Genomic DNA, 134891 nt, shown 5'->3' on the forward strand with positions numbered 1-134891 from the left:
ACCTATAAGTGAATATAATAAGATCTAATTAAAATTAGATCATATTTATAATGATGTCACTGTAATTTTATTTTTGTTTTTAAATATTTTTATTTTAAAAGAAAATGTTGAAAGCAAGTTTTTTTTTCATTTTTAAATTTTGGCTAAATTTTAAAAATAATTGTTTAAAAAAATATTTTATAAAACTCAACCAAACATATTTTTTTCTATTTCATTTAAAACATAAAATAAGTAAATAGACTTTAGTTTTACTTTTAAAAAAATAATGGTTAATATTTTTGTTATTTATTATCATCATTATTATTTTGTTAATTTATGAATTATTTGATGTGATTTTATTCAAAGAAAAACTTATGAATTAATTTTAATTGAAAAAATTGATTAATTAAATCAAACTAAACTTATGAATCATGATCATATACATTCGAAGAGTAATTAATGTCACATAAGACTTAATAATAATGACACGCTAATGCTAATAGCATAATTTTGACCGACAGATAATATATAACTCTCAAGTATTTATGATATTGCAATTAATTGCTTTGAGCATATGTTCAATGAATGAAGGTAGTCGACCAAAACAATAGCCTTGCTAGAAATTAACTCCTAAGGAGCCTACAATTTTAATTCTTAGAACATTCAATGAAACTTCACAGTTAGTTATTGACCAAAATCATTCTGCCAAATTTTAGATGCCTACATTAATTAAGTCAACGTATCAAAGTAGAATTTAGTTTTGACGTATCCAAATTAACCTGAAATAAGTTTAGTACTCCTTTCAATTTTTTATAAGAATTTTTTTAACTAAATTATAAATATTAAAAAAATATTACATGTAGTAAATATATTAATTTTTGAAAAAAAAACAATATTTCAAGTTTATTTTTAATTAAAATTATTTTTTATATTATATTAATTATTAAAAATTAAAATTATTCAATAATAATGAATAAATGTGTAAAAAGGAATAAATGTGTAGAAACTTTACTCAACACTAACATTGATGCATCTGTCTACCTTAACTTTTAAAACATTTTATTTTACTATTATTTTAAAATTAATACAAACAATAAATTAATATGTATTTATTTATTATTTTTAAATTAAAATAAATATGCGGAAAAAATATTTTAATTTGTTTTTAATCAACGAAACAAAATTTATTTTTACATCACATAGAAAAAACACGTGTAACTTTTAAGAACATGCGTGAATCAATTCAAGTTCTTTAACACCTGTTTTTTGTACTTCTATTTATCATGTTCTTTGTCCTATCTTTCTTTCTTTTTTTTTTATCTTTTTTTCACCCATTTTAATTTTCACACTCCATTTAGGGTGCATGGATCAAATCCTTTGTAAATTGGTAGACACATTGATATTTTTTACTAATACAAAACCGTATTAGAAGATGATCAGTGGGCATGAAGAGGACGTCTAAGACCATAGCTATAAGGGATTTGTTCCTAGTGATCAGATCCAAATGAAAAGGCCCAAAGGCAGTAAAGAAGAAGGCCAGATGCCCGAAGGATCTAGTTTGAATGATTAGTAGAGTTTTAAGGGGACTCTGGAAGTGTTATTACACTCAAAAAGTATGCATAGTCATGCTAGAGAAAGGAAAGTGGAAAATGCATTTGACTAAGTTTGCATTAAGAATCATTGAAAATAAGCGGGAGCATGCTTTAACATATATATGCCTGAACATGTCCAAATCTTGGAGATAACTGGTTCCACCTAATACGAATGTCAATGTCTGAAAATAAGCATCAACATGTTTAACATACATAAGAATCATTCTTACTTCTTTAGTGCAAATGAACACAATGGAAGAGAGTGAGATCATGTTAGTAGTAAAACTTACTCTTGTTGCAAAGATAGGGTACTAGAATATTAGAAGTTGAGGAATCAAGCTCTGAACTTCACCAATTCTCTAATGGTGTTTGTAATGACAGTATGCAAAAACTTTTAATCTTTTATGAATTCATCAAATAAATCAAAGGCAGAGGAAGGAGTTACTACCTACACCCCGTCAAAACTTCATTTCAAAACCTGTGCATAGTTTGGACAAAAAAAAAAAAAAAACAAAACCTGGACATAGTTTTTCTTATGGACCAAGGAAAAAATGTGTTACATGTCAAATTTAAAGTGACGCTACATGTCTCGACCAAATAAATAATGTGACTCTACATGTTGACCAAAAAAAGGTGGTGCTAGTTGTTTTTTTAAGTTAACTGAAATTTGATATTACAGATTTTCAATAATATCACGATTCCAAGAAAAAGTTGACACTTTCTTTTATCTTAATCAAGCTAGGTGCGCGTTTATTTTTTTGTCTATAGGCCAGATATATGCGGAAACATTCACGTCATGGTTACACTAATAATTGGAGGGCATTTAGTCCCAACTTCCAACCGAAAGTTATACCTGCCATTTTAACGGTACACAATTCAGTTTATGGTTACATGTACAATATGATAAGTAATTAAAATGTTGGGCTGCTTCACTGTTTCCGACTAGGACTGTTATGCACGCTTTCTTTTCTTTTTTAGAATATCAAATTTTAGGATAAGGAACTGATAACTCTTGGGTACTTGTGATGGTAAGCTTAATCAACGCTTGCATTACAAGTACAGCATATAGATAGGAATAAAAATAATCTTCAATGGTAATTTTGTTGAGAAATTATAAAAACTAGTAAATATCTACAATAATAGTACACTGAAATTACATTTTGTTGGTTCCTCTCAATGCTTGGAACTTAGTAAGGCTAGTTAGATATGGATTGCGTCACGACTGTTTTTATCATAGTTTAACTTTCTTATTAACTTTTAAAATTATTTGTTGACCTATTTATTTATCATATGTTCTATGAAAAGTTTTACCTCACTCAAACTCAAAAGCCTACTTTGCAACAATGACATTTAACTAAACTAAAATTTCACACCTGCAATCACCATATAGGTTAATAAGCATACTTAATATACTCTCATTAAAAAGAAAAACTATGTACTTCCATGCCTGTGTAGAAACTGTCTTCGTAAACAGGCATGCCCCAACACTTTTGCACTGCCTCTTTGATTAGTCTATGTAAACATTTGATCAGACCCTGCGCTGAAACATCCGTTACCATATTACTGTCAGTAAAAAAACATTGATTTGGATTCTAAAACTTGTTATTCCACGAGTCTTCACAAAAAGTAATTAGATTTTGTATTGTATAGATCGCAGAAGGATTAAGATGCATAGCATTACCACAATAGTTTTACACGAGTGCATCTCTTGCAGGTCACATTGAGTATGCATAAATGATTAATACACAAGCACTTCAATCTGGTCATAGCCAACATAAGATAAAATTGCCCAAATATGGCCAACAATAACAATTTTCCTCTTTCCTGAAATCCAAATATATTATAGCAAAGCACATAACCAATACAAACTATGGACCCATTCTTCAGCTATCTCATGCCAGTGTCATACTGCTTGAGCACATCATGATTCTCAGATCAATACTGCAATACACCCTGCAAAGATATCAAAAATCAGTGTGAACGATGTGATAACTACTTCCTGCATGTTCAAGGATAGGATACATATATCACTTACTTTGGCACAGTTACTTCCAACTGCCTTACTCCGGTGCGAGTGGCCAGGGTGGAACTCATCCTCAACAAGCCGAGTAAAGGACGGTCCAGAATTCAATGGACAAGTGATGGTAGATGTGGCATCAGCCTCTTTGTTTGCAATGTGTGGGTTCTCAGTCAATGAAAAACCAAAGAGTCTGCAGCTACTTTTACACGAGGAAACCAACTCTTGGCTGCTTCTCAGTGCTGATACTGACTCATGTAACCGTGAACCAGCCAACTGATTATGAACATTTAACATACCAAAAGAATTTGTGCCTTCCTGTGCTCGCCTTGGGAAAATAGTATCCCCAGGTGGGGAAGATGCAAATGTTCTACCTTTCACTTCTGGTGTGTATGAACCTTGGTACCTTTCTTGATTGCGTTTTTTGTTATAATCGCAGTTTGAAATTGGGTTAACTGCTTGCTGGAACATCAACACAGATGAGGGAGATGACACCTGTCCAGTTGTAACAGATGCATGCAAATGTGAAGCATTATCATGCACCTGGGCAGACCATCCATTTCTAGAGCTAAGCAATTGATAACCATCAAAAAGTCCAAAACGACCATTTCCATGAGCCTCCTCAATTGACAAAGCTCTGCCATATGGTTGGCTTGGAAGAATTTCTTGACCTTGCAAGACCTTTTGGAATCGCAAAGATTCACTAAAGCCTATGCCATTGCAGGAAAAATCAGATGTCACATGCGGCATTCTGACATTATTTCCTGTAGCAGGAATCCCAGAACTGTTTGAACCAGGATAGCACCTCCCTAACTCATATAACCTGGGACTCTGAGCATTAACACAATCAAATGGAGTATTAACACCCAAAATTTCTTGACCTTGCAAGACCTTCCGGAACCTTAATGATTCCCCAAAGCCTGATGTTCCAATCCCATCTGTACGGAGTAACAAATTATCAACATTATTGCATGGAGAGATATAGGTCAACATTTCTCTTGTTGCAATTAACATATTGTGACTTACTGGAAGCAGGAAATTCCAGCTTTGCTGAAGTCAATCCAATCCTGGTCCTCTTCAAACCAGCTGCCATCAAGTTACTGCAAGTGGAAGCAGAACCAGAAGGCTCAATTTCCCACGGAGAAACCCTATTATGCCTAGCTGCTTCTATGTCATCCCACCTTACCTGGAGAAAAAGGAAAAGAACATATCAGCAATACAGTAATGACATACTGGAACCACTGCATTGACTATGAATGAATGCACTCAATCCTTTAAAGCCGGCAAACATGTTGACATGCATAACCAAGGTATGCTTGAAACTTCAGCAGAAATAACAATCTTCAGAATGATGATAATCACTGACTGCCAATATAGAAAAGGGCTTGTAGCTAGCAGCTAACTCTTTAATTTATTGATTGCACGAGTAACTAGCTTAATCTACTGTATGTGAGATAGGATTCTGAATAACTTAAAACGAAGTTATTACATTAGCAGCTGGCAGGAGTAAAGTACTGAACCTCCCCAAAGTTACTACTCAGTTTAGAAAGACAAGTCAACTTTGACTGAAAAAGATTCCTATCAAACTTGTGCACTAATCTTTCATTTAGTATACACTGTTTTCTACCACTAAGCAACACACACTAATCTACAAGTACAAAATAGTCAAATTACACATCAATGAAATTTTACACAAAAAATTATGAATAATGTCTGAAAAAATAATGTGCAGAAAACTATGATTTACCCTGAAAAAACAATGATAACAGTCAAGCAGCCAGCCTGAATTATATATTGCACAACAAAGGGGAATGGATTACAGCTCAATAGGCCCGAGTTATTTAAACAAACCTATGATATTATATATTTTCTTTCCCCCAAATTTTTCTATGATTGGAAACACGGATGCTCGAAAGCAGATCCACGTAAGTTCTATATCTTATAGTGTTGATAGGCCCAATTCATTCATGGAATTTTTATTGAATTATTGAAGCTACCTAAATTTAAACTGAAGGAAAACCTTAAAAAAAACATGATGTGTAAAATGTCGATCAATAGAAAAGATAGGATCAAATAAAAACAGATGGAACAATAAAAGGTCTTGGTATTTGTATACAGATTCTTCAGAAAAATGAAAATAAAAACAAGACATTTGTCCATAGCAAAAATTTGATATTAATTGATTTAAAATGAGGAACAAGCGGGCCTTTCAAGTAGTATGTGTCCCATCTACATATCCAGTTTAATATCCGAAACCAGTAAAGCACAAGAATGTAGAAGTGTGGAATTAATATAGTCTAGAAAATCATGAACTGCAAATGCCAGGATGAGCATAGACTATATCTTTCATAATGAGGTGAGAAGTCAACATAATCGTTACAATATCAAGCCTTACAGCTCCCACACAATTTCATGCACAAGAACAGTAAAAATATTAAAGAAAATGTTTGAAGGAACCACTGTTGACATACCAGTAGGCATCTCCATTTTGATCCCGGCCATCTAACAGGATCAACATCACTAATTCCAGCAATTAGTCCAGTGAATCTGCTCAACAGAAGTTTGACCATGACCAGTTATTGATAGGCTATCAATATGTAGCAAAGAACAAGTATGACAATTGACAAACCTTCTCTCTGAAGCATCTTCAGTTTCAAAACGCATCCTGAACCTCATTCCAGCTGAATAAGAACAATCAAGGCTCTTTAAGAATCTTTGGACAGGTATGATGAAATCTGAGGAACTGACCCTACAAATGAACAGTGAGCTATATAAGACTACAATAGTATACCAAGGTCAGTCCCAAATAAAACAAAATGGAAATAAGGAAAAAAAAGAAAAAAAAAACCAAAGCAGTGATATAAAAAAAATGACATCCATAAAGGAGATCTTCCAGCACAAAACCTTTCAGTGTATGGAACTGGTCAACTGTTACTAGCTTAACTGCTCTTTTTGTCTGAATATATTCTTATTAAAACATAGAAAGCATGCGATGGAAATTTTAAAATAAAATATTCAATAACTAATGGGACAAATCTAGGAACTTTAATACATCTTGTCTTCTTCTAATAAACCAAATCTCCATTCTAGCACCATAATAAAGAAAAGGAGCCTATGTGAAATGGGAAATTGTGCATTAGATATTATAATGAAACAACTTTAAGAATTCTCATCCCCATCTTATGCAAAATACAGACATAAAGCACTATACAGAATTCCATAGAAAGTAACAGATTAATATATTTCCTTCACTAACTCCACTACTCCAAGGGATTGCACAAGTGAATAAAGAGAAAAATACCTTGGATTATAGCAAACACTAAATGCACATCTTGTAGATAAAGCATTAACAACATCCATGAGATTTGCAGGATTCAATTGCTGACCAGAGGGAGCTCCAAAGGAACCAGCACTTTTCAATTGGGCTGCTCTACGTATCCCTAATCTCAGTTCTCCATCATCACCCCTGATTTAAGTTATAAATGTTAGTTGTAGGTCAGAATACTAGTTCACATGTGATAGGAGGAATTGTGGTCATGATACCTAAGAAACAGCACAGCATCTCCAGACACAAGCTTCTTCTTGTTCACAAATGCACTCCACCCAGTGGTGAGCAAATGCCTCCGTGGTTGCCCTGCTTAGGCAAATATACAAAATAAAACCTCCAAGCAGTCAACTGGCAGTTAAATAGAATACTAACAAGTGACATACCCCTGTATATATGTCGAAACCTCCACTCTAATCCATGCAAATCCTTTGCCACAAGCTCTTGTGAAGGTCTCTGTTGACTATAATCCTAAAAATAACAGCAATCCTTTAAATTTAAATGGTTACCATTGACATATTCGAACACATTCCGAAGAATTCAACATCAGGACATGAGCAAAATTTTTGAAATCAGGCATGGTCACCACACAACAAAACATTTACAATACCAAATTGTATTTGACATCAAAATAGGTTAAATCAAATAAAAACAGTCTGTGAAACAAGTGAACACAGTCTCATTGCCAAGAGCATTCAATGCATCACATAATTCATAATTACCAGGGGAGGAAAGCAATCTTCAGCTGCACGACGTGGCACCGAGAATCCACCATGAGTGCTAGTGTCTGAAGCTGTGAGAGTCTTGCAGAACATATGGGGTGTTGTTGACTTTACAATAGTTTCAGTGTCCTCTTCCCCATCAGCATCAATTTCCCCTTCCCGCAAACTTTGCTCAACTTGCTATAATCAAATGCCAAGTCCAACCAAAATGAAAATTACAATCAGTTAAGAAAGACACACAATCTATTTAACACCCCCTTTCCCTTTCCTTTTCATTCCTATAATTAAAAAAACAATAAGAGGTTGTTGTATGCTTCTACTTTTCCCACGTAATATCATGGACATAGACAGGGAAACCAAAGTAAGATCAATGTCATAGATAAGTCTCACCTCACTTTCAGGAACCAGTATGACTTGGCAATACACTTCATCGCTCCCTTCCTCTGCCTGTCCAGAAAAAGCACAACCATAATTTCATGAAAAATTCAAAACACCACCCAATAGTTCCCTTCACACGTGACTCATCCGAAAAAACCACAAGCAGAAACAGAAAGGTGTGCTCATCCATTCATAAATTGTAAAACTTGAGAAGGAATCGTCGATTTTCTCAGAAGGGGACAGGAACAAAAACCCAGATAAAAAAACCGCAGAAAGATATAAAATTTGTGAAAAAGAGAAAAAGAAAAATCATTAACCGACAAATTGCAGACAACATTGGTTTTGTTTAGTCGGGGAAAGGGAAAAAGGGTAGAACCAAAGCACTTACATGGAGCTTGACATCAAGAACACGACAGAACACATGGGGTGGAATATTATAGGCAGTGACCGGAATATCCTGAACTTGCTCAAAGTGTCCCTGTGGCAAGTACACAACAACGCTTCCTTTCTTCGGAAGAGAGATCAAAGGCCCTGCACAGGCGTGCCACAGTTCCAAACACACAGAAGGAGGAGAAGGAACAACCACGGTTGAAACAGAAGTGCTTATCCCCGAGTGAGAAGAAGAAGAAGAGGAAGAAGAAGAAGCAGAAGATGGAGTTTCATCGTCCTCAGTGGTGTTGAGATCGATCAACCCCATAGGAACAAAGCTCTGGTCGCAATGTTAACGAATCTAACAAGAGCGTGGGAAGAAGAAGTTTGAGAGAGGAAGAAGGGGAAGATTTCAATGAGTGATTTCATGCCTGCAGCATTTTCAGAGAGCGTGATGTGTTGTTGAGTAACTTTGGCATTGCTAAAAGAGGCTGTGACCCAATACTCCAAAAAGAAAGAGACCCTCTCTCTCTCTCTCTCTCTGAGTTATCACTCTCTCTGCTAATTTGTTTCTTTTTTGGGTTTCTTTTCTTTTACTTTATATATTGACTGGGAAGGGAAGAGTAGAGTCATGATGAGTGAATGGAATGGGTATGTATTTTGGGGTATCATCAAATCAAGCTTTCATTGAGATTTAAGTTGGGGTCACATAAAAATGGGTTTTTAATTTTTATCCCATTTTCTTTACTCATCTATTTTCCCTTTTCAAAAAACGTATATATTATTTTTTGGGCCCTTTTTCCTCGACTGCAAGCTGAAGCTGCAGCAGTGCTGCAGTTGCTGCAATGCTGAGACTATTGGGTGTGATGTGTGGCAGAGGAAAGAGAAAGAAAAGAAAGGTACAAGGCTACAAGAACAAAGACTGTAGTAGTGGTAGTGCCTCACTTTGTGAGGTTATTTGTTGGTTAAAGACCAATAAAATATCACAAACTGAATAAAAGGTATTTAAGACTGTACGGTATCCCTGTATTTCCGGGCGGATGTCTATTCTGTCCCCTTCTACTTCACCAAATCTCACACCTATCCCTCTCCCCTTATTCACCACAAAAATTTAATTAGCTCATCCTCATCCTTATACCTCACTTCCCATTTCACTTGGTGCACATTTTCTTTCTTTACCCTATCATTCTTTCTCCACACACAATCTCCAACCATTTTAGTATATATACTGTTACAGGTACGGATTCAAAGAGCCCAAAACACTAGTATTGCACTTTCTTTTGCATTATGATATGGTGCCCCAAATTTATAAATGAAACCATGATAATCTATTGTATGATTGATAAAAATAATAACGTTCAGATACCCTGGGTGTATAATCTTTTCAATTTTACTTCGTGCTGAACCTGAATCATGCATATGTGGTGTACCTTATTATTATTATTATTATTGCTCTTATTTGGCAGGCTTTGGTGGTTAATGTTGACAATTAACCAAAAAACCTTGGACAAGTTAGAGACAAACGGGTTTTGATATAGAAAGTTGCATAATGTTTTTAAGCATTCATCTTTTCGCTTTAGAAACGGCCAATTGCCTTGCCTGCCCAAGTTTTGACTTTGCCATTAGGGTCCTATCATCATTATTAGCTGTTTTCTTAGACAAAAAGTAATGACAAATCCAGATCACCCTCGCTAACCAATTATGCAACTGGTAAATTAATGAATAGCTTTATGCTTTATAGCCTATATCATAAAGTCTCGAGGCCACTCTTTACAAATTTGGAGTTATTCGTTGCTTTTAATATAACACGTTAGTTTAATCATTGATGTCCATACTTCCACCTTCGCTCATGCCTGCGAACAAAAATTCTTTACGTTTCTTAACTAAGCTACCTGAATAATTAAGAAGACATAGCAGAGTTTTTTGTCTAATAATTATCTGCATGGTTTTTCTTTTCTGAAAAAAGTTATAGTGAGAATATATTGCTCAGGTCATGCATATGTTTATTAAAGGATTGTCTAAAAGATATTTGTTCAGAGAATTTTTTACACAAATTATATATTGATCAAGAAAGATTTCGAAACTCGTATCCAAGAGGACTTCAACTACACACGTACACATTTTTATCAGCATTGTATAATTGGCAAGGAATGTCTCCGTTATATACAAAAGAGAGAGATGCAATAAAATAATATATAAAAAAGGGTAGAGATGATTACAAATATCTACTACATATCACCTTAAAGTCCTTGTTGGAATACACGGATAGCAAACATTTATTTAAATATTATGCCTTATTTTAGTGAGACACCTGAGATCCTTAGATTTTCAATGGATTGTCATCGCATCGCATGAAATCTTACTTTGGAAAGTTATTGATGGTGAACAATTAACATACATTGTTTAGGCCTTTAAAAAATATATTTACATGTGTGTTATTTGACTTATACAAAATGAAATTTATGTTACTTAATTTGAGTGACAATTTTCTAGGACTAAATTCATAAATAAACATATACTGCATGAGTTTTTAATGCTATTCATATTTTAAGAATAAATTGTATTTTTATAATTTTTTTAAAACACAAGTATCGTTTTTTGATATTTGAGATGATAAAATTTAGTTATTCATATTATTGATTTTTAAAACCTAATATAATATTATACAGAATGTAAAGTTATATGTGGCAAAAAAAAATTAAAAATTTATACAATTCAATACATTAATGGTATTAAATGCTAAAATTTTATATGAATATTTACTGTATATAAATTATTGTTGGTGTAATGTTGTAGAAATTAAACAAATTATTATATTATAAAGTGACATTGTTTTAGTTTTAAAAAGAAAATTAAGTTTAATTTAATTATTTCAACGTAGAAAGTACATAAATTTTAGTAGATGCATTAACTCAAGAAGTGTATATCATTTAGAACAAGGAATTCACTTTAAATAATAAAAGAACATATTACAGTAACTGTTGATTATAAGTTAATAATTAAGATTTAAAAACTTAATAGCATACCATATATACGCATGCAAATTTTATTTAATCATTAATACGTTAATTGACAATTACAAGTCCCACCCTCTAATTTTTAAAGTTGATATTTCATTTTGAAAGAATCAAATATTATTTAACTCATTCTGTTCAACCTAATATTGCAAATCAAGCTATAATAACAGAAGTATAATCGATGTTAATAAATTACTGGCCCAACAAACTTGCATATTTTAACAAAAAATTAGTTTTTTTAATCTTTAAAATGAGATTATTTTTAAACATAAAATTTATTTTATAATTGTGTATCTTTCTTATTTAAATTAAAATTTAAGAATGGCTATTAAAAAGAATAAAAAAGTAAATAAAAATCATAATTTAATGGTTAATGTAAAAGTTACATAACTTAATAAAAAATAAAAAAATATTTTTATCTTTGAAAAAATAAATAAACTTAGTATAGAAAAATTTAAAGAGTGCCACTTTATCCCATAGGACGTATCATCACAACAGCCATTCCACAGCACAAAAGCAATACAATTGACTAACTGCGTCCAAATTCGCAAATGTGCAGTTTTACTTTCGCTGAGGTGTGGTTTCAACAGGAAAGACGGAAAGGGTCACATATCACACCCCAAATATGAAAACACTAGTTTTTCTTTTTCAATGTTATATTAATTCTATTATGTCTTTATTCCTTCACTTTACTACTAAACAAAATTATTAGTAAGCATAGTAACGGTAGCATGCTCTCATTTCTCCTTTCCACATGTATCCACAATTACTAAGTTAGAGCAAATAAGGAAAATATTTTATTAATTATGTATATTTAAATTATGATACTACTTGTTATCTTTTTATGATTTTAGTGAAAAAATTATTTGAATTAGATTACAGTGATAAGAAATAATGATAGAATATAAAATAAACCTTATAAAAAATGACGCATAATATTAATTGTTAAATATAGAAATATAAAGTTGTAAAAATGGGAATGACAGAGAGGTAAAAAGAAAAAGAAAGATGATTGGTAGAATCCCGAGGGGAGATGAGAGGGGCAAAAGTGGAAAAAGAGTAGTGCATGGACAAAAGCGTTGAGTTGCAGTGGCAGTAATGAAAAGGGCGAGGTCTTTATCAGAAACCATCAATTGCGAAGAACCCAAAACCCAACCACAGGCACAGTAGAATAGAGGCAGAGGTCTACTTACCCTCCTACTTTCGGACATTTTGGGTTACCCCTCACTGCCTTGCCGGTTAAAACCTCTTTCTCTCCCTTTTATCCTATTCTGGAAAGGGAATAACCCCTCTTCTCCACGCTCCTTCCTTTCTTTCCTATTTGCCAAATAATCCACTCCCAATTTCTCTTCACTAAAACACCCACTTTCTATTCAGTCATCCCCACAAATTACCCATTCTTATTTATGTAACTTATTTTTATCACCTCCATATATAAGGTTTGGGACATCCACAAAATATATAGCAATCATTACTGTTATGAATAATGGTCGCGTCATAAATTCTTTTCCTTCTACGCATCATACACAACTCAAAATCACAAATCCTTCTAAGAAGCTGTGGATATTTATTTTAACATTTTTAATTAATCAGTTTATAATTATCAATATAAAATTAATTGTCATAATAATTTTATGTATAAAAAAACACAATGAAAAGTGGTTTCTTGTTCAAATATTATAACTGCAGTTACAGAGCAAAGAAATTAATGGCCTGGATTCCACCCTTCACGCTCATTGCAGTCATGGCAAAATCTATTAAATCTACCTGCGATAAATTACGTGTTCTAACCAAACAAAGTGTTAGTGTAACGTTGGCAAATCGTAAAATCACTCCTAATCATTTGAGAAATCTGCACATGGTTTCATGTTATACTTTAAGTAGACTTACGTGCTTATTTCAATGTAAAATAAAAATTATTGATCATCAATTTAAAAATAATCATGTTCATAAAATTTATAGATTTGAAACAATAATATCTTTTTATTTTAAAGAGATCAAAATTCATATTAATGATGAATTTTAAATCAAAATATTAAAAAAAATCCAAACTTTAGAGTAATATAAATATAATGTTAAAATTGATTCATGTTTAGTAAGTTTGTACCATTTTAACAGAAGAATACATAGAGACTAATTTAAATTTTGACAATTAATTGGGAAACATAAAGTTTAAGGTAGAGAAATCTAAGTTTAAACGAGTTTGGTAAATTTTTTCTAGATAAAATAGAAATCCACACATATATAGGCATGACAAATGGTATACATCTTGATGGTACGAATATGTATTAATTCACCGGCGCCAACCAGTTTGACGTGTGGGGTATGTTAGTGGATGGCGGTCATTTATGAGAACAATCGTTTTTCTAATTAAATGAATAATTATTGTTAATTTTTACACAATCAAATATAATTCCCAGGTATATTTATGCGTCGGTATCAGTTTTTCTTAAACATTTTAAATTATTTTCTATAAGAAACGAAAACAAAATAATGACAAACCTAACACATCTTGTTTTGGGTGAGAAAAGGATAGCAATTGTTTATTAAAACGCTTCTTTTTTTTATTATTACTGCAATTGAGTGATATTCGAGTTCAGATTCCTTAATTACAAAATATGCGATATTTAAAATAAAAACATAATTATTAATATATTTTTTTACTCTCACGCAAAAAATATATTTCCCTCAATGAATACATCTTTTATGTATAGGGGTACATGTAAAACTATTGTATGTTGATTTCCTAAACATATGTAAATGGGAAAATGCTTGGTTTTCATTTTTTAATATTCATATTCATGTAAGATGATGTGATTAAAATATAAGTATGAAAAAATATTTATAAGGAAACGATAAAAATTTTATAAATATAAAAAGGCTACGTGTACTTAAAATTAGTAATTCACATCAAAAGAGAAAACCAAAAAGGGATTAGTCACATATGTCTAAGCAGGTACGCATGATTATTTGTACCCAAAGAAAAGCACGACGATTATAATTTGGGATAGGGTACTTTTCTCCACGTTGTTTATGTCATACTGTAGATAGTCTGAAGTCCAATGAGTTGGCGATTTTTTTTATTTAAATATTTTCTTTGACATATAAAATGTTGAAAAGAAAGGGAACAGAGGAATTATTTTGGGTTATAAATAAAGATTCATTTGAAACATCAACATCAACGTCAACCAATGGATTCCATTATTGAAGAAATTATTTAAGAAAACAGTTCCCTACTAACCATTAAGTGGTTGGGTCATTTGTTCATTTTCCCAATATGACATAAGAAAATAATTTGAGAGAGTTTCACAAAAATATTGGGCAAAGGTTGACAATGGATGAATAGAAAATTGTCCTTGGTGATGAATGTATAAATGGCGTTTGATGAGGTAGCATGTGGTGATAACAGTGAAGGGATTCCAAATAGCAGCTAATCATAATAACACTTTCAGGGTGACCTTAAGCAAAGTGACATACATGATCCAAATGCAAACACCCTCCTCTCCCCACCCCCCTTGGCCCACCATCAATGCAAGGCTGCAAGCTGCATGACATTACAATACATCACCCAACCCCACCCCACACAACCCTTTCTCCTTCTATCCTTCCCAACCACTCTCACCATAATATGCATCTTCCAAAAACTCCTTCCCTTTCTTATCTTACCCAAACAGGCCTCATCAGAAACCCAGGCCCACCACCTGCCAGGGCCCACCATGGGTATGGGAAGCGCGTCCACATCACGCGCATGATACTGAATTGTGATATGAAAGCGTTGTTATGATGGGCGAGGGGCAGAGAGTTTAGAAAGAGCGAGGTTCTGTAGTTGCAGAGGGGGGTAGAAACCCTCGACTTTTACGCGGGTGCTGTCTCTCTTTTCTCTCTCTCTCTCTCTCACCCTTTCATCGTACTTTAGTCATGTCTTCCGTCTCATCTACACGCGCCCCGACGTAACACTCATCTCGTCCACGTGTCGTTCTCTCGGGGCGTGCTTGCCGGCGAGGCTATATTCGTCATTTAAATCGAGTGGGGCCCGGTGAAGGGTTGCCAAAAGGAACTAGACCGGTCTTTGTCTCAATCAGAAGCTGTCGACTACCGTCAAGTGGGTTTTGAATCCGACGGTCAAGATTCGTCCAAACTCAATTAAAGCCTCGTAGACCCACCCACTCTTTCTCTCTGTATGGGAACGTGATACCTGGAACGTAGAGACCCAAAAAGGGTGGATTTACTCTGCTACGTCACACTGCATCCTCTGCTCCATACTGCTCCACCTTTGTGCTCTTTTATCTACCAAAATATTATTAAATTTATATTAACGCCATCAAGTCATAAAGAGCTTCTAATTAAATTGCCATTTGTTAGATTCAATATATACGATTAAACGGTGGTTGAAACTTGAAATGGGGAAAAATAGAATGAAGTGCGTTGCAATGCAAAGCCCCAGCTAGGGGTCTACACTTTTAGGTGGGACTTCTTATTCGTCAGAGGAATCAGAAGTAAACAAGATTTTTCTTTTACACCATAATTTTATGTTAACAATTACAATATGTTTGTTGTTCGTTATATAAATTTTATTCGTTTAATTTTCGCATCTTACCTTTTCTTGAACTGGACAAACAAGATTTAAAAAAGGCAAATCTTCCTCGACAAATTTTATGAGTAATGTTATTATCATGTCATATTCTTATAACTATATTTAGCGTGTTGAAATTATTATAAATATTTAATATTACAGCTTTACTCATTTTAGACTCCTTAATTAATGTATTATGCAGTGTTACTCATACGCAGTCAACAAATTTCTACCTTTCTTATTTTATTTTCACTCAAGATACTATGACAAAATATAAATGTATAATAACATTTGATTTGTTTTTTCTGTAAGGATTAAATTCATTTAATTAAAAATGTCGACTTCTATACTGTAAATTGAAGTTTTAAACGTTGACCATGAAGATGTTTTCTATTTAATTTTTTACGATGGATGGTTTGATTATTAATTAACATTAAAAAATTATAAATTGCTTTCAACTAAAGTAGATAAATTAAGTAAGTTTAATCAAGTTATTCAAACTTGCCTCTAAAAATATAGGATTTTGATTTAAAATTATAAGTTAGATTAAATTGGAGTCTTTCATCATTATTTACTAAAATTTGATGCAGGTTAAACTTGCAAGAACTCTAAAAAAAATTTAAATAATTAGACTTTATTAGATTTCGGCATTGTTTTTGTAAGGAGTTACTTTTTGCACTTTTTTTCTCAAAAATACCTTTTGTAATAATAAACAGATGCTTTTAAATAAGTTTTTAAAATTACCTTTTTAATGTTTTTGAAAAATATTTTTCGGAATTATTAATTATTTTCTAAAATAATTTTTCAAGATTAGCATAAATTTTTAAAATTAAATTTTTACACTTTTTTCCTTCCAATTTTTACACTTTGAAAAGTTAATTTTAGAAGTGTAAAATCTTAATCATGAAAATTTATTTTTTTAAAATTGTTGATAATTATAGAAATGATTTTTTAAAGTATAAAAACTTAATTTCAGAAATAAAAATTTTGAAAGCGTAAAATTGTAATTTCAAATAATATTTTTAAAAGTATAAAATTCTAATTTCTGAATGTTACTTTTTGAAGAAACAAAATTTATAAATTAATTTTATTTTGAATATGTAAAATCTTAATTTTTAAACAATGCCAACATTGATGTTAATTTTAACAAAAATACTATTTTCTACAATAAATTAAATATTACATAACACGTTTAAAATAATTAACATACTTAGAAAGTATAATCTCAAACAATTAAGAAATTACTGAAAATACACTGATGATATATATCTTTATATTATTATCAAATTAAAATTATTATATATTTAAATATTAATTTCGAAACTATCTATTTAAAAATTACATCTATCATAATTTTTAATTAATTGATACTATTTTTTTACATGTGTATATTAAAATTAAACTCAATGTCTACCGTGGAGCTGCTAATGAAAGCAAGCGAGGATAAAATTGATGAGATTCGGTGGGAAAAAAAATTCAGCCTACATCAGTACGACGTCAAATAAAAAAAAGAATTATTGGTTTATGAATAAACGTGTAATGCTTTTCTTAAAACAAATATTTATTTTAATTCATAAAGTTATAAATGTAGATTAATTTTATAAAAGAGTTATTTTAATCATCAATGTTTTAAAATTTACTGATTTTTATTAAACTTTATATTAAAAATAAAATAAATATTGTTTTATAAAAATTAAAATTAAAGTAAAATTTTTATAAAGTTAAATGTTAAAATTATTAATATTTATATTATTTATTTATGGATACACACTGAATATAAGGTATTGTGTATAACTGACTTTGGACAACAAAAATGACATAAATAAGTATTTGCGAAGTTGCAAACAGAAATATTAATGTAGATAACATTGGTAAGAACAACTCTTTGAAACAAGATTAGAATACAAGTTGATGCTGTTAGTTAAGTGTGGATTTTGTGAACATAGAAATGGGTTTAGCATAATAAATATTTGTTAACACTTAAATTGAGTTGTGAAGAGGAAAGTTAATAAATAAGATGGATAATTTATTATGTGATGTGGCTAAAATTCTTTGTTTTGGGGTTCTCCCTGGAATCTGAAATTTTCTCCGGATTGGTTTATGGTGCTGGTCCCTCTCCCTGTGGCACTTGTATTCTTATGTTGTTAAATTTTTCTGAGAAACAGAATATGTCGTTTTCAAAGGGACTGCTCTTTCTTTTGCAGTCATAAGAATTTTAATTATTAATTTATGTTTATGGAACTTGAGTAGTCTACGTCACACGCATGTCTCAATTGGGGCTATGATATTAGCCTGGGTCTCTTCTTTAGAAGCTATGGACCAGCAAATTATTAACTTGCAAAAAAACCAAGTACGTGATGTATAAATATATTTTTTAAATCCACTAAACATCTTGCTATACATGTTATCATTATTTTTAAAAAGGAAAATGGTATACATGTTTAAGCATCTGAAATATCATGTTAAACATGAAGAAAATGGCTGGCGAAAACTGAAGGCCTACTTTATCAAAATTATTCTAAAATGGTAACGATTCCTTTCTGGGGTGGTGTGTGTGTGTGTGTGTGTGTGTGTGAGAGAGAGAGAGAGAGAGAGAGAGAGAGAGAGAGCACTCTAGTCAACAAAAATGAATGCACTGAGATATTGTTTTTGGTCTACAATGCAGTGGGATTCAAACTTAATTCCAACCCTTTAGTTAGCCTGTTGCTTGCAAAAGTGGGTCATATCAGTGGTCCAGTTAGCCTGAACTGGCTGAAACTTGAACTGCAAAATTTATAAACAAGGATCATTAATAACTGAAGGCCTGTCAGATAGGGAGCAGGCCCATAATGACTAGGTAGGCAAGGCCTCAATTGGGTATTGGGTTTAGATGGAATTCTAAAGATCAATTATGGGTGTTTTACAGAAAAAAAATAAAAAAAACCTGTGCAAAAAACACATAATAAAAAAATAATATTTTTTTATTAAAATTATAGTATTTCTAAGTGTCAATACATTAAATATATAAATTCTTATGATGTATTCTTTTGCACAAGTTAAAAAAAATACATACTCAATAATGGGATATAAAACGACTGTTTTACCCCAGTTGGCAAATAAGCTGGACCTTTTAATTCGCATGTCCGAATTTTGTTCAAATGAAGGGTTATAATTTTTCTTTTAAAAATAAATGAATCTGACTAATGACTAATGGTTTAATGATAAATGTCTCGAGTTCAAGTTTTATAAATAAAACAATAAGTCCTAGGAATATTTATCCTTTTAAATAGATTTATCCAATTTGACTCACGTTACATGTTACACCATTTAGTTTTCTCCTTAAAAGATTTAATTTATTGCTAAATTTGTTATTTTTTTTTGTCCTTTTGTGTCATTATTTTATTTCTTTTACAAATATGAATATGAAGTTATTTTAAATTTTTAAGAGATTATTTTGACAATAAATTTATTGAAAAGTTGATGTAACGATGTCTTTATTTTTATATTTTTGACAAATAACGATGTCTTATGTATTTGATAAACCAATTTTATCGTAATATTTTTAGAAAAGTAATATAATAATGCATATAACTTTACAGGACTTACCAAACATGTTTGAAGCATTGAATCTCAAATATGGAATTGAAAAGAAAGCTTATACGATTTGCATATTTGTTTATGATTTTAATCTTCTTATCCAATTCCGTGTAAGCAAGGACGAGAGTGACACTTATACTTGTGCCGCAAGTAATTAGCCATAAAATTGACAATAATTTTAGATCCAGCTGTCACGCTATTGTCATTCACAATTACAAATAAATAAAGAGCTTTACTTGTAAGAAAAATAATCCTTGTTATTCAACGGTATAATTATATTTACTTGAAAAAAATAAACAAGTGTTTGCTTATGTAAGTTTAAATCGAATTCTTAAGGTTTTATGTATAGGTCCTTGAGTAGCAATCTACTTCCACCTTTAGCAACTCATTTTGATACAACCTACCTACTACGCATTGACACACTCATTCATGCACTGCAAGGTCTAACATATATAATCCCATTAGAATCTTATAGGTTCTCCAATATTTTTAAAACGTGATTTAAAACTCTTCTTTTTTGGATTTGATGTAGTAGAATTGTACAATTCTCAACTTTTTTATTTCTTCCTTTTACCAAGATAGTTTAATCTTATGCCTCATTATAAACCAATGCCTGTTCCTTGTTGCAGCTTAGCTATTCCTTCATACGTTATAGTTTCTCTTTCCCATCTGAAACTGGCCTCCCTGAGATCCATTAGAATGCAATGGCCTTGAATTAGAGTCAAGATATTGGAGGATCATCACCATAGCAACTGAGCAAATGAACATGGGTATTGGCCCAAAAAACCAAAGCAACAAGTTAAGAGCAAAATAGAGAGCTCGAAGGCCAAGTGACCAAAAATCACCACCCCTTATGACTGCTATTTCCACACTACTCAATGGGATAAAACTATCTGGGGTGCTTATCAAATAGTTTGCATGAACTAAGTGCCTTGCTGCTTGAACAAAGCATGAGAAAGCAAGGAGGAAGCATGTCAGTAGGCAAATATACTTTATAGAAATGGTGGTTGGCCTAGTGTCACCATAGATCAATTGACTCTGGAAGAAAATGTTGGAACTATTGGCAATCCAAGCTCCAATAAGAGAACAAAGAGTCAAGGACACTGAGGCCAAAAATGTAGCAGCAGTGGTGTTCGATTGAATCACAGACAGAGCTGTGCCAACATCCCTTTTGTCAACCTGGTTAAAAACAAGCAAAATAATTAAAGGGGTTTTGATTTTTCAATCAAAGATTATGTTAATCTCAGTGTTGAGTTTAAGTACTCAAAAACAACGAATTTCTATTGAAAAAAAGGTGCTTAAATTCAGTCTTAAAGAAGTTAACATTTTTCCTTGAATCAAATAGAAGAATGGATGAGGATTACTTGCCTGCATAATTCTTTCAACCCAAATTCTTTTGTCGTTGTTCTCAAATCCCATGACCGTAGTGTGTGGCTGATTGATATATTTGTAAAGCAAAACGAGGTGATAAGCAAACATGACCAGCAACCCAGAAGGGACCAAAATCAGATCCAGGTATTCCTTATGGAACTTCATGTTTATGTTGTTCCTTGCTACGAGTCCTAATTAAGGAGTAGTGGAGAATTGGAGTTTTATCAGTCTTAAGTTATAAACAAATGAAGTTAGTGGAATTCCACGGTCATCTTTCGGATTAGCATTTAATTTTCTTTAAGGATATCATTGACCTTTGGTAATTTGACAATCAATTGCAACTTGCTATATTTCCCACCATATGTCCCTACTTTATTTGGAGACATTGGAATTATTGATTTGTACAGCTAGAACACTACAGAGAGGAACAGAGAACATGGCTTATGGAGGACAAAAGGCGTTGCCGCGAAGGAACAGGTTTTGTATTCTAAAATCGAATCTTCATGGGATAAATCATTGATATGCTCAAGGAAACCTGAATTGGAGGCAACGCGTAATCTTTTATCAAATATATTGTAAACTATAACAAAAATTTATATGTAATCAAATTTTATTAAAAAAATTAACATATTAATAATATTATATATCATATTTTTTTAAAAAAAATATTTATTGATATGTTATTATATTTTTTTAAATTCACCATTAAAAAATCTACATATCTTTACTAGTATAATATATATATATATATATATATATATATTAAATATTAACTTCATTAGTTTTTAGAATTATACGATAATCTTTAATATCGATATAAAAATTTTGTTTCACTTAAACTAACTAAAGATGGAATGAAAATAAAAATAAAAATAAAATCTATATATATATATATATATATTTAAATATATAGTGTTAAGTTTTTAATATTTATAGTATTTAATAATTTGTTTTAAATTAAAAAATTCACTTATTTATCTTTTGAATTAAATATTCTCATCAAATAAATAGATTTTATAAAATTTTATACAAAATAGAATTATTAGGTAATTCATTATATTGCTTTATTTTAATAGATACTATATTTTTAAAATATAAATAAATATCAAAATTTATATAACCTCTCTAAATTTATTTAAATTATGTGAAATTTAATATATGTAATTATAAAAATAATAAGATTATTTAATGATTAAATTAATCAATTTTATATTTTAAAAAAAATATTAAATAATATAAATATCTAAGTTTCACCCTAGTATTAATATGTCATAATACATACAATAATATACCTTCACTAAAATAAATCTATATTTAATATTTTTGTTAGTTGTATCTGGTTCCTTTGCATAACTCTGGCACCGATACAAGGTTGTTGGAGTGTTGAGAATAGGGAAGCGTATGATTAGCAGGAGCACTAAAAAGAAACTTGCAAAATTAAAAAAGAAAATGATAATTAGTGTCTTTACAACACTAGTTAAAAATAAAATATATTTTATTAAAGGCATAAAAATATTTTTATACTTTAAAAGTAATGGTTTAGTAGTTTACCACACTCAACAAATAAAAAGATATTACCATACTTAAAATGTTTAAGTTAAAGTTTTGATACTTTTCAAATGTAGTATTTTAACTTTTGTAAGTTATTAGGAGAATAAATAATCTTTAATTTTTAATTCTTTATGACTAAATCTTGAATTTAATCTTTAAAGTGAACTATTTTAATTTTTAAAAATTTAAAATCTTTACATCAATTTATAATTTTTATTTCTATCAATCACTTTAATCCTTTGAATCAATCAAATATCCTTAACATTCCATAACAATTAAAGTGACATATTACATTAATATATAACAAAAAATTGATATTTTTTTTAGCTTCTTTCACTCACTCCACATCACCCTTTCACCAACCTCATCGTCTCTAATGATAATGACACCACCAAGTCTTCTTCTACTTTGATCTCCAACTTTATAACCTACCCATCTTCTCTTATTTCACTTTCTTTTTTGTTATTTCTTCTTCTTCTTTTTTTATCACACACTATTATTATGATTAACATTCTACTTTGATATATCCATCACACTTTTATCATCATTTTAAACACTCTTTTACATGACTTTGCCAAAGAACTTAGCCACATTGATCTTTAAATGACTACTCTTATAGTTTCTAGTCTTTCTACTTCTAACTCATTGAAAATCACCACCTTGTTCGGATTTTGAAAATGGAAAGGGAAAAGAGAAAACCTTAGAATGAGAAAGAGAAAGAGACTAACAAGGTTGTGGTCACAAAAGAGTTTATTAGCATTGAGTTGGTCGAAAGAAGAAGAAGATGATGATAAATGACAATAGTAATTTTTGACAAGCTAATTTCTAATAATATTAGTGTTAAAAAAGAACAAGAAGAAGATGGATTGATAAATAAAAACTTTTAATAATCTTAAGAGGGATTAATTTTACAATATTGTTATGGTTGTTTTTAATGATAGTAGTTTCTAATATTAGTAGATACAATGATGGTTGTCGATGGTAGTTTCTGACAATGGTAGTGTTAAGGATGAATGAATGAAAAGAAAGATGAGTAGATAAAATGTGTTAAGAAGATATTAAAATGTCTTACGCTAATAATTTTAAGGACTAAAATATAATAAAAATATATATATCACACTATATAAAACATTATTTTTAGACAATTAATCATACATTTCACTTAATGTAACATGTTAACATTATGGTATTCTTTGTTCATGGTGTATGACTCAAAAAATTAAAATGATTAATTGGAGACAAAAGTTAAGGATTAACTTTGAAATTTTAAAATTTCAAATACTAAAATATTTGATATTAATCGTCTGAAAAATTAAATTAAGGATTTAATAAATTCTTAGTAAAATAAAATAATTTGTCATTTTTTATGAATTATTTTGTTTAGAATATTGAATGAGTGAAGAAAATAGATTGGATCTTCAAAGTTATATTGATCTTTATTTAATTTTAAATTAATAAAAAATTAAAAAGTAGATTTCAACATAATTTTTGAACTTGAAATAAAAGTAAATAGAAGAGTTCATTGTACTACCTTCACTTATATATATATAAAAATAGCTATATATATATATATATATATTAGATATAAGAAACAAATATTTTGTTTTTGAGATTGATACCCTCGTCAAAATTTAAACATAAATTAATGCAATACTAGGGTGCTAATCTAGGTCGCCATCGCATTAACATTGGATATAAATCATACATCGAACATGTTGTGAATATTAAACAAACAAAAAGAGGGGTAGTTTCAATTTTAATTCACTCAAATAGAAAATTAATTTGTAAGATTCAATTAACAAAATATGTTAACACTTAGCTTGTCCATATTAATTCTATCACAAATCCTCTTAGAATTTAATACTTCAATCTCCCTACAAATTAGATTAATTAAACAAGCGTCAATCAACCTTAAAGTTCCTTGCAAAATTAAGCAAATTACATGAACTTCAATCCCTAATCCTTAGGATTAAGTAACCTTAAAATTAAACCTAGAATTAGGCAAACCAAGTTTTGAACCCTTTGTTAAAAAACAAAATAAAGTTTAATTAAGCAACACCCTCTATTTAATCCTTAACTTAGTTTTAAGAGATTGGGGAAGAAGAAATTTATGAAAGGAATTCTTATTAACATTAAACCCAGGATTTCAAGAATTCATATGAACTTCATTAGAGATTAACAGCAAGATTTAGCCCTCGATAAGCATGGGTTTCATCATTACAAAGTTGAGAATCAATAAAAATCAGTGAAACTAAAGTAAAAATCAAGAGAAAGTAAGAGGAAGTAAAAATTAAACCCTAATATGAAATCTTGGCTATAAAGGCAGTGTTTGATTATTATCCCTGGACACTAGAGATAGAGACACTGAGACAATAAGGACAGAGACACTAGTGTCTTTTTTTTGTTTTTACAAGTTTACCCTTTGTGTCTCTGGAGCTGAGATACTAGTGTCCCCCCCTTTTTTAGGAAGTACACTAGTGTCTTTCAAATTTGTGTCTCCTGTGTCTTTCATGTCTCTGTCTCTCTAACGAGACACTAGCTAAACATGATACGCGTACCTCCGTGTCTCAGTGTCTCTGTCCTGCAACCAAACGCTGCCTAAGATTTGACCTAAACTTTGCAAAATGTGTCCCAAAATAAAAAAAGTACTAAATTGGTAAAAAGATTCCTACCTTACAAGTAAAAATCCTATTTATAGTGAAGTTAACGCCTCCCAAAGTAGTTACTATCATTGCTAATAGTGTTTATGCGCAGCTCCATGAAGATTTCCCTTTTTGTACTGTTCACTTTCACTAAATTAAACGTAGCGTGCATAATTACTATGGCTAGTAATAGTGAACTCGCACAGCTTCTAAATTTTGGCATGTGTGCGCGTGTTTACTATAAGTGTTGAAAGTAAACATGCACACCCTTCGTACACTGGGGGCTCTTTGTCGTGTTCACTATCATCAACGATAGTGAACATGCACAAGTCTGCACCTCTCTTCTGACTCTGTAGTAATTACTTTTACTTTTGAAAGTAGTACTGTAGTCTGTCCCTTGGAATTAACTTGTTGTAGTGATTACTTTTGGCACTGAAAGTAGTTACTTTCACTCCAATTCTTCCCAAAAGCTTAATATCTACAAAATTTGTCTAGATATTCCTACATAATTGTTCAAGAGCGTAAAATTGCAAGAAATATTTACAAAAATCAATGTAAATTGAACAAAAATTAAGAAAGTTATGATAATTAACACAAATGAGATTTTTATACTATTTACAATTTTTAAGTTCATTTTTTTTTCTATTAAAAATCTATAAAAAAAAGTAGGCAAAATATTAACAAAATATGGATTAATCAGAGATATATTGATTATTAATTTTTTTTATACATTTATTTATTATAAGTTTTATATTATTGAGATAATCATCTTTTGTCTATAAAAATAAATACATTATTTCTTAATATATAATATACTAATTTAACCATTTAATATTATAAAATAAATGTAAGACATAATTATTTTTCTTAATTTTTAATGAATTAAATATTTATTTATTATAAATATAATCTATCTCAATCATCAAATATTTATTGATTGTTAGTGCTATTAATATTTTATTAAATACAATAAATGAAAAATAAATGTGTGATAACTTATTTCAAGTATTAGTCTTTTAAAAGATATAGCTAAATACCTTAAATAATCTCTGAATCATGAGGATGAAATTTTTTTAACCTGATGATATTATACATGATTTCACATAATAATTGAGAAAATACAGGATATAGATCTTCTCTTGTTTTGGTACGAATTGAGCGGTCCAGTTAAACAAAAGCAATAAATTTTTCCTACACTTCCGTTGTTATCCTTTCTTTTCTTGCTTTACCTCGATTCAACTTTTGTACTAAACTAGTAATGGAAGAGATTAAACAAATACAAATAGTTGTATCTTTACCATAAATCGGAGTTAAAGATAGTTTTAACAGACCATATAATATGAGGGAAAAGGAAACATAGTTAAAGAAAATCTGACGAGTTGACTGGAGGGAGAAGCGAAGTTGGCGGTCTAAGGAGAAACTAAGTTCGAGAAAATGGAAGAAAAAAAATCTCATAAAGAGAAAGAATTCTCCTAAAAGAGGAGAAGGGACAATTTAAACACGTGCATCTTCTAAACAATTTACTGTGTCACTCAAACAAAATAAATTGGATTTTTGTAAGTAAACGAAGCCCAATAAAGAAAGAATCGGTAGGATTCTTTATAAAAAAATTTATTAAAAGATACCATTTATAATTTAAAAAGTTTGCTATTATTTTTTTTACGTGAAATAATCGTTACTGATAATTTTATATTAATAAATAATAAAATTAATAATTTAATTAAAAAAGAGGTTAATATTTTTTATAATATTAAAAAAATAACAACTATTAATCTAAAAAAATATAAAATATTTTCTTCAATTTACTGGTATATAGCCATCACTTCAAAAGAATTATAATACAGTGGACTTTTTTCATCTTATTTATAAGTTGATTATATTTTTTATTCAGGTGCTATTAATCCAGTGGAGCATGTTACTATCCTCTCAGATCACCTAATATTATTCGGATACTCTTGAATTCACCGAAAGTCCGAAAGAGATAGCTCAGTTTGTTTTTATTTAGGTAAGTCAAGTTTTGAATTGACGTGGGGTGCCAGTCATATGATAACGTTTGGTCAATTGTTTTTGCCACTAGGTGCTAAATAAAAGCCGTTGAGACTGTGAAGTCAAAAAAATACAGCTCTGCCATAAATTTTTTTTTTTTTATACAAATGATAAACAATTACACACCATAAGAACTGTACAATCTTCAAGAGAGTTTTTGGCATAAAGATCAGGCGACTCTAGTACATAATTTTATTATCCTTTATAGAAAGCAACATAATAGCAATGCATAAATTACTGCATCTGCTCCTGAGAAGGGAGATTATTTATCGAGAGCAATTCAATTCAAGGATAAACTTCAATCAGTGACCTCATACCAAAGATGGGTGTTACCTTGTAATGACTGAATCCAGCTTCCAAGAAGAGTTTCTCCCATTCTTTTTCTTCTCTCTCTCTTCCACTCACCAGAACCATCATTAACACATCAAAAAACAGCTTTGCTTCTGTCAGTTCATGCTTTTCATTCTTCTCACCGATCACTATGTCTATGATAATCACTTTCCCTTCCTTACCCTTGCTTGAAATAGCTTCTCTGCATTTCTTCAGTACCTTAACGCAGTCTTCATCACTATAAGCATGCAACACCAACTGCCACATACACAATTAATCAATTTAAAGCTACCCTCTTACTTTAATTTTCAGAAATCACCACTAAAAAAGTATTACAAATTAACTATATGTCCAGGCTATGCTATATACAATTAAGATAAGAAAGCTTTAAAATATGTGACACAGTTTTTGCAAAGGTGAATAATTTGCATACCTTGAGAAGAATGGCATCTGCTGAAGGAATAGACTGAAACATGTCACCTCCAACAAACTTCAAATAGCTGCTATCTGACAAATTTTCAACCACATGTGGAAGATCTAGCACAGTCCAATGCAAATTAGGAAAGGACTCAGAAACTATCCTACCTACACCTCCTTTCCCACCTCCAACATCAACCAATGAATTCAATCCCTCAAAGACAGATTTGCAATCTTTGATCACCAAATTGATCATCCCAGAATCACTAATCATTGCTTCATTGAAGAGGCTATTAAACTCTTGGTTTTGGCTCAAGTAGTCCCAGTAACCAGTGCCAAATGCAGTGTGAAAGGGTGTGTGCTCATCTCTGTGAAACCACTCAGCCAAGAATTCTGATGAGTGAACGAGAGCAGGATGAAACATTGCCCGAACAAAAGGAGACAAGGTTGGAACATTCTCTTTGACGAGAAGCTTAGAGGAAGGTGTGAGATCATACACCGCTTCTTCTTTGGCATCTTTTATAACCTTGGTTGTAGCAAAGAAGCCAGCATGCACCAGCAAACGCATAAGCCTGTGCACATGACCAGATTTAGTAGGGTGAATCTTAAGTGCCAAGACCAGCTCAGGTATAGTAATGGGTTGGCCATGTTTGTAGATTATGTCTGGTATTCCCAAATGAACTGCACTTTTGAGGCACATGGCACCAATGTAACTATAAGTATAGTTATATACATGGGCCTGAGCCTGAAACAACTCTTCAGCTCCCTTCACTTGGTTGATATCCATCTTTTGCAAAGTCCTGTGATTCTGATCAATTGTCTTGCTTCTTATGACAAACAAATCCTCAACAGAAATCTAAGATCACACAATCAGTAGATCTGTTGCTTTTTTATCATTTCTTATCCATGTGAGGTTTTTCCTTGTATTGTACATTTGACCCGCAACCTTTATCTTCTTGTCTTGAGTATTTGACTACTGACTTAGGAAAGAGTACAAAGAGAGTCACTTTCTTAGTTTCGTTTGCAGTTATATTATATTGTTAATTGCTATGCATTCTATGACTGAAATAAAAGGCCAGAATCAGTTGAACTGTTGCACTTTCATTACTTTTATCCATGTGAGATTTTCCCTTATATTGTACAATCGACCGGCGACTTTTTTTTTTTTTTTATCTAGAGATTTGATTTATGACTTTTTCTATGAATTAACAAAAGTCACTTTCTTCTCGCACAAAAACTTTATTAATAACAAGTATAATACTCTTTTTAATTTTTTTATAAAAAATAAAAAATTAAATCATTATATTAAAGAAAATAATTAATTTTATTATATTTTTCATAAATAAAAATTTTATTTTAAAAATATTCATGATATTAAATGGTATAATTATTAATTTATATATTTAATGATACTAATAAAAGAATGGTATAAAAAATTTAACAATTAATACATCTTGAATCTATCATTTGTTTCTTATAATAGGGATACAAAAAAAATACTCCATTTTATTTCTTATAAAAAGGATCATAGGGAGTAACTCCTAATGTCGTCCAATAAAATTAGTTCTGATAATTTTTTATCAATACGTGAAATTAATTTGGTCTTAATAATTAATAACTTTGGAATCAAGTTGATGTTAAAAAGAATATCGTTTGAATACTAAATCAATATAATTCTCTTTATAAAATAAAATTAAAGTTCTGAAAAGTATTTTGTTTAGCAAAATGACTTTTATAAGAATAATTAGTTTTCTTTAAGAAGAAGTTACTCCCTTTTGCAATGCTGCTGACAAGTGAGAAGCATTTCTAATCTCTAGCATCCCAACTGAGCCAGAAACACGTGGCCTTTTCTTGCTCATTTTTTTGAAAAAAAATATTTTTATTTTGAAATAATTAATGCATAGTCGTTCAAAATAATGTTACTAACTAGTGTTGTCAAAAAGAGTCAAAGCCCTGAGACTAACGCTACTCAACTCTAAAATAATTTATTAAATTCTGTTTTAATATTAGTTAAAATAATTTAATTTAACCCTAATTTATTTAGCCCCATAATATAGGGTTAGGGTAGGGTTACCCATGAGTTGACCCTGACCCAAGAAATACTTCTAAATTTTGTTGAGCAAACCCTAATCCCAATTTTTTACCATTCTCAATTATTTACAAAATTACACGTTCTTTGCCTCTATACGGTTCCTTCTTCTCTCGTTGGAGTTGTTTCTTCAACTTTTGATTTGGTTTCTTCAGCTTTCGATACAATCACTCATCGTCGTCTTCATCAAGGTTCTCTACTTAAGTATCCTACACTTCTATTTTATCTCAATCAGAATTCAATATTTTCTCTCTTGAATTTAGTTTTGAATTCAATTGCAGAAACTGTTCCACATTCATATTAGCCACATTCAGTATCAGTATCTCAATTGTTTGTTTGTTCCCCAGTAGTAGTAGATCTCTGACCTTACGATCTTTATTGAGAATGTTACTTTGTTAGTTGAAAAATGTTTTAGAAAATAGTTATATTTTTACTCTCACTATTTGCTCAAAAGTGTAGCGGTACATGATACAATTGTACGTTTTATGTCTTTCTGAATGCTATTAATGAAAAAGTTAGTATGGTGTTAATTGAATACTCAAATCAACATAATTTGTTTGTCATTAGCTGGGATTACAAAAATACTACTTTTCTTCAGTGCTGCTGGATTTCTCTGTTTCTACCTAGTGAAGCTTATGGCTTGACATAAACATGCTATTCAACTACATAGCTTCCTTACATCAACCTGCGCTGTGCATATTTGGTTATGATCTTCTATACTAATATGTTTCAGTCTTTTGCTTTTTGGTTGACATCAAATGATTGTTTAAATTTTTGTTGGATTTCTCTATTTTCCTCCCATCCATGCTTTTGTGGTTTTGACAATCAAGAAATATTTACTGCAAACGTGACTTATTAGTCCAGAGCTTCCTAAAATTACCGTGGTGTGATGTTTTTTATTATAAGAGTTGGTTTTTATTTGAATATGATGTGGATTGATGCAAATTTTCACTTGGCTTAGTATTTGTATTTTATATGTGTTTGCATATGCTATCTATCTTCTTTACTAAAAAAAAAAAATGCACTGTTGGGTCCAGAGTTGGTTCAGTAGGGTTAGTTGATCTCTGGTGGAAGTGGAATATGAGTAATGAATGGTTGCCAAATTGTTTTAAGTTATATGTTTTCTTCTGCCTTCTATCCCTGTCTCATAGGAGAAAAATTGACATTGCAGTTTTTTGTGTCAATTTGCAAGTTGTAGTCAAATGGCACTTGCTGACTGGAATTAACTTTTGAGGGTCTTAATTATTCTAATATTTTGATAATTTAAATTTATAAGTGGTAGCTTAGCACCGTTTTTTTAGGTGCCATAAGTTTAAGAATGAAAATTGTAAATTTTTGAATTACAAAATATACAATCTGTTAGTGTCTCAAATTTACTGGCTTTGAGGTAGTCAAATTGTCATCTATTCATCACTCTTTGCTCAAGTTTTAATATGTTAGTACATATTTTTTAAATTAAATTCAGTATACCATTCTCCAGTAAAACAATATGATATGCGCGTATATTTTCTATTATTTCATCTTTCTTTTCAAAATTTTCTCATCGAAGTATAAATAATAATGTTTATGCCATATTTTTTTCATAGTTGTTGTAACTTTAAATTATTTAGTTATTCAATGATGAGTGTTCAGATTTGTATTTTTTCTTTGAATGAATGATATGAAAAAGTTATTAATTGTAAACTATAGTTTATTGATGCGGGAACTAATTTGACAAAAAATAAGAGATTTATTTCGAAGAAATATATTGTTGTTTAATTTGTGAAATATACATTAATTATAATACTGTGGTAAATTTTAACAACAAAACTGAGAATATACAAAAGAGATATACATGATATACGACACTTGAAGGGTAGTTGGGCAAAAGATTTCTACTTCCTGTCAATTAATATAAATAAATTGACGCAAGTGTGTTTAATAATTAAGTTAAAAACTTATAATTATTAAAAAAATTTGGCTCTTAAAACCCTAACCCTAACCCTGGCCCAATGAGCTTTTTAGTTTATAGGGTTTTTGATTTATTGAGTTTTTTTGACAGCTCTACTGTCCATAACATAAATTCAACATAAATTCTTTTTTCCACCTTAATATACACTAAAATTTATCCACCAAAATATACATACATACACTAAAATATACTTATAAATCAAAAATTAAAAGTGTACACTAAAATTTATCCTAATTCTTTGATTAAACAAAAAAAGACCCGTTAAACTTAAACGATCCTATCAAATCTTGATTTTCTTTTCTTTTCTTTTCCAAGTCTTTCTCGGCAACCAAACACGTGGGAACACTGCCAACCTGTCATTTCATGCATCAGTGCTAGGTTTACACCATCACACACTGTTTTCCTCTTGCCGATTTGGGAATTTTTGGCTGAAACAATTTCTATTTTGCAGTTGCGCACAAGTTTTCTCCTCTGAACTCCAATATTCTTTTGTACCTCAGTTGCCTTGTGAGACCTCTCTTCTTAATCTACTTCTACTTCTAGGTTTTCCTTAAGTTCTAACGCTATTATCTTTAGAATTTTTAAGTTATTTTTTATTTTTTATTTTTATACTTGCTGCAATTTCATTCCAAATGTGTGTGATGCATTTCACTGGGACTGTCAAAGTTGATGTGGTTTTGACATTATGCTCTCTAGTCTCTACCCTTAAGATAATGAGTAACAGTGTGTGTATTCTACAAACAGGTACTTCCACTGATGTTGCGGCTTAGTAGTTCGCGCTTTACTATATTCCATTACTTGTTTTAAGTAGTGTTTAGTTGGGTAAGCTAGAATTTCAACTTAGGTGAAAACTTAGAACACCTGAGAAAAATTGGCAATGACTATCGGTTTAGAAGGATGGAAGAACTTTGAGTTAGAATTATTAAAATCAATCTAATCCAATAAAGTTCACGTTTGCAAGTCTAAGCTGAATTGACGGATTCATTTATTTAACATCAAGATTGTTCTTGTCATTGCTTATTTTGTTTTCTAAGCGTGTTATACTCTACACTTAATTCTTTGCTAGTTTGCTAACAAACCTTTTTTCAGAGTACTATTGTGCATTCTAGCTTCTATACTTTGCTTAAATTACAAAATTTGTTAGCAGCTTTTTATCACGCAATATCATCTATGTATATAATATTCATAAAGTTGGTGCTGAGTGATTGATGAAAGTATGAACATTTTAATGTGGAAACATGTAAGATAAGAAAATGAGTTTCAATTCTTATCTTTACGTTGATTTATACCTTATGTGTGAGTTCTTCGATTTCCCCTCAATATGAATGGGAGGTTTGGTTATTGGGATCAATAACCTAGTATAACTTGACCCCGATGGATTGTTGGTGATTATTTATATAATAATAGTATGAACTATATTGCTCTTCCTTTTAACATTATTATTAATCTTTTATTGGTCTGGATATAGATATATTTTATTGGTGTGCATAAAACTAGTGTTTGGCCTCGTTGGCTTGTCATTTGCCATCTTTGATTTTCATGAATTTGATTGACAGCTAGCTTACAAAGTTTGTCAAAGATATAGAGATGACAACAGCAACTCCCACAACAATTTCAGATTAACTACTCTGTATGTCTATTCTCACGTTTTTTAATCTGTATCGCACAGCACATTAGTTGGTTTTGACTGGCACAGATTAAGATAATTGAAGGAATAATACAGTAATACCTTCTTTGATAATTGAAGGAATAATACGTTTGAAAATTTGTTTTTTGACCAAACTCAATGATGTCGTGTGATCCATGTAGCCAACTTCATTCAGTGGGATAAGGTTTGGTTGTTGTTGTTGTTGTTGTACCCTTTTCGAAGCAGCCTATTCTGATTTCTGATTTCTGATTCCTTTGGTTTTGGGAGTTGGGAGCTTTATGGGAAAAAAAAATTAAAGGAAATTTATTGATGAAGTGAACAATGTACACTGATTTGAACTTTGATACTCAGAACTATGATAAATAGAACTACTAAATCACACCAGAATGAGGTGTGCTATGGGCATCGATTGACCTATTAGTTGCTATGAAAAAATGGATTTTTCAAAAAAAATTATTAAGTTTATCTATACAACTTTAACTAAAGCCACTAGAACTTAGCTTAGTAGTGAGGCGTTTGGATAATTTGCATAAAACCTTATTCAAACCTTAATGCTACCATGTAAGTTGTTCCAGAAAAAGAGAGGGGGGTTGCTAATGGTTTCTTCTTTCTCTCTTTACTCTTCTTAATCATATTTGAATTATTTTTCTCATTTATGTTTCTGGTGTTCTTCTGATATGATCAGCCACCGTAGGCTAGTTTCCTTTCTCTTTATATCAATTTGTAAAGTTGGGAAAATGATTTAGATAGTAAAATCAATGATAATATTTATAGAGATATTGAAAATATAAATTGCTATACAGCATGAAAGAATTGTTAGTAGTAGTGGGCGAAGTTCCACTATGGCAACCCTGTAGCGTCGCGGTTTAGTGTCGCTGCTGTCGTGCCACGAATAGCAGCTGGAAATTGCAGTTGTAGCAGCCGCTATGCTGTTCTCCTTAAAAATTCCGAATCTGCCCTTTGTTTTTTTAACATTTGGGGCTTTTAAAGGGGGAAATATTGGGATTTCAGCCTCCCTTTATTTTCTGAATCTTCTCCCTCCCTCTCGCAGACCCTAGCCCCTCAACTCACCTTTCAACTCTCTCCTCTCATTTCTCCTTTCATTTCTTCTCATTTCTCTTTGTTTTTTCTATTTCTTTCTCTGTTTTGATTCTCCTACTTTGTTTTGTTTCAAATTTCAAAGCTTCAAGTAGAAGCAATGACTGCTCCTGCACCTTTTGCTTTTTGTTATTTATTTCCTTCTCTAATTTGAGTTTTTCTTTTTTGTTTTGTTCCAAATTTGTATATTAATTTTATATTTTTCAGCATGTATGTAAGTTTATGTATATTATTATCTCTAGTAATTTAATATTTATTTTTTTTATTTTTTTTCCTTAATTTTTTGGACGATTCCTTAGATTTAAATTATCCGCAACATTAGCTGGTTGTTTAGTATTTTGAAAATTCGTTTCTTAGGTTAAAGCCCCTCATATAGATCGGTGCCGTTACTGGTCCATGGAACGCAGCGCAGAGCAAGCTTTGAAACTCTAATCGGAGGCGTACCCAACTTCCTGAAGTTGAAAACCCACTAATTAGTGAGTAAAGATTAACGCTTGCTCAGCTCAAATACCTTCTGGTTTGTTTCAGCCTTATTTCATTCTTATCTTTTCTAGTTTCTGAATGTCAATGAGCATGTGATTTTTTTTTTTTGTGACTTATGTTCGCTTTTTCTTCTTCTGCTCTAAGTTTATATAGATTATAGTTATGTTAAGAAAAGAAAAAAAATAAAAAACAAGGGATTTTGGTGCTGAAAACACACTTCACCCTATCATTAGGACAGCAACAGTGTTAGAGTTTGGCCATAGTATAACAAAGAAATTTTCTACATTCATTGATGCTAACCTAGGTTATTCAGGGATCAGAGTGTCAAGTTTTCATCATTTTGTTTTACTTTCATAAGTTTTATGCTCAAATTTTCTGTTTGAGTTTTGGGGCTGAATGGAATGCATAAGTGTTTGTGGTTAATGTTTTCATGACTTTAGACTTGAATGCTATACTTCCACAACACGTCATTAGTTTCTCACTTTTTCGGTTATCAGATAATTGTTCTTTTTGGCTGAGTAACTGAGTTGAAGACTTCTAAGATGTTGGCCTGTGATTCTGCAAAAAGGTTGTCATTTAATAAAACAATTAGTAATGGCGATCTGGTTATTGTTTATGAAAGACATGACAACATGAAGGCTGTAACAGTGTCTGAGGGTTCAGTCCTGCAGAATCGTTTTGGCGTTTTTAAACATTCAGATTGGATAGGAAAGCCTTTTGGGTCTAAAGTATTCAGCAGTAAGGGGGGGTTTGTGTACTTGTTAGCTCCCACACCAGAATTATGGACTCTAGTGTTAAGCCACAGGACTCAGATTCTCTATATTGCAGATATTAGCTTTGTTATCATGTACTTGGAGATTGTTCCTGGGTGTTTGGTCCTTGAATCTGGAACTGGAAGTGGATCTTTGACTACTTCACTTGCAAGGGCAGTTGCTCCTACAGGACACGTCTATACTTTTGATTTCCATGAACAAAGGGCTGCATCAGCTAGGTAACAAACAAGGAAAATGATATTGTGATTTTCTCTTTAGAATTTGTTTTTGTATATTTGTATTGTATGTAGCATTCATCTGTATGTTGTGGTTTACTTTTGTGGCTTTAATTTCCACTCTCATCCTATCATGTATTGTCGAATCATTGAAAGAAATTTGACTATCACAACCTGTCCCCTGGAAGTCCAACTCTTTAAATGATGTGCTAACATACAATTAGATAATATAAAAAATTTTACATTGGCCATGGACCAAATTTAAACTCTTGTTTTATTAATTTTGCTTTGTGGCCTTGTTCTTACTAAATTGTGAGCAAGATATTTGGGTGATCCGATGCTCTGTTATTCAAAATGTCTATGCCTCTCAAAACAATGCTGTTTTCTTGGATCATGCAAGGATTTCACTCAACAGGATCTGGGAAATAAAAAAGATCTAGAAACCAGTTGATAAATACACTGTACTGTACTCTTTGTTTGTTTATTTAATTATTTTATTTTCACTAGGTTATGTATAACGTTGAATCATATCTTCGCGTAATATTTCTTCTTTGTAGGGATGATTTTGAGAGGACAGGTTTAAGCAACTTACTTAGTGTGGGAGTTAGGGACATTCTGGGTGAAGGATTTCCGGATGAATTTATGGGCAAGGCTGACTCAGTATTTTTGGATCTACCTCAACCTTGGCTCGCAATTCCTTCAGCTGCAAAAATGCTAAAACAAGATGGCACATTATGCTCTTTCTCTCCTTGCATTGAACAAGTTCAACGATCATGTGAAACACTTCGAACCTGCTACACAGGTAGTTATTGTGCTTTACTTCTTTCTGTCATCTATATTCTCTGATTTTCATTATATTTCTGTGCCTTTTCTTTCTCTTTCACGTTATACACGCAAATTTTATTAGACTGACAGAATCTGCATTTAAATTTTTGGCAATGTAAAAGATATAAGGACATTTGAGATACTCTTGCGCACATATGAAGTTCAGGAAGGGAAAATGGAAAGATTACAAGGCGACGGCAATGGTTGTAATGCTTCTCTTCCTAGCAAGAGGAAGCAATGTTCGGATGGAAGCTATGTGCTTAGCAGCCCTATTTCTTCTGTCATGGCCAGACCTTGTAGTGAAGCTCGAGGTCACACAGGCTATTTAACATTTGCAAGACTTAAATGCGCCTCATGAAGAGGGCTATCATGTCCATTTTTTGTAGTAGAGAAATGCCTTTACGTTTTTGTTTCATGTGTGGTGCGAGAAATTGCTTTTATTCGTTATAATCAAAGGTTTTGAAAGAAAATTTTGGGATAACATGTGTGTTTGGCTTCAAATATGCTTTCACTTTATACCTTGTGGTTCAACCTTCCAACTTGACTCAAGGCTTATCCCTTTGCAGACTAGTGATCATTAATAAATATTGTGCTAATATTGTGCTTCATATTATTTACAAATATTCAGAGTAACTAAGTTTACTTAATAGAAGTGCTTTGCTTCAACGAAGAGGCAAGAGGTCTTATTATTTGACATTGCCAATCTTTAAACGTAACCTTTCAATTTGGACTAATGTAAATTTAGGACACCCTTTAAGGAATCCAGTGATATCAAATAGTGGTTATTGTCCTGTTATAACGTTTTTGCGGAGTGGAATTTGGGCTTGCCACTGCAAAAAAGCTATTGCTTTGTGGTTTTGCCATTTTTGAAATTACATACGCTATTTATGTAGCAGAAAGCGTAAATAAAACAGAAATAACAAATTACAGAAGATTTTGTTTTTATTTTTTTTGTTTAATAAGAGGTCTGAATAGTCATATCTTACTCCACGTGACTGCTGTTAAATATATATTTTTTTTTTACTCATCACTTCTCACTTGCTTCAGAAGATAAACAATGTTTCATTCTTTTACGATTTTACCTACTCTGTTTTTTGAAAGAAAAACAAAGCAATGTTACAGTTCATTTAGTTTTTCTTGTCTGTCTCTTATCTTTTTTAATACAAAAATAGAGTATAACAGTGCTATCTATTTCACACCCTTGTGCAGTGTTCTTCCTCCAACAATCAGTTGGAGCAACCAATATATATATATTTATTTATTTTTAAATATTAACTTCATTAGTTTTTAGAATTATATGATAATTTTAAAATTGTTTTAATATCGGTATAAAAACTTTGTTTCACTCAAACTAACTAAAGATGGAATAAAAATAAAATATATATGTATATATTTAAATATATAGTGTTAAGTTTTTAATATTTATATTATTTAATAATCTGTTTTAAATTACAAAATTCACTTATTTATCTTTTGAATTAAATATTCTCATCAAATAAATAGATTTTATAAAATTTTATACAAAATAGAATTATTAGGTAATTCATTATGTTCCTTTATTTTAATAGATACTATATTTTTAAATATAAATAAATATGAAAATTTATTAACCTCTCTAAATTTATTTAAATTATGTGAAATTTAATATATGTAATTATAAAAATAATATAAGATTATTCAATGATTAAATTAATCAATTTTATATTTTAAAAAAATTATTAAATAATATAAATATCTAAAATTCACCCTAGTATTAACATGTCATAATACATACAATAATACATCTTCACTAAAATAAATCTATATTTAATATTTTCGTTAGTTGTATCTAGTTCCTTTGCACAACTTTGGCACTGATACAAGGATACAAGGTTGTTGGAGTGTCAAAGAATAGGGAAGCGCATGATTAGCAGGAGCATGAAAGAGAAACTTGCAAAATTAAAAAAGAAAATGATAATTAGTGTCTTTACAACACTGGTTAAAATAAAATATATTTTATTAAAGGCATAAAAATATTTTTATACTTTAAAAATAATGGTTTAGTAGTTTACCACACTCAACAAATAAAAAGATATTACCATACTTAAAATGTTTAAGTTAAAGTTTTGATAATTTTCAGATGTAGTATTTTAACTTTTGTAAGTTATTAGGAGAATAAATAATCTTTAATTTTTAATTCTTTGTGACTAAATCTTGAATTTAATCTTTAAAGTGAACTATTTTAAGTTTTAAAAATTTAAAATCTTTACCTCAATTTATAATTTTTATTTCTATCAATCACTTTAATCCTTTGAATCAATCAAATATCCTTAACATTCCATAACAATTAAAGTGACATATTACATTAATATATAACAAAAAATTGATATTTTTTTAGCTTCTTCCACTCACTCTACATCACCCTTTTACCAACCTCATCGTCTCCGATAATAATGACATCACCAAGTCTTCTTCTACTTTGATCTCCAACTTTATAACCTACCCATCTTCTCTTATTTCACTTTCTCTTTTGTTATTTCTTCTTCTTTTTTATCACACCCTATTATTATAATTAACATTCTACTTTGATATATCAATCACACTTTTATCATTATTTTAAACACTCTTTTACATGACTTTGCCAAAGAACTTAGCCACATTGATCCTTAAATGACTACTCTTATAGTTTCTAGTCTTTCTACTTCTAACTCGTTGAAAATTACCACCTTGTTGGGATTTTGAAAATGGAAAGGGAAAAGAGAAAACCTTAGAATGAGAAAGAGAAAGAGACTAACAAGGTTGTGGTCACAAAATAGTTTATTAGCATTGAGTTGGTCGAAAGAAGAAGAAGAAGATGATGATAAACGACAATAGTAATTTTTGACAAGCTAATTTCTAATAATATTAGTATTAAAAAAGAACAAGAAGAAGATGGATTGATAAATAAAAACTTTTAATAATCTTAAGAGGGATTAATTTTACAATGTTGTTATGGTTGTTTTTAATGATAGTAGTTTCTAATATTAGTAGATACAGATGATGGTTGTCGATGGTAGTTTCTAACAATGGTAGTGTTAAGGATGAATGAATGAAAAGAAAGATGAGTAGATAAAATGTATTAAGAAGATATTAAAATGTCTTACGCTAATAATTTTAGGGACTAAAATATAATAATAATAATATATATATATATATATATCACACTATATAAAATATTTTTTTTACACAATTAATTATACATTTCACTTAATGTAACATGTTAACATTATGGTATTCTGTGTTCATGGTGTATGACTCAAAAAATTAAAATGATTAATTGGAGACAAAAGTTAAGGATTAACTTTGAAATTTTAAAATTTCAAATACTAAAATATTTGATATTAATCGTCTGAAAAATTAAATTAAGGATTTAATAAATTCTTAGTAAAATAAAATAATTTGACACTTTTTATGAATTATTTTGTTTAAAATATTGAATGAGTGAAGAAAATAGATTGGATCTTCAAAGTTATATTGATCTTTATTTTAATTTTAAATTAATAGAAAATTAAAAAGTAGATTTCAACATAATTTTTGAACTTGAAATAAAAGTAAATAGAAGAGTTCATTGTACTACTTTCGCTTATATATATAAAAAATAGCTATATATATATTAAATATAAGAAACAAATATTTTGTTTTTGAGATTGATGATAAAAAAAATTGTCGCTAACTCCCATCAAAATTTAAACACAAATTAATGCAATACTAGGGTGCTGATCTAGGTTGTCATCTCATTAACATTGGATATAAATCATACATCGAACATGTTGTGAATATTAAACAAACAAAAAGAGGGGAGAGTTTCAATTTAATTCACTCAAATAGAAAATTAATTTATAAGATTCAATTAACAAAATGTGTTAACCCTTAGCTTGTCCATATTAATTCTATCATAAATCCTCTTAGAATTTAATACTTCAATCTCCCTATGAATTGGGTTAATTGAATATATCATTTGTTTCTTATAATAAGGACAAAAAAAATGCTCTATCTTGTTTCTTATAAAAATGACCGGAGGGAGTAACTCCTAATGTCGTCTAATAAGATTAGTTCTGATAATTTTTTATCAATGCGTGAAATTAATTTGGTCTTAATAATTAATAACTTTAGAATCAAAATGATGTTAAAAAAAATATCGATTGAATACTGAATCAATATAATTCTCTTTATAAAACAAAATTAAAGTTCAGAAAAGTATTTTGTTTAGCAAAATGACTTTTATAAGAATAATTAGTTTTCTTTAAGAAACAGTTACTCCCCTTTGCAATTCTGCTGACAAGTGAGAAGCATTTCTAGTCTCTAGCATCTCAACTGTGCCAGAAACGTGGCCTTTCCTTGCTTTTTTTTTTAAAAAATATTTTTATTTTGAAATAATTAATGCATAGTCGTTCAAAATAATGTTACTAACTAGTAAGAAAGATTTGCTACGGGTTGATTGAGTGACCAATGCAAACTGAACAACAACTAAGCCAATTTATGGTTATAGCTTCATGTTACCGAGCCTCAAATGGCACAGACCAGAAACAGTGGAAATGGCACTTTATTTTATAAAATCCAATAAAGGAAGGTTGAGTTATTAATGTATAATGTTAATGACAAAGGGAAGTTTTCACTCACAACTTAGGCCTAGGCCAACACGAATGATATTTGATATTCTTTCTAGAGTCAAATCAGCTCAACTCAGGCAAATTTAACACCACTAAGGTTATGTCCAAAATATGAGGAATTGAACCAAAACATTCCTCTGGTTAACCAACTACACTGCCGACATTCTTCCACTAACCTCAAGTGAAAAAATGAATGAAATTGAGTAAGTGGCAATTCATAATTACCTGTAGATCGTAGTTCAAGAAATCCATCTCCCTTTAACCTTAACACCTCGAATGTGGGAAAATTAAGGCCAAATCGGAGGGTGTTTCATCTCGCATCGTTTTCCAACAGAGGATACTTAAAAGATTTCAAGCTTTAGAAGAGAGGTAGGACACTTAAAGACACTTTTGTGCTGCAATGATTTAGTCTTTGTAACCTTGAGAACATCAAAATTCTTCAGAAAGTAAGCCCCTGCCTGAAGATCAAATTTTTGCTTCAAATTGTCATCATTGTAGTCAACTGAGGTAAAGTGGTTTTTCCAATCCCACCCATGCCCACAATAGCGATCACAAATATGTTACCATCATTCTTATCATCATCCAACGACACTTTGAGTGTGGTCTCTTTGTCTTTATCTCTACCATATATATTGGATCCTTCCTCAGGAGATGTTGACAAACTTCTCCATGGTAAGTTCTCCCTTGCAATCTCTTATGGCCAAGAATATCTTTCCGTTTGAAAATAGATTCTAGTATTCATCACATTTTAGAATATAGGATGATCATCATAAAATGTTATGCTCACAATTCAAAGAAATGGATTCCGATGATTCCATACCATCTTGAAAGTATGACAGAACTTATACCGCTCTTAGTACTTGATGTAGCATATATATCTTCAAGAAAAATCCCAAGACGCAGATTTGCAATACATTGGAGATCATTGGCATTGCCAAGGTAATTGAAATTTATAAATTGAAAAAGCTGTTCTTTTGGAGATTTGGAGGTTTATCTGCATGATACGCACACACTTGAACCCTTGCATGGACACAGGATGATACAGTAAGCATATAATGGTTTGCGTAGAACACAAGTGAATGCAGATGAATATCAGCATACGATTATACTCACAGGATATGCCTCCATTACAAAGTTTAGGAATGAGATCAATACAGACATTACATATCAAATTCAGGATAGTAACATCTACTTAAAAAATTGTAAACAGCATCAAATATCATTGTATTTTTAGACTACGGAATCCCATTTAAAAATTCTCAAATAATTCAGTAATTCATTTTAAAAATCATCTAATAAATTAAAGTAAAACAATTTCATCAAACAAGTCGATAATAATTTCTAATTATATCTCAAGGTAATATTTAACTTTTAATACATTTGAATTCACGTTTAAATAGACATATATTTGTGTTTATTTTAATATTATTAATTATAACTTTCGAATTGAATCTTTGTTTATATAATTCATATTCAAATAAATTCATATTTATTTAAATATTATTATATATAACTTTTAAATTAAATCCTTAAAATTTTCAAATAAACACGTAAGTAAATTGAAGGCATTTTAACAAAGTTTATCCTTGAATTCACAAACAACATTAGGTTATTAAATTTTGTGATTAAGGTTTATCATGGCAATAAGATAAGCAGAATGCAATAAAGTAAAACACGATTTGTAAGTTTAAAACCTCAACTATAAAAATTTTAAAACATAAAGACTTATGTAAAATAGTTAAAGGACTAAGATAATTAATTTAAATAGCCTTTGAAAAACAGAGTAAGATATTAATTTAATTTCCCATGAAAAACGAAAAAATAGAGTGGGGATCTTGCGGGAAGAGAAACAAAAGGAGAGCCGTCGAAGGAGATGTATAATGGGAAGTGAATAAAGAGTAATACGAAGTGGGAACAACCAACGCAACGTTGACTATTTGGCTTCGCTGCTTCCTAATACGATGAAATTAAAAATGCAATATTATTGTTTCGGGCATTGACTCCAATGGTGGTTCGTCCCTATTCTTCTTCCGCAAGAAAACCAACAACTCAATCAATATTATAGTATTGAATTTGATTTGATCAATTGAGAAGATGGTGCTTCCGCTGTTGAAGCTTGGAACATTGGCGGTCAAAACCCTTAGCAAACCCGTTGCCTCAAGGCTGAAGAAGCAAGCTGCTATTCACCCAAGGTTCCGCCAACTCATCATCGACATGGCTCAGGTCAGCTCCTCTTCTTTTCCCCCAATCCAATCAAACTATCCATTTCTCTTTTTCATTTCATTTCATTTCATTTCATTTCACAGGCCAATCATCAACTCACCACGAAGATGCAACGCCGCATCTACGGTCACGCAACCGACGTCGAAATTCGCCCCTTGAATGAAGAGAAAGCAGTTCAGGCTGCTGTTGATCTCATTGGAGAACTCTTCGTCTTCTCCGTAATTTTCTCATCGACTCAATCTCCCATTTCCTAAACTGTTCGCTATTCGCTTTTGTTTTTACTTTAGTTCTTTCGTTGCCTTTGTTATAAATCTAGAATGTTCGATATTGATTCTGAATGTGCAGTTTAATTGCGGTTGGTTACTGAGATATCTTCTTTTACTAATGCTTTTTTATGCTTACGAGTTGCCATTACTAGCCTCCTGGAGTTTACCTAAACTCTAGAGTTTCTTTCACAATAGATACTGTGATACTAAGTTTGGGTGATTTCAAGTTGAGAACCCCAAATCTGTTGAACACAGGACGTAATGCACTAAATGTATATGCTGAAGGAATGTGTTATTGAATTCAAAGTCACATGTTGGTTTTATAGTCTTTCAAATAAAGTAATAACCACGTCCATGATTTATATGCTCGATAACGTGGGTGGTTAGATAAAATGATCTAACCTTTATCTGCATATCTTAAGAAATAGGATTACAACTGAACAACTATTTGACTGAATTGAAACAGAAAAAGCAACAATTCTATTTCCTAACAGCCAACATTCCCTCCCTTAAACTATATGCTATAGCATTTAGTTTAGTTCTGAAGCTTTAATCATGCCTAGCATGCTACAAAGCCTTAAGAATTACTCCAATTTGAGAGGCTTGGTCATTATGTCTGCAACTTGAATATGTGAATTGCAGTAGCTCAGCCTGACAACTCCATCCTTCACCAAGTCTCTCAAAAAATGAAATCTTATGTCAATATGTTTGCTTTTCCCATGAAACACTAGATTCTTGGATAATTGTTTGGTTGAGTTGTTGTCACACAGAATCAAGGTGTTCTTCTGCTCTTTAATGCCAAGCTTTTCCAACACCTTTTTAAGCCAAATACATTGACAAGCACAAAACGCTGCTGCTATTTACTCAGCCTCGGTAGTAAACAATGTCACTATAGGCTGTTTCTTTGAAGATCACGAAACTGCTCTAGAACCAAGTAAAAACACGAAGCCGGAAGTGCTTCTTCAATCGTTTAAATCTCCAGCAAAATCGCTGTCAGAGTATGCCATAATATCTATACTTCCACCTTTCTTATACAAAATGTCCAGTTCAGTTGTTTCTTTCAAGTACCATAATATTCGTTTTGCTGCAAGCCAATGAGACTCAATAGGACAAGACATGAATCTGCTAATTAAACTTACTCCATACATTATATCAGGGCGAGTTGCAATTAGATACATTAGGCTGCCAACTACTTGCTTGAACGTGGTTGAATCAACTTTTGTTCCTCCATCATCTTTTGACAGTTTTGTGCCTGGAACAATAGAATTTTTTACTGCATTACTATTCTTCATGCCAAACTTTGTTAGAACCTCACAAGCATATTTTCTTTGACATATAAAAATTCCATTTGAACTCTGCATAACTTCTATTCCAAGAAAATACTTCATCCTTCCTAAATCGCACATATCAAACTCTGACATCATTGAACTTTTAAACTCATCACACATGCTCCAATCATTTCCAGTATATATCAAGTCATCAACATAAAGGTTTACAATTAATATTTTACCTCCCTCCTTTGACTTTGTAAACAATATATATTCACAAAAACACCTTTCAAAGCCTTTATGAACAAAGTAAGCCTCTATGCTGTACCATGCTCTCGGTGCTTGTCTATTTAACACCGTACAATGTCTTTCTTAATTTGTAAACTCTATCTTCTTTACCATTATTCACAAAACCAATGGGCTGCTGCACATAAATATCTTTTTTGAGTTCACTGTGAAGAAAAACACTCTTCACATCTAATTGAAAAACATTTCAACTATGTTGAGCTGCCATAACAAGTATGATGCAAATGGTATCAAGTCTGGCCATAAGAGCAAACACCTTTGTGTAATCGACTCCATATTATTGAGTATATTCTTTTGCCACTAATTTTGCTTTGAACTTATCTATTTCTCCATTCTCGTTAAGTTTGATCTTGAAGATCTACTTAACTTCAATGGGCTTCACTCCACTTGGTAAGTCAGTCAACTCCCAAGTCTTGTTTTATCCTATTGATTCCATCTCTTTCATCATTGCGTCCCTCCATTTTTTGCTCTTAGCAGCCTCCTCAAATGAAATTGAATCATCCTCAGTTACCAACATTATTGCATTCAAACCATCTTCATCTGAGAAGCTTTCTTCACTTTCGTAATCAGTCATCCAAATTGATTGTCTTCTATTTCTTCTAACCCTCCCTTCAACTGGGACCTCATGAACATTATTACGTGATTCATTAGGATGAGCACCAGGACTCATGGAGTTGACAACACCATTATTTTCTTCTTCTTCTCCCTGCTCCTCAGTTTCACTCTCATATTCCTCATCTTCTCCCCAATCTAAAATATCCAGCTTGCATTCTTCTTTTTTCTCCCAATTCCAACTCTTTTGTTCTTCAAACACTACACCTTTGCTAATAATGACTTTCTTGAAGATTGGATTAAGCAATCGATGGGCCTTTAATTCATCGCTCACTCCTAGTAGGACACACTTCTTGCTTTTGTCATCTAACTTGCTTCTTTGTTGATCCTGTATATGAGCATGAGCTTTGCATCCAAAGACTCGAAAATACTCCACTATCGGTTTGAAAACGCTCCATGCTTCTTTGGGAGTTTTATTTTGCATAACTACTGTAGGACACATGTTGAGAACATGCACACACCATCTTGCGGCTTCAGGCTAAAACACCTTGGGAACCTATTTCTCAACCAACATAGACCATACCATATTCATTATCATTCTGTTTTTCTTCTTAGTGACTCCGTTTTGCTGAGGAGTATAAGTTGCAGTTAACTGTCTACTATGTCTTGAGTCCTACAAAATTCTCCAAACTCATTTGATGTGAATTCACTACTTTTGTCTGTCCTTAAACAAGTAATACATGCACTCGTTTCTTTTTTAACACAGACTTTGAAACTTTTAAACATAGAAAATGCTTCCAACTTTTCATTTAAGAAGTAAATCCAAGTTTTACGAGAAAAGTCATCAATAAAATTTAGGATATACCTCTTGTTACTGTTTTAAGTTGGTTTGATAGGTTTACATATGTCTGCATGTACAAGTTGAAGCTTGTTTGATGCTTTTCACAAACCTTTTTTCAGCATGGAGCTTCAATGTCGTTTTCCTACTAAGTAGCATGTACATAGATCCTTTGGGTTCATGATAGAGGGCAGTCCATTCACCATCTTCTTAGAAGAAAGTGTCCTCAAGCCATTTTAGCTTAAATGACCAAATCAATAATGCCAAAGATGAGATTCATTGCATAACTCCATCTGAAAACATGTAGGATTTTTCGGTACCATAGTATCTATTAAGAAAAACAGTCTATTTTCACTCATTTCAGTCTCCATAATTTGCCCTCTTCCGGGATGATAAATTTTACACTTCCTATTCTGAATCAAAATAGCTAGGCCTTTTTCTTGAAGTTGTTCTATACTTAATAGATTGTTCTTGAGTTCAGGAACGTAATAAATATTTGAAATTACGTGTGTAACTCCATTAACATTCAAGCGAACATTGTCTTTCCCCATTCCAAACATTCTAGTATTATTGCCAAGCTTTAAAGTGTCTAAAGCTTTCACCTATCTCTAAAAACCAGTTCCTGTCTCCACTCATATGGTTGCTGCACCTTGAGTCAAGAAACCATTCATCTTCCTTCTTGCCTTGTTTGAGATCAACATAGGCCATTAGCAAGAGCTTATCTTCTTCCTTTACTTCATCCTCCACCTCAGCATAGTTTACCTTTTTTTGCCAATTAGGACGTTCGTATTGAGAATGTCCAAACTTGTGACACTTAAAATACAATTGTCTTCCTCTACCTCGACCACATATAGAAAAGCCTCTCCCTCTTCCTCCTCTATCGTCATTAGTAATTTGTAGTACATGTTCTTTTCCTTCATGGCAGTTCATTCTTTGCTCATGAATAAGAAAACTTCTCTGCAACTCATCAATTGTCATGGTCTCTAAATTGTTGGATTTCTTAATTGAGCACACGATATAATTAAATTTAGAAATCATGGACCTCAAGATTTTTGTAATGATGACATTCTCACACATACTCTCACCACACGCCTTTATACTTTTAATAATTTTTAAAGTACGAACAAAATAAGAATTAATCATCTCTCCTTCATTCATCCTTAGAACTTCAAAATCTTTGCACAAGACTTACAATTGTGCTCTCTTCACTCTTGTAGAACCTTGAAATTTCTGCTTCATTGAATCCCAAATGTTTTTGGATGTGTCATCATTAAGGATTGTGTCCAAGATTTCACGATCAATAGCTTGATAAAGATAATTTATCTTCAAGTCTTTCAACTTCTACTCCATTAGTTTAAGTTCTGTCTTTGAAGATGCTGCTCCATTTGGTACTACTGAGATTCCATTCTCTACAAGATTCCAATACTCTTTGGAACGAAGAAAGTTTTCCATTAATTTTGCCCAATGATCATAATGACCATCAAATTTCGGGATGGTGGGTTGCACATACTTGCTATTACTACTTTTTGCCATTTTTTTTTTCACTCTTTGAAAGAAATCTGCGGTTTCTTTTTCACACACTCACAACTGTTTCTCTCACACTCAATTAAATTAAGGATTAGGCCCCTAGGAGCAAGCCCCTGTGAAGGAGCTCTGATACCATTTGTTGAACACAGGACGTAATGCACTATATGTATATGCTGAAGGAATGTGTTATTGAATTCAAAGTCACATGTTGGCTTTATAGACATACAAATAAAGTAATAATCACATCCACAATTTATATGCTCGATAACGTAGGCGGTTAGATAAAATGATCTAACCTTTATGTGCATATCCCTAAGAAATAGGATTACAACTGAACAACTATTTGACTGAATTGAAACAAAAAAAATAACAACATAAAAGCAACAATTATATTTCCTAACAGCCAACAAAATCATGCTAATGCTATGCAGAAAAGCTAATTGACGCAACTGGTTAAGTTTCAATGAAGTCGTACTTTATTGTCCGTTGCTGGATCTGATTGAGTTGAATGTGTTGGATATGAACATATATTTTTAGAAAAATAATGTCAATAAGTGGACGAACTAATGGTAGAGAATTGCAGAAAATTGAAGTTATCTTGCTAAACGTATTGTATATGCAGAAGGATTGTAGGAAATATTCAAAGAGAACACAATGAAGACAAATAGGGAGATATATAGGAACAGCAAATTGATGATTCAAGTATTTCTTTATAGTAAATTGAGTGTTAATTTTTACAAAAATGAAATAACAAAATCCTAAACTAAGGGCAAGATAAATTGCTTATGAGTTGTGATCTTTGAAGCTAAGGGTTTTCATCTTAGTTTAAATAAGATCTCTGGAGATTTCACAAATTACAAGAGCAGTATTTTCTAGTAATAAGTGAGACCACCACGTCCCCATCACGACAAAACAGAAAAAGAGACCCTACTGTGAATTCTTTAACTCCCAGACATGGGACGTTAGACATAAGTCATTTTTACATGTTTATACCAACATAATTTGTGCATATACTCACTTGCTTTGTTTGTAATTTTGTTTCCTTCTGTGCCTATTTGCTATATTCATAGGTCGCAGGAGTTCTCTTGATCTTTGAGGTACAAAGAAGTGCTAGATCTGAAGCAAGAAAGGAGGAGCTACGAAAGCAAGAGCTTGAGGTAATTTCAAAATAATCTTCTGGTACATGTGTATCCGACATTACATTTTACCTTGGATGTCAAATTTCTCAACTCTTCTTTCTCTTTCAATTTAAGTTGTTTATTTCTTTCAGTCCTTGTTTTCAAATTTTATTTAATCTTGTGTTTATATGTTTTTTCCTCCTAATGTTAGTTACATGCTTCCTAAGTTCCTATGCTAAAGATGTTACATGTATCATCTGCTCCCATTTTCTGATACAAAGGATGTTATACCAATACCATGTCATGTTGTAATATTTTGCTTAATCATGGTAAATAGGTTCATGATTTTTTTAGAGCAAATCGAAATTAATTTTGCTTACTGTTATTAGAGGGTTATTGCCACTTTATACTGAAGATTTTTAAAACATCTGGCAGCTCATGTAGTCTCCTGTTTTTTATTTTTTCAACTTCTAAAAATTAATCTTTCATATAAATAAATTACAAAGTGCTTCAAGTTCAAACCTAACTTATAGATTTACTTGTATGACCTGGGTAGAAGCAGCTGAAGTGTTTCCCCAGTGTTGCTTTTTGGATTAAAAGTTAATTTCTAGAGCAACTGAGCACATGTTGTGATAGGTTATGAATTATGATGCATAAAGCTTCATATTTGAAGATATCATGATACGTGATCACTAACTTTTCAGCTTTTAATATATTCAATCCATATGGTTCTCAGATGATGCCATTAATTCCCAATTACATTATTGTTGCAATATACTCTTTATTATTGGTTAATATTTATTAGAAATCACAAAAATCATGTAAGTCTTATTTCTAATTTAATAATTCTCACTCATACTTTTGTAGTTTTCAATAAATTTTAATAAATGAAAGTGAGTTCCCATTACTTCTATATTTTAAAAAGGATTAAACTTAGGTACAATTCCTTAGGTGGTGGTGATGTTGTTTACTAATCAAAATTAAAGTCTTACCTCGATAATGTGTGATAACATTAAATGCAAACCTTTTATAAAAATAAACAACTAATTTTAATTGGTAAGCAGCACTAACAACGCTCTAAAGAATAACATAAATTTTGTCCTTTTAAAAATTCTATTTGGGATGATTAAATTGACAGTCATACTGAATTTGAGAATGAAATCATAAATCTATAAATGACGTGCTCCAGACCTCTAAGCTGTAATAGGACATTGTCAAGGCTTTTGTGAACGTGCTTTGTGTTGAAGCGGATATTGTTGCAAGTCTGAATTGTTTAAATTTGGATATATTTTAGGCCAGGTAGTTTATTTTAGCAGTATGAACTGGGGTTTTGTAGAATACTACTACTGTTAAAGGAAAAGTGGTTTATTTTAATAGTTCATGGCAATTTGTCCTCCTTCTTGCTCTAGAATATAAGACCACCCTAAACAGCTCTGTATATTCACTTTCATAGGTTCCCTCAATTCAGGCTAACTGAGAAAAGTTATTGAATAGTCATGGTTTCATAATTTAATGTTCTCGTAAGAATTTGCATTATTCTTTAGGCTATGAAACAGAAAAATGAGAACTTGGCAGAAGAAGTAGAGCTTCTTAAGCATAGACTTCAAGAATTGGAACAGCTGGCCAGGGGACGAGGACTGACTGGCATTCTAAACTTCAGACATGGTAATACAGAAATTGGAAAGACAGAGAAAACTTCTTGACCCGATGAAGAGTATAATTATTTGTCACATTTTTTTCATTCGTCTTTGGGATGGATGTAATTCTGGCTCAATTTCTGATTCATTTGAGGCTCTGTTCAAGAACAACATATTTTTTACAACATTCATTGGCTTTTTAGTTTCAGATTTGAAATTCTCTTTTTGTATTGAGGATAACTAGCAGATTGAAATTTTTATTCTATTGCCCAAAATAAGTTACAGAGATTGTATAATTCATAGCGACAGAGATGTGACACCATCAGTTGGGTAGAAAATGCAGCAAATGTATCATTTAGAAGAACATTTATTTTTCATGTATTCACTTCCTCTCTTTTTCAGCATGAATAACACAGTCGTTGATTTCTTGGATTTATCTGCGTTGCAGAATAGCAAGGACCGCATGTCCTTGTTCATTTAAGCGTGGGTATAGAATCTGTTGAAGGCAAATTTGTGTTTGTGATGATGGTACCATTTAGTTGCTAAAAAAGTGAAACCATTTATGTGAATATGAAGTTTGGTGACAAGGTCTCCATCGCATTTGATCCTCAATTGATTGCAAACACAACCACTCACCCCACTACCCTCTTCTACGTTTCCTTTCAGGAAATAGGGGTTATGGACAGGACATGTGGATGGTCTGAATGATAAATCATTGGATGCAGGTGGACATGATATCCATAAACAGCCTTCTGTAAAGCTCTTCCATTAAGAGAAGCATCAAAACAGGAATATGTTGGACGGTAGTGGAAGTAGCCTTTATTCCTTCCTTACCCTGATCATCTTTCACCTATTCACCCAATAGAATATTTTTCATTTTAATTTGTAATATCTGGTAAGAAAAGAGGAATCGCCACCCTTTTTTTTGGGGTTTATTTTCTTGTATGTATTATATTATTTCTTCAATTTTTCTTCTCCCTTTTTGAGCAGTGATGTCATTGAGTTACGAACAAATAATTGTCAAAAATTATTTTGTAAAACCAATGGGAAAATTGAGCAAAGAAGAAAAGAAAAACACAGAAAATATGAGTATGTTAGATTGTATTTTTTAAAAAAGTTCTATCTTTTTAAAATAAAAAAAATACATACTCTGAATAACCTTCATTTTTTTTTTCCGTTTATTCTCTTGAATGGGTTCTATTATTTCTTTGATTTCTCTTCTCCCTTTCTGAGAAGAGATTTCATTGAGCCACTAATAAATAGTTGCCAAAAAATATATCGTGAAACCAATGGTGAAATTAAGCGAAGAAAAGGAAAGTGTGCACTCATACAGGAGATAGAGCGAGGGAGTTTATTCCCCTTTCATATCTCAAAAGTAAATCCACTTTGAAGAAGCATGAATCTATTGTCTTCCAATTGTTTAGTAACAACAACTACGCCTCAATCGGTGTCCATGTAATTTTTTTAAAAAAAATAAACTGTTTATGGACACACATTATTATTATTATTATTATTAAATTCGCTTTATTGTGAAGAAGAAGTCATCAATAAACCTTCAACTTGGCAATGGCAACACTCATTTGAAGACCCCTGTTTTTGTAATCTATGCGATCTCTTCCATCTATATTGGGGGTAGTTATGAGACAACGACATCCTATATCCCGAGAAGAAAATGCTTCTTTGATTTAGACAATTATTTCTTCAATTTTACAATACACATTGTATTTTATGTAAATTTTATATCTCTTTTCCTTTGTTTTATTTTGTTTTAACTTTGGGTGATAATTGATTGTGTATTACTTTTTAATAAAATTGAAATGTATGTAATATAATACTTGTAACGATAATGGTGAACATATGATCCAAATCACTGTCAAGCCTAAATTAATTGCTACAAATGAAGTTATAAAATATACACCATAAATCGTATGCAAATAATATTATTATAACAGTAGAAGATGTTATTATGATTCTCTCCATATTAATATAACGTAAAATGACTCCAAATTACAAAGTACTACTGCTACTAACTACTACTAATAATAATAATAATAGATGATGATAAAGGAGGTTATGACCGTTATTTCGGGTAAGACAGTGGGTATATTTAATTTTGATTTATCCAGCAACATATATTCTTCAATCTCCACTTAACTGCAAATGTAATGTCCCTATGCTTTCTTCTTTTGATTGTCCCCTTTCACACCCAATCAATGATCTCCTCAGTGGAGAAAGAAGGGGAGGGAAACAGAGCAGAGGGGAAAAAAAAACACTTTCTCTCTCTTCTCCCTTTCCATCTCTTTATATGGGTTTCCCTCCTTGATGGAAAATTGAAGAGAGAGAGAGAGAGAGAGAATTGAACCCTCTGTTTGTAATAGAAATTTTGGAATATTAGGTGAGCGTTTATGACTTTGGTTGGTTTTTCGTTCAGTGTATTAGTTGTGTCCCTTTGAGCTAAAATTGTGTTTTGCTTTCAAAAGTTGGAGATTGTTTTAATGATGCTTTCTTCAATGCTTTTGATTGGCTGCAGTTAATTTTTTTTCTTGTTTCATTTTGTTAAAGTTGTTTCTAAATAATTTGATTATTTTAATCCTTAGTTACGTTTTTCGTTTTCATCAGAAAATAGGCTCCTGCTCCTGCTTCTGCCCTCCTTTTTTTAAGTTAATTAATTGAAAGCGGAGTGAATCTTTTACAATTATCGGACTTTATTCTGTGATGGGGATAATGGAATCTTGGTTTTAGAATTTCTGGACTTTTGGGGTGGGGATGGGGGGTGAGCTGGAATATGCTTCTGTTCTGATCAATGACAAATTGACAATGATCATGATAAACTTATTTGGAAGTTGTTTGCATCTTTTGGGTTTCCTCTCTTTTCGGAGATTTTTATTTGTGGTGATCTTGTAGGCAGGATTTGAAGTTTCGTGATGAAGAAAATTTCCAAGAGCAGCTGCAAGTCAGCATCACACAGGCTCTTCAAGGACAAGGCAAGGAACCGTGTTGATGATTTGCAGGTGATGTTATTGGATCTGCAGTTTGCCAGGAAGGAAAGCCGTACAGTTGATGCTGCACTTCTTGAGGAGCAAGTCCATCAGATGCTTCGCGAATGGAAGGCCGAGCTCAATGAGCCATCTCCTGCTTCTTCTTTGCAGCAAGTAAGCTCATGTAGTAAATCTCCTTGAGTGTAACTTGTTGATTTAATTGTCATGAGTGCTTGTAACCTCACTCTTCTTTTCCAATTGTGGATTTGTGATGGACAAATGTCGACTTGAATGGTGATATTTCTGGTTGGAAAGGAATTATTTGCGTTCTCATATTTTTGGGTGACTATAGGGAGGCAGTCTTGGATCATTCTCGACGGATATCTGTAGGCTATTGCAGCTATGTGAGGAGGAAGATGATGCCACTAGTTCATTAGTTGCACCTAAGCCTGAACCTAATGATCAGACTCTGCAGGCTGGGGCTAAGGTGATATTCCAAGATGAGTTCCTTTTTTTACCTTTTTGGGGATTATTCATCTTTTTTGTGCCTTTTCCATTTTTCCTTTTTGTGTGGCATTAGCTGTCTCTGAAAGTATTGATTTTGAAGCTTCTGTATTTTTGTTGGGTTCCTAATTTCAATTCATATGTAGAATAATGGAGACTTCAGAATGATTGATATCTTGAATGCATAATGCAAAAGAACATAACCTGATATATTGTCTTTCACGTGGTAGCCTTTTTCAATATATTTTTTTAATCTTCAATTTTCAAATGACAGAACAGTTTGGCTTTGATGGTTTAGTGACTTAAGTTCTCCATGAGAGTTAATACCAAATTTCTCCGCAGGAACTCGAAGCGCAATTTTTGTTCTTAGGATTATAATTTCAATCATTATTTCAGTGCCGGTCATGTATTTTGGATATCACCTGTGTAATTGTAATGGAGTTCTTTGTTTTACTGTAAATCAGGGCCAACATCAACAGGATTTCCTATTACTTAATGAATGCAAACACTCCATTGTAGGAGTTCCCAATGTGGCAGCAAACAACTTGGATGGGCCTGCTTTCGAAAAGTTTCATCAATTTGATTTGAATAAGGACTTCAATCACAGCTTTTATGCTGGATTTAATGGTACAGGTTTTTGTGAGGAAGGTGTGGTTCCTCATATATATAGCTACCTGCCAAGTGTCTGCCCTCCTCCTTCTGCTTTCTTAGGCCCAAAATGTTCACTTTGGGACTGTCCAAGGCCTGTTCAAGGGTTGAACTGGTGTCAAGACTATTGCAGTAGCTTTCATGCTGCTCTAGCTTTAAGGGAGGGACCACCAGGCATGGCCCCAGTTCTACGACCTGGGGGAATTGGACTGAAGGATAATTTACTTTTTGCTGCACTTGGTGCAAAGGCACAAGGAAAAGTTGTGGGCATTCCAGAATGTGAGGGAGCAGCAACTACAAAATCTCCATGGAATGCACCTGGTAATGTAAATTTGATGCCTCTTTATCTGTAAAAGTTATATTTTATACTAGTATCAATTATAAAGATTGAGAATATTGTTCTTCCTGTGTAATTAAATAATTTCTTATTTGATTGCAGAGCTCTTTGATCTTTCAGTTCTTGAGGGTGAGACTATTAGGGAGTGGCTTTTCTTTGATAAGCCGCGAAGAGCATTTGAGAGTGGAAACAGAAAGCAGAGGTCATTGCCGGATTATAGTGGGCGTGGATGGCATGAATCTAGAAAGCAAGTGATGAATGAGTTTGGAGGGCTGAAGAGATCCTATTATATGGACCCGCAACCTCTGAACCATTTTGAGTGGCACCTATATGAGTATGAAATTAGCAAGTGTGATGCATGTGCCTTATATCGGTTGGAACTGAAGCTTGTTGATGGGAAGAAGAACTCCAAGGCAAAGATAACAGGTGATTCAGTTGCTGATCTGCAGAAGCAGATGGGAAGGCTTTCTGCCGAGTTTCAGTCTGATAACAAACGATCTATCAAAGCCAGAGCCAAACATAATGCCAATGGCATAGGTGGTGGTTATTCAGCTTCAAACAAAGTGACTCTACTAAATGCACCATATGAATACGGCTTAACTGCACCATATGACTATCTTGTGGAGAACACAAGCGACTATTATGTGATTTGATTGATCTTGAAGTGATGTACAAGATGCTGCATTCAAGTTGCAAGTACTGGAATACGAATTTTGTCCTCCTCCTTCCTCTGATTTGTCTTTTCACTTTTTCTCCTTAGGAACAAGAAGACAAGGTAATTTTTTTCCCTTGTCGAGGCATTGTCAATAGCTCATTCTCACAGGAGTGCTGCATTAGAGGCGGCTGGTTAAGAGTTGTAACTTCCGAAGTACACCAACCCACAAAAAAATACCGTATACCCTTTGTTATCAGCATTTGGGTGAGTGCAAGAATCTAGTGAGCATTATCAAAATTGAACTATTACTGAGGCACAAATTTGCTGTAACTAAAGCTCGACTCTATTTTCCAAATAATGCTAGATACAGTCTGCAGGACAGACTACTTAAGGTACATAATATTGGTTGTGTAATAAATGTTTCAGACCTTTTATGAGCAATTCATCGGTATCCAAGACATCTGACTAATTTGAAGTTAGGAACAACCACTTACGGGCATCAAAGATCTACCTTGTGTTATCAAGTAAACAGTGAATTTATAATTGGATAGATTGTCGCGTTATTTAAGTTTTATAATTATTTTGTGGTTCATCAAGTATAAACGCCTTTGATTCACTTGCGATCTTTCCTTTGCGGACGATCATGGCCAGTATTTTGTCCTTCAGTAGATAATTCAATAGCCCCTGAAAATACTGCCAGACTACTAGATAAGTAAGACTAATTTCTTTAGAATAAATGTTTATGCACAATATTTCCATTATTCCAGTACCTATTTCTTTGGTGTTATTTCCTTATTTAATAACTTCATTTGTTTTATTTTATAAAAAAATTAAATTAAGAACAAAATAATATGGAAATAATCCAAGAGTACTACAAGAATTACTTCTGCGTATTACCAGTACAAAAATTACCGAAATATTTCAAGTAATTTATTTTGAAAATATACAATTCTATAGGTTAAAATTTATTTAGATATTTAATTTTTAAAAATTTAAGAATTTTAATAGACTAACATAAAAAATATATAAATTCTAATAAGAGACTAAAAATTTAGAATTACTTTTTTTATTTATTGTATATTTCATTCATATTTTTATTAAATTATTATCAATTTATTAATTTAAATTTCATAATTTTGTCAGATAGAATGATAATTTTATTTTTTCTAAGAATTTAAATATTTTAATTACTATATCCAAATAAAAATATTCGAATTGAAAGAAATTTAACTATTCGATCCAAACATTTTTTTAAAAATGCTAAAAATTTAAATATAATTTGAACTTTTAAATTTTTTTAATTATCTTCCCACTTCAGCGTGTTGAAAAAATGCTTACTAATTTAAAGTTAACATTGTTCCTCTTCTCTTGTAAAATGTCTCATAATTTGTAGAGACAATAGTTTCCCCCCATTGGAGTAAAAGGGGATATTAAACAGAAAAAGTTGAGTAGAGAAACAACGTCAACTGAACGTGAATTATAGGCCAAGCCATCAAGCTTCATGTCAACCCCTTTGGCCCAAGTCACTTCCAAGGGAAGTAGAAAGACGCAAGAGCCTTACGTATGCAACCAGTAAATATTCTGCATTAGTTTTATAGTATCATCATAGAATATTACATACCAGCTTCTCATCAAGGTAGCTTCATCCAAATAGCACAATTATTCTCGTATTCTTGCACAAGCTAATACAAACTTGGCTATTACTAGATATTCTTATAGTTGCGCCAGTGCTCACATCAGGAACTAACATAATTACATACAGGTTGAAGATATAAAGTTGGCCAGTTACTCCATCCACTACCATAAGAACAGGAATCTGAGCATCACTGCTAAGCACCATCATCTTCCAGGTTGTTCACCCGCTCACATTCATCAATCCACTCGCTGTATCTGCATAGTTGGAAACAATCCCCTTATGTCATGAATAGGAGAGAAACAGAAAGAAAGATGGAGAATGTTTCCAACATATTGATTTAACTTACATGTCAATTGGCTCTGATAAAGCTGCAAACACAAGTGTAAAAAATAATTATTAGCTACATTTGCAGTGTATATGCACTTAGAAGATATATGAAATTGTCAATATCTTGACTTTTCAGATAACTTCAACAGAAAAAGCAATACACTTCTATTTCAAACTGAGTATAAACAGGGAAAAAAACACTTTATGTTCTTTGAATAGTCGCAAAGAAGAAAGGGAGAGGCGAAGAGAAATCTATTCCTGACTTGATGTTCTGCCAAACACCACAAAAATGATAACACGTCACATTTTCAAAAAGTCATGGGACGAGGTTTGCAAAGCTAGGTAGCACTGGCGCATCCTAGTAACTTCATTTTGGTAAAAAAAGATCATCGAAAGCAAGTATGAAGGGAACATCATCAATATTAAGTTGCTTCTTATAATGATCCACGAAATATGTCATTCTTATCTATTTCTCCTTTCCATACCCAGTGCCAGCTAGAGAGGACCAATTGGAATTATCTGCTTCACTAAGAATCAATGCCATAATAAATGACAAACACAGCCCATTGAAATAAACCTGTGATGGTAGTGCTAAAGCTCTCTTGGCATATCCCGCAAGAAGCTTCCCCTATCAAGTTCTTCATGTCACTGTCAAAATAACCCAAAAATGAGATTCAAACCCAGTAATAACCATCTCTAACATGTAAAACAGAAGGTTTCCAACTGATTATACATGCCTCAATGCCTTTGAATATACACACACACACACACACACATATAGACATACCCCTTACAAGTAATTAATAAGTGCTTACATGCGGCATTCAACACTGGTGCCATGATTACAGAAAGGGCAGCTAAAGACAGTATCAAGCTTATCCATCCGTTTCTTAGGAGGAGGCTTTGTTTTCGCCTTCCTTTTTCCCATAGCTAAAACCCTGCTTTCAATATAAAATTAAAACATGCAAAACAATTCAGGGATATGTAAACTTCTCCACATTCCACAAATTGAAAATACAGATACGGTTTATCATAAAATCATCCCAAGTTCCATAAAACAATTAAACTTCTCCAGCAATTCCCTCAAGCAAGTAATTTGCAGTCCCTTTTCATCCATCAATTCTTAGCAACACTAGTGGCTTCCATATTCTGTTTTAATGAAAAATAAATACGAAACATAAAGAATAAAATTATGTGCGTTTTTTTTTTTTTTTTGGTTAGTATTTTTTGTTAACAAATAATTTGAAGGAAAAATATTAGATGTATAATCAATCGCGTCGACAAGGGAAAAGGCTATGAAACAACATTAATCTTTCAACAATTCTCTCAATCTGCTGCATCAGTGCCCTGAAAACTTACGAAGAAAACAGCGGATGAACAGTTTATACCGAATTTTCAATAATTTTCGTCACGGGTTGAAAGAAAACGAAGAACGAAGTTACGCCCTTAATGTATTTCGCTCACGAATTTTCTCGGCAGCCAAACGGGAAAAAGGAAAATTGGAAATCAAATCATACACTAAACGACCCCGAAAAAAAAGAGAAAGGAACAAGGAAAGACGTACCCTGATCGAAGAACAGCGAACCCTAGAGAGAGAGAGAGAGCGCGCAAAAGCTGAGAAAGGGAGAATACACCTAATTTATCCTTACCTACTTTTTCTTTACCTTTATAAAGATTTGTATTTTGACTGGAATAAAAAAACAAGGTTTGGGGAAAAAATGCCGAGAATTAAAAAATTCATGCTAATGTCAATAAAAAAAACAAATCAAATATAAGGGCACAAGTCTTGTTTTAAGTCTTTAAAAATATATTTTTATCTATTATTAATTTTGTTTTTAAAAAATTAAAAAATAATGATTATCCAATAAATATTATTAATCTATTAAGAATATTTATAATAGCTTTTTCAGGAAATTACACCTTAAGAAAGTCAAAAGATAAATTTTAAATAAAAATAAAAATAATTTTAATTAATTTACCAGTTTCTCATCTTAAAATTTGCTTTTAGCATATGTCATAATGGAAAACATACTTATTTCTTCAACCAAGTACCTGTTTTATTTATGAATTTAATTTAAATTATATTAATAAATATATTTTTTTTATACTGTTACTTAATAATAGATTGCTATATTAATGATTTGTTTATTTTTATAATAATTAGTATTAAAATTATATTTACTATATTTTTAATTAATTGATAATATAAAAATTTTGATTCTGATGATATACTAAAATTAAACTCTTTATTTGTATATAATGTTTCTTAATTTTTTTATATTATATTAATTTTTTATTCACACTTCTCTTTTTGTTATATAAAAAATCAGGTATAAACAGAATGAATAAACATAATTGCGAACCTCATAGAGTAAACAAGAATTTTAGTGAATAATTTGTTTTATTATCTTATTTTTTAAATTACTTTAAATACATATTTGGTTGAATTCATTTAAAATTATAATATTTTTTTCTCTTTTTAAAACGCTTTTAAAAATAAGTAATTAACTATTTTAAAAATAAATGATTTAAAACATTATATAAATTAGTCCATGTCCTTTTAAAAGCACTCCTATCTGATGCTTTAATAATTAAATACTTGTTTAGATTAATGTTGGATAATAGTGACTCAACGTCATATACAAACAGAATAATAATAATAAATGAATATGCTTTACAAAATATTTTTTTCAATTTTAAATATAAATAAATTTAAATGAAGATATGATGGTTGAAAATTGTTTGGGATAAGAAAAAATTTCTAAATTAAAAAATCATTTTGAAGGAAACTACAGTTCAACAAGTTTTGGGAGTCAAGAAGGAGTCAAAGATAAGCCTGAACATAAGAGAATATTGGAAGATTATCTAAGATCTTTAGTTTCAATTAAAAGGGACACATTTCGAGCTATTTTAGGAAATTTTTTCACATTGTTGATTTTTCTCTAAACTGCTTGAAAGACAAGAAAATATTCTAAGACCACAAAACTAAAGGCTTTTTTCGAGGAGTTTTGAGGAGTTTTCAAGTCACGGACACCCAAAACTACTCAAAAAATAGAACTGGCAAGAAAATAGTCTAAGTCCACAAAACTGATGGCTTTTCGAGGAGTTCTCAAGTTCCTGACACCCAAAACTACTCGAAAAATAGGACTAACAGGAAAATATTCTAAGTTCACAAAAATTGATGGCTTTTCGAGGAGTTTTTGAGGAGTTTTCAAGTCCCTGACACTCAAAACTGCTCGAAACACAGGAAGTGATCAGAAAATATTCTAAGTCCACAAACCTAGCTGAGCTCCAAATTTCCTCCAGAATTGCTCGAAAAATAAGAAGTGGTCAGAAAATATTCTAAGTCCACAAACCTGGTCGAGCTCCAGAGTCCCTCCAGAATTGCTCGAAAAACAGAAATGAGCAAAGAAAATGTTCTAAGTCCACAAGACCAAGACAGGCTCTCAAAACTCCAGAATGGCTCGAAAAAAGAAGTCAAGAAGAAATTATTCTAAGGCCATAATATTAAAAGAGTCTCATAGGTTTCTCTCAGAAATACTCGAAAGATAGGAGTCTTGAAAAATCCAAAAGCAGTTACCAATAGTTATCAATATTCATCACTACGCAAATAAGATCATGGGCGATAGCAGTTACGAAAGAAGCCCCAACGAACAGTACGATCACAAGCAATCGTGGATAGTGAGTATCAACAGTTGAAGGCAGTTACTAAGAAGTGTCCGCAAAAGGAAGAAAACGGTGGTGATCTTCATGTCTATAAATACTCAAAAGCACCATTTCACAAGGGACGACTTTTGGCACCCTGACACCGCACCTAAACTCTCTGAGACGCTGAAACCCTGTACCGCGACAAACACCAGCTACAAGGAGACATAACGGTTGTTGCTGTTCATTGCTAGAAGTCGTACGTTTACATTCACGTACCTTTACATTCTTGCATTTACATTTCCACATTTTAATTCCAGCTTGATGCTTATTTCAATTATTGCAATTCAGTTCCTATTTAGCGCTTTTCTGTAAAGAACATCTACATTTGATTCAATTCTGCCTATTTATTATTCAATATTCTTGCTTAATACTCTTTTACGCCGTTAATTTGAGCATCACGTTAACAACACACTTAAAAGAACCCAAAGATGACCTAAATCCAGTCCCCAGATTGATTTTTGGATTATTTGTTTACAATTGTCATTTTTCACCGTAAACAAAAATATAAATAATTTTTTTTAATTTTATACTATTTAATAAAATTATCTTTAAATTTTTATTTAATTCAAATTTTATTTTTAATAATAATTTTAATTTTTAAAATATGAGTTAATACTTTTATACAAAATTTAATAGAAAGAGAATTCTCTTAAAAATTAGTTCTCAAAATATAATTTTCTTTCATTATAATACTTGATTTTTTTTTTTTTTTAATTTTCACGGTCTCACTTTGACATTTGTTATATAAACATAAATTATCAATTATTTACATTTAATGTTAGTAAAAATATTAATTCATCTTTAAATGATTATAAATGACATATACGAGAATATAGTTTATTTTTATATGTAAAATTAAAAATATTAAGTAAAATTAAATATTTTTTAATTATCATAATTTAATTATTTATATTTATATTTTAAGACTAAAAAATAATTATTTACTGTTAGTAATTTTACTCACTTTTGTCAAAGAGAGTTAGATTTTATAAATAGCTTAAAAAGTAGTTTTTTTTTTTTTTTGAAGTATAAGAAATATACTTGTTGCTTTTCTACAGTATCAGTTAAGACTTGAGAAAGATTAACGTTATTATATTTGACTTGTTTCATTGTTTATATTTTTGTTCAATTTTAGTTTTTTAATTTTTAATTGAGAAGTTTTAATTTTTTTAAATTATGATCACTTTACTAAGTAACCATCTAATTAGTAATGGTGTTTGTTGATATATACTATAATAATTCTACTGAATTGTATTTTCAATCTTTCAATTTTTATGTTTGTTTAATTTTTAGTTTTTTCTTTCTAGCAAAACAAAAATTTGTGGTTAAACAAAAAAAATTATTGAAACCCTTAATAATTAATAGTAGAAGTGAAATATAATTTTTTTTAGAGGGTTGTTGAAAATGGTGAGGAGACAACCTTCTATTTTGAAACTTGTCTTAGGTTTAAACCAAAATGGATTCTTTGTTATGCTTTTTGTTATAAATTTTCAACACTAATGCACTTTACGTGTAATATCATTGGATCCATCATATGCATCATCTTTTATCACTTAGAAGGTGAAATTGAAACAGATATTCAATTCAAAGCTCAAGCCTACAATGACAACTACAAAATTATAGAGCTTAAAAAGAGTAAACTCTTAAATTAATCTCTTATTTATTAAGAGTTGTGTATATGAATCTATTACTTATTTAAATTGCTCTATTAGTTCCTCATATATTAGTTTGTCATGCAGTACTTGAAAAATATTAACTTTTTCCGTTAAGTAATACATAAATGTTAAAACAACATTGTTTCACATCTCTTTCACTTTTTCTCTCTTCTCACCTCTTTAGAGTCTCATTGTTTGTGACAGTATGTGTCCTAAAGCTATCACCTTTCTTTCTCTCTTTCCCTCTCCTCAAGGCTATATTCACGGTGATTTCGCCTTGAAAGCTCCCATTACCTCTCTTTCTTTCCCTCTCCTTGGAGCCACATTGTTCACAATAGTTTGTGCCTCCAAAGTTGCCACCGTCTCTTCTTCTCACAATCACACTATTTATGGTGGTTCGCCTCAACTTTCTCTCGCTCTTCCTTTCTCTCTCTTCTCTTTGGAGGCATACCAATATAACCCAACAATTAGCTCCAACACCATTATGTTTTTAAGGATTTGCAAAAATGTGTTTGTCATTGTTGGGATTTGAGAGTTTTGTGTTTGCATTTAGGGCATTATTTATATTGTTTGAATGTGCATTATTTCTTGTGGCATGGAGTGAGGTAATAATATGAACATGATACGTGAATGAAGAATAAGAGTATGTGTTTAAGAGGGAGAGGAGACAAAGAAATATTGTAGTTGAGAAGAGGGAACATCAGAGATGAGAGCAATAATAATGATGCAAAATTTGTTAAATTAATTCCTTACATTTTGTAAAATAATATTGTTTTAGTATCTACATGTCACTTAACTAAATGATAGATTGATATAAGAGAGACTGATAAAATAATTTAAATAAGTAATAAATTAATATATATAACTACTACTATTTAAAAGATTAATTTAAAATTTATTCGAGCTTAAAATAGTGGAATGCATCCACTTATCAAAGTTTTGCAAAAAAAAAAATATTTTAGCTCAATGCAATAAATTATTTATAATGTAAATTTTTTTAAAGAGTTATCCAATAATTTTGAGTCTATTAATAATCATTGTTTTGAAAAAAAGAGACTAAAATTGAATATACACAAAATTAAAAGACTAAAAGTGAAATTAAGCAAAATTGTTATAATATAAATTAATAAACACCATTAACAATTAGATAATATATTAACAAAAGAATCATATTAAAAAAAAATGATTAAAATTGCACTAAATTTGAATAAACATACAAGTAAGAAGACTACAAAAATAAATAAATTATTTAACTTCCTAATAAAAATTATCAAATATAAAAATTAGTTTAATATTAAAAAGGGTTTATCTTTCACGCAAATTCTATTCTATTGTATAAAAATCTTAATAATGTTTTTTTGTTGTTATTCAGGTTAAAAAAATGATTTATTAGGGGACATTTTGTTTGGGCCAACAGCATAATGAGATCCAGTTTTGAAGAGGTGGCCCATTACACCATGGAAGTGATAATAACACCTGAAAGAGCAGAGACAGAACTTACCTGTGTCTTCCACCGACGGCAATGGCTGTTGCAGGAAGCAGCACCTCACTGTTGAGTCCTCTCCTTGCCATTCGCCCCAACGCAAAATTCTCACCAACCCTTCACCTCACCAGCTCCAAAAATTCCATCTTTGTCCTCTCATGTTCTTCTCCAAAGACCATTCCCGTCACAGAACAACAAGTACTCCAAGCCATTGCTCAGTCAGACGGAAAAACCCTCCCATGCGTTAGAACCTTCGAGAATGACTTGTGTCAGCTCACCCTCGTCGGCGCAGTCGATTTCTACCAAGCTTTAACAGCGGCGGCCGCTGACGGCGGCCAAGTTGCCACCGACCACATCGACGCCGGCATGGATGCCATGGTCGTGGAAACCGTTTTTCCTGCTCCTTCCAGCGACCATGGAACTGTCTCCACTCGACTGGTTTGTTCAATTTCATCATCTTCTTATTTTTCAATTCGTTACATGAAATTGAAAATGAAACATGGTGTACGCTTATTTGAGCAATAATGTGCTTATAGGTTACTTTACTTAATTTTGTATCTTGAAATATAAAGAAAAGGGAGTGCATTAGGGATGAAGCGTGGTATATGCATATTTAAGGTGCTTTGTGTTGTGCGCATGTATGGTTTTGGATCATCCCAAAAGTGCAGGCCGCAATTGTAGGATACGTTTGAAAGCATGATTTTTCCAAATGTTTTGGTGTGGATTTATATATGTTGTGCTTGGTAGAAACTTATAGCAATGCAACTTGAGGGTGAAATTTCAAAGTTTGTTGTTTTGACAGTTCTTACCTGCTAGGAAAGTTAAAGAAAAAGTTGCTAAGCTCAGGAAGTCATTCTCTCGAGATGTGTTTTCGAGCACTACATCTAAGAATGTACTTGCTATGACATTTAGGCAAGTAGTTTTGCAGCAAGTTTGGAACTTTGATCTGATTGTGTTTCAGCCAGGGGAGGAACGGAAGATGGATGATCTTGAGGAACCGAGAGAGGTTTGTTACATTTTTTTTTTATCCGTTTGAAGTTTTTTCGAGTTTTTATATCTCCATTCTCTAATACTTTTGTAAATTGTAATGTTATATTATAATGTCTGTCCTGCAGGTGGGCCTGATACTGATGCATTTGGTTCTTTTTATGCGTTTCATATAAGCAGGTTCCTGCATCTTTTACTCTCAGCTCATCCGATGAATATCTTATCTCCGTGCTTGCAGAAGCTGTTTGTGTCTCTGCACTTCAAAGCACTCAAAGACAATTTCTTGACAAAACACAAGGTGGTAATAGAAGCGGTTTTTTTCACTGGTTTCAAAAGCCTGAAAGGGTACATTCAAAAGATTCTGCAGTCATCTTATCTAAATTATTTGAAGATGAGATAGTTGAAAATGCTAGGAGTCTATTGGATAACTATAATTTAATGAAGGATGGTTTCAAGCCTGTGAAAATAAAATCAGAACATCATTGGTGGAAGCCATCATGTTATGAGAAGTTAGAGAAAATTGGTGGTTCAGATTTCAGTGCTTGGACAAGTGAATATGTACCTACATATCGGTTAGAGATTGACACCAAGATAATGGGAGATGCTAAAATTGAGGGCTGGAAAAAGTCTGCGGAGAATAGGTGGGAAGTTCTTTTGACCCACTCTCAAATGGTACTTTAACTTTTCCTTCTGCATTGGCCTTTATATTTTTAATGCTAATTTTTATTTTCATTTATTGAGAGTTATGGCTCAACTATTTAAAGTAAGATTAGAAATGGATTTTATCTTTTGTACTTAGTTTTATTAAAAAGAGAAGGAAAGAAGATAGTATTAGTAAGACCTTGGGCTTATTATTCTTGTTTATGAGTTGTGGGTAGCCTCCTCGCTTTCTCACTTCAAGTTGTTAGATAGCCAAATGATACTCTGCCTTAACCATCTAAGAGTTGACAGTTAGTTACAATTGTTGGTGATTAAATGGACTGAATGGGGTCAAAGCAATCCTTCAAATTTATTTCATCGAAACCCTTAAACATATGTATAACTTCATCTGAGTTTTCACTTTAGATTTAAAACCGGTTTTAACAATTTATTTGGAAGAGAAAAAGCACAGTTAAACAAACTAAAATTTACAAAGGGTCACAATTCACATTAAATATTACAGAAAAAATAAGAGTGAAGGGGAGGCAAAGCAAGAATAGAAAAACAGAAACATGGATAGTTATTTGAACTTTGTATTTCTGAAAGAGTTATGATATTCTTAAATATATAAGAAATCTGAAAAGTTCCAGAAAACTTTCTAAACTGATTGAGCCCTTTCCTTAGGGATAATGTCTACATTCTGCCTGGCAAGTTCAGATATGGTGGTCTTACTTTAATACTTAGTTGTTGTGCCGCTTATTTTGATTTACTTATTGCATGTGTACCTATGCTGTAGAAGTAAACTGAAGTTATATGATCAGTGTTAACTGTTTCATACTGTCATTGATATCATGTATACAATAGAAGTTGATCCAGTTATAAGTTTAACAAAATTGCAGGTTGGCTTGGCAGAGACACTAGATATGTACTATGTCGATCCTTATTCACTACCTGATAAGCAATTATCCTGTGGTGTGGCTGCCAAGTTTTCCAATGTGTCGAATCAAAAGGTAATCAAATGTCTGTTGTTTTTTTTTCCCTTAAAATCCACAAAACTTAGCATCTACAAACAAGACGCGATTTTTCATGGTTTGATAAATTCCATGGGGAATTATCCTTTGGTGTGGCTGCCAAACTTGCCAAAGTGTCCAATAAAAAGGTAATCGGAGGTCTTTTGTCTGTTCTTTAAATCTCTATTAATGTTAGGATTTAAAAGACATGATCTTATGTGGGAACAGTCTTTCAGGTCCAAGTGTTAGAGGAAGATGAAACTACATGATAATCCTTTTCTGTATAAAAAGTTTGTCTTAGAATAATATCCTTGTTGTTCAATATCATGGTGAAAAAACATGTAGGATCTTTTGAATGTGAACAGGAGAATCAAAGCCCAATTTCACTGTTTTCCTGTTTCAGTTTATCTTTTTTTTTTAAAAAAAAAAAAATACCAACCTAAACTTTATTTTGAAGCTTCCATTGTTGTGGACCAAAAATGGGGAAAACTAATTTCTGTTTTACAGGAACAACAGTGTAGAAACTTACCTAGTTGCTGATGCTGAGATAAATGCCAAAGATATGGTTTTCTGTACTCATACTATTACGAAACACCCATGAGGGAAATGAAAGAAGAAATGACTTTCATTGATTTGAATGGGAAAAAAAAAAAAAAACAGAAAATAGGACAGAGAGATTTCCCTCAAGTATTTCCCTTTCACAAAAGGTTTTTACTCTAGACTTATCCATTCTCTAGAAACATTTCTAATCTAGAATTATCTTATTTAATGTCTACTATAAAATAATCTATGTTCTAGAACCATCCTTGTAATACTATAAATACTTCATTGTACTCTTTATTTTAGCATCAAGTTGAATAAGCAAATTCTCATTCTCTACTAAGAGTTTCAAGCTCTAGTTCTCTCTTGTTCTATTTGAGAGTTCTAAGCACTACTTGGTCACTTTCCCTTATTGGTTTCTGAGCCACTCTCTTGGATCAATCCTTTTTTGAGAAGATCCTCTACTTGACGTTGTACTTCAGCATGTTCATGTGGACTCATCCTATAAGCAGGTTTGTTTGGGATAACAGCTCCTGGGATGAAGTCGATGGCATGCTGGATGTCCCTTATAGGTGGTAAACCAAGAGAAATTTCTTCAGGTACCACATCTGAGTATTCTGCAAGGAGCTTTTCTATTTCTTGTGGAATAGGTGTTCCAATGTTTTGTTCGACCATGAGTAATAAGCTTGTTGATTGAGATTCTTCTCGCGTCATCTTAAGCTGTGGTTTAGAGATTAGGGATACGAGTAGTTTGACTTTGCGTGAGGTTGGGTTGACTTCTTCTGGACCCAATGGAGTCAACCTGATTCTCACTCCATCTTTGACGAATGAGTAGGTATTCTTAAATCTATCATACACAATCTTCTGATCGTATTGCCATGGACGTCCCAATAAAAGGTGACAAGCATCCATGGGAAGGAAGTCACACCAAACTTTATCTTGATATTTTTTTTCGATTGAGAAAGCAACTAGGCAACATTGACTAACCTTGACTTCATTACCCTTATTCAGCCATTGTAGCTTGTAGGGATGTGGATGATCATCAGTAGGGAGCTTCAATTTCTCCACCATGTAGCTAGACATAACGTTTTCACAACTTCCACTATCAATGATGATATCACAAATTTTACCCTGAGTGGTGCATCGAGTATGGAATATATTGTCTCATCCATGGTTCTTCTCTAACGGCTGCTGTGTGAAGACTGTGTCTAACCACTAAGGCTTTTCCATGATCTGCTGGGGTCAACTCTTCATCAAACACTGGAAGACTGTTGAAATCATTTTGGTAGAATTTAGGTTCTTCTTCAGATGCTTCGTAGGCCTCTCCTTCAATGATAGTGACAACTCTTCGATTGGGACAGTCGGAAGCAATGTGCCCATAACCCTGGCATTTGAAGCATTTGGGCGATTTGGATTAGGTTGGTTGTTTGGAGCTAGTGTCTTTAACAGAGTTGGAAAGGGTTTTGTTTGGAGCTGTAGGTTGCGATGGTTGAGCTTTGCGAGGGGTAAAAGGGCTTCGTGAGGATGATGGTTGGAAAATTGATCTTTTAGAGAGTTGCTTTTCGACTCGAATAGCTAACTTGATGACATCATTTAGGGTCCAATACTGTTGTAGTTGGATAAGTTGAGAAATTTCAGGATTTAGCCCTCTAATAAATCTAGCAATTGTTTGTTCTTCCTTCTCTTGTATATCGCATTTCATCATTAACAATTCAAATTCTCTAGTATACTCCTCTACTGTCGTAGAATCCTGGCATAAATTATGGAGCTTAATAAAATTATCTTGATAGTAGTGGTCAGGAGAAACTTACGTGTGAGTTTTTTTTTCATTTTCTTCCATGTCTTTATCTTGCTTTGGCTTTCCCGCTCACGTTTCCTTTTTATATTTTCCCATCAAATAGATGCATGCTTTTTCAGTTTAACAGCGACAATCTTGACTTTTTGTTCATCCGGAATATTTTTTAATTCGAACACACGCTCTACTATTTGTAACCAATCCACAAATTCATCTGGCTGTAGTCTCCCCTCAAATTCAAGAATGTCTATCTTGATGTTGTTGAAGTAGCCTTGAGTACTCTTTTTTCGTAAATGACTGGTGTTAGATGAAGAGTCACTTTTTTCAGAATCATTTTCTAAATTGAAATTCCTTTGACGATTGAGTAGAGCTTGTTGTTCCTCCACAATTTCTTGTAGTTCTTGAATTTGTCGGCGTAACTCCTCTATCTCGATCTCTTGAGCATTCCTTCTGTTTTGGCGTCTCGATGGCATTTTGTTGTATGGGTGGGAATAAAATTATGAAAAGGTTTGAGCCAATAGCGGTGCAACAATGTTGAATGCGTGGTGCTCACGCAACTGATGATGTCACTATCTTCAACCTCTCTCGGGCACGTCTACGGTGTTGGCTTGTTAAGAGATGACCAAGAGTGTAGGAAGCTAGGAACCTGGCTCTTGATATCAAATGGCTCAGAAAATAGTAAGGAAAAGTGACCAAGTAGTACTTAAAACTCTCAAATAGGACAAGATAGAACTAGAGCTTGAAACTCTTAGTAGAGAATGAGAATTTGCTTATTCAACTTGATGTTAAAATGAGGAGTACAATGGGGTATTTATAGTATTACAAGGATGATTTTAGAACATAGATTATTTTATAGTAGATATTAAATAAGATAATTTTAGATTAGAGATGTTTCTAGAGAATGGATAAGTCTAAAGTAAGGATATTTCTAGACTAGAAATATTTTTAGATATTAGGCCATATGGTTAGGGATATTTCTAGATATTGAACCATATGGTTAGAGATGTTTCTAGATATTGGGCCATATTGTTAGGGATATTTCTAGATATTGGGCCACCTTTCCCCTTAATCTCTCCTTATTTATTTAACACCATCCCCCAACTAAGTAACTAACTGTTTTTCTTTTTCCCCTGTCCTACTTCGTAACACACAAACAAGAAAACAAGAACAGTTTTCTTTGAATTTTTTTTATTAGTTGTATTTTATCCACACTAATTGGTTTTTTAATATGACTGTTGAATTGAGTACATTATTTAACTAATTTTTATATTTTGTAGGGAAATTCTTTATCAAAATTGTTGTCAGTCACCCTTGCAAGTGGTTTATTTCTTGTAGCAATTAGTGCCCTAGGTCAATTTTGTTTGCCTCGTTTATGCAAGGAAAGGAAAGACCCTGTCGAACATAGATATCTACCATCATCTGAAGTCAATGTTGCGATGCATGACTTTTTTGATGCAACAAAGGTATGCAGTCTATCCTTTTTTCTCTATTATTTAATGTAATTATATTGAATATTATTCTCTACAAAGGACACTACAAATGACAGTTTATAAAAAAGGATGACACAATGCACAAGGTTCTCACCTATATATACGTGCGCATGCATAAAACCATACTTGAGACAATGAAGACACTGTATGGAAAAGGCTTTTCATGTGAAATGGATTGATCTCTCTTTAAGTTATAATTTATAAAGTTGAAAAGCTGCTGAATTTTGCCACTGGCTTGAGTGCCATTGTCATTTTAGTTTAAACTGTTTGCTGTTCTATGTTGTAACCCTGACTCTGCAGTGCAAAGATTATTGGTCATGTTTGGTACTTGCTTTATTAATGAGCTCCTCCTGGCATATTTGTACTGTTGGTTTAATGGTTTACAGTGTCTTATACTTCTTTCTGAGAAGTCCTTGTTTGGATCTTTTACATTGATAGTTGGACGAGTTTTGCATGTTAGCTATTTCTAAAGTAAAGAATGCTTTTGGCTGGTCGGATGAAATTAAGTTCGAAGATGGTATTGGTGTCTGGGTTGGAGAATTGCCTGCTTACTTGAGAGGTGAAGGTGTTGATACTCTTTCTACTTCAGATAATATAGATGCAGATGCAAAAGTGTCCATACAGGACATTGCTAGTTACCAGGTACTCCAGATTTTTTGTAATTAGAATGCTTAATCTTTGGCTTGCTTGCTTTTTTGTTGTGAATTTAAGACATGATTAGTCAATAGGATTCTAATTTCATTATCTACACATGGAGGAAAAATTGTGTTGTGCCTCGAGTTTGGTTTGTAATATTCAACCTAGTCTGGATATTTACAATTTTGTCAGAATTCTTATTACTGCAATTGTTAATGTAATGGCCCTTGCAATTGTTTGATATTCAGGTGGTTTTCTCTAGTGAGGGGAAGATAGTTGGTTTTCAACCTTTGAGTCGAGTGGCTGTAAATCATTGGGCTGCTAATCCTCTAGCAAGGGAACTGTATGGAGGGAAAAAGCTTTCACCTGGTAGGTTCTTATTGCTATTGATAGTTTATGTTTTAGCACAACCTGTTGTTCGAGTTGCTCAGCGTTCTCTTGGATTTTCTCAAGCAGGTATCATTGATCCAGGTCTCAAGGTGTCCCTACCAAAAAAGGTTATCGTTGTAGAGTTGTTGATGTCAATAAATCCAGATGCCTATTTTGCTTTAGCCAGGCCATTCCGGTGATCCTTTTCTTGCGGGTGTGTGTAAGGTTAGAATAGAAAGCTTGTGAGGCCCTACTATATTGGGTTGACTAACTAATGGTGATATAGATTTAAGGTTATATTCCCCCAAGTGAAAATTTTCAGGCAACAGAAGCTATGCCTTGAGTTTTTATCAGTTTTTCTAAAATAGGCATCCTTAAATGTTTTTGCATCTTGTGTTTCTGAAAACAAAGTAGTGCATAACCCTTTCCCGATACGATTTTACTTGGAAACATCATCAATGTTTGATAGAAAAGAAATGGTGATATTAAACTGAAAGTATTATATTTTGCTTTATAGATAGATAGTATTAAACTTCGTCATAACATTATCCATTCAGAGCGCAACTAAGACATCTTTTGAGCTGTGCTAGCCAAAGAAGGTGCTACTTGGAGTTTCTACTTTTAATCAGATTGCACTTGCGTCAGTTAAATTATATTTTCACCAAAGGAATGTGTAAATAGCCACTGTTCTGGTTTAATGGTGATAATTTGTGCTTTTGGGATTTTACTTTTTGACTAGACGGAAATGAGAGGAGAGTAAATAAGATCACTAATAGAACTACTTCAATGTCATGAACTACTTTCGTTCTTTAGTTTATTTTTCTTTTTTTGGGATTTGAAGCTTAAGCAATTTTATTTTGTTTATTTTTCATTGATATTTTATAAATTCAATGAGGATTAATTAAATTTTTTATTCCCTATAAATATAACATATTTTGTTATAAGATTTTATATTTTTTTATTTTAAGATTTAAATTTTGAAATGTTAAAAAGTTAGGATTTAATTCAATTTAGTGTTTTTACGTGATATGTTAATATTATTTAATTTTATAATATTTTATTATTTAAAATTAATATTTACAAATAAGTTTATGAATATAATTTTAATATTTGTAAAGAATTCTTTTTCCTTTTCTTTTCATGTTATCTTGCCTCCACCCTCAAACCATTTTTTTCCTTTCTTTTCTTGCAACTCTTCTTTATACAATTACTATGTAGATTATAAATTTCTAATTTTCTTTTAACATTCCAACATTTTTAATAATGTGCTACTTATCACCTACTACCATTATCTTTTGCAATTATTTAAATACCAAATACCAAAACAAAGACATACATGTATGTTGATGACATGCAATTCAAGAAGGAAAAAGAGAATGATATTTTTGGAATTATTAAAAATGTATTTTAAGATTTATTTATAAATGTTAATTTTAAATAATAAAATATTATAAAATTAAATAATATGATATGTCACATGAAATGTTAATTTTTTGTCAGTCAGATTAATATTTAAAGAAAGAGAGTCGATAATAAAGATTAAATTCTAACTTTTTAATATTTTAAAGATTAAAGTATAACAAAAAAAAAATCTTTTTTTTTGTTTCTCATTTAAATTTAATCTGAATCTAACACAGGTCGCTCACCTGAATATAGTGGGTGAATATATCATTGAAATTTTTTTTGTATACACAAGGACTTAAACCTAAAACTTTACTTAAACGATATTGAGTCGCTTGCTATTCGGATCAACATTTGTTGGTCATAACAAAAAAAATTTTAAGAGTTTATCGCAAAATGTATATTTGTAGAAATGAAAAAATAATTAAGTCATTCAATAAATAATTATTTTTTAATAAGTTTGCCTTTAATAATTAATCCATGTTTAAATGAAAAATCCGTTTTTATTTTTATTTTTTTAATGTTTATTAAAGGATAAGCAATAAGAAATTAATAAACAGTAATTTTTTTATAATTATATCATTTAAGATTTTTGTGATTTTTAATATAAATTTATTATATGTAGGTTTTTATTATGTCTTGAGACACATTTGGAATATAATTTCTTTTTAAAATACTTATTTATCAATCTAGCTCATTAATTAATATAATAAATGAAGAATATAATACAAAATTAAGTAATATTTTTGATACAAAAATTAAATTATTATTATTTTAATTGTTGTACGAAAGTTTAAAAATAGAACAAAAAGAGGGAGTAGAGCTTTTGGAACTGAGGCGCACCAGTTCATATGTTTGTAGGTGATTGTACAACTTGCAAGGGAGCTTATATTTTTCGAATACGGTCGAAGAATTAGATGTACAGGCTACCATCGTAATCTTCTACATCGTATTTGATTCGTTCTCCTTTTACTTTTCTTGTTAGTTTGATATCATGATTATTGCTATCCCATGACTGCTTAAAAAAACAAATATGCCAGATGGAACGGAAAACAAAATATAATTAAACAACTCCTAGCAGAATGGATAGAGAGGCACGCGAGATATAACCCATGAATTTCATGACTTTCCAAACCGTTGGCATTGTTTAGAATGACAAAGGGCATGAAGCAAGATTTTCATCTCATTGTAGCTATGCTTCAATTTCAAAGAATTACTAATGCAATGCACACCCTTTGGGCTCTTTCCCAGTTAACTATATCACATTCTGGTGATTTGAGATCGTTTGCATAACCTTAATTCCATTTTATCAACCATGGATGCCAACACCTATCATGTTGCAATGTATCCATGGTTTGCCTTGGGTCATCTTACCTCATACCTACACATCTCCAACAAACTTGCAGAACGTGGCCACAAAATTTCCTTTCTCATGCCTAGAAATACTATACCAAAATTGAGTCATTTCAATCACCATCCAAATCTCATCTACTTCATTCCAATCACTGTACCACATGTCAATGGTCTCCCTCTCGGCTCTGAAACGACTGCAGACCTCCCTTTCTCACTGCATTCCCTTCTCATGACTGCAATGGACCTCACTGAACCTGTCATTGAAGTTTCTCTAAGAGATCTCAGACCCCATATGGTCTTCTTTGATTTCACATATTGGTTACCTGCAATGGCGTGCAGGTTAGGAATTAAGGCTTTGCATTACTGCACAATAAGTCCTGCCACTGTGGGGTATCTGATAAGCCCAGAAAGAAAACTCCATGAAAAGTCATTAACAGAAGCTGATCTGACAAACCCTCCACCAAGCTTTCCACCATCAGCCATCAGGCTACAACCTCATGAAGCAAGAGAGTTAGCCACTGCCACTGTAAAGGATTATGGCAAAGGCATTTCATTTATGGAGCGTCAATTGATCTCTTTCACCCGCTGTGATGCTATCATTTTCAAAACTTGCCGAGAAATGGAAGGCCCTTATTGTGATTATCTTGAAAGTCAAATGAGAAAGCAAGTGCTTTTGGCAGGACCAGTTTTGCCAGACACACCAACCTCGATTTTAGAAGAAAAATGGGTGACTTGGCTAGGGAGTTTCAAACCCAAAACAGTGATTTTCTGTGCCTTTGGAAGCGAATGCAATTTAAAGAGTAATCAATTCATGGAACTGTTATTGGGTTTTGAACTTACAGGAATGCCTTTTCTAGCTGCCTTGAAACCCCCAATTGAAGCTGAAACAATGAATTCAGCTTTGCCTGAAGGATTTAGTGAGAGAACAAAGGGAAGAGGGGTGGTTCATGGAGATTGGGTTCAGCAGCAATTGATCTTGAGCCACCCATCGGTGGGTTGTTTTGTCACTCATTGTGGATCTGGGTCATTAACAGAGGCGATGATAAATGAGTGTCAGTTGGTACTGCTGCCCCACGCAGGAGATCAGTTCATTAATGCAAGAATAATGAGCGGAGACTTGAAAGTCGGAGCAGAGGTTGAGAAAAGTGAAAATGGACTATTTAACAGAAAAGCTGTGTGCAAGGTAGTGAGAGACGTAATGGACAACGATAGTGAAGTAGGTCAAATGGTGAGAAACAATCATGCCAAATGGAGGGAGTTCTTGTTCAGTAAGGGTTTGGAGAACTCTTATGTGGATGATTTGGTTCAGAAGCTGCATGGTCTGCTCAAGTCTTGATTCAGAATGAATAAGAAGTTTTGAGTGACAAGGTAAATAAGAAGTATTAAGTATAACAAGAGAATAAGTATTGATGATAATGTGTTTTCTTTTTTGGGTGTATATGTTGAATTTGACTGGATAGTAGACATCCTGCTGCTGGAAAGCTAATCCAGTGCTATAAATGACACAAATTTTATACTTTTCTCACATCTCAATTATGGGATATAATAGTGTTTCCAAGTAAAACAAACAGCTGTATAAGCGTTGTAGTATAATTATGTTCTTGAACTTCTAAAACATATGAACAGACAATAGTGCCGAAGACACAGAGCCAATCACACACAAAAACATACGAACAAGTTCAAAGGGCATATTCATGGTGGCACCCGTTTCAGACAAAATTTATGCTACTGGACCAAACAATCACTCCATATGATTATTCAATTAAAAGTAATAATTTGATCCTTCAATGTCAGTGTGTCCTTGTCCCCAACATCAATTTTTCTCTCTGTAACATCCAAAAGTGCCAACAAAGAACCCCAACTTGAACTTGCATTGAGAAAACCCACAAGCAAATTTAAACTGCTAAAGACGTCACTTACTATGAATTGGATAAGGAAACATTTCTGCATTTTAACTAGATATATGTTGAATTCTACAAAAAAAATAACCTGCTTCAGAGTATCATTGATTCCCTTGTTATTTTCCACCAAGCTGCATGAAATACAAAACCAAAGTTCCCTCTAGTCGTTGGATAAGTCATTTTTCATTGCCGCTTTGATTTTCTAGCCCGAAACGACGTCTGAACTTGGCAATCTGTCCTAAACTCTCAGCCATTTGACGCTTAGCCCGGAAGTGGTAAACTTTCCCAACAGGGTGTATCTTTGTCATCATCACATGCATCAACCTACCCGTTTGAGTAACATAAGATATCCATTGCTTCTGTGGATGCACTCCTTTCTTCATCTCCTCCCAATTTGTAACCTTATCACCAATACACACGTTTTATCAAACACTTGGTAGGCTAGGCCATGCTACGAAAATTAAATTTCATTTCAGAATTAAAACAAACAGCAAAAGAAAACGGACAAAACAAATTTCTGCGTGAGGAAGATGAAGTCTAAAAGTTTGCAAATTTTTGCAACAAGTTAAAAATAATAATAATAATAATAATAATAATAATAATAATGCAAGATTTTCCCCCTTTTCAACTCCAATTACAATTAAACTAAAAAACTGAGCTTTCAAATCAAATTGCAACAGTCTGTGCACGATTAAAAGAAAAAGATTCCTGCACTTACTGGAACCAAAGAAATTGAATTCAATTCCTGAGCTACGATGCTCGTCGGCCTTGAGACCTTAACCCGAGAGAAAACACGAAGTCTTAGGTTTTGGAGGCCAATACTAAAGTACTGGGCTGCCAATTTGGGCCTATCGAGCCCACTTGAATTAGCCCAAAAAGATAAGAAAAGATGACAAAAAATAAATACAAATAATATACGAGAAAAAAAATTGAAAAGTAAAATATTCATCATAATTTGTGTGGAGTTTAACTAGGGTTTTTGGAATTTGGAATAAAGTGAAAGAAAGTGCATCTTCTTTTGTTGTTGTCAAACTTTAATATCAGAAATTAGCAGAAGGAAGGAGAATTTTATTCGAACATTGTAGCGTAGCGTAGGTGTAATCGACGATACGATGGGAAGAGGAAAATTCAAGAGCAAGCCCACCGGTCGCCGCCAATTCTCCACCCCGGAAGACCTACGTAAGCCTCTCTTCTCATTATCCACAAAAGTTTCTGTTTTTTTCCCTTTGAACTTCAATTGCTACCCCTTTTTCTTTGTGGTATTGTTTTTTGGCTCTCACTCAACCTAAATTCAATATACTATGTTGGAATTTTTTATTTTAGCTAAATGGGATAATTAGGTTATATTTGAATGTAATTGTTGAAGTTATAGAATGGAATGAAGTTTTAATATGAGAATGAAATTTGTTGGGATTGTTAGATCTGGAGAGTGGCTGCTTGGGAATTCTCTAAATATCTGTTCTTATTCAAATTACTGGTTATATATTGAAAGTAGTTGTTTGATTTGTGGCTTTTTGTTTTATTCTTTTCTCTGAAGCTTTAAACTGAGCTATAGTTGTAATTGACACGAGTCGGGACCTTAGATGTACAGGAAAAATTGTATATCTTTATGGTAGAAACTTGAAAGGGAAAGGTAGCCAAACCATCAAATATAAGTGCTAATGGAGAACATAAGTGTCTCTTTAACTTGCTGAGTTTGTCACTTTACTGTCTGTGGTTTTAGGGAGTTTCTATTTGGTTACCCATAAGGAGGAAATTGTCTAGGGTATGGTAAAGATCAAAGAGGAGAACCTAAACAGCCTGTTTTTAGGGTACAATTGATATTTCTATTGAGAGTTGTTAACACTACATTTCTAAAAAGTATAAATAGATATCAGGGAGAAATGGCTTGGATTGTAGACGTGGAACCAGTAAATCAGACATGGACTCTGCCTGTTATTTTAAAAAGTTCTAGAAAGTGTCAGTGGATCTGACAATTTTTACACCTGTTAGAAGGTTTAACAAAGGAAATGGGTGGAAGAGCTCATGTAATACCTGCATTTGTTCAAATAGTTCAATGCCAGATGTCTTTCCTTTCTAGTATCTTTTTGGGTAGAGTTAGTGATGCACATATTGGGCAATCAAATACAGATTATTTTGTTGCAAGTTGCGACTTCTACCTACAATAGGTCTGGTCCAGTATTGTATTATTTTGTGGAGGGACAACTTAAATTATAGCTTTAATCCCTCTATTTTTAAACTTAGCTGAAGTAAAAGTTCTCGTTGATGCCTACTGATAAGTGATAACTAAAATGTTTCTTTTGACTGTTGCAGTTGCTGGAACCTCTAACCGTCCTCGAACTTTTAAACAGGTTTTCTTCTGGATCCTTATCTCTTCCTTTTCTGCTCCTCTCTCACAAGAGCACACACACATGTGATCATTTACACACAGAATAGTTTTTGTTTATTCATTTTTATATGTACATGATGTATTTATTTGTTTTCCATTTTCTATATATCTCTTACCTTGTTTTACATGATCATTCTCTTCACCACCTTATTAGAAAGAAGCTGAGCATGAAGAGGAGGAACCTGAGGAAGCATCTGGGGATGAATCTGGAGAAGAATCTGAAGAAGAATCTACAGTTAGTATCTCACAGTAATTACTAATGTAGATGGATTCCTTTTTTTTAAAGGATTTGTCTGTTTATGTGTCTTTCCCCTCAATATGAAATTTACTGTTTTTGTATCTATGATTACACAGAAGAAAAAAGGAACTCAAGGGATTATTGAGATTGAAAATCCTAACATGGTAAAGCCAAAGAGCTTGAAAGCTAGAGATGTGGATGTGAGTTTAACTTTCCGTTGTTGGTCCTCACGTAGAGACATCTTTATCGTAGGTTGGAAGAATAATGCTTTTTTCTTGTGAATGCAGGTTGGAAAAACAACAGAACTTTCAAGGCGTGAAAGGTTGGCTATTTTTCATTTGTTTGTTGATTAAAAGAGAAGGGGGGGGGGTAAGGTTGTAAAATCTAATACAATAATACCCTATCTAACACCAGAAAAGAGGGGAGGGGTTACACAAATTGTGGCATTATGACATGGTTTGTAGGATCCTACCTAAAATAATATTACTGAATTATATTTAATGTTGTATATGTATTAATTGATAAAATAGATACGAACAATAACCTATAAACAGAGAAGTTCAGAGATACGGTGAATGAACAGAGCACAGATACGCTCAAACTGAGAACTCAACTCTGAAAAAACGAAGAGAACTGTTCTGGTGAAGTCTTGCACAAACAGAAAAGAGAACACAGAGAGGTGGGTACAAAATGAAGTAAAAAAAGATAGGAGAGAACTAGAGAAGCCTTTGATGCTGTTGTGTGAAGAAGAGAAATTTTTTTTGCAAACAAACTCACAAAGATGTGTTTTTCTCTCTGGGTTGCACAACCCAATCTGTGCAGAAGATGTGTTTTTCCCCTTCAATACTACAGTCCCACCACTCCACTACCCTGCCTGTAATAGAACCTGAAGGGAGTGAAAACTTGTAGGATCATAAAACCCTAGGGCTACCAGTGTAACTTGGGTTTTTAACAACAATTGGGGGTTGGGGGGGGGGGGGGTTGTTAATGATGCACTTATTGATAAAGGGAAGCAGAACATATTCTTGTGACTAATACTTTTGAGTTCTATAATAGGGGAATGTTGAAAGTGAAGCTTTTGAACCATGTTTCTTAATATCTTCAAAATTTTCCCTCCTGTTTGTAGAGAGGAGCTAGAGAAACAGAGAGCCCATGAGCGCTATATGAGGCTGCAGGAGCAAGGAAAAACTGAACAAGCAAGGAAAGATTTAGGTACCAGTAGCTCTTTCAATAGTGTCTCTAATTATGTGCTTTTGCCTTTTTGGACATCTTTTTCTTTTTTCTGCCTTACTTTTGATATTGTTATTGCGTGTGTAAACTTTTGATTGATATGATTAGTACTAAGCTGTATGATTTGAGAAATGTTCTGTTATGAAGGGTTTTCATTCACGATGATTAATGTTTAGTTCCTCTGTCTTGCAGAACGTTTAGCTCTTATACGTCAACAAAGGGCAGAAGCTGCTAAGAAGCGAGAAGAAGAGAAAGCTGGTAAGCTTTCAACACTGTTTGTTCGCTAACTCTATTTGGATATCCAAATGCTTGAAACTAATGGTTTAACCTGTTTCAGCCAAAGAGCAGAAGAAGGCCGAAGCACGCAAGTGAATTTCCTGGAGAATGTCAAGTCACCTATTTTACTCCAATTAGTAGGAGGAATATGTGCTCTTACTACACTTCAACATTGTGTCCATTAAGCTTTATAATATGGTTACTACGGTATTACCACACCAAGTTGGTAACATGTAATGCAATTATTTTCGCATTCTATGGTTAAAAATCTTGATTATTGGTAATAGTTTTTGCTTCTTTCAGGTTTTTTATTATGGTATTTTACGACCTTTTTCTTATCCAAGACTTGATCCGGTCGGGCCATGCATTTCTTTTAAGTGCCAAATTTTAGAAAATTACGTTATCGCCGCTGGGCAAACAACATCATCATCATTATTATTATTTAAGAAGTTGATTTCAGTTCCCCAAAATCAACTTTTCCTTTCCCACTTGATTTGTTGAAAAAAACAATTTCTTTCATCGACTGGTCTTATAGTTCGTGTATAAAGCAATTTTAGTCGTTGATAAACTTTTGGAAAGTGTGACATATTGAAACCATGTAAACGAACAGGCCCTTGGTTCGATGTTCCAAGGGATGATATGAGGGTAAGTTTTGATTCAATGTTCTCATGACAATCCAATCAAGCGATGATATGAGCATGATCTTTTCAACTAATGACAAAGTAAATGAGCATAATCTGGAGTCCAATATAACTACCATTTACTTTTAAACATTACATTTTTTGAAGCTTTAAATTGTTTATATTTATTTTGGTTTCACTTTATCTATTTAGAAGTTCATTTTTTTAACAGGAGTTAATATCTTTTCAGTTATTTTGAGAAAATATCCATTTTAGTCGTTATATAAATATTTCTTATTTTACCCTATAATTTTATATAAATTTACTTTAATTAATGACTTTACAAAACAATTTCTATTTTAGTCCTTTTTTATGCAAAACGATAATAAAAAGTGCAGTAAAAAAAATCTAAAATAAGTTATTTTAAAAAATTTAAAGCTAAATGAAATATTTATAAAATGAAATGCTAAAATTATCGATGCATATAAGTTGAGAGAACAAAATAGCATGAGCTCAAAATTCAATTCACTGTCATAGACTTCAAGTGTGCCTAAGCCATATCCTTTGCCATTCAATTAAATATTTGTATTCATACGGTCAAGAAACTACCATTTGTTGGAGGCACACATGCCACTAAAAAAGTGGTGATATTACTATAAATGCGTTGTTATAGGCATACGTTAGGAAAATGATAAAAAACAAAAAAGTGAAACGAAAGTTGGCTTGGCCGGCAAAAGTACAAGGCCGGCAGGAGTATGATGTTTATATCACCCATTGGTGAAAAGATTGAAAATTAAATTTTATTTTATTTATATAATAATTGTTAGCAATATATTTTTTGATACATTCTTTATAACACACTCTTTATTTTTAGTTAAAATTTATTAAAAATTACAAAAAAAATATTTGAGTCTCAATTTTTTTATTTTAAATAAATGTTAATGAATAATAAAGAGTGTATTTATATAGTACATATCTAACTATGTCATGATGGACTATTAATTAATAAAAATATCATTCATTATTTAATAAACTTTATTTCTAAGATCAAAGTTTAGGAGTGTTATCTAAGCACTTGATGCTATTTGGCACCTTTAGATGAAATTGTTGCATTAGAATTATGTTAATTTGGCACTAAATCATATGCACAATCATTTGTAACTGAATCTAAATAAAATTTGTATATTTTTTTTCATACTCAACTCTTTCACCCTCTCTCCTTCTATCACCACTTATATATGATCTGCTTTTTCCGTTTCTATCATCTCTAGTCCCCTCTTCCCTCATATCCAATCCCTTTCTTTTCAAGTGCACAAAATTCATTTAAACTAATTTTTGCGTAAATTTTTTTTTGTTATTTTCTCCATTTTCACTCAAGTGAGTCTATTTTTTCTTTAACAAAAACAGACTTGAACATTTAATTTCCATCACAACAACAAAAGATTTATATTGCTATTAAATATATACGTTGTTCTTGTAGTGATAACTAAGAATTAACAAACAAATTTAACTAAAGATATTAATTAAAATGTGTAGCACGATATAATTAACAGTAAAAAAAATATTTAGCCTTAATTTTAATTAAAATGTTTCATAAACTTCATTTGTTTTAAATTAAAAATAAATATATTTTTATTTTTTCATTTAAGAGAGTCAAATTATAATGACCAAGAGTAGTATTTTGTGAGTATAGTAAACGTAATTTGATCTGCATAGCACAGCAGTATTGAGCTTGCAGCAAGGATAATAAGCGGCAGCACGTTTTTTCTTTCTTAGTACACTTTTATTAAATTTAAAAATGTGGATGACTGAAGAGTTCTGATTATTCTTCATGGGATTAGTGTTAAGTCAACATCTGTTTGACAAATGTTGCAACCTCACCGGTATTTGTCCAACCACTCTTATCCGAAGCCTTTTGTGTTTTAATTGAGGTTATAAACTTTGAATTGATTAAAATTAAATAATTTTAATTTTTTATTAAACAGTATATTTAAAATTTAATATAGTTTATTAAGATTTTAAATTAAAGTCAAATTACATTAGAAAATAAAATAAAATAAATAGTATTAATTAAATTAAATTAAATTAATACAGAACAAAATATATTATTTAATGAGTACAAAAATTCTTAGAATATTCTTATTTGATATATGAGACTTAAATTTATAATATATAAACAAGTCAGAGTGCATTATCTTGAGAATGACATAATATTTTTATCAACTTTTTCTTAAAAAATTGACAAATTTTCATTCTTTCTCAAATTTTATTTTTTAAAAATTTTGTCATATTCATATATATATATATATATATATATATATGTGTGTGTCTAAATATTTTCTCTTCTTATTTATATTTTAAAATTTATTTTTATATAAAATATTAATTCATTGTACAAAACACTTGTAAGCATCGATGAAAAATTAGATAAATCATCTTGTTTATTTGATTTATTTTTATACTTGCTATTGTGATAAAGTTAAAAGGTTGTCTTATATTCTCTTTAAATTGAAAGTTATAATTATTTAAATATTTTAAAAATTAAAAATATTTATATATATATATATATATATATATATATTTTAAAACGAATCACTAATCTTCACATTTATTATACATATTTAATATAATATTAACAATTAAGATTATTTCACATAAAAAGAAAATAAAATATTTTTTTAAAGACACTTTAAAAATTATCTTTTCTTTTAAATAGTCTAAACAACTAAATAAGATGACGGAACAAAAAATTAGTCACAAATGATTAGAACATGTGCCAATGACAAAAATCACTGAATGGGTTTTTTAAAAATTTATCTTTAATTTTTTTAATAAAAAATATTTAATTTCTTACCATCTATCTATCTATATTATTAAATAAATATATTAAACTGTTACTAACGTTGACTTAAATAAAATAGTGAGGGATGAATTTTCATTCCAATGTTGTGTAAAATTAATATAATATTTAGATTAAATTTTAAAATATTATTAACATTTAATTTTTTTTTATAAAAATTCACTTAAAAATTATTATTTATTAATTGATGGGTAATAACTATAAGTAAATATTTTTCTTAAAAAGTATCTTGCTTTACTTATTTCTCTCTTCTATAGAATAGATTCTTCATCTTTTTAAAAATAAATCTCTTATTTTATAATATTATTTTTCCTAAAAGATTATACTATAATTACTTTAATCCCCATATATATATCATGTCAACCAAATTGTGATTAATTTAATTACTAACAAATTTTTTCTTTTAACATTTGTTTGCTTGACAAAAAAATTATGTGGTACTAAAGTATTGATTGACTCGTGCGACCTATGGTACGTAGAAATCAATACTTTACTTAACCCAATTTTTCTTTCACTCATATTTCATGATTGAATACAAAAAGTCAATTGACAAAAAATGAAATAACATACAAAATAAAAAAGAAAAAAAATGCTAGCCTCTCAAAATTTAGGAGATGATTATCTTAAAAATATTTGTGTAATGACACAATAAATTTATTTTTTATATTTAATTTATTATTAAACTTTAATAATATCATAAACTATCTTTCTCATAAATTAGATGAAAATATATAAATGTTCATAAATATAATTTAATTATTAAAATTTAAAATATAGATTGAATATAACTGCTAAGGAGAACTCTTATTTTGAGACTATGAGATAAAATAAGTAAAAATATTGCAACAGATTCTTCTATGGTTACATGATAAGTATCATGTAGTCCTTATCTCAAAACAAATTTATTTAGTAAAACGTAATTGATTATAACAACTTTTATCAATCTCATGGTATACCTCAAAAGTCTATTTTTAGAGTGTATTTATCACTTTATTTCATGTAGCACTTTTCTCTTAATATAATATAGTTTTTAGATAAATATGTAACAAATGTAAAGAAGGAGAAAGAAAGAAGAAGACTTAAAATATGAATAAGAAGAACAAAAGGAAGAGAAATAGAGAAAAATTACTTTTATTAATAATCAATGAAAAATGAAGAGTAAGAGAATAGAGAATATAAGAAAGGAAAGAAAAGAAGTGATATTAATAATCATGTAAAAGTGAAGTTGAAAAAAGAAAAAAAATATAGAAAAAACAGGAAGAAAGATGCATAGGAAAAAGAAATAATAAAAAAATAAAGAGAGAAAAAAAAACATGAGAAAGAAAGTATTTGAAAAAGAACCATAAACCTGCAAGATGAGAAACTACGAAATAAGTGAAAATGTATTATGAATTATGATATTAAGAATTCAAATTGTTAAGGTATAAGTTAGAAATTGAAGTTAACTAAATTTAGTTAATATAAAATTTCATCAAATTAGTTTATATGATTATAATTTTAATTTTAAATATACATCTAAACATGATAATTAAAATTCTGAAATTCAATTTTAATTTCAATTTCTAATTCTACATACTAAAGGGAGATTAAGGAATTTGATCAAGAATTGCTCAATTCATGGCTCAAATAAGAAAGCAGGAGCGTATAGCATATTTCCTCTTGAGATGTTGACCGCAATGCGGGGCATGATTGCACGCTTTTTGCTTTGATAACAAATAATTTCCTTAAATATAAACAAATAAAATTTTAATTTGTTTAACATTTTTTATTTTCTTAACTTAATATTTTTGAAATATTCCAAAAAGATAAACATTTTCATGATGAGAATTCTTTATTTAATATTTGTATTCTAAACTGTTGCTATTCTCTCTCTCTCTCTCTCTCTCTCTCTCTCTCTCTATATATATATATATATATATATATAAAATAAAATATAAACAGCTCGTTTGTCTTATATTTCATTTACAGCAAACATGAAAATATTACTTACTAACAACTTCTATTCGAAGTTGAAATTTTTCTTTCACAAAACGTGTATTAGGATGCGAGGATGATAGAAAAAAATAGTGCCAGATCAATTTTAAAGAACAATTGTTAAGACACTAATTAAAGAATTGAAAAACATGGAGGGTAATGCTTCAGACTGACTCAAAAAATTTTGTCTATCAAATTAAAATATAATTAATTACATTTGTACTCGTGGTCGATTGTGAATCTGTGATTCGGATTTGAATAAGCAATAACATAAGTTTTATGTTAAATTACTTAATCCTTATGTTTGACTAAAATAGATTTATTCGAAATGAAATAATTTCTATAAAAATAATTATAGGATATATAAGTCAAAAAAATTATAAAACATTGTGGAATAAATCAAACTCTTAAATCAATATCATTAAAAAAAATAATAAATCAATGATTAGGACTATATCTATTAGGTTTGAGAGTTCCAAATCTTATTTAGTACAATCTAGAATTCTTTATTCAGCTTTCTTGTAAATTCAATGAAGATATCAATTCTACAAAAGCTACTTATTCTCCAGTGGGCTATTATAATTTAGATAATCTTTTCAAGAAATCCAAGGAAGGAAGTAAAGGAAAACGAGAGAAAAAAAAATCTATGAATATACTTTCACTTTCAATACTTATAAAATAAGTTAAATTAAACACATATATAGACTATTAATATTAAATATTAATTTTTTAATAATAAAATGTCTCTAAAAGTGTTTAAGAATCATAAGTCACAGTAAACAATTAGCAAAAAAAGTTATATATAATTAAATTTATATTTTTTTTTTATAATTTTATGAAATAATTTTTAAAAATAAACAAATAATGTTCCCAAAAGAATCTCTCCAAACATGTTGAAAGAGTTTGGGTCTTAATAATTATTAGTAGGTTGGACCATCTCCGTTTGGGCAACAATTTTTGAACAAGAATTGGTAACCAGTATTAAACAGAAGGCCACTTGCATTAGGGTTCACATAACCATAGCTTTCTTTTTCTAATTACTCTGTCTCTCTCCATAGGTAGCCAATAAGCAAAGTTGAGAAAGTCAGCGTTCCCACTTTCTGCCGTGAAGTACCAACTCTCTAGTTAGTGGGAAATTTTTTGATAAGTTTTATTATAATCAAAATAATATAATTAAATTATCCATAACATGCGATATAAACATTGTTAATTTATCATATTTATTATTCATGAAGAGCAACAAAGGTGTCAAGTTATCAAACTCAATTTGAGGTTTAATTCTTTGGAGAAGGTAAAATAAAAGTTTCTAATTCTAATAAAAGACAAGTCTAAATATATCGGAGAAAAAAATCTAAAATTAAAACTAAAACTCTATATTTTGACATATTTAATCAGTCCAGCTCAATTTGTTTGCTCTAAAGAACGAAAATATATATTTTTCCATGAATAGAAAGTAAAAAAAATATATCAGTATGGATTTTTTTGGGTGAATTTTCAGGAAATTTAGACCACTAAAATATTACCCCTTTTATGTCCACAATGTTTTTCCGGTTAACAAAAACAAGAACAGGAGCAGAAATAATTCTAAAATACGTGGTTCAATGAATTTTACTATCATCTCAATAATCAACTAAGAAGTAGGTATGAAAAATAGTTTTTATGAGGTTTTCCAGGAATTTTCGAAGTTTGACATCTCTGCACTTTTTACAAATCGTAAAAAGAAAACATTATTTTTGTTTTTCATAAAACAAAGAGCTATGTTTCATTGTTAAAATTTGTTTCCTTATATTTGTCTGCTACAAAATACATGTCTCCCGTCATCTACTTTGGTTGCCCCTCCAACTTGCTCAAATACAAAGATCTAAAGCTGCTTATAGCCTGTCCAAAGAACTATGCAATTATCTAAGCATTCAATCTCTTCTAAAAATGTTTATTCTCTGCTTTCCGGGTGCATAGTCCGATTTGATTATAATATCTTAGGTTGAAATCATGGTGAATAATAATAATAATAATGATAATAATAATATTTATTAATATAATTATTATTATCATCGTTATGGACGGCAAGGAGGGTGGTGAATTGTCTTATAGTAAGAGGCATTTAATTTTCATGTTGTCATGGAACAAAAAGCCGAAGGGGAGTTTATAGATGAAGCAAGACCCTATTCAGATGGCAATTTACAAACAATATGTGATAATGTAATTTATTTTCCCATTTCAAAAATGAGAGTCGATGAAGTGCCTCATGTTCATTAACCCTCTCCTTCACATTCTCAATAATTTTACCAAGTATAAACTACCTCGAGTTTTTATTTATTTTTAATGTTTAAATGATGCTAATGAAAGAGGGAAAATAAACCGTTGTTTAGGTGGCTGTTAATTCCAACACTCCATGTTTTCTTGAATGTTTCTACTTTTGATTATGTGGTTGAAAATGAAAGACTCTATCAAAAGCCCTTAAGACATCGGTGTTGTTTTGTGGCATTTCTTGTGGAAATATATTAAGAAAGTGATTACAGTTAGTGGCCACCTCGTGACAATATTTTATTTCAACTTCAAATTTAATTTTTGGGATCATCAAATACCATCCGAACAGTTGAAAATTGCATGGTTAGTCATTGACTAAGTAAAAGGTATTAGTTAACTACCTTGAGGACGCGCTAAGTCTACCACTCTTGATTCAGTTTTGTCAAAACACCGAGCCTTTGTTTTGTCATTAAAAGATGATGGACTATTGCTCCGCTTTGATTCTTTGGTGATCATTGCTTCCATGTGAAAAGTTTCCATGTTTTATTTCTGAGCCAACATCACAAGTTATTTTGAATAATGAACCAACGACATAAAATGATTCTTCTGCTGCTGTTTCTTTTTCAATTTCTTCTTGTAGCAGCTCAGACAGACAGTAGAGACTGTAAGTTCAATTCAACTTTTGTGATTTTTTGCTCTTTGTTTGCTGTTCGATGTACGTCAATACTAGATTTACGATAGGTTTTTGATACCATCTTATATTTGGACTTGGACCTAACTTAATCTCAAAAGCTAGATCATAAGGAAAGGATTGCATTAGCTTTTGTAAGCCTTACTTTGGTCATCTCATTAGTCATTAGAGTTTATTATTAAGGCTTCTCATTTATGCAACTCATGATATAAGTATTATTTTAGTTTCTTGGAGGGAAACAAGTTACAAGCAGCTAGGATTTGTTTCTGTATCTCTTAGCTGTTTTTCTGTTCTATATCTCAACATAATGAAAGTGAAAATCCGTGTTTATGGATGTAAATTAGGAAAGTGCTTGTGGCTGGAACTAAGGAAGATATATTCTGCCATCAAGATCATAAAACATGATTTTGTTTGCTTTTATAAATTTGAGTTCGTATAATGGAAGCTCCTTTGGTGCTAATAAGGTTCATTAGGCAGTGCTTAAGAGTGAGATGATGAAAATTGTATCAGTTGTTGCCTAGTTTAATTTGTTTTCAGTCTAGTAAATTGGCTTCGATGTCAAATATAGGAAGTTTGGCAAAGCTGAATTAATTACTTACCTTGTCTGTTAGAATGAAATATAAAAAGTGGTTGACATATAAAGCATTTTTTCATGTAATTTGAGGTTTAGAGTTGAATGCAATCACTCTTAGAGAAGGTGGATCAGTGAACACTGAGAATTTGTTTTTTATTTAAATTGTATTACTACAGATGCTGGCCTAACATCTCTCACGCAATCCTGGACTAACAAACCAGCAAGTTGGGTGGGAACAGATCCTTGCGGCAGTAGTTGGGATGGGATTCGTTGCACCAATTCAAGAATTACACAATTGTTAGTGCTTGGTTTCTTAGGCTCTTCAATTAAAATAGATATGAAAGATTATTTCGTACTTTCTATTGTTTTTTCTTCTTCTAGAAGTAAATATGAAAGAACTGTTACTACGTAATTTCAGGAAATTACCAGGCTTGAATTTGGGGGGCCAGCTTTCTTCGGCAATCCAGTCTTTGACTGAACTAGACACTGTGTACGTGTAGTTCTCTGCTTTCTTCTAACCCTCAGATGCGTGCATGTTTCTAAACTTGTGATTATGATCTTATTATTCTAAATTATTTAAGAGTGATAGATACCGTGTTATTTACTTATTTTAGAAGCGTCTTGTCCTGGTTTCATACTCCTATGTTAAGCTATGAATTTTGGTATATGAAAGTTTCCAAATCATTTCCCCTTAACCGAATCTATCAACAAAATCACCACCCAAGAAGGGCATTTTATTTTGACTAGGTTTGTGGATGCAATGCTTAATTGCAACTAAATAACATCCTGTTTTTGTTCATATAGGGATCTTTCTTACAACACGGGCTTGACAGGAACAATTCCACAAGAAATTGGGAATTTGAAAAAGCTAAAATCCCTGTAAGGATGACAGTTTATTTAGTAATAAATGATTTGAATACAAACTGAATTTCTTTGATTGAATTGGTGTTATAGAATATTTTTTCACTTTTACCTTTTACTTTCACTTACAAAATATAGTATTCTTTTTTATCCATTCCTTTTCAACTGCTTTTCAGAGCATTGGTTGGTTGTGGTTTCAATGGTCCTATTCCAGATTCAATTGGATCTTTAAAGCAGCTAAACTTTCTGTAAGTAATCCATCATAACAATTCTGCTACTTCATTTATGAAAATGTGTGCACACATAAAAATGATTAGTCCAAGTTATTCCGATGAACAAAAGGATGATCAATGATGCTTCATGTGAAAGTATGAATCATCTTTTGTTAGGTTGCACCCTTAATTTTGTGTCTTAAAATCATCCAACTCAATCCCTAATCTCAATCTTTCTTTTTTGTACTAACACATGGTAAATCGCGTTGCTTTTCATGCAGAGCACTGAATTCTAATAAGTTCAGTGGAAATATACCACGCGCTTTTGGCAATCTGTCAAATATTAATTGGCTTGATCTTGCTGAAAACCAACTTGAAGGGCCTATTCCTGTATCTGATAACCAAGGACGACTAGGACTTGACCTGCTCCTTAATGCCCAACACTTGTATGTCAAATCTCATTGTCAATTTTCCCTTGAAATTATTACACTAACGTCACTGGATATTTTCCAATTCACTGAATGACCTAAGATTTTGCCCACTGCTTACAGCCATATGGGGACCAATAAGCTCTCTGGTCAAATACCAGCAAAACTTTTTAACTCCAATATGAAACTGGAACATGCGTAAGTCTTGTTATCTCTTGTAGTACTTATTTCTGTGGAAAGGCTTTGAACATGTTACACACCCGGTCAAAGAGAGTATGATTTTTTCAAATGCATACTATAATTTCACTCTTAAGATGCGTTAATCCCTCTTCTATTTTCTTTTTGCCAGGCTTTTTGATGACAATCAACTAGAGGGTAGTATTCCTAGCACCATTACTCTTGTGAGCACATTGGAGGTGGTGTAAGTATATTTTCGCCAGTGTCAAGTGACTTTATTCACACAATTATGCTTTCTCTGAATTTCTTTGGACTTAATTAGTATTGAATATTTTTTTCTTGATCACAGGCGCTTTGATAGGAACAAGTTAAGTGGGGCAGTGCCTTCTAATTTCAGCACACTTGGGAAACTTAGTGAGCTGTAAGAAAAATAGAGAATCACGCACTGTTAAGATTCATATTTATGTATAAAAATTGTCTCTCTTTCCCTAAAGAATCAATTTTGCTGAGAGAAGGCACTGACTTTATTTTTGCAGCTATTTAGCTCACAATAACCTGAATGGCTCTCTGCCGGATCTTAGTGGAATGAATAGTCTCACCTATGTGTAAGTGGTAAAATAGTGATACTCTATTTTATTAATTGCAAGTAATGTTTAGATTATGTAAAAATTTTAACGGTTTTTCTAGCCTTGACATCATTGCCCATAATAAGAAATGCTTATAGCAATATCTTCTCTCTAGACAACATGCAAAACACGCGCATTCATGTATAATAGAATAGTTTTAATTCTGCATTTTTTTTATGGAAAACTATCTGCAGGGATCTGAGCAACAATAGTTTCAGTTCTTCTACTATTCCTTCATGGGTTTCAAGTCTGCCAGTGCTGACAACAGCGTATGTTGTTTCTTCCTCCCCACATTACCTGTTTCTAGTTCTCTCTTTCACTATTTTCGTCGCCTCTAAGCATGTTCTATTTCTGTTTGATGATCCTTTATGCTACCGTACCTAACGAGAACTTCGTGTAATAAGGATACGAGAAAGAATATATACTATCTAGTATATAACAAGAGTTGTAAGAACTAGACCAGATAAAAAATGTTTGATATAATTATATCTTGTGAATTGTAACCAGATCAACAGTGAGACTACTTTAAACTAGTAAAACTTGGCAGTTCATCCACTTGAATTCCATTAATTTTTGTTAATAAAAAACTCAATAATAATTTTTATGCGGGTGGTAGACCTTCAGATATAAACAAAATATACTTGTCGCGTTTGATTTTTCTGTTATATCAGATTTCGCTAAAACATGCTTAGTTTTGGGGAAAATTTTTGGTTGTCGTATACGGTCAGGTGCATAAACTGCGTATCTAATACAAGTATACACTTCAACCTTCTCTTTTGTGTATATGACAGAATGCTGACAATTCCTCTGTCAGTGTATCCTTGTTAAATCAGTTGCAATTTGAAGTCTAAGTTTATAAAACTCAACATTAGAGCACAAAAAGACTTTTGGCCACATTTAGTTAAAGTTTTCCTTGGTTATATGAACAAATGATGATTATGAATATAAAGTTATTGCATTGAAATGTGGTAACAGGATACTCGGGGACAACCAGCTCAGTGGCACATTAAACCTTAGCAATGGCTACAGCGACAGTCTGCAACTCATTAATTTGGAGGATAATCAAATAACCAATCTCCAGCCAAGTAATAAAATACCAAATTTTCAGCTAATGTAAGCTTCATTATCTATGACATAGCTTTTTTTTACGTAAAGCTATTTGCATGGACTCAACTACTGGCAGATGGATTTTTATTTACTGAGGCTGTTACGTAATGCCTTTGCAGACTAGCTAACAATCCAATTTGCCTTGAAAGTGGAGCTTCTCAAATAAGTTACTGCCAAGTGCCCCAAACCATTCCCTCATATTCAACACCAACAAATAATTGTGCACCTCCATCATGCAGTTCTAATCAGATTTTTAGCCCCAACTGTAAATGTGCATTTCCTTATACTGGAGTTCTGTCATCCAGAGCTCTTAGTTTCTCAAATTATAGCAACACAAGCTACTATAAGGATCTTGAGCAGACTCTGCTGAATGCTTTTCGTGCACAACATATTCCAGTGGATTCAGTTTCTCTTAGTAACCCCTTCAGAAATTCAACTTCTGATAATTTTCAGCTGACTTTAGATGTCTTCCCAGCTCAAAGTGATCGTTTCAATGCAACGGGAGTTTTAAGTATTGCTTTTATGCTTAGCAACCAAATTTACAAACCACCAGAATTTTTCTCCCCTTATGTCTTCAGGGGCAATAATTATGAATTCTATGGAGGTGATTCAGTGTAAATAAACCAAGAGTGCTAAATTCTATATCTGTTGTGTCTTACAATGCTCTTTCTCCTCCCTCACTTTGTCATTCTTATGTCACTTAGGAGAATCAAAAGGATCAAAGTCAAGCGGCACAGGAGTTATAGTTGGTGCAGTCATTGCTGCTTTGGTCTTCATTGTACTAGCTCTCTTTGCAGGAATATATGCCATCCGCCAAAAAAGAATAGCAAAAAGATCTGCAGAGTTGAACCCTTTTGGTAAGAAATGATTGATCCGAGCTGGGTTGAATTTTACCCCATTCTCCTAATGATCTTTTATTAATCCCATGTCATCATAAATACAGTAAATTGGGAACAAAACAAGAATAGTGGCACTGCTCCTCAGTTGAAAGGATCACGATGGTTTTCTTTTGATGACCTAAAGAAATACACCAACAACTTCTCAGAAGCCAACACTATTGGATCTGGAGGCTATGGAAAGGTTTTTATTAATTAATCTTATGGTTACCTTTTTCCTTTCACATGCAGATAACCATATTTCTTTAACGTTTCTAAAATAAATTTTTAGTATAACAAAATACAAGTACTTTCCCTAATTATTTGCCACTTGTTTACTGGGGTGCAAGATCTAATTAGTCCTATTTCACGAAGGTTTATCAAGGTGTTCTACCCTCTGGGGACTTGGTTGCTATCAAACGGGCTGCACAAGAATCTATGCAGGGTGCTGTTGAGTTTAAAACCGAGATTGAACTTCTATCAAGGGTCCATCATAAGAATCTCGTTGGTCTTGTGGGTTTCTGTTTTGAGAAGGGTGAACAAATGTTGGTGTACGAGTACATTCCAAATGGCACTGTAATGGATAGTCTATCAGGTACTTCCAACTCCTTCACCATTCCGTACGTACCATATTGTATCAATAGTCTCAAAAAATAGAAAGGAATGAGGATTAGAGAGATTATGGATTTTCTTTTATAAATTTAAGCGATATCATTTCTCTTGACCATCAACAAGTAGACCACCCATATGTCCATTTCATTGCAAACCAGTACGTCACCATGATTGGTTTTACTATCAAGATGATTTAACATTGAGCTGTCATAAGTCCCATATACCCGTTATCTATTTACCGATTCATAGAAAATCATTCACACTATAAAATGGATATGTTAAGAAATTGATTATAGTATAAAAACCAATTAAAAGATTTAATAAAACAGAAGTCTTTTAAGTTACCCTGGAACATTTCTTAAATAGTTTTCTTCATTTGAATTTGTAATACAGGAAAGTCTGGGATCTGGATGGATTGGGTACGGAGGCTGAAAGTAGCATTGGGTGCAGCCAGGGGTCTGGCCTATCTTCATGAACTTGCTAACCCACCAATCATACACAGGGACATAAAATCAAGCAATATCCTACTTGATAATCACCTCAATGCAAAAGTTGCAGATTTTGGTCTCTCCAAACTTCTTGTTGATAGTGAGAGGGGCCATGTTACTACTCAAGTCAAAGGGACAATGGTTTGTACAGAATGCTTCCACTCTTACTTAATAAAGTATCGTACAACTTTGTTTAAAAGGGATGTTAAATTTGATAATCACCAAATTCAAACGCTTCTCCACCTTAAAAATTTCCTAAACATAAAATCAGCTTTGGCTATGTTACACAATCAAACAAATTTCTCTAAGCGAAAAGAATTAAGAAGTTTTGTGGATACTTGAGACTGCCATGAAAAGCTTAGCTACAACCTAATTACATCTACACCTTTCTTGTGTTCAAATGTTGATCCCTTTTTATGCAGTGCTTGCCTGCTTGGCATAGAGCTTAGAATATAAACATTAAAACTGTTTGAAGAAACTTACTATTTAATAAAAACAGAAATTGAATCAATGTTTTAATCGGAGCTTTAAACTTGATATTTACAAGAGGGATAGCTGATACAAACTGATTTCCTTTAATGCTCATAGGGATACTTGGATCCGGAATACTACATGACTCAGCAGTTGACTGAAAAGAGTGATGTTTATAGCTTTGGAGTGCTAATGCTTGAACTAATAACAGCAAGAAGGCCTATAGAGCAAGGAAAGTATATTGTAAGAGAGATAAGGAGGGTAATGGACACATCAAAAGATTTATACAACCTTCATTCCATTCTAGATCCAACCGTAATAAAACAAACAAGACCAAAAGGTTTAGAAAAGTTTGTGATCTTGGCAATGAGGTGTGTCAAAGAATATGCTTCTGAGAGACCTACAATGGCTGAAGTTGTGAAAGAGATTGAGAACATAATCGAGCTTGTTGGATTGAACCCCAATGCTGAATCAGCTTCAGCATCAGAAACCTATGAGGAAGTGAGTGGAGGAAATGTTAAACATCCTTATGGCGACGAAGATTTTAGCTATAGTGGAATCTTTCCATCAACAAAGGTTGAACCTCAATAAGTTTTTGTATATTTTCTTTTGTAATTCTTTTCCATCTTCAAATGCTATTAGATCTGGTGTGTCAATTTTGGATTCAAATCCTCATTCGACATATAGGCTGATGCTATAGAAAAGCCTGTTCCTCATAGAAAATGACGAGGATTCAAGTTGACTTTTTAAACTGATTGGCTTCATGTCATTGGAAAGTGTATTGCTTATGTCAACAATGGTTTTGCCTGAAGGGAGAAGAGGAATGGTCGTGGTGATGGAATGCCATTCCGAGTTGTACTTATATCTTTGTTCTAGTCATGAAAATAGTTTGTGAATTTTGTATTGCTGTAATATTTGAATGTAAGTATAATTATTGGGCATTGAATTTTCGGAAGACAGTGTCTCTTTTTGTCTCCTTTTTTACATACTCTTTCTTGAGCTAAATAGGACACATCACATGTTGCATAATTGTCATTAGGGCTTAAAAGTTTGGAATCATGGATTCATGTCCATCTTAGCTTCTATATATCTGAGGGCACCTTTAGCCCAAAATCGCCGCAACGCGTTGGTACACTTTATCTACAAAATATGATTGTTGGATTGTGATGCGGACTGCAAGAGCTCAGCCTCTGGAAACAGATCTCTTTGCACAAGTGATGGCCAACAAGGATTCAAAGAAATAAGATAATCACTTTATGGTGATTCAGCGCAGAATGTTCAAGTTTGATGTTGTTGTTTTTGGTTTGTATTGACGTAAGGGTGAAAGCAGATAAAAAAGAGAAATGTAACTTCGGGAAATCGTATTTTATTCGTACGCAGAGCAACTATTTATAAAATAAATTTAAAATGAAATTGGAGAATAGAAATTATTTCTAGAAGAAAAGGCAGAAATAAACTTATTTGACTTTTATTTCAAATAGCATAAAAATCGGATCTGCAGTTTTTTTTTTTTGAACGGTTCCAACAGTCGTATCATCAACAGATTTATGTGAAACTCCATATAAGAATCCCTGAGCTTCAATCAAATGAGTGATGGCATTAGCATAACATCCAGTAATTCTTTCTTTGCACTTGTTTCTATCTTGGGTTGCAACTAATCTTAAGCTGGTTAGGTAGACTCACTCAAGGAAAAAAATTGGCAGTGTTTATTATTATTTTATTTAAAGAAAATTAAGAAAGTGGATTCAAATTAAACATACCTAAAGCACGTTAAAAATTTATAAACACGAATTTCAAACAAAAATATAACTAATAACGTTAAAATAACCATATATTTATGTTTATTTAAACATAAATTTAAACACAAATTCATATTAATATTAATAAAAAGTAACTTTTTAATATTAGTGTATTTAGAGATGGATATGCTTAAATTTAGGTGGAGACTAGCTTAAGTTACCAAGGTAAGTAACTAACGAGTGAATGATTATTGAATATATTTTAAATTTTATAAACGATTTATATCTTTTACTTATAACTTAATAATACAAGTTTATATATATTTATCATTTAATCCTTCATAAATTTTTTTAAAATTTCTCTTTCGACCTTCAAAATTTTTTATTTTGTAGCTTCAAAACCTATTATTATTTTTTGTTTTTAAGACTCTCTACGTTGTGTTTTTCCTTCTTTATCTTTATGTATCTTGGATCCTCTAACTTATTTTAAGAAAATATGCATTCAGATACGCATTTAAATACAATTTGAATACATAATTAAAAAAAAAATTGAATCAATAAAATGTTAAATGTTATGTTAGATCTTTAAAGTTCTCCACAAACCCTATTTATAAAGTTAATGATTTTTAAAATTAAAATTTTTATATCCACTCTTACTGTCTCGATGAGATTTTGTATTAATACATTATTCAATGTCATTTTAGATCTTTTGCATGTTCTCTCTGTATAATAATCATTTTGAATTGCACAAATTCTACAACATTCGTTTATATTGAGTTTTTTTTCGCTTAAACAAAAGTTATAAAAAAAAAAAATTCACAGAAAGTAATTCGCTTAAGCAAAACATAATCTACTTAAGCCATGAAATACAACATAATAATGGCTTAATCAATGAATATTAGCTTAAGCGAATATATTTTTAGATTCATATATGTTTTTATTCGCTTAAGCGCATAGATTGTGGTTTAAGCTAGTTTTTGACAAAAAATTTATATTCATCTCTCTCTTTAATTCGCTTAAACAAATGTGCGTTAGCTTAAGCAAATTTGACAAAAAATTTAGATTTATTTTTGTCTAAATTTAACTTAAGCAGATAACACTGATTTAAACAAAAATTATAGCAAAATGAATTCTCTATGTTTTCTCTAATTCAATAAAATATCTTTAATCATTACCTATATTCTGATCAAACCAAAATAATAAACTTTAAAATAATTAGAATGAGTATATGATATTTTCAAAGAAGAAACTCTTACATTTGAAAGTAAAACAATACAAAAAAAAAATAGTTAAATAGGTTTAGAGTTTAGAATAGATGTGAGAAACAAGTTTGCATACTATTAAGAAAAAAATTAAAAAAAATTAAAATAAAAAATTAAATTAAATAAAGCTTCTACAATAATATTTCAAAAGAAGATTATATAATTTTATTAGATCTTTTACATTTTTTTTTAAATTTTTATTAAGTAAATTTTAATTGCAGTCACTCAATTTATCGTTGAACTTTATATTAGGGATATAAAATAAAATTTTAAACATCTTTAAAAATAAAGATAAGATTATAATATTTTATCGATAAAAGTTAGTAAAAATTAAATTTTAAATATTTAAAATTTTAAAATCTATTATAATCATTTTGATAATTCACCATTAAATTTATATAAGTAGTGTTTAAAATATTATAAAATCATAATAATAATTTATTTTTTAAAATCTAATAATTTTTAGGATTTTTAATTATAAATTTTGTATATTTAAAATTTAATTTAAATAAATATAAAAGAAAATATATCCATATATATGAAATGAAAGCAAAGCAAAGCAAAGGATGAGCAACAGCAGCTTCCACCACCACCGTCATGACTGAGACAAAGCCCAAAACCCAGTACCCTTCATCATCGTCTTCTTCTTCTTCTTCTACTGGGGTTCCGAGTCCGAGTGATAATGGGTCAAAAAAATTTTCAGGGCAAAAGATGCATATAAACCCCCCAGAAAAAGAGATTCCGGATGCGGCAACTCTGAGAGATCAATGGAGATTTGCGATTAGGCAATACAGTAAATGGTACTCTCACGCTTGGGGCACTGCCATTCTTGCTGGCACTGCCTTCTTTGCCCTCGGTTGGATCATCAAAGGAGAAAACCCCATACCCTCTTTTCACTCCAACAACCCTCCCCCCTCTGAGCGTGACAACGACAAATCTCGACCCTAATTCACCACTTCCTGTGAGTTCCTCCACTTTCATGAATTTTCCTCAATTATGGTGATTGCAAATTGTAGATAGAATCTGAATTATGTTTGGGGTGGTGGGGGGGGGGGGCGGTCAGATAATTATTAAAGTTTATCTTTTTTATTTGTTTCCATCCTTCAATTTTATGGCTTTTTGGTTTGGTTGAATTGATCACTAGGAAACATCTTCTTGTTTATGTTAGTGTTGCTTGTAGTCTGTTATTGTTGCCATGGTAACTGAGGTTACAATTCAGTTATGCAAGGAAGCTTTCAGTTATGAACACCGTACATATTGATGAACAATTGTAACTTTAGTTTCCATGAGTGTGATACTATTGTAAACATGTCCCATGAAGAGTGACCTATGGTTCTGGAAGGTTGCATACTTACGCTATGCTCATTTGGAATTAAAATGGGCTGATGAAATATGATTGTGTATACAACACTTTCCTTCTATCCATTTCACTCCAACCCAGTGTAGCCTTGGATGGTTATTTTGCCAAACTAATTAACTGCAGAAACGTTCTTTTGGTGCATTAATGAAGTGAGCATGTTGTATCCTATGTCCATTTGAGACTTCCTCTACTTTTTGTGTTGGATGTACTTTGAGACTTGGTGCTTTGCTCATCTGATGGTACAAAAGTTATTCTAAGTCCAAAATTTCTTCATCATATATAGTTAAAAAATTAAAATTGATAAATTAGTATTGCCGGGAAGAATTGGTTTTTCTCCTCACCTTATTGCCGTCATGTTTGTTAGAATAACTTATCTTTGCATTTGCACTAAACAAAGTTGTCAATATCTGGGCCATGTTACATCCTTTATTTTGGGTTCATGAAAACACCGAAACTGCAGGCACCATTCACTGGAATCAAGCCACACAAGAACTGCTTTTGGTTGCCAGCGCCCTGACACCTTGATTATGATGGTCTATGGAATTTTAATGTTATTATATTCGAGTCTATCGCAATTGTTATATTGCTTTCTTTTAAATTAATTTATATCACTGTTTCGATAAGGATGTAAGGAAAAGGAATAAGACTGCATATTCAAATGTTTTTCATGTGGATCTAAGGAAAAAAGATTGTACATATTCTAATGCTTCATCCCAATTTGCCATTTATGGTACCGATTATGGTGCATTTTAGTTTGTTATCTTCTGATATTCAAACTTGAACCCAAATTGACATTCATCGGTTCCTGAATTTTTTTAACTTAATCTGGATCATTAAAACTAATTATTGAAATTAAGCAGGGAGGGGAGGGGAGATAAGGGAACAGAAAAGGACACATTGTATCGCGAGAAATCAAAAGTACACCCACAATTTATCCCACAACTTAACCAAACCAATTGAGTTGAAACAAACCTGATTTTTAAATAACAATTTTGCAGACTACGAGAAAGATTTTGTTTTTCTTAAGAAAAACGTCTTTCTCTGTTTTCTTCGTTATTCTCAAGAACATTTCGTTTTAAGCTAGAAATGTAACAAAAACTAAAAGTTCTCAACAAATCTAAAATTAGATAGATGAATACCTTCATGAAACAAGAAGAAAATAAGAATCAAGCAAAATAAAGCACATGTTTCCTGAACATTTGGCTGACATTGAACAACATATTTATTTATCTACAGATTCAATCAGTAAGTTTAAGGTGTGATGCTCTCTAAACAATCATTTCATGCTGTAAAAGGCTATCCACATGGATATGAACAGGGTAAAGATTTAAGGTAAAAATACAGAAATTTTAACTGCATGCTCAAGCAGAACAACATCCAGCTTTCTTAACAGATGATACATCGTCACGAGACCCAACATTTATTGTCTGTCCTTTTGGCAATGCTGCTGGATCAACACCAATGTTAAGGGCCTTCTTGCTCACAGCATGATAGATCTGTGTCAGCACTTCTGCGAAGGCATTTTCAACGTTCATGGCCTCGAGGGCAGATGTTTCCATGAAAAATGTTTTCTCTCGTTCGGCAAAGGTTGTCGCATCTTCAGTGGAAACCGCTCGTAAATGACGCAAGTCTGCTTTGTTCCCAACAAGCATCACCACAATGTTGGCATCTGTATGATCTCTCAGCTCCTTCAACCATCTCTCCACATTTTCAAATGTAACATGACGGGTAACATCATAGACTAGCAATGCACCAACAGCTCCGCGATAATATGCACTGGTGATTGCTCGGTACCTTAGTAAAGGAAAAGCAAATTCAGATATCTTACATGAAAAGTCTATAACACATTGCATTTTAAATCTTTATTCATGTGGAATCCAAATTTCGGTGATGTTACTCAAATGATTCTAGTTGAGATTATGAATCAACAACACCGCCAAGTTTCATTAGAGGAAATTCATGTTTTATGAAATTTAACTTTATAGTCCTGACCAAACTAAATGATGCATTGAATGATCAGTGTTGAAGGCGCAATCTTTTCTTATAAATTAAACACCGCAGCTAAACCAAGCATAACAATGGTAAGAGTAATCATAACAATAGTAACACCAGTCAGCCTTGACCTTCTTCTATTTTTCAGAACCTAATAAATCATGCCAACATTTTAGCAACACCAGAATTCAAATTTTTAAAACACATAAGTCTCCACAAATCTTTTTGATATAACAAGTCAACTTCAGCACTGGGCAAATAAGAGTAAATCATACCAACAAAATGGTTTAAAGGTAATTACAACATCTCACTATTTCAAACTTGAGACATTGGTAACCTTGGCAAGCAAAACTAGCCAAGTGATGACTTCATGTCATATATTGCCTAGTATATGTTCCTTGTATCTTAATCAGCAACTCTAACGTCTTTTTCAAAGATGCTACAAGTACGGTTTTAATAATATGGTTGACATGCTTATTACATATCAATTTTAATTGCGTGATATTTATTTCAACAAGAACCCAATGCATAAATGATAAATGCTATGTTTGAATGTCAATTTGAACTAAAAAGTTAAGAGGATCCAATAATAATGCAGTAACACAAGCAACCGCAAATAAAATTCAAATTTATATGTAAAAAAAGGCAAATTTCTAATTACATATTCCCTTTTCCAAACATATGAGTACAAACTTGAAATTCAGAAAAGCTTCCAATTCATCTTCTCGTCTAATTATCAGCGTAAAGGGTGAAGGAAAACTAGAGCAGCCACATACCCATTACAATAAAATCATGGATATTCATACACTTCAAAAAACACAAAAACACATCTAGGACAATAACTAACATGTCAACCGAAATGGAATAACCCAACTCTAGCATAAGAAAATGAATCTTCACCTTTCCTGGCCAGCAGTGTCCCAAATCTGAGCTTTGACAACCTTATCATCTACGCTAATGCTTCTGGTGGCAAACTCAACCCCAATGGTGGACTTTGATTCAAGGCTAAATTCATTCTTTGTGAACCTCGACAGAAGGTTGGATTTTCCCACACCAGAGTCCCCAATCAACACCACCTTGAACAGACAATCGTAATCATCATCAGCTCTATAGGCCCCCATTTGCCACATTCACTTCACTTTTCTCTTTGGTGTTTGGCTAGACAGAAAATCAAGGAAAAACTCTGACTTTGATAAATGGGTAATCTTTATTTATAATCAAAGAAAAGTACTTTGTTTTGATATCCAGATTTAGAACAACGTTAAAAGCCAAATAATAATAATAATAACTGGGTAACTGAAACAGCAATGCTGGAAATGTTGGGTTTCTTTGTTGGCAAATTGTTTTGGGGGAATGATGACAGTGGTGACCAAAGTGCAAAACAATTAACTCCAATTTCTGTATTAATCTTTTATTTAGAGATAATTTGTTTTAAACACTCTTTTTCTTGATTTCAATACTTATTTTGCCAATCAAACTCTTAACGGATATTAACTAAGACGTTAAAATAACTCAATTTTGCTACAACTAAAAGCTAAACATATTTTATTATTAACATATTAGAGTTGAATTTATATACTTTAATTATATTTTCAAATTAGAATGTAATTTATGGTTTTTAGAAAAATTTAAACAAACAAGTCAAAATAGTTGTGTAGTTAGCCGATTCAAACAAATATTTATTAAAAAATGGGTTTACGAAAGCTTATTATGTTTTTATAATTTACGTCAACACTTGCCATTTCTAATAATTCATATCAAATTGCTTTCTAGTCACATTAAATTCACAATATCAACAAATGATCTAATAAATGTTATAATAACATTTGAGAAAATTAACTCAAATAATAGTAAAACCAATTATGAGTTTCATTCTATTGTTGATAGCGATAAGTTAGAGTAATAAAACTAATTATGAAACCTATATTTTCAAAACCCTTTGTTCGTCGATTTCGTTTCTTATTTTGTTAAGTTGCTTTTATAAAGATGGATTTGTTATTTTAACTAAATAAAAAATATCTCAAAAATCAGTACTCGAAACCATTACTGAAAAGAGTTGTTTGAATTTTAAAAAGTATAACTAGTTTGTTTCTTAATTCAATATTGCCTTGAACAAAACGATATGATGAACGTAATTTTATTTTTTATGTAACCTTTAATGCTTAAGAATTATAAATTGAGTTTACTTTTCAGACAGTTGGGTAATGTTACAGCTGGGATATTTTGTTTTGCTGGTCAAACTATAGTTTATAAACTTCAATCCTGATATGTTAAAAACCATTATTTACCAATAATTGTACCTTTGACATAAAATGAATAAACATCAAGTATATATTATTTGGACGGGTGTTGAAAACCTTTAAAAATGTAAATAAAAGTTGAAATTTTTATTGAAAACCTTTAAGTCCTTAATTGCTTCGACATATGACGAGGTTATTCATAACTATATCTTTTCCAATCTGTTTTTCGTAAATAAATAAATTAATAGATAAGTAATTGTATAAATAAATAAAAAATAAATGTGTGGAACTATAGGCCTTAATACGGGGACAAATAATTACCACAAAAGAAGGCAGAATGTATGGGCCTCAATTGATGGATTTGATGTTTCAGGTGACAAATATGGGCCCTCATTTTTTCATTTGTATTGGCCCATAAAAGGGCCTCATATCGAGCAGAAAAAAGGCCATGGCAATTTCTAGATTTGGTGATTATTGAAAATAATAGTATTTACAGTATGCAATATGAATTCATAGTAAATCCATTTTTTTATTTTATTTTTCAGAGTTACAGTAGAGAAATATCATTGACATCATATGATTTTTCATTTTGGAAAATTTTAATAATTTCATTTTATATTTTTAACGTGTTTTAAAAAGTTCGTCTTTTAGACTAACTTTCCCTGATTTGTAAACTTCTGTGAAAGTCTCACAGAATATGTAAATTCCAAGGTCACTTTAGAGAAAGAAATTTATTCTTCTCGGTTTCATAAGAATTTTCAACCGACCAGACATACTTAGTATTTACTCGTGAGAAAAAGAATAAAATACCAAATCAGTTCCTAAAATCATAATCAATCATTATAATTCTTAAATTTTATATGAAAACTGAACATTTAATTTTGTAATTATCCATCGATATCATTTGAGTTCTTGCAGTTAAGGGCTGTCAATTTAACCCTTAGCTTCAATAATTAATTATAAGTCATTTTAATTTTTCACTTCAATACATGAGTTAATAAGTGATTTTCTAATGCTAATTTTAATTAGTAATAATGCTAATTTGAGGGGCTGTGTTGATTGATAATTATTTAAGCTAAAGAATAATTTTTTTATGTCTTATTAATTATAGTTTTTTAATAGTATTTAAAAGGGATGTTAAATCATCGTTATGTAATAATAGGTTTAGTTTGTTAGTTAAAATGTAATAACAGTTATTCTGTTATTTTCTATTATTAGTTTCTTAGTTATATATATATATATATATATAACTTTCTGTATTATTAAAAATAGATGAATTCAATTCAATGAGATTAATATTGTAGACTTCTTCTTTCCTCTTCTTTGGTTTCTCTAACATGGTATCATGAGCAATTAATTTTTTTTTCCTAGTTTTCTCATGGTTTCCACAACCTCCAAACAATCCATTCCACAAGCTTTTTTGGCTCCTATCTCATCAAAACTCAGTGAGAACAATTTTCTCACTTGGAGACAACAAGCTGAATCTACCATCCGTGGGTATCGCTTAAAGAATCATATTCTTGGAGACAAGCATGTTCCGCCTCAATATCTGAGTAAAGAAGACACAGACGAAGAAGTTATCAATCCAGATTATGAAAATTTTGATCAACAAGATAACCTTCTAAAATCATGGTTACTCGAAAGTATGAAACCTCAATTCAAGGTCCGCATGGTTGGCTACGAATGGTGTTATCAGATTTGGAGCAATCTTGAAACTTATTTTACTTCCCAAACCAAGGCTCGAGTGAAACAACTCAAGATTCAACTAAGACCGCATAGAAAAATCACAGCCTTAAATCAATTTCTTCTTGAAATCAAAAAAATTGTGGACACTTTTGCTGCTATTGGGTAACCTCTTCTTACATTTGAGCACATTGATGCCATCTTCGATAGGTTACCCGAAGAATATGACCCACTCATTACTTCTGTTCTTACACGCACAGAAGAGTACTCTGTTAAACAGATTGAAGCCATATTAATGGCTCAAGAAGAACGCTTGGAAAGGCATAAAAGAAGTTACAGTGTCTCTCCTCAAGCAAACTTGGCTCAAGGTTAGTCTCAAATCAGAAAATAATCTCACAATTATAGAGGAGGGTCTATCATACATGGTTCTACTGGAAGAATTCACCAAAGAGGAAGAGGCCGTGGAAGGTCAAATCAGCAACTTAGTAGAGGTAACAAACAACAATGTCAAGTTTATGGCAAATTTGGCCATATAACTTTTCATTGTTGGCACAGGTATGATCAGTAATTCGCTGAACCAAATTTCAATAATATTTCTGACTCGTCCAACTCAAGCAACCAACAGCAACAAATGCAAGCAATGTTTATAGGTTCTCAAACCATGGCTTATAATGATTAGTGGTATCCAGACTCAGGAGCTACCAATCACTCCTGATTTGACCAATCTTGGTTCCAGAACTTCTACTTCTGGTCAAGACAAGATTCATATGGGTAATGGTCAACCAATAGGTATTCATCATACAAGTACTTCCTTCTTTCATATTCCCATGTCCTTTAAAGTATTTACTTTGAAAGATTTATTGCATGTACCTCAAATCACTAAAAATTTGCTTAGTGTATCTAAGTTTTGCATAGACAATAAGGTTTTTGTTGAATTTCATACCAATCATTCTCTTGTAAAATCTCAGGATTCGAAGGAAATTCTTTTGCAAAGGACCCTTAAAAATGGATTGTATGTCTTTGATGAAGTTTCAATTCTGCAAACTGCTTCATATGTGAATCTTACTACTCATGATTCTATTTCTTCTACTGCTCTGAATGTTCAACGAGTGGATAAATCTTATGATACATGGCATCATATATTAGCTTATGCCTCTAGAAAAATGGTAGAAGCTATTATGAAATCTTATAATATTTCTATACGTGTTAGTAGTAATAAAGACACTTCTGTTTGCACATCTTGGTAAATCTCATGCTCAATCTTTTCCTGATTCCACTACCATATATTATGCTCCTCTTGATCTCATTTATAGTGATGTTTGGAGACCTTCACACTATATTTCTAGAGAAGGTTTCCGCTATTATGTTCATTTTACTGATGCATATTCCAAATTCACGTGAGTTTATTTTATGAAAAATAAATCTGAAACTATACATCATTTTAAACATTTTAAAACCATGGTTGAAAACCAATTTGGAAGAAATATCAAGCTGTTTCAATCTGATAGGGGAAAAGAATTTACATGTCTTACCAATATGTTTAATGAAATGACGTAATTCATAGAATTAGTTGCCCTTACACTCATCAACAAAATGGGTCAGCTGAAAGAAAGCATAGACACATCATAGAAGTGGGTCTAACTCTCTTATCCTCAGCTGGTCTATCTCATATGTTTTGGGCTAATGCTTTTAGCATGACCATTAATGTCATAAATAGATTACCAACACCTACCCTTCAAATGAAATCTCCATATGAAACTCTTTTTAAAAGGCTGCCTAACTATCTTTTACTAAAACCATTTGGTTGTGCTTGTTATCCTCATTTGAGGCCTTTCAATAATTATAAAATAGATTTCAGATCCTCTCAATGCTTTTTTATTGGCTATAACTTGCAATATAAAGGGTATAAATGTTTTGCAAAAAATGGCAAAGTTATTATATCTAAGAATGTAAATTTTGATGAAGGTACTTTCTCTGGTACATTTGTTTTCAGCACTAACCACCTTGTAGGCAACCACCAATGTTTCTAGCTCTAGCTGTACCCACAATACCCATTATGCCATCTAAAGCATCAACTCTAACACCATTTCAATCTGCCTAAATCATGCTTGACTCTGTTGATTCAATTACACCAATCATTCCCACAAACTCTTCCTCAACTACTAACATCTCAACTCAACTTCAACCTAAATCTCAACCCACAACCATGCACCATGCTGCTTCTGCCCAACCTATTCCTTAATTCAGTTCATTCATGTCTCCTCCACAATCTGCCACTCAAGCTCAATCTACCCCTTCTACTTATAATTGTCATCCTATGATCACCAGAGCCAAAGCTGGCATTTTTAAGCCTAAAGTGCTCTTGGCAACATCTGAACCAATCACTATTGATCAGGCCCTTCGAAATACTATCTGGAAACAAGCTATGCAAGACGAATACAAGGCTCTAATGAATAACCATACCTGGGATCTTGTTACTTTACCTCCAAGCAGAAAAGCAATAACTTGCAAATGAATTTTCAAAAATAAGTATAAACCAGATGGTTCTATTCTCAAGCATAAACCTAGATTAGTGGCAGGAGGTTTCACTCAACAACAAGGACTAGATTACACAAATACGTTCAGTTCAGTCATCAAACCTTTCGAATTGTTTGTTGACATGGACAAAGTTAAGGAAAACCTCTAAGATTCTTTTCATATTGGACCTTGGACATATCATAGTTCCGAATCGAATTTCTTTAGAAAGAAGATCTTTTGTCTCATGGTAGCCTACTCCAGTTCCCTTACGAAACATTCGTTATTGGGTTAGCCATACACTTCACATGTTTCTAGCGATTCACATGGCATTATCAAATGATACAAGTCTTGGATAAGAATCTACAACGCACTAGAACACCCTTGTTGACGATCCTTTACTCCGACAGCATCTAGGGTTCCTCGAACAATGTGATATCTCACACCGGGTAAATCTTTTACCCTTCCCCCTCTTACTAAGACTACAGAATGCTCTTGTAAATTATGGCCAATACCGGGTATATAAGCAGTGATTTCAAATCCAGAGGTTAAGCGTACTTTGGCAACTTTACGTAAGGCAGAGTTTGGTTTTTTGGGTGTAATAGTGGAAAAGTTGACAGATAAGGTTAGCATTCATGTGGTTCTTGCCCTTGTCTCAAAAGGATGGCCAATGCATCAAATAGATGTGGATAATGCTTTTCTTAATGGAGATCTTCAAGAAGATATATACATGCAGCAGCCATAGGGATTTCATCAAGGGAACTCTGATCTTGTTTGCAAATTGCGCAAAGCTATTTATGGCCTCAAGCAAGCCCCTAGAGCTTGGTTTCAAAAACTAATTGTCACTTTACTCAAATTGGGTTTTGTTCAAGCTAGATCTGATTATTCTTTATTCATTTCCATCTCTAACACCACTGTCATATACATTCTTATATATGTCAACGATATCATCATTACTAACAATTCATCCTTTGCAATTCAAAACCTCATTCAGACTCTTCATCACTCTTTTCCTCTTAAAGATCTTGGCAAACTTCATCATTTTCTAGGCATTGAAGTTCACTCAAACAATGTAGGTGATTTACATCTTTCTCAAACAAAGTATATAACATATATTCTTTCTAAACTCAACATGTCCACGACCAAGCCAATTAAAACTCCAATGACTCTATCTTTGAAACTAACCAATGACAATATTGAAGGTTGTTATGATTCTAGTCTTTATAGGTCTGTGGTTGGCTCTCTTCAATATCTTACAATCACTAGATCATATATTGCTTACATAGTAAACAAGTTGTGTCAATTTATGCATCATCCTCTTAAAGTTCATTGGAAAGCAACAAAACATCTTCTTCGATATCTCAAGGGCACTCTTCATCATGGATTGCATTACAAGCACTCTAGTGATACAAACATTCTAGCCTACTTTGATTCTGATTGGGCGAGTGATCAAGATGATATGCGATCCACCTTTGGGAATTGTGTGTATTTGGGGTTCCAATATTGTCTCTTGGATGACAAAGAAACAACGTGTGGTCTCTCGATCCAACACAGAAGCTGAATTTCGCAGCCTCGCAAGTCTGGTTACTAAGATTCAATATATTCAAAACCTTCTTTTTGAGCTTCATATCAAAAGTAAACAACCTCCTTTAATTTGGTGTGATAATCAAGGTGTTGTCCTTCTTTCAGCCAATCCTGTTATGTATACTAAAACAAAGCACTTTGAGTTAGATCTATGGTTCGTCAGGGAAAAAGTGGCTCAGGGTCAAATTCATGTTAAACATATTGCAGCAAGATTTCAAGTTGTAGATCTCTTAACCAAGTCTCCTAGTCCAGCAATATTTTTAGATCTTCGAGACAAACTCACTGTTGACAAATACTCCACACTGAGTTTGACAGGAATAAAAGGGATGTTAAATCATCATTATGTAATAATAGATTTAGTTTGTTAGCTGAACTGTAATAACAGTTATTCTGTTATTTTCTATTATTAATTAACTTTCTGTACTCTTAAAAAGGGATGAATTCAATTTAAGGAAATTAATATTTTAGACTTCTTCTTCTTTTTTCTTTGGTTTCTCTAACAGTATTAATTAAAAAAATAATAATAAACTAATATTATTGAAACTTATGTTAGGAGTGCATTAAAAACCATAATAGTATATTGATAATTTTTTAATAAAATAATAATTCAAAATTTTTAACTAACACCCTTAAATCACAGACTAATTAATATTTATTTTTTTATTGTATAGATTTTATGTAATATCACCACAAAGTAGAATCGATGTTTAGTACATAGAACAACTTTTACTAAAATTCAATTTAATGATAAAATTTTCATTTGGTTAGAAGTAAGAATTTTTTTCTCATTGTTTTATAAAAAATACACATTTTAATTTAAATATACATTTAAAAATAATTACACATACAATTTTTATTATGTTTAACAATTTAAAAATAATTTTTCTAAATTTTAAAACAAACAAACTCAGATTATTTCATACTCTTTTATTTTGGTGTGTACACTCAAGTATAAAAATATAAAAGAAAAAGAAAGAAAGTAAGGAAATAAATAGTAAAACGATAGTTACTTATTTTATAGTATTATAATATGTCACGAGACACTAAAATATGTGACGTAACCAGCTATTTTATAATATCTCAATTTGAATTAAATTTTTAATAAATACTTATAGTAAGTGAAAATAAGAACTTATCGTGATAAACAAGTAAATCAAGCATACCAAAATTTAAAAGAACATATAAGGTGTTTAAAGTGATTCAACAATAAGAAGGATGTTTTTAAGCGACATAATAAAAATTAAAAAAGATTAAGGACAATGGACAGAAATTGAGAATCCAAAAAAAGTGCAGGTGATTCACTGTTCCTTTACCTAACACCCTCGTCCTTGGTGGGTGATGTGGCCACAAAGCAAGGCACCACAACACCAATATGCTGAATTATAGTCCGTTCCAAACCAAACATCACCTCCATCCATGTGACCGCAAAGTCAGAAACTCTCTGTGCCAACAAAAAAGTCTGAGACACACATACACATCACACAACACACAAGCTTCTCCTCATTTCCTCAACCATGCTTCCTCTCCATCCATCACTACTAAACAATTTAGAGAGAGAGAGAAATGCCATTCACATCATGAGTTTGCAAAGGAGGGAGAACAAGTCTTGGTGATCATCATTATATATATTTATGTGACACATATATACCATACGTGATAGTTCATGCAGAAGAAAATGGACATTGGGGTGTGACATAGCATGAAAGAATGGAGGAAAAGAAAAGGGATTTTTGGGTGTGACATAGCATAAAGATTGGAGGAAGAGAGAAGGAAAGAGAGCGTGAAGAATTTGGCTTCAGTGTGAGCAGATAGCTCTTCTTGACATATCCAAATCGCTGTGTCAAATCGAGGCATCAAAACATGAGAGCAAACACTGTTGTTAGCAAAGAACACGTAAACCAATTCTGTGACTGTGCCTGTGAAGCTGTGACCTCTCGTCAACAACCACTCTCCTATTCTCTCTTCTTCAATTTATAGCAATAAAAGGAACAGTGACTGAGTTGGGTACACATTTGCCATTGTCCTTCTTCGCCCCCACAAGACAACGTTGAATTTGGCAGTTTGTGTGATAACGTTGGTACCATTCCGTTTCGGGTCAGACCCTTCTGATTCGTGTAAATAAGATGCGCTTTTAAATGGCATACAGTGAGGTTAGGACCTACTTTTTACCACGAAATATGGAACACTTTTTATATTCAATTATTCATCTCGTTTGGCTTAAAATTTTCAAAATACAAATAATACTAGTGTCAAAATACAAAAGCATAAATAATTCAGATTTAAGTCACAAAACTAATACAGTTGAATTATAATAAAAAGTGAGACGTGAAATTTTTTTTTTCATAAAAATTAAAACTAATTAATAATTTTTAAAATATAAAAAGCACTATGAATTAGTAGCAAAAATGTTCACACAACTTAAAGATGAAAACACAAATTTATGATACACACGTTTTTGGATAAAAGAAAATATGTGTTAACGGAATGAGCGCCAATAATGTCTCACTATTAATTCAAAATCCGAAAATGCCATCAGTAATCTTAATTAATACTATACTCACTCGATACTTGTATAATTTAATATATAAATTGTCAATATTATAAATTTATGATATATAATAATAAAATTAGAGGGAGTAATACTATAATAAATAAAATAATGATATTTGTCTTATTTAAACAATAATCTTTTTAATGTGTTTAAAAACACATGTTAAAAAGTTTTAAATATATTTTAATAAATATTTTAAATTATTATAAAAAGTATGCATCGAACATTCTTCATGATTTTGAACTAATAAATATTTTTACTTTCAGCAAAAATCTTTTACACATTAAAAAATTATTTGTGAATAATCTTTATTCTCGGGATAATTTCTTAAAATTCTAAGTCATAAATATAGAGTTAGATAATTACAAACATCGTTGGATACAAACAAAAACATTTTAAAATAAGGATTTTCTTTTAGTAAATCTTCCTTCACCTTATTACACGGAGAAAAAAACAAGGGAGGGCCTCACGTAGACGCACAAATATATATATATATATATATATTATCTATCGTTACAAAATTTCAACATATCGATATTGCAATAATCTGGAGCAAACCCAAGTACATTTGATTTTCAGTGAGATGTAGCATGGGCAGAAGCCATAGGAGACACTTTAATAAGCAGCGTCATGAAGTAATAATAGTAGCTTCTAAATAATCGCGCGACCTGACCAAAAGCAAAACATCTGAGATCGATACAGTTTTCTCAATACTCAATAGCACTTCCGATTCTAAATCACTGTGTATATATATAGTCGGTTCAAATTCACACATGGTTTTAACTACATTTTCGATTTACTATTAACCTTTTACTAATTGAGAATAACGGAATAATGAATAAAAGCACATCCATCACTCTATCATATCATATAATTAATAACGATACTTTGCTTTAAACTAATATAAGCGAAAAATTACATATTTTGGTCAACACAGTCATGATGATATCCGTACTTGAACAAGTCATTCTAATGAGAATACTTCTTTAATAACCCTAATGGTAATGGTAATAATACACACATAGAGCTAGGCAAATAGATAATAAAGTTGTAGAAAATGAGAAAGAGTAATGGAAATAAGCAGAGAAAAAAAACGCCATATATATCTAAAACCCCATTCCCTCGATCCTTCAGCTTTCTACTTCCTATATCTGCAAAATGGCAAAATTATATATTAAAAGAATCCATCATCTTAAGCTTTGATCACAACAGAAAAAAAGTTCTTGTCATAAAATAAGTGTTACGTGCGCACCAAATAATAGCATGCACCATGCTGAAGTGACTGAAGAGTGATGCCCCATTGGTTTGTTAGAACTGGTTGACCAGTGGCATGGATGAGCACAGCATCATCTCCGAAGGCCTCACGCACGTTGAAAGGTCCCACCGCTACCTCAAATGCCATATCGTTTATGAACACCGTTGATCTCGGCGTAACAGCTGGATCACCAACGCCTAAGATACACCAAATCGTTTCTCATGCGCATGTCCAAACACATTACCAGAACTCAAATATAAGTTAATGTTAATTCAAGCCAATAAAGCCATGCACACATATAGTCAATACACTCTATGCCTTTTGTTTTCATAACCATTTTTCATTTTGAAAGTGACAAACAAAATAGTCCTATTTAGAATGTAACATCGATAATGTTTTTAATAAATAGTTAAAAAATGATACAGTAGGGAGAACACTTGTATATCACCATGCACAAACAAAATAATAACTTGTTGATTATTCCAAAATCAACTACTAAAATTTTAATAATTTCATAATTTGCTTTACATATACTTATAAATTAATCAAAACCTCTCAACAGCTGATATTTTAAAATTTTCAACTAATGGTCATTATTTTATTTCTTTGGAAGAAGTCAAATCCAAATAGATTAAATTACCTTGAAGTACATGAGCAATGACGGGGGATGGAACAGTAGTGGTGGTGGCAGTAATGGGAGGTACAACAGTCGCAGTAGTAGGAGCTGTTGTTGTGTGAGAGACACAGAAATTAAGCTGAGAAGGTTGGTGCATAATTTTCAGAGACTTGTCTTGGTCTAGATCTTTCTTTGAGGCAGCAGCACCATGGCTTATGATCTCACTAAGCAAAAGACTAGTGCAAGGACCAACATTATGTTGACCATGTGATTGAGCTTGAACAACATTGGACAGCTCCGAGAAGCAAAACCCTTGTGATGTCACGGCACTAGGTAGCACCACTCCATGCCCATGATGTTGCACTGGGAAGAAGTAAGCCTCAGCTACGGCAGAAGTAGCAGGGGGTGGTGCTGGTGAAAGGAGAGTGGTCTCATTTTGGGTCTGAAAATAGGTCTGGTTAACGGAGTTGGTGGGAGAATTGGGAACCATATCGGTGACATTAGAGAATCCAATGGAAAACACCTTGGTGGGTATCATTTCTTTGGGGGGAGATTTCTCTGAGGAGGAAGATGAGGATGAAGGTGCAGTGATTTGGGGGATAGAAACTGGGTTTTGTTGGGTTTCAGGGTTGTGGTTCTTTGAGTTCTGGAGATGGCGAAGCTTGTGCTTGCTCCTGGATTTGCGGTTCTGGAACCAATAGAAGACATTAGCATCACCCACTTGGCCATACTCTTGCAATTGTGCCCTTATCTTCCTTATCTCATCCCTCGGAGGATTCACCATTCCAGAGTTGAATATAGCTTCCAATATGCGAATTTGCTCTGGTTTTGGATTCCACCTTGGCTTTGGCTCTGGACTTCTCTCCTCACAACCAGCTCCTATGAAGTTAATAAACAAAAAGAAAAAAGAAAAATTAAAGTCAAGAACTTTATTATAACTACCCATATTTTATGTACCAAAGAATAAATTTGCAAAGTGAAACTGAAGTGCTGGATGGTGGATACTAGTACTACTTATATATGTGAATATTGTGAATATTATAGCGTAAAAGTAGTATGATTATAGGTTAACTAATTGACCTTTGGGTTTAGAATTGGAAAGGGTTTTTTTAAGGGTCTGTTATAGATATGGTGAGTGATGAAAGAGAGGTTTTTAAGTGTTTTGAGTTTGACAAACCTGAAGTGTAAGGGCTTCTATGGCAACCGGTTGAGATGAGAGAGGAGTTGATGTCATGCTGCCATTGGTGATGAGGGTTGCAGGGCTTAGACTTGAACATGCTTGGCCAGTGTCTATTAGAAGAAGCCATGATGATGATGAATGATGATGATGACGACGACGATGATGATGATGATGATGGGCGATGGTGTAAAAGAGATGGTGGGGAATTACTGAACTGAAAGTTAGATATCAAAAACGGCCAACCGGGCGAGAAAAACAATCTAGAAGCAGCCCTTTTTGTTGCTCTTGCTTTTTGGTCTCAACTGAACCCACAGGACCAACATAACATGCCTCCTTATATAGCCTCTCCACCTACCCCCCGTGTGACTGTGCATCTCACCGATCCTATTGCAATAATAATAATAATGAAAAATGTCTTGCCATCAGTCATGTATGTAACATCTTGCCTTAATTCTAGTACAAAAAAATGAGGGTATAAAGTTATGCACATATATTAGAATTTAACATAATAAAGTGAAAGATAAAATTGTTATTAAATAAAATATATAAAAGTGGATGAAAGGCAACAGGAATCGCCTGTGAGAAAGATAAACTAGAAAGGAAAGGGAAATAAATAAAAAGGGAATGACGATAAGAGAGAGTACCATGTCTCCCATCCCCTGCTATATAGCTAGCTTTTGCATACACAACTTTTGCATTAATAGTGGGAAGAAAAAAATGCTTTTGTGTGTGTGGAGGTTCTTTAAAGTACAAGGAAATTACCCCCGCATGAGAAGCAAATGGAACATGGAAAGGAATACATGCTGGGGACTTAATTAGGAATCTTGTTGTTGCAGAGATGGCAGAGAAAAAGCTCTTAATGCTAGGGCTTTCATCAGTGAGAAGAGAGGAGGGGTGGGTTCTGATCACTTTGTCTCTTTCTTTTACCACATTTCCATGGGAGAAAGCAAGGAGAGGGGGATTCTCTTCCTCACTTGGGTTTGCTAGCAGTGTATTAATGGGAGAGTGAAGAGTGGGATTATTCTAATGGAAGAGGTTGTTGTAGAAATAAATAGGGGTTGAGGGATGGGGTGTTTCAAAGTCAAGAAGGGGTGTGTTGTATGTTGTGTTTGATTGGAAAGCGGTGGTGGGTTAGTAATTGCATGTATTTTGGGCAAAGAAAGGATGAAAGAGATTTGGATTGACTCGAGGGAGCATATTTATTATCCGTTTTACACTTGTATTTTGCCTCAATTAAATTCCTCCATATACAACTACAAATTAAAAAAGCATTATCTGGTACTATAATTCTTATTTAAGTGATCAAATAGATTGGTTCACTAACCGAGAAGATGGAATGGAAATAGTAGTATTACTATACAACAAATGAAATGGTTTTTAAATATAGATTAATTAGTTCAGAAGTTATCCTTTGTGATTCCCTTTGTTTCTTCAAAATTATGACTCTCAATACGAAAAATTATATCCGTGGTTCAGTGCATTCTGATGGTTATTATAGTGTTAGCAACAGTATGCATTCCCTTATTTTATCCAATTACCAGGGTTTTTTTTTATGTACGTCCTGATAGTAAACAGTGTACTGAATTCTACAGATAATTCATCATCATGTACTACCTTGATCATTTTCATTAGTTTTTTTTATAAATACAAATTTTTATATACACCTTCCGTTTTTTTTTATCTAAATAAAAAAACTTTAAAAGTAATGCATGAAATTGGTTTGTATAAATAAGACAACCCGCGAAGATAAATATCCACTGGAATGATTGCAGGACCAAAAACAAGGAGGGGAGGGTAAACCTTCTAGACAGATGAAATATGTACATCAGAAAAAATGACAAGATTTCATATTGATTTGTTCTAATTCTAATTAGCAAAATATTCTGAAAAAAATAAAAATGAGCACATTTAATTTACTACATGCTAACATGCATGATGAAGCAACTATGAATAAAGCCACACCACCTTGTGTTACAGGATATCGGAAATGATGCATAGCTTGCTTACGCGTAAGAAATGTCGACCAAGCTACATATATAAGTTTGGTTTAAAATGATAAGATATCGAATCCTACAAAACAAATGCTGGTTTTAGTATTAACATATATGCTTGGAAACAATCACTGAAGACGTATTTTTATTTAAAGAAAAAATGGGGGAAAAATTCGATGATATACGGCCAATGACAGAAAAAAAATTATGTTTATTTGTTCTTATTTCAAGGGACATTTATTAGTTAAGATTACAGATTTTTCAATACCATTCTATCTTCAGCAAGGTAAAGGTAAATGCCTAAGGTGAGTCTTTAACTAATTACAGAAAATGTTATTACCTCTTAAGATTGTTTTTTGTAACATAACTTTATAGTTTATTTTGAGTCTCTTTTCTTTTTTATCAAACTAGTAAAATATTTTAGTGAATAAATAAGTTTATAGCTTTTAAAAATCAACTTATAAAAAGATAGTTAAGTAACTTTTAGTTTATTTGAAGCTGATTTTTTATATTTTTAAAACTTTTATCTGTAATATTTTAAATAATTTACACTCATATAAAATAATTTTAATACCTTTTTAATCACTTAATATATTTTAGATTATTGTAGAATTAGTATTATTAAATATTTCTAATTTAATCATTTGGTTATAAGTTTGTAATTATAAAATGTCAAAATTTTATTAAAAAAGTATTAATTAAAAAAAAACAAAGTGTAATAAAGACACTTTTTTTTTAAATAAAAATTACTATTTTTATATATTTAAAATCTTAAATGGGCCAATGCTATTTTATCCAATGTAATAGCTTAATATTTGAATTGAAAGAACCTCTTTATTAATTTCAATAACTAAAATAAATGCTAAAAATCAAGATTTGATAAAAGAAAATTATCGATTGCTACTTTTTAACTTAATGATTTCACACAAATTATAGCAATTTAAAGTTTATAAAAACTTCCCAATAAATTTTAATAATTACTTAAAAAATTTAATTTTTGACAAAACTATGTCAAGATTTAGCATCACTACACTATAAAAGCTAACATGTATGATAAAAAATAGAAATTAAATATATGACTAAAACGAATCAATAAAATATTAGAATACAAAATCAATAAATCTTTAACTCAAAAATGAAAATATAATTTTATCTTATTAAAATAATAAAAAATACCAATGGAAATTTATTTAAATTTTAAATTTTACCTTCAAGTATATACATAGATTTAAGAACTGGAATGTATAAACTACATGGTAAGGTGGCGTCGCTTTGAATAGGAAGGTGCATGCATTGTTTCACAGCGTAAAAACTTTAACTTTTCTCTTTTTCAAGAGATTGAATGTAGTACTTGACATCTGCTTTGACCATGAGAATAAGTTAATCAGTGTGTTTGTCTTTGTCTGGAAGAAAAATATGAATATAAATGATACTAAGGTTGCGATTCAGCTGTCATTCTTTCAGAATGACCACACACTGCCTTTGGAAGATGCATGCATAGGTAGGTTAAGACCCTATAGACGTCAACAAAAGAATTGGCACAACCATGAAATCATACACTGCTTCTCTCTTTCCTTTTCCCTTTCAATTATTTCTTTCTCCCAACGAAAACAAATTTAATAAATCATTACAGTACTTAGTTTGAAAATATATTCTACATTGTAAAAAAAAAAACAAATAATTATAGAAATTACTTTTTATTTATTTCAAAATATTTGTCTTATTTTCACAATTTTTATATAAACATATTACATGTATCTTGATAACTACTTTTGACAAAAATAAAAAATAAAAAATCAATTACATACCTATGCCTTGATATCTATTAAATTAAATAATCAATTACGTATCCTTACTCCGATTCAGAATAGTGTATGATCTTATAATTAATTACTCAATTTTATTGAAAAAATTAAGTTTTTCCTAAATAAATTACTTTAATTTATCTTACATTACATATCTCACGCTTTAAGTTTTTTAATCTTTTTTCAATGACTATTTTTTAAATCTATTAATTCTAATTCAAATTTTAAATGAGACCCCGTTAAATTAATAAATATAAAAAATAAAATAAAAATTAATTGTATACGCAATAATATTGAAGCAACCTTAAAATAAAAAATATAAAAAAATTATCTAAAGTAATTTAATTATATACAAAGAAGAGTACTAGAAATACTAACTGGAACGATGAATGGTATCACTTATCACTTATAATTTGGTAAAAAAAAAAAGTTACAGATCAAAAAATATCGATAATAAATAATTTTTTATGTTTTTAATGTATATAATTTTCTAATTATTTAATATTAGTATTTTCTTGTTATACATTTTATTTAAATATAAAAATATCCTTAAATGCATGAAATTTTTTCTAGTTGCATCACAATTTTGATGGAATGTATTTATTCCAGTCCTACATATTGAACTTACACATATCATTAGGTTTATAGCTACCAGTCATGCATCCGGTTGACATAATTATAAAGTTTATATATTAGTTTAAATATATATTTTTTTGTACTTTACTTTTGTGAGTTTTTTTAGTCTTTAATATTTTTTAGTTTTTAAAAATAAGTATTAATGATAGTAAAATTTTATTAGAAAGAGAAATATATATTGTACTTTTATAGCTTTAATATAATAATTATATATATTTTTTTATAAAATTTTTCATTTGTGAATGCTTAAGTTTAGTTAAGGGTTGAGGTTAATTTTTTTTTTAAATTTTATACTTTTAATTTTTTAGTAGCTAATAAATAATTATGCGATTCTATGCAAAGTAAAATAGAAAGCTAGAAAAAATAACGTGACTAATTAAAAAATTATCTCATATCAATTTTTATAAAATTACATCAATAAAATAAAATATAATAAAGAAAAGTATATATCAGCCTTGCATATGAATATAGATATATGAAATTAATCAAAATATAATATTGATTTAAAAAAAAAACTTTTACACTTCTTAGTTGAGAAAGTATGTTATATATCATGCTTATATATTTAAATTTATTCTATATATCTATTATATAAAAAAAAATATGAAAGGAACGGAGTAATTATTTCACAAAAAGTGTCAACAGCTCTGACTGTTATAATTGATGAGAATACACTTTTGACAGAACATAGAGACGGATTCTCTGCCCCAGATTATCTCCCGTGTTGTCTTCACTATTTTGTTATTATTTATTAACAATTTTTAAAGTATCATATATCCTATTTAAGTTTTTTTTTTCAATTTTGGTTATGCATAGTTGCAGAGCTTTTATTTATCAAGTCCATTGGTCCAAATAATCAATTTGCCGTACTTAATAAATTTTAAAATTAATTAAAAGTTTGATGTTTAAAAAAGTTGTACAATTTAAATTTAATTTTTATAAAATATTATGTTATAATATATATTTTTATTTTTTTATAAATTATTAGTTTTAATTATTCTAACTGATGTGATTAATTAAAATATTATTAAGTGTCAGCTTTTAATTAGACTATATTAATTAAAATGACTAAAAATAATAATTCATAAAAAATTATAATTATATCTTAATAAAATATTTTATAAAAATTAAGTCAGATTATGTAATTTTTAGGAATCAAACACTTAATTAAATTTAAATTTTATTAAACTATCAATGTATTTTTTATATTATTATTAAATTATGAAATAGTTTTAATAAAAATAATTAACTTTTATAATAATTAATTTAAAACTTATACATATAATGTATTATAATTAATTGATAGTATAATTTTTTTTAATCATCATCATACATTAAAATTAAATTCTAAATTAAATTTGTTTTGAAAGATTAAGATGGTAGGCACTACCAAAAAATTGTTCTTTATTAACACACAAAAATTTATTAAGTGTGAAAATAATTTTATTAGTAAAAAATTTTATATAAACAATTTAATTATTGATAAAATGTTTGAAGGTTTATATTAATAATACTATGCATTGATAATTTTTTTGTAGTATTTGTTCGAATAATATAATATGTTGTAGTACAAATTTAAAAAATGTATATTAATAATTTTACTTGTTAAAAAAATTATTTTAATAAAATTTAATCTAATATTAAATTTTTACTAAATATGTGTGAATGTTAAATTTGATATATATAATTATAAAAATAATATAAAATAATTTAACAGATAGATTAATTTTATATATATATATATATATATATCATGTCTTTTATAATTTTTTTTCATTTATATGTTGTAAACTAACTTATCAATTACTGGTAAAAAAATAAAAATACTGGGGTGTATGCACATATGATTGGTTTTATTAAGTCACTAAATAAGTTGCTTTTGGTTGTGCTTGATTAATTTGGTTGTTATATATTGTGCTAACACACTCTCCGGACTCTGGTTCATTAGATTCCCACCACTTTCTGTCTATTTTTATCAATATGAATTATGATCAATTAATACAATATAAACAATGCTAATTAACCAAAGACATTAACCTTAATATGAGAATATATAAAAGTATTAGAATTTGTGTACACTTAAACGTGAAAGCTTCACTTCTCTAAAATGCTTTAAGTAATTTTATATTAAAATCTTATTACTTATGTAACTTATGATTTGTTGTTAAATTATCAACATAAGGTTTACCCTATGAAAAAAATTCTAATTAATAACAGATAAATTTTTAATTAATGATGATTTTATCTGTTTCTGAAATTTTTTTAACAATTAAAAATTGACGCTAAAATTGATGACACTAAACTAAATAGCAATGATTATATATCACCGTTAGAAAAACTGACATGAATTTTATGGCAATTATTTAGTGACAGTTTGAATAGTTACTAAATTTTGAAAATATGATATCAAAGACTTCTAAGATGCAGAGTGTTCATGAAGGTGTTAGCCACAAAAACTAAAATCTACTTCGTATTGAGATTTTGTTTATAGGCAGCAACCAAATCAACACAATGTTTGTGGGGGCAGCAACCAAATTATCTTTGCAAGAACATTCAAGTTCAATGAGAATAACATATTCATGGTTATGGCTGGTCATATCTATGTTGAGATGGCAAATCGTGCAATCCTTCTCCACTTTAGTCAAATGCAACTTTATATCAGCCACCTTAGTTAAAACAATAATGGTTAGAACAATTATATTCTGCTTAGAGTTTAGAAAAAAAAATTAGGGTTGATGTTTGATCATGTAAGATTATTTTATTTTTTTCTTATTATTAGGTATTTGTTGGTGATTAAATAATAAATGATGTTAAATTTTTTATTTTTACCGGTTATTATTTCAAACTAACGCTAAAACTCTTCTATTTGCGGCAATTGCATAAAATTGACATTAACTAATATGGTAACTTCAAGTGTTTGTTTCTTTATTTTATTTTGTTGCTTGAATTTGTTTTTTTTTTTTTCTTGAATGCTTTATTTAGTGCCACAGCCTAATTGTTATCTTTTTCTTAACTCCTTTTTAATTAGGATTTTCATTTTTCATTTTAAATTTGTACTCATACTACGAGCTTAACTTAATACTAAGGAGAGATAAGTGTTTTGACTTGAGTTTGAGAAGTCTACTTCTCTAAAATGTATTAAGCAACTTTAGATTGAATATCCCTCAATTTATTTATTATTAGCCCACCAATTTAGTACTACATGCAAAAAGGTTGGTTGGTCGAAATATATATTACTCTGAATGAAACGAAGATTTTGTTCTAGATCTTCCAACAGCATATATCGTGTATTTCTTCTGATTGCGTTTAAAACTAATGCTAAGAAGTGTAATTTTCTTCATCTCAGCTATTTTTTTAATAAGATTCGGTTTCAATTTTTTAAATCAATTAAAGTAATTACGACCATCAAAATTCATGCATAACTGGGAAGGTAGATCCAAGCTTAGCGTTAAGCTTCAACACAAGCTCTCACAACTACAGAATCAAATTGGGTTAGCTTCTTCGTTCTTATTAGAAGGTTCACACAACGAAAAACTATTGAATTAAGAATTTCATGCATGGTAAAAATGATATTGGAGAAACTGAGACAGATAGGGCGTGTTTGGATGCCAGTTGAAAAAGGATTATACATGCGTCTAGAACGTATATAAGTTAGTCTATGGAGCGTTGAATTAAACATGGATATGGAGACTACGAAAGGAAATCCAAACATGCACATAAAATTAATTTATGACTTGTTGAGTGAACGATAATTGATAAACAAGATAGTGAAAAGCATTACGTATGAATGCATTTAATATAAAGTGACAAGATCAGAAAGCAAGAAAAACTATATATTTTCTTAGTATCTACATAAATCTTTTCATAGGTGTCTGACATATGAAAAGGGGACCATGCATGGCCAACTCCCTTTCTCTGAATCTCTGATCTCTCTTCTCTCATGCTCTCTGTTTGGGGCAGACAGACAGGAAACTAGGCAGAAAATTGGGACTACAATCGCATCAAACAACTTTAGCAACTGAAGTAGACCTTCCTGAGAGGTAGCATTACTATACTTGTGCTTCATTAGTGTAGTGGCTACACCCCATTTGGCGTTTTGGCCATAACTCCACTCCTCCTACTGCACAACACTTTTATTAATATAAGCCTAGCAAAGTGCAAAACGTGCGCAAGCAAGTGTACCTTGTTAACAATTATGAAGGAAAAATCAACCTATATGTATATATCCGTACCGTTCCATATAGGTTAATCCATTGCAGATACCCCATTCCTTACCTCCTATTTTTCCCTATGATGGCATTAATTATTTCTCTTTGATTTGCACTTCTAGTTCTAGCTAGCTTCTGTACCAGACAAGGGCTTCATCCTCTACTACACTGCCCACGTTGACAAGTTTATTTATTTATGGAAAATAATAATCTTAATATTCAAATTAATATAATAATAAAATTTTATGAAATAAAATATACTTATTATATTTTATAACATTAATATAACGAATATATTATTTTTAGTAAAAATTTTCTTTTTTTAAAATTTTAAATTCAGTCTAATAAAGATAATAAAATCCTTTTATTTATTGCTCTCTTTTCTTTTTTCCTTTCTAATCATCTTCTCCTTTTTCTGTTCCCACCGTTCTGTCTGCACCAAAAATGAGAGGAAAATCAGTAAGTAATCTCTTGCTGGACCACTTCAGTAAGTTGAAGTTTCTTCCCATCTTTTTCTCTGTCAAGTCACTGTAGTGACCCCCTCTGATGGGAGCTGTGTGATAAAGCTTTCTGTAGGTTTCTTATTGGTGGGATAACCATGATTATAGTTTGAGTATCAGACAAATACATGTTGTAAATGATTGGAGACAAAATTTGAAGTTGCCAAGTCAGAGATTATTTATAGGGATTGGGGTTTACCCAGAGGTGAAAAGAGTCTTGCTAATAACCCTACAGGTTCTAATACTCTTAAAAAAAAAAAAAAAAAAAAAAACAAGTAATTCAATTCAATTCTACTAAAGGACTAATCAAACTCCATTCATGAAGTTTAACACATCTCATCCAGGTTTAATATTGGGAAATTGTAAATATTTTATATATTTATACAGTTATATTTTATAAGAGAGAAATAAAAAAGAAAGAGAGATAAATATAAAATAAGATAATTGATGTGATAGAGAAAATTAATATTATGAAAAAAAATATTATACAAATAATAATCTTTTTAATATTACTATCGTAATGAAGGGAGAAAAATAAAATAAAATAGTATTTATTAAAAAAATTTGCCATTTGTGACTACGCATTAGTGTAAATTACTGTAAATGGGTTAGCTTTTATTTATTTTTTAAATTATATATATATAGGGGGAGAGAGTAAAATGCAAATGGTGAATAATTCTATAACTAATTAATAAGTTACTTATTTACTCTTTAAATTAGTTACGGCCTAGCTACTATAATGTTGATATCGTCTGTTTAGTTTTCATTGTAACGATATAGTTTCAATTATAAGGAATAATGTTTCTAGCTATTCATTATATTGTCATACTGGTTTCCTTTTGAGTAAAGCCGAGTTTTAATTCTAAATTAATTTTTGTACTCAATACAAAAGATATTTACCAACATATGCGATTGTTTTGTTTTGTTTTGTGTACTTGTATAGAACTGTATATTACCTCAATGAAAATAAAACAATGCATGCAGGTTATGATGGAAGATGCAGGTAATCCCATGAAATTATATTAGGAAGTGTAATATTCGTGATGATATAAATTATAAAGAACAAAGTTTATGGGTTTGGAGTATATTTGACTTAATCTTTTGGCAATTTATAAAGGGAAAAAAAGAAAAAGAAAAATTGTAAGACAAACATGACAGAATCAGCTTTTCATAAATTATGATGGTTTGATTCTTTGAGTTTTCAAGATACATGAAAACTTACGACAGGTAAATAAAATATTGAATCAAAGATGAAGGTTTTAAATTATTTAACCGATCACTTCAATGCTTTTGAGCAAATGCAAAGTACATTGATCTATCTCGTCTTTCATGTTCTGAGCACTGACAGAATACTTTATAGACACCAAGTTATTGTCAAAAGCTAGGATGAACATAATTTGCTAGTCATATCTGTATACCACAGATGAATATTTCGCTAAAAATGAAACAAAAATAATAATTAAATCTATGATCACATTTATATTAATAAAAGGATTTTATTGATACGTGTCTTAAAAATACTGTTCAAAAATTAATAAATAAAATTCCTTTTTAGTGAAAATCATATATATTGACAATAAAAGTTATAGTAAGAGTGAAATAATAACACTGTTTTAAAAAAAATTCTGTTTTTAATTTTTAACTATTTTTAAAGATAAATTAGCATTTATCTTAACATAAACAGAAACCAATTATAAAAAGTTGAACAGAATACTGAATTTCTATTTCTAGATCGTTTTCTATAGGCATTAAGCTTGCACATGATATCAATAAATGTTTTGGATTAATCTAATGAAAAACATGAGAGAGGTACGTGTGTCGTAGCTAAAGTTGCGCCAACAACAGTCACTAAATGCTAACGTGCATGTAGTAAATATACAACATGCTGATATTGAATGCTTTAGTTTTGTTGCACATGTTATTGCAACGCACATGAGAATGAGAGGTCGCAGCATCTCCTTGAGTGGCTAAGCATCTTATTATATATGCTTGGCACAGAAAATTTTGGACTTAGAGACAGAAAGTTATGCCACCTATTGGTTATATAATCTTTATTTCATTACCAGAAAACCCTATATTTGAAGGTCTTTGTTGTGAATCACTTTGAAGCCAATCCAAGAGTGCTTCACTGACTTTTTTTCATATATACCGGTAGATTTCTTTCCTCTCCATGCACGTTTCGATCCTGACTACAATTTGAGGGAAGGAATTTAGTGTTGGGGCCGCGCGGGTTGCCAAAATTTATTGATAGATAGAAAAATGAAGAAGTAATTGCATGATCAAGTTCCTAAAGACTATGTTGTGTAGTTTTTATTATCAGCTATCAGATAAAATGAAACTCAACCAAGGTTATCAATATTTGTATTAAATCTTGAAAATGCATATGTCATCATCGGCCATATATAAATATGGTATATTAAGTTTTTCATATTTAAAAAAAAGTTATTTTACAATTCTTGACGCACAACTGACTGATATTTCACATGCACACACTAATTTGATTCTCCCCTTGCTCATCAATAACTTCTTACATCATTTAATTAAATTGTTAATTCCAAAAACCATAGTGATACATCAGCTCATCATATGTACACTTCTTAATTACTAGAGTTTTTTTTTTTTTTTTAACATCATGATATTAACAATAGAGTTTCTTTGCAAAAGCAGCAAATACAACAAAGTGATCTTAGGAGAAAGTATAACAATGCAAGTATATAGGCAGAATTAACCATGGTCTATAAGCAGGTCTAAATTAACTTAAATTTTTTAATTAATTAATTAAAAACTATTTAAGGCATTGCCCTGTATTTTTAAATTTTAAAAACTGTATTTAAATTAAAAAATAATACTGACATAACTTAAATAAATAAATAGTCGCAAAGATTTAGGAAAAATAAATTCTTAAAGAATTAAAAAAATAATTAAGAAATATAAATTGTTAAAATTTGGGATGAAAAAGAAATCTTGAAATAAAGAAGAATTTTATAAAATTATAATTTAAAACAAAAGAAAATAATAAATAATGGACTTCAATATATTTTTAGTCTTCATACTTTAGTAAATTATTTTTTATTTGTTTTTTAAAAAAATTATTTTAATACATACTTTTTTATAAATTTTTATTTTTAGACCTTAACACTGATTTGATCTATTAAAATATTGTCACTTGTCATTTTTGAGTTTAAGCACATGACCATTAAGGACTAAAATAAAAAATTATAAAATAATAAGGACTTTGAAGAAATTAAAATAAAAAATTTAGTCAAAGTATAAAGACAAACGTCATGTTTAAGCCTAAATAAATTACTCGTTAACAAATATACAATACAAGATGTTTTCATAAAAATAAAAATTTAAATTGACAGCATAAGTGTCAATTAAAATTAAAAAACAAGGTGTTAAATATAACTAATATTTTTTAAAATGAACCAATATTTTCCTAGATTCCATCTTAGAGTCAATGTTAGTTAAACAGAAATTTTCATTGACTGAGTTCTTTAGGAACAATCTCTACAGATTTCTGTGCTACTTCATCAAAAACTCCCTTCACCTTGATTACATCTACCCAGGTGCTAGATAATACCTGCATTATTTATCTTATTTCACGAAGTTAATCATGTTTATTTTCCAAAAACCTTCATCTTTACTTTTCTTTGAAAAATAAAAGAAGTGCATGTTTGGATTTGGTAGCCTATATATATATTATTCAGATCTGCGTTCAAAGAAAACGAAGGCTAATCAAACACGCTAGACGTCTACGACTCGCATCCGTCTTCTACCTCCAGATGCCATTGCTCAATTCCACTTTCACTCATTATTCAAAATTTCCCAGTATTATACGTAGGAATATATCTTGGTAAGTTATTATCTTATAGTTTAATTATTTGAATTATTTAAAGTTTATAATAGACGTGATATTAGCTTTGAATAAATTTTTATATAAGTCCTTATAAAAAACATTAATATAAAAAATAAATAAATTTTTTTGCATGAATTATGAACTATCACATATAGTCCATTTTCTTGTTTAGTTGTACTAGTCGTCTTCCTGACGAAAATCTATATATCTGATAAAACAAAAGAGTGAATTAAAAATAAGATAGGAATCGAAAGTCTTGGTTAATTGAACAGCTGAAATTAGATTAACTCTGAAGTTTGGAATTTACAAGGCATTATAAAAGTAGTAAATGATGCTTATAAACATACCGGACTATGCATATAAGCATAATTTCCACTTCCATTCGATAAATAATGAGAATTTCTTAATTACAAAGAACTGAAAAAGAAAAATGTTATAAGACGTGTGGTCAGCAGCACCTGTATCATGGAGCCACTGTTTATGAAGTTTACCGATGTTGGAGGGAGATGGGGTAGAACAAGTTATGCCACAAACCATGCTGGAAAATTAAGGATGAGAAGTCTCCTTATAATTAAGATTGTTATAACAGACTTAGAATATTTTCTTCTGGAGTAAAGCAACAGATGTAGATTGAGGTTGAAAAGTCCATGGAGCCAAAAAGGCTATAGACAAAAAAAATGCTATAACCCGGTTATAAGTGGGTTAAGGCTAATTTATGGGCTAATTATTTTTAAGAAAATTATTAGAATCCATTCAAAATATTTATTTTATATAATCTATTAAACTTATCAATAAATAAAATTATTTAAAATAGATAAAAAATTTATTAAGTTTGTATAACATTAAATATTTAAAATGAACTATTATTATTAAATAATCTTAAATAAAGTATAATAATTTATTATTAAATTAAGTTATATATTTATCTAATTTTTTTCTGTATTATTGATAATATTAAATTATATTAATATTTTTATTCATAAATTTTATAAATAATTTCTTAACATATTATTTTATATATTTAAGTATTAACCATAAAATTTTCATATTTTAATATTTTTATAAAATTATCTTAAGAATATAAAATGTCCAATAAATTTTTTAAAGTTATAGTAGAGAAACAAAAATCACAATAAAAAAAATTTTAATTAAATTTTTTAAATTATCTATTATTAAAATGCTTAAAATAATTTATTTAAATGAAATATAATATGTTAAAAAATAAATAAATACAATACTGTAATCATAAAAATTATAAACATATACTTAATATTATAAAATTTATAAAAAAATATATATAATTTATAAACTTAGCAAAAATTAATAAAAATTTTGTAAATTTAAATTTTGACTTATCTTGACAGAATTTTTTTTTAAAATGAAATAACTTGATTTGATAGAATTGATAGAGTTTTTTTTTATTTTTTAATATATTTTTATATTTAAAATACAATTTTTAATAAATTTTAAATAAAATAATTTAATAAAAATAATAAACAATATATATATATGTTTTACTAAAAAATAGTATAATATTTATTAATTACTTTTTAATAAATATTTTTAAAATTATAATAGAGAAACAAAACGAATAATGAAAAGCAAATGCTTTTTTAAAATAAAATTTAATGTGTTAAGAAAAATAAATACAACATTGTTATCATGAAAATTATAAATATATGATAATTAATATTACAAAATTTAAAGATGCAAAAAAATAATTTGTGAATTTTAAAAAATTAATGAATAATTGTAAATTCAAATTTTAACTTATCTTAATTTGATAAAGAAAATTTAAAAATATTTTTATATTAAAATTTAATTTTTAATTAATTATAAATAAAATAACTTAATAAAAATAGTAAAGAAACGCATATCTTTTACTAAAAAAATTAGTATACTTTTTTTATTTATCAGGGCTTAAGGCCAAAGTTACTCTATAACATGTAGAGCTTAAAAAAATTAGACTATGTTGTAGGTTATATGAAGTGAGTTGTGAGTTTAAGTCTATATTAATAACTTTACTCAATGGTGTGATTAGTTTTATTACAATGAATACATAATTTGTTCCCACTACTTTGACCTCGTTCTTCATTTTCAAGTCATGAGCTATCCTAAAGGTGTCTCTTCCCTTTCTAACCAAACAATCGATTCTAAACATGTAAAGACTTTAGTATCTATACTAATATCAATAAGTCCAAATAAGCATAACAATGTTGCTAAATAATTAACGAAAAGCATAATATGTGATAAGATATGTAAAAATTATTCATTCAAACTCTTGAGAACTCAAATCCCATAATCATGTTCTCTATACAATTTGAAGAATTGCTTAGCACCACAAGAACATGGTATCGAACATTTAAAGGAAGTGATATGTCTATATTTTTTAACTCATTTCATAATCATTTTAGCTAGTAAAATACTCACTCTTAGAAAATGTACCCTAATTAAGGGCTCCTCTTAGAAAATGTACCCTAATTAAGGGATAAATCTCTTCTTGGAGGTTTGAAAATTTAAACATATTAACCTAAGGTAAATTATCTCATAAATCATTTCATACTTCATAAGCTTGATCAATTCATGGAATGGATTGTAAGATAGAATCATCTATAGATCAATGAATCAAGTCAATATCATGTTATTGCATCTTTCTCAAGCTCCATAGAGAGGGTTGGTTATCAATGATAGAGGGAAACTACTATTCACTATTTTCATCTTGTTTTTGCAAGAAAAGAGGCCAGCTTTTATAGCTTGTGTTTATGCACAATAATTCTACCCATTCAGTGAAAGGGAAACAAGTGCTTCTAAAAGACTTTAATTAGCATGAAAACGAAAAAAAAAAAGGATTAGATGGATGGGTGAGATAGTAATCTTTGGAGCTCTTGTTTGCTATATTGAGGACAAAGTGTTTTGTTAAGGGAAGAAAGAATTGAGGCCATCAAAGCACCCTGTGAACCTTTAATACCATCTTACAAAAAATGATATTTTTATGGATTAATAACTTATTTAAACCTTAAATTTATAAAGTAATATATTTATTATTTTAAAGTATAAACTTGATAACTACTCAGCAAGTGCACCAATCATTTAAATAATAACCACAGTAAGTGGATATTGTCCCACAAGAATTAACTTACCAAACAATATTTCATTAGTCAAATTTCTATTTACACAATATCAACTATTTGCATTGAAAAAAGCTCTAAAATTATAATTAAAGCAAAACAAAGATTTATAATAATATTGACTTCAATAAGTAAAGAGTGATCTCAAGATTTAATACACTAGAGGTTAGAATGGTTTGAACTTTTCTTAATCCTTGTTGAATTTCTAGAACACTTAAATTAAAAATCTTAGATTAATGAAAGAATTTTAAGTGAATGAACACCAATTCCTTGGTAAATCAATTCTCCTACTTGGGATAAAATATGACAATTCCTTAACTATATCTCAAGACAAATATAAATTAAGCACTAAATCAATCCCATATCACACAAAATTCAAGAAATATTCCTAATCCTTAAAATTCATGTAACTTATCATTTAAGCCAATTCATACTTAGTTTTCCTAAATCTTCTAAGAACCCTAATCTAATCATGAATAACAACTCATAATCTTTTCATATAAAAACAAAAGATGAACAATTAATCCAAGAAAATCAATATCAAAACATTAGAAATCCATTCTCAATACACCCATTTTAGACCTAACATTTTCCCCTAACTATGGAGTTTAGCAACTCATTCTATGAAGAACAAAGAAGAAAAGTGCTGAAAAATTCATAAAGAATCAAGAATTGAAAAGATGAATCTTTAATCTATCCTCTTCCTCTTGTTCCCAAGTTGTTTCTCTAGCCAAGAGCTTCTTCTTCTTTGTTTTCTCTTGAGTTCTCCCATACTTCCATGCCAAAAGTCACTTCTTTTCTTTTATTTATGCAAAAATTCACTTGACAATATGTTGTGGGTGCCTAGGCATTGTGAGTTGGGTGTCTAGACTGCAGGTCACCTGAGAGCAAAATAAAATCAGTAAAGTCTACCTAGGCGATGGAAGTTTAGCGCATGAGCACTCACAAATCTAGCAAAACATTAAAAAATGCAATAACATAAGCAACAAATAAAAATAACGAAAAAAAATATCTCAAAGGAAATTTTTAAAGGATTTTTAAAATCTTAACAAATTGATGGAACATCAAAAATATATTTAATACTTCTATTTAATAATTAAAAAATCTTAAGAATTAAAGGTTAAAAAACTTAAAATTACATCTAAAAATTATTAAAGAAAAGTGTAGGCACTTTTCTTGTAAGCTTTCTTTTTTGGCATTAATGATCTTAAATTATCATATAACCTTTGTTAAAGTGTTAGAGACAATTTCAAGGTATCTTATTTAAATCACAAGCTCAGTAAAATTTTATTTAGAAGTTTAGAGAGAAGAAAGAGAAGAATTTGAAAGTTAAAGAAAAAATAATAAAAAATCTTTCAAATTAAGAAAATTTATAAACACAAATCAATTTTTTTTAAAAGAATTTATAAAATATCATCTTCCCAGTTAAAAATTCTTAGATAAGTGTTATAATAAAATAAGTTTTATTCTTCTCTTTTTCTTCTTTCAAAATTATTTCTCGAACAAAGATTAAGCATTTTTCTCATCAACATTTGAAATTTAACTTAGATGTGACTAACTTGCAGCATATATCTAAGAAACTAATATTGAATGCACTGCTATCCATCACTTAAATTGGCATTGAAGTAGTCAAACACTTTTAGAACGTAATCCTACCATGAAGGAAGAGTTTGGCCTCAAGAAATATTATCCAATTATAAACAACTGAAACTATAATTTTATGAAGTTTCACTACAAGAAAAATAATATTTTGTGACTGATTTTTCAATCACTAATAAAAAAATTTCGGTCGCTAAACTAATTAGTGACCGATTTTTTGATTGATATTGTTGGGTCACTAAATGTATGGTGGCTAATGATTAATGACGGGTTTAGCGACTTATAATTTAGAGAACGAATTAGTGACTGATACTAGAGACTGAATTAGTGACAAAAATTAGCGACCGAATTAGTGACAGATTTTAGAGACTGAAATAGTGACGGACTTTAGTCACGGATTTAATGACCGGCTTTAGAGACTGATTTTGAGCCAGAATTAGTGACTAACTTTAAAGACGGATCTAGTGACTGACGTTAGAGATTGATTTAGTGACTAAAATTAGAGACTGATGTAGTGACTGAAATTAGAAACCGATTTAGTGACGGATTTTAGAGACTAATTTAGCAACCGATTTCAAAATGAATGTAAAGACTAATTTTTAGTTTCAAAATTGGTCACTAATAATATAATATTAATTTTAAAATATGTGAACTGATTAATCATAATTAAACTTGATAGGCATAGATATATCATAAATAATAATCACTTTTTTTAGATATAACGGATATCTTTTAGCATACACAATAATACATAATAAATCTCTAAAACAAAATACAAATTGCTAAAGTCTTTCATTGCATATACACTACATGAGTCTCTAAGTCAATATA

At 31.1% G+C, this 134891-nt stretch overlaps 15 protein-coding genes across 30 annotated transcripts; 8 read left to right on the forward strand and 7 right to left on the reverse strand.

The window, feature by feature from the left end:
• Nucleotides 1-3178: 3178 nt before the first annotated feature.
• Nucleotides 3179-9366, reverse strand: LOC113869647 (auxin response factor 3-like). Of its 3 annotated transcripts, none has more exons than XM_027506094.1 (11): nucleotides 8402-9366; nucleotides 8026-8082; nucleotides 7636-7815; nucleotides 7300-7384; nucleotides 7132-7222; nucleotides 6890-7054; nucleotides 6218-6337; nucleotides 6060-6135; nucleotides 4615-4774; nucleotides 3607-4526; nucleotides 3179-3524 (listed from the first exon to the last, which is right to left on the reverse strand). In XM_027506094.1, exons 1-11 carry the CDS (start codon nucleotides 8708-8710, stop codon nucleotides 3507-3509), a joined length of 2181 nt encoding a protein of 726 aa, XP_027361895.1. In that variant the 5' UTR covers nucleotides 8711-9366; the 3' UTR covers nucleotides 3179-3506. The 3 variants fall into 3 exon arrangements, with proteins under 3 accessions (XP_027361895.1, XP_027361902.1, XP_027361886.1); XM_027506101.1 differs by having other exon boundaries at nucleotides 3222-3524; nucleotides 6218-6331; nucleotides 8402-9325; XM_027506085.1 differs by having other exon boundaries at nucleotides 3224-4526; nucleotides 8402-9325.
• A 10824-nt stretch (nucleotides 9367-20190) lies between these two features.
• On the reverse strand, nucleotides 20191-21084 carry LOC113852082. The gene is made up of 2 exons (XM_027482337.1): nucleotides 20917-21084; nucleotides 20191-20727 (listed from the first exon to the last, which is right to left on the reverse strand). The coding sequence occupies exons 1-2, from the start codon at nucleotides 21082-21084 to the stop codon at nucleotides 20191-20193; spliced, it is 705 nt and encodes a 234-aa protein (XP_027338138.1).
• Nucleotides 21085-27224: 6140 nt separating this feature from the next.
• On the reverse strand, nucleotides 27225-28768 carry LOC113849316 (trans-resveratrol di-O-methyltransferase-like). Its single transcript, XM_027479152.1, has 2 exons — nucleotides 27922-28768; nucleotides 27225-27746 (listed from the first exon to the last, which is right to left on the reverse strand). The coding sequence occupies exons 1-2, from the start codon at nucleotides 28690-28692 to the stop codon at nucleotides 27444-27446; spliced, it is 1074 nt and encodes a 357-aa protein (XP_027334953.1). The 5' UTR covers nucleotides 28693-28768; the 3' UTR covers nucleotides 27225-27443.
• A 3540-nt stretch (nucleotides 28769-32308) lies between these two features.
• Nucleotides 32309-37593, forward strand: LOC113849324 (tRNA (adenine(58)-N(1))-methyltransferase catalytic subunit TRMT61A-like). Of its 4 annotated transcripts, none has more exons than XM_027479164.1 (6): nucleotides 32336-32452; nucleotides 33502-33575; nucleotides 35049-35167; nucleotides 35672-36165; nucleotides 36720-36964; nucleotides 37110-37464. In XM_027479164.1, the coding sequence occupies exons 4-6, from the start codon at nucleotides 35717-35719 to the stop codon at nucleotides 37343-37345; spliced, it is 930 nt and encodes a 309-aa protein (XP_027334965.1). In that variant the 5' UTR covers nucleotides 32336-32452; nucleotides 33502-33575; nucleotides 35049-35167; nucleotides 35672-35716; the 3' UTR covers nucleotides 37346-37464. The 4 variants fall into 4 exon arrangements, with proteins under 4 accessions (XP_027334983.1, XP_027334965.1, XP_027334974.1 ...); XM_027479173.1 differs by having other exon boundaries at nucleotides 32345-32452; nucleotides 35049-35208; nucleotides 37110-37593; XM_027479191.1 differs by having other exon boundaries at nucleotides 32345-32452; nucleotides 36003-36165; nucleotides 37110-37463.
• A 5899-nt stretch (nucleotides 37594-43492) lies between these two features.
• LOC113852431 (OPA3-like protein) lies at nucleotides 43493-51779 on the forward strand. Its single transcript, XM_027482696.1, has 4 exons — nucleotides 43493-43838; nucleotides 43922-44056; nucleotides 49666-49752; nucleotides 51258-51779. The coding sequence occupies exons 1-4, from the start codon at nucleotides 43710-43712 to the stop codon at nucleotides 51414-51416; spliced, it is 510 nt and encodes a 169-aa protein (XP_027338497.1). The 5' UTR covers nucleotides 43493-43709; the 3' UTR covers nucleotides 51417-51779.
• Nucleotides 51780-53301: 1522 nt separating this feature from the next.
• On the forward strand, nucleotides 53302-57043 carry LOC113873293 (transcription factor VOZ1). Of its 7 annotated transcripts, XM_027511361.1 has the most exons (6): nucleotides 53561-53745; nucleotides 54255-54502; nucleotides 54681-54827; nucleotides 55294-55801; nucleotides 55920-56380; nucleotides 56578-56807. In XM_027511361.1, the coding sequence occupies exons 2-6, from the start codon at nucleotides 54275-54277 to the stop codon at nucleotides 56752-56754; spliced, it is 1521 nt and encodes a 506-aa protein (XP_027367162.1). In that variant the 5' UTR covers nucleotides 53561-53745; nucleotides 54255-54274; the 3' UTR covers nucleotides 56755-56807. The 7 variants fall into 7 exon arrangements, with proteins under 7 accessions (XP_027367192.1, XP_027367185.1, XP_027367162.1 ...); XM_027511391.1 differs by lacking the exon at nucleotides 53561-53745 and adding an exon at nucleotides 53302-53439 and having other exon boundaries at nucleotides 54681-54815; nucleotides 55297-55801; nucleotides 55920-56926; XM_027511384.1 differs by having other exon boundaries at nucleotides 53539-53745; nucleotides 54681-54815; nucleotides 55297-55801; nucleotides 55920-57043.
• A 907-nt stretch (nucleotides 57044-57950) lies between these two features.
• LOC113850180 (transcription elongation factor 1 homolog) lies at nucleotides 57951-65409 on the reverse strand. 2 transcript variants are annotated; one of them, XM_027480593.1, is made up of 5 exons: nucleotides 65300-65409; nucleotides 59251-59373; nucleotides 59013-59083; nucleotides 58455-58476; nucleotides 57951-58362 (listed from the first exon to the last, which is right to left on the reverse strand). In XM_027480593.1, exons 1-5 carry the CDS (start codon nucleotides 65368-65370, stop codon nucleotides 58302-58304), a joined length of 348 nt encoding a protein of 115 aa, XP_027336394.1. In that variant the 5' UTR covers nucleotides 65371-65409; the 3' UTR covers nucleotides 57951-58301. The 2 variants fall into 2 exon arrangements, with proteins under 2 accessions (XP_027336394.1, XP_027336402.1); XM_027480601.1 differs by lacking the exon at nucleotides 65300-65409 and adding an exon at nucleotides 60000-60070.
• LOC113865952 lies at nucleotides 65264-73284 on the forward strand. Of its 2 annotated transcripts, none has more exons than XM_027500784.1 (8): nucleotides 65264-65719; nucleotides 66084-66287; nucleotides 66449-66940; nucleotides 67807-67917; nucleotides 71530-71715; nucleotides 72181-72384; nucleotides 72627-72747; nucleotides 72835-73284. In XM_027500784.1, exons 1-8 carry the CDS (start codon nucleotides 65321-65323, stop codon nucleotides 72945-72947), a joined length of 1830 nt encoding a protein of 609 aa, XP_027356585.1. In that variant the 5' UTR covers nucleotides 65264-65320; the 3' UTR covers nucleotides 72948-73284. The 2 variants fall into 2 exon arrangements, with proteins under 2 accessions (XP_027356585.1, XP_027356593.1); XM_027500792.1 differs by having other exon boundaries at nucleotides 65303-65719; nucleotides 72250-72384; nucleotides 72835-73115.
• Nucleotides 73285-74976: 1692 nt separating this feature from the next.
• LOC113852630 lies at nucleotides 74977-78184 on the reverse strand. Its single transcript, XM_027482949.1, has 2 exons — nucleotides 78121-78184; nucleotides 74977-77803 (listed from the first exon to the last, which is right to left on the reverse strand). The coding sequence occupies exon 2, from the start codon at nucleotides 77783-77785 to the stop codon at nucleotides 77579-77581; it is 207 nt and encodes a 68-aa protein (XP_027338750.1). The 5' UTR covers nucleotides 77786-77803; nucleotides 78121-78184; the 3' UTR covers nucleotides 74977-77578.
• LOC113852629 (anthocyanidin 3-O-glucoside 2''-O-glucosyltransferase-like) lies at nucleotides 75250-76837 on the forward strand. The gene has a single exon (XM_027482948.1). The coding sequence runs from the start codon at nucleotides 75464-75466 to the stop codon at nucleotides 76835-76837; it is 1374 nt and encodes a 457-aa protein (XP_027338749.1). The 5' UTR covers nucleotides 75250-75463.
• A 149-nt stretch (nucleotides 78185-78333) lies between the features above and the next one.
• LOC113852605 (28 kDa heat- and acid-stable phosphoprotein) lies at nucleotides 78334-81842 on the forward strand. Its single transcript, XM_027482919.1, has 8 exons — nucleotides 78334-78581; nucleotides 79716-79753; nucleotides 79946-80026; nucleotides 80146-80229; nucleotides 80317-80351; nucleotides 81156-81241; nucleotides 81452-81517; nucleotides 81597-81842. Exons 1-8 carry the CDS (start codon nucleotides 78515-78517, stop codon nucleotides 81629-81631), a joined length of 492 nt encoding a protein of 163 aa, XP_027338720.1. The 5' UTR covers nucleotides 78334-78514; the 3' UTR covers nucleotides 81632-81842.
• A 7360-nt stretch (nucleotides 81843-89202) lies between these two features.
• LOC113849445 (probable leucine-rich repeat receptor-like protein kinase At5g49770) lies at nucleotides 89203-97359 on the forward strand. Of its 3 annotated transcripts, none has more exons than XM_027479375.1 (18): nucleotides 89203-89900; nucleotides 90678-90798; nucleotides 90920-90991; nucleotides 91306-91380; nucleotides 91539-91610; nucleotides 91856-92020; nucleotides 92126-92200; nucleotides 92352-92423; nucleotides 92529-92600; nucleotides 92716-92784; nucleotides 93000-93074; nucleotides 93781-93918; nucleotides 94032-94423; nucleotides 94617-94769; nucleotides 94856-94992; nucleotides 95163-95382; nucleotides 95793-96028; nucleotides 96476-97310. In XM_027479375.1, exons 1-18 carry the CDS (start codon nucleotides 89816-89818, stop codon nucleotides 96947-96949), a joined length of 2703 nt encoding a protein of 900 aa, XP_027335176.1. In that variant the 5' UTR covers nucleotides 89203-89815; the 3' UTR covers nucleotides 96950-97310. The 3 variants fall into 3 exon arrangements, with proteins under 3 accessions (XP_027335176.1, XP_027335171.1, XP_027335164.1); XM_027479370.1 differs by having other exon boundaries at nucleotides 89206-89900; nucleotides 92529-92546; nucleotides 94032-94516; nucleotides 96476-97359; XM_027479363.1 differs by having other exon boundaries at nucleotides 89207-89900; nucleotides 94032-94516.
• Nucleotides 97360-99945: 2586 nt separating this feature from the next.
• On the forward strand, nucleotides 99946-101542 carry LOC113852808. Its single transcript, XM_027483182.1, has 2 exons — nucleotides 99946-100320; nucleotides 101180-101542. The coding sequence occupies exon 1, from the start codon at nucleotides 99957-99959 to the stop codon at nucleotides 100305-100307; it is 351 nt and encodes a 116-aa protein (XP_027338983.1). The 5' UTR covers nucleotides 99946-99956; the 3' UTR covers nucleotides 100308-100320; nucleotides 101180-101542.
• Nucleotides 101543-102080: 538 nt separating this feature from the next.
• LOC113853218 (ras-related protein RABA1f-like) lies at nucleotides 102081-103832 on the reverse strand. Its single transcript, XM_027483714.1, has 2 exons — nucleotides 103612-103832; nucleotides 102081-102513 (listed from the first exon to the last, which is right to left on the reverse strand). The coding sequence occupies exons 1-2, from the start codon at nucleotides 103830-103832 to the stop codon at nucleotides 102081-102083; spliced, it is 654 nt and encodes a 217-aa protein (XP_027339515.1).
• Nucleotides 103833-112041: 8209 nt separating this feature from the next.
• LOC113852083 (WUSCHEL-related homeobox 9-like) lies at nucleotides 112042-116461 on the reverse strand. Its single transcript, XM_027482338.1, has 4 exons — nucleotides 116332-116461; nucleotides 115179-116033; nucleotides 114536-114735; nucleotides 112042-112173 (listed from the first exon to the last, which is right to left on the reverse strand). Exons 1-4 carry the CDS (start codon nucleotides 116459-116461, stop codon nucleotides 112042-112044), a joined length of 1317 nt encoding a protein of 438 aa, XP_027338139.1.
• Nucleotides 116462-134891: the final 18430 nt, after the last annotated feature.

Source organism: Abrus precatorius, unplaced genomic scaffold (genome assembly GCF_003935025.1).
Source record: "Abrus precatorius isolate BTA unplaced genomic scaffold, Abrus_2018 Scaffold10, whole genome shotgun sequence".
In the NCBI taxonomy this organism is placed as follows: domain Eukaryota; kingdom Viridiplantae; phylum Streptophyta; class Magnoliopsida; order Fabales; family Fabaceae; genus Abrus; species Abrus precatorius.

Bases quoted from the DNA above. Each gene is read 5' to 3' on its own strand.
- LOC113852630 (XM_027482949.1), bottom strand. From the start codon at position 77,785: ATGAAGAAAGGAGTGCATCCACAGAAGCAATGGATATCTTATGTTACT.
- LOC113852083 (XM_027482338.1), bottom strand. From the start codon at position 116,461: ATGGCTTCTTCTAATAGACACTGGCCAAGCATGTTCAAGTCTAAGCCC. The intron at 116,034-116,331 runs GTTTGTCAAACT...TTAACTTCATAG, and splicing joins TAGAAGCCCTTACACTTCAG to GAGCTGGTTGTGAGGAGAGA. The intron at 114,736-115,178 runs GTAATTTAATCT...GGTGTATCTTAG, and splicing joins CATTGCTCATGTACTTCAAG to GCGTTGGTGATCCAGCTGTT.
- LOC113849445 (XM_027479363.1), top strand. From the start codon at position 89,816: ATGAACCAACGACATAAAATGATTCTTCTGCTGCTGTTTCTTTTTCAA. The intron at 89,901-90,677 runs GTAAGTTCAATT...GTATTACTACAG, and splicing joins TCAGACAGACAGTAGAGACT to ATGCTGGCCTAACATCTCTC. The intron at 94,517-94,616 runs GTGATTCAGTGT...TATGTCACTTAG, and splicing joins TAATTATGAATTCTATGGAG to GAGAATCAAAAGGATCAAAG.
- LOC113852808 (XM_027483182.1), top strand. From the start codon at position 99,957: ATGACTGAGACAAAGCCCAAAACCCAGTACCCTTCATCATCGTCTTCT.
- LOC113853218 (XM_027483714.1), bottom strand. From the start codon at position 103,832: ATGGGGGCCTATAGAGCTGATGATGATTACGATTGTCTGTTCAAGGTG. The intron at 102,514-103,611 runs GTGAAGATTCAT...TCCTTTACTAAG, and splicing joins GACACTGCTGGCCAGGAAAG to GTACCGAGCAATCACCAGTG.
- LOC113849324 (XM_027479182.1), top strand. From the start codon at position 35,717: ATGTTGGCCTGTGATTCTGCAAAAAGGTTGTCATTTAATAAAACAATT. The intron at 36,166-36,719 runs GTAACAAACAAG...TCTTCTTTGTAG, and splicing joins CAAAGGGCTGCATCAGCTAG to GGATGATTTTGAGAGGACAG. The intron at 36,965-37,109 runs GTAGTTATTGTG...GCAATGTAAAAG, and splicing joins ACTTCGAACCTGCTACACAG to ATATAAGGACATTTGAGATA.
- LOC113873293 (XM_027511361.1), top strand. From the start codon at position 54,275: ATGAAGAAAATTTCCAAGAGCAGCTGCAAGTCAGCATCACACAGGCTC. The intron at 55,802-55,919 runs GTAATGTAAATT...ATTTGATTGCAG, and splicing joins ATCTCCATGGAATGCACCTG to AGCTCTTTGATCTTTCAGTT. The intron at 56,381-56,577 runs GTGACTCTACTA...TTTTCTCCTTAG, and splicing joins GTTATTCAGCTTCAAACAAA to GAACAAGAAGACAAGGTAAT.
- LOC113865952 (XM_027500784.1), top strand. From the start codon at position 65,321: ATGGCTGTTGCAGGAAGCAGCACCTCACTGTTGAGTCCTCTCCTTGCC. The intron at 67,918-71,529 runs GTAATCAAATGT...TATATTTTGTAG, and splicing joins CCAATGTGTCGAATCAAAAG to GGAAATTCTTTATCAAAATT. The intron at 72,748-72,834 runs GTAGGTTCTTAT...TTTCTCAAGCAG, and splicing joins AGGGAAAAAGCTTTCACCTG to GTATCATTGATCCAGGTCTC.
- LOC113852431 (XM_027482696.1), top strand. From the start codon at position 43,710: ATGGTGCTTCCGCTGTTGAAGCTTGGAACATTGGCGGTCAAAACCCTT. The intron at 43,839-43,921 runs GTCAGCTCCTCT...TTCATTTCACAG, and splicing joins TCATCATCGACATGGCTCAG to GCCAATCATCAACTCACCAC. The intron at 49,753-51,257 runs GTAATTTCAAAA...ATTATTCTTTAG, and splicing joins TACGAAAGCAAGAGCTTGAG to GCTATGAAACAGAAAAATGA.
- LOC113852082 (XM_027482337.1), bottom strand. From the start codon at position 21,084: ATGAAGTTCCATAAGGAATACCTGGATCTGATTTTGGTCCCTTCTGGG. The intron at 20,728-20,916 runs GCAAGTAATCCT...GTTTTTAACCAG, and splicing joins GGGTTGAAAGAATTATGCAG to GTTGACAAAAGGGATGTTGG.
- LOC113852605 (XM_027482919.1), top strand. From the start codon at position 78,515: ATGGGAAGAGGAAAATTCAAGAGCAAGCCCACCGGTCGCCGCCAATTC. The intron at 80,027-80,145 runs GTTAGTATCTCA...ATGATTACACAG, and splicing joins AATCTGAAGAAGAATCTACA to AAGAAAAAAGGAACTCAAGG. The intron at 81,242-81,451 runs GTACCAGTAGCT...TCTGTCTTGCAG, and splicing joins ACAAGCAAGGAAAGATTTAG to AACGTTTAGCTCTTATACGT.
- LOC113849316 (XM_027479152.1), bottom strand. From the start codon at position 28,692: ATGGATATCAACCAAGTGAAGGGAGCTGAAGAGTTGTTTCAGGCTCAG. The intron at 27,747-27,921 runs GTATGCAAATTA...TGTATGTGGCAG, and splicing joins CAGATGCCATTCTTCTCAAG to TTGGTGTTGCATGCTTATAG.
- LOC113869647 (XM_027506085.1), bottom strand. From the start codon at position 8,710: ATGGGGTTGATCGATCTCAACACCACTGAGGACGATGAAACTCCATCT. The intron at 7,385-7,635 runs GTAATTATGAAT...TGTTATTTTTAG, and splicing joins AAGATTGCTTTCCTCCCCTG to GATTATAGTCAACAGAGACC. The intron at 7,223-7,299 runs GTATGTCACTTG...TTGCCTAAGCAG, and splicing joins GTTTCGACATATATACAGGG to GGCAACCACGGAGGCATTTG.
- LOC113850180 (XM_027480593.1), bottom strand. From the start codon at position 65,370: ATGGCAAGGAGAGGACTCAACAGTGAGGTGCTGCTTCCTGCAACAGCC. The intron at 58,477-59,012 runs GTTTATTTCAAT...TTGTGTTTGCAG, and splicing joins CTTTAGCACTACCATCACAG to CTTTATCAGAGCCAATTGAC. The intron at 58,363-58,454 runs GTAAGTTAAATC...CCAACTATGCAG, and splicing joins TTATCAGAGCCAATTGACAT to ATACAGCGAGTGGATTGATG.
- LOC113852629 (XM_027482948.1), top strand. From the start codon at position 75,464: ATGGATGCCAACACCTATCATGTTGCAATGTATCCATGGTTTGCCTTG.